General features: G+C 30.3%; 4 protein-coding genes across 5 annotated transcripts; 3 read left to right on the forward strand and 1 right to left on the reverse strand.

Annotated features, from left to right (window-relative positions):
* The first annotated feature begins 11618 nt into the window (after positions 1 to 11618).
* LOC123303107 (tubulin alpha-1 chain-like) lies at positions 11619 to 15124 on the forward strand. Its single transcript, XM_044886207.1, has 3 exons — positions 11619 to 11749; positions 13435 to 13654; positions 13934 to 15124. Exons 1-3 carry the CDS (start codon positions 11747 to 11749, stop codon positions 15058 to 15060), a joined length of 1350 nt encoding a protein of 449 aa, XP_044742142.1. The 5' UTR covers positions 11619 to 11746; the 3' UTR covers positions 15061 to 15124.
* An 11143-nt stretch (positions 15125 to 26267) lies between these two features.
* On the reverse strand, positions 26268 to 37862 carry LOC123302255 (ubiquitin carboxyl-terminal hydrolase 8-like). The gene is made up of 13 exons (XM_044885112.1): positions 37695 to 37862; positions 35718 to 35968; positions 34145 to 34249; positions 33504 to 33669; positions 32264 to 32420; positions 32058 to 32199; positions 31841 to 31974; positions 30764 to 30823; positions 30499 to 30537; positions 30182 to 30214; positions 28993 to 29247; positions 28328 to 28558; positions 26268 to 27057 (listed from the first exon to the last, which is right to left on the reverse strand). The coding sequence occupies exons 1-13, from the start codon at positions 37772 to 37774 to the stop codon at positions 26308 to 26310; spliced, it is 2403 nt and encodes an 800-aa protein (XP_044741047.1). The 5' UTR covers positions 37775 to 37862; the 3' UTR covers positions 26268 to 26307.
* Positions 37863 to 40046: 2184 nt separating this feature from the next.
* Positions 40047 to 56760, forward strand: LOC123303103 (OTU domain-containing protein 5). The gene is made up of 8 exons (XM_044886202.1): positions 40047 to 40360; positions 40438 to 40570; positions 43738 to 44096; positions 48103 to 48259; positions 48318 to 48529; positions 48960 to 49575; positions 50180 to 50296; positions 56567 to 56760. Exons 1-8 carry the CDS (start codon positions 40211 to 40213, stop codon positions 56758 to 56760), a joined length of 1938 nt encoding a protein of 645 aa, XP_044742137.1. The 5' UTR covers positions 40047 to 40210.
* A 23443-nt stretch (positions 56761 to 80203) lies between these two features.
* LOC123302157 (14-3-3 protein zeta) lies at positions 80204 to 100024 on the forward strand. Of its 2 annotated transcripts, none has more exons than XM_044884978.1 (4): positions 80204 to 80293; positions 81116 to 81234; positions 97680 to 98180; positions 99760 to 100024. In XM_044884978.1, the coding sequence occupies exons 2-4, from the start codon at positions 81148 to 81150 to the stop codon at positions 99913 to 99915; spliced, it is 744 nt and encodes a 247-aa protein (XP_044740913.1). In that variant the 5' UTR covers positions 80204 to 80293; positions 81116 to 81147; the 3' UTR covers positions 99916 to 100024. The 2 variants fall into 2 exon arrangements, with proteins under 2 accessions (XP_044740913.1, XP_044740914.1); XM_044884979.1 differs by lacking the exon at positions 80204 to 80293 and adding an exon at positions 80749 to 80866.
* Positions 100025 to 103982: the final 3958 nt, after the last annotated feature.

Raw genomic sequence — 103982 nt, forward strand, 5'->3', positions numbered from 1 at the left:
TACCCAAGTGAGGTATCAAATAAAAGAGCATGACGTGTACATTACAAAACTGTAACCCCTACGCAAGGAGGGTACGAGGAGAGTGGTGAAAGTGGGGATGTTGGTGTCCAATAAACTTGAAATTTATCTACGATCTCATATAGAATCTGCCAATGCTGACGAAGTGACGATAAAATCGAGGTTGAGCCAACATTGTTTAACCAAATCTTGATTTGTGAGGCCTTGCCCATGCATTGACCAAGGTTGATAAGTCTTAGTTTGCCTGTATTTGCCCAAGCCTTGACAAGTAGTAATTCATGCTTGATTTGCCTGTCCTTGACCAAGCCTAGGCCAAGGTCAATAAATCGAGCCCCGGTCTGCTTGTCTGTCAGCCCTTACCCAAGTCTTTGCTTAAGCCTTGACATAATAAATCAAGACTTGGTTTATGAGCCTTATTAAAGGCTGGAGCAAGGGCTGGCAAACCAATGCTTGCCCAAAATTTGGCCAAGACACTTGCAAAACAATACTGGATAAATTCTTTGAAACTTTGATATATTTTACTATTTAACAAAGATATACATTTATTTTTCCAAAAAATCAATTTTGAATACTTTCAATTATGTATTTTCAATTAATATATTTAAAATAATAAATCTAATATTCATAAATCTAAAAACTGATTAGCATACATAGTCATTAGATTATTACGTCACACCATAGGAACATAATAAATGATTTTTATTATTTTCATTTAATTTAGTAATTTAATATAAAATATAAATAAGACTAAGTGAAGCTCACTTACTGACTCATTGACATACTCACTAAATGACATATACAATTCTAAACACGTCTAGTAGCCAAGGGGGCGGATATTAATTACGTGAGGTATTTACGGGGGGGAGGGGATCGGGCCGATTCTTACTAAATCTCACTTCGGGGAGAGAGGGGGTCTTCGAAAAATTTCATTGCACATCGCAACTCCCGGAAATTCGGCAAAATTTTACAGTTTTACTAGGGAGATGCTTTTTTTTGCATTTATTGGGAAATTTTTTCCTGAAATTACAATTCATGAAATATTATTTTTTGTGACGTTAAGCCAAGGCGTTGATTACGCCAGTACTGGCCCAATTGTTATTTCCTACAAGAGGTTTTGTCGATTTGTTAAGAAGAAAATTTTTCAACAGTAATGTTGGCATAGTGGCAATGTGAAGTTATATTCAATATTAGCAAACATAGATCGGAAGCCATTAATTTTGCCCTTAATAATATAAGAATTGTATAAATTAGTTAAAACTTTTTCTGAATACCATTTAAAAAGTATAAAAAAACTTCCATTTTCAAAGGGATTAAATTCAGTAAAAGAAAACCAGTGACTCAAACATAATTTCAGAATGCAATTAACTTTTCTTCTTTAACTTTTGATTGAAGTAAAGCTTATAAAATATATATATATATATTACCGATATGTATATATAATTTTCTCGAATGTCCTATGCACAGTGGTGGATTTACACTAGGGGCAGTCGGGGCTAGTGCCCAGGGCGGCAAATTTTCTAGGGCGGCAAAATTTGGAAAGTGAGAAAATATTTTCAATACAATATATAATTAACTAATTCTTTTAAATAAACATTTTATTTTTCAAGAAATATAATTTATGCATTATGTATCAAATCAATATTTTGTATATTATAATATAGGAAATTTAAGTGAAAACTATTAAAATAGTTTAATTAATTTATTTCCATAAAGGTTTGCAAAAATAAAATTTGATATTTTTATTTTCTGGAATTGATAAATTCCAGAAATATAGTTTTTTTGAAGAATTAAAAATATTTTCAAATTATCTATGTCTTTTTGATAACAGAAACTTTAATTGATCAATGAATTTTCCTAAAATTGGAGAATTATCCAATAGCACTAATTAATTTAAATTTAAAAGAACAGTAATAAATAATATGTAATACATAATAAATTTTCTACAATTAATTAGTTATTCTAATTTTTTTTAAATAAGATTAAACTATTAAAATAAAATTTCAGTCATAGGGCGGCATTTTCTTCAGTGCCCCAGGGCGGCAGAAATTTAAATCCGGCCCTGCCTATGCACTTTGTTTAATGTAGTCTACTCAAGTTGGCCGCTATTTGTTTTAATTTTCCAAACTCCAAAAATTTCCGAAAGTATTTTCTAGAATTTTTCTTTGTTTTTTGAGAATATTTTACAATATCACTAGTGGTAGCTACTTGCAAACTTTTAACTCCCTATCTTTTATAGTTTTAGAGTAAATGGACCCACAGTTTTGTTCTAATTTGCGCACTCACGGGTTCACCCATGATATTTACGAAACAAAATTTCAAATAAAAGTTGTGTATGTTTTTATAAGAAACATTTTTTATACCATGTATATTAAATATACCAAGGTATACTAAGTTTAGTCCCAAGTTTGTAACGCTTAAAAATATTGATGCTATGAACAAAATTTTGGCATAGGTGTTCATAAAATCACCTAATTAGTCCATTTCCGATTATCTGTCTGACTGTCGTCTGTCGTCTGTCTGTCGTCTGTCCGTCTTTCATCACGATTACTCTAAAACGAAAAGAGAAATCAAGCTGAATAAAGCATGCTGAGGACGTAAAAAGTGAGGTCGAGTTCGTAAATGAGCAACATAGGTCAATTGGGTCTTGGGTCCGTAGGACCCATCTTGTAAACCGTTAGAGATAGAAAAAAGTTTAAACATCAAAAATGTTCCTTATAAAAAAATAAACAACTTTTGTTTGAAACATTTTTTCGTAAACTTCACTGATTACCTGTGAGAGCGCAATATGGATATATCAGTTATATATGTGTGACATGTATGTATGTGTAATGCGACAGAGTAATCAACACTGTCTACACATGGTATTTCAACAATTTACTTAGTCAATTGTTTATTTTCACTTGTTATATTTAAACTTTTGTTCTACCTCTAATGGTTTACAAGATGTGTCCAAGATCCAATTGACACCTATTTTGCTCATTTACGAACTCAAACTAACTTTTTACGTCCTGAGAACACTATAAAAATTTCATTTTGATATCTCTTTTCGTGTTTGAGTTGTCGTGGTGACGAACGGACGGACAGACAAACGGAAATTAGCTAATTAAGTGATTTTTTGAACACCTATACCCAAATTTTGTTCGCATAATCAATATTTCTAAGCTTTACAAACTTGGGACTTAAATTAGTATACCTTGATATATATTTCATTTATACGTGGTATAATTAAAGAAAAAATTACGATGGCTAAAGTACAAGATAGAATAACTATTGGGATGGACGATTTATATTCCAAGTCAGTGCCCGTGATAAATATTAAGTGATACGTGATAGGTTTTTTTTTTCAAGCCAAAAAGCGAAAAAGCTAAGTGAAATCACGATTTTTATCAAAAACATTTTGTGATGTGAAAATTTTTTGATTTATGTCCTTATATTCTTTTAATAAATGTTTTTTTTTATAAAAGTCCCTAGCTGACCCAAAAAATTACCTCCTTTAGAAAAAATTACCGGTTAGGTTTTAGGCTATAGAGCCCATTGTGATACCATATATGTGTTTTACCACTTTCCGCTGATAATTTCATTTATCAGCTCCTCAATTTCAGAGGCTGAGTGCAACTCCTTCATGCATATACCATGCAACAACACCAGCCCATCACAACTATTAATTAAATTAATTAAGCTGACGCTAAGCTCACGGGTTCGACGGCGAGAATCGAACCCGCTACCCTAAGCATACCGCCGCGGGCAGAATTGGCTACGCCTTAACCAACTGAGCTAATAGGGCGAACTCAGATATTAGCAGGCCTCTCACTTAACGGAAAGATAGGCGATGCTTAGTCTATGTACTACAATGTCAATGCATTTATTTTATAAACAAATCGAATCTTTCGTATTTCCGGTTATAATCTAAAATTGTACTAGCAAAACTGAAAATATGAAAAATTAGCATTTGTTTATGAAAACTTGTTATAAACAATTGATGCTACCAATTTTGGAAATTCCGCCTTCGATTCCACACCAAATACAGAGCAATACCTAAAACGGTGTGATCCGCCTTTGATATTATAGTCCAGGCAAATTAAACATTAGAATCGTTAAATTCTGAATCGAGCAGTTTGTCAACAAGAATTTTCGGGGCTCGTAGATGCTCTAACTAAATTTTCATTTTCGAAAAAAATACTAGAAAATACTTTCCAAAATTTTCGAAATTTACGAAAACCAAATAAAAAGTTTTTCGGCTGCCATAATAGACGATAATCCTGATGTTGAATTGGTCATATTACCCATAAAAATGTAAAATTAGACTTGATTCCATGACAAAATTTGAAAGTGAAATTAAAATTGATTGAGCTATGACGAAGTTATAAGCAATCAAAAATTACAATCAAAGGTTGCCCATCTTCTTTTATCAAAACAAAGTTTTATATGTAATCTCTATGGCGATACCTACGTATGACGTCACCAGTGGATATCTTCCTCTTTGTTTAATAACTAGTAAAAATTTTTAAAAACCAACTTCACTTTTATATTCGTGAAGGGAGAGTTCTTTGTCTGTGAAGAACTCTCAGAAGTGATAAAAAAAATTTAGTCCGTTCCCCTATTGTGTTGGTTTTTCAAACTCTTATTATTATTTTTTTTTAAATGCAAGCATTGGTTTTCAACACTTTCTATACAGGATATTTTGACAATTGACTCAATCAAGTGTTTGTTTTCACTTGCTGTTGAAGTAAATTGGTATATAAGATTAAAGAAATTGTAGTATTCGTCAAAGTTTGAAAATGGATTGACAGTCCGAAACAAATCACAGCATTATAAGGGTGTGATCCGTAATATTCACCAGTATACTGGCCAGTTCTCATGACGTCAAAAATCGACGCCACATTGTACTGGTTAAACGGGCATGATAGTTTACATGCGTTCACCGAGTGTTTGAGCAAGAAATTTATTTATTTATTGTTCATTAAGAAGGAATAATGGCGTCTGAAAAAGACTTACTCGTAATTGACGAATACAATAAGAATAGATAGAATATATATATATATATATATTTATTTATTTATTTATTTATTTTTATTATTTATGTCCTATGATCCCGAGGGGGACGTAGGACCTCAACAAATGCTCGCCAACGAACTCGATTCTGTGCCATGGACTTGACTTCTCCCCAGGATTTGCCTTCTTCAGTAATTTCTTGCTCCACGGTTCTTCGCCAGGTATGACGAAGTCGGCCCACCCTTCTTTTTCCTTGGGGGTTCCACTCTAGTGCCTCTTTGACAATGCTGTTGTTTCGCCTGAGTGTGTGACCAATCCAACCATATTTGCGTTGCTTGATGGTGTGTGCTACTGGAGTTCGGTGACAGGTGTCCAGCAGGTTTTCATTGGAAATCGTGTTGGGCCAATAAATGTTGAGGATGCGTCTGAGACAACTGTTGATAAAGACTTGCAGTTGTCTGGTGATGCTTTGCGAGACTTTCCAGGTTTGACATCCATACAGAAGAACACTTTTGACATTAGTCTCGAATATTTTCAATTTAGTGTGTCTTCTGAGTTGGTATAATCTCCAGATGGGCGGAAGTTGCGCAAACGCTGCCTTGGTATTTCTAATTCTTTGTTCTACATCTTCATCAGTGCCGCCGTTTTCAGAAACAATACTTTCGAGGTATTGGAACTGTCGTACACGCTCTATGGGTTGGTTTTTAATGATATGATCTTCGTAGTTGGCGTTGTTTATTCTCAACTCTTTGGTTTTTCCTCCGTTGATTTTCAGTCCCATCTTGTTACCTTCTTCGACTAGGTCGTTTATTTTGCGTTTAATGTCATTGATATTATATATATATATATATATATATACATACACGCACTGGCCAGCATATTTCGGAACGATTCAACCAGTATGGCGTCGGTTTATGGCGTCATTAGCACTAGCCAGTATACTGGTGAATATTACATATCCCAAATATAACAAATGGGAAAAAAACCAATAAAACGAATTCTTGAAATTAAAGTGTTAGTTTATTTTCATCAAAACAATAAAAGCAAATTCCCAATTTGCTTGGCTAATTATTTATTTTGAGTCCGTGGGTGGTAGACATTTCAACGGGTAATCATCTATTAAAATTGTATTTATTTTATTGCGTATAATAATTTCTCATGCATATTACTAGTAAACATGTTATATTATTAAAAAGATATATCAACCAATATCCTTGAACTGCACCACCAAGTTAACGTGGGCGTTGTTGTTGTTGTTGGCTTAGGTGGTTAGTACTCAGCACTCAACACTCTCAGTACCTCACAATCTAAACATACCAGATATGCACAATCCTGTAGAATAATATGTCTATAATGGAGATCTGACGTACCCTAACCTAGTACAACTATCACATGTAAATTCCATTAATTGGTGGTTATTTCAATTGTACAGTATGATTTCCATTTATTGATGACATAAGACCAAAGGTTTGTTTATACAAAGTGTCCAAAGTTATTTATTGCTAGCTTGATACCCACCCGCTTCACTGGGATTAAAAGTAAAAAACATCGCTTTATAGCATCCGCCTCTCTTGATCTAACATATCTCCCTTCCATAACATTCGAAGAGATTGTTTTACATAGCTAACATATATGCAATTTTCAATTTTTTAAAGTGTAAAACAATCATAATTCATTGAGTATATCAATAAAGATGGCCATGAATTGTTTGACATTTCAAATGATCATAGATAGAGCAGTAAAATGTCAGTTTAAATTAAATTTGTTTAATTTTTTTAAATGTATTATTCTGATGTATGAGCTACATTATTGTTCAGTTTCATTCAAATCCATTCATTAGTTTTTGCGTGAAAGCGTAACAAACAAACAATCCTTACTTTTACATTTATAATATACTAGAGTGATACCCACCCGCTTCGCTGGGTTTTGAAGTAAAGATTGATAAAGATTGCTCTCGTTTATCCGCTTTCTATAACACACAAATAATGGTAAGGATTGTTTTACACCGGTAAAATATATGTATGGTTTTCTATTTTTTTAAATGTAATATAGTCGTAATTATTCACTGAGTATATCAGAAAAGATGGCCTTGAAATATTTTATATTGACTAAAACAGAAATCTGTAATTTATGGTAATAGGTATAGGGATTTGTTTATGTACAACATTTTTATATCATGTATATATGAAATATATCAAGGTTTACTCAGTTTAGTCCCAAGTTTGTAACGCTTAAAAATATTGATGCTACGAACAAAATTTTGGTATAGGTGTTCATAAAATCACCTTATTAGTCCATTTTCGGTTGTCTGTCCGTCTATCTGTCTGTCGACACGATAACTCAAAAATGAAGAGATATTAAGCTGAAATTTTTATAGCGTGTTCAAGACGTAAAAGTGAGGTCGAGTTCGTAAATGAGCAACATAGCAAATGAGCCAAAAAATTCTCTGTGTATATACAAAAGCTATAGGCATTGCAGCGAATTTTACTGGCGTTTTGTGAATAAAATAATTGTTGAACTATATAATTATCATTTAGATTTAAGATATAAATGTCAAAATCTTAATTAAAAAATAAAACTTAAAATCCTAGAACTTTACGTTGACAAACTACTCATTTCAGAATTTAAGACTTTGAAACTCGTTTCAAATATTTTGCTTGGACTATAATAGAACAGCGGCCAAAGACGGTTCGCCCCGTATTTGGTGTTCCTCTGTATTTGGTGTGGTACCGAAGGCGGAATTGATAGCGTCAATTGTTTACAACAAATTTTCATAAACCAATAAAAATTTTTCATATTTTCAGTTTTGTTAATACAAACTATAGACTAAAATATTGAAAAATCATTTACAAATTAAAAATTTCGAATTTTTTCAAAAATCTAAATTAGAGTTAGAAAAGTTATTGCAAAATAAAAGTAATGGAAAAGCAGAAGCGATAAAATCAATCAATCGATATCAATATATTCAAGAGAATGAAAACTGAACATCAACAACCTTAATTTATAAAAATCTCAAAATGTTTATGAATTTAAAGCTTAATAAACATATGAGAAAAAAATTCGAGACATACTATCCTAATATAGCACAAATATCATGTAAATTCCATTAATTGATGGCTATTTCAAATGTACCGTATGATTTTGAATAATTGATAACCTAAAATCAAAGCCTTGATTATTAAAAAAAAATTAATGATGATTTTTATTTTGAACAAAGACTTGAAGGTTCTTTCGAAATTAACTATAAGTTTGTCAAAGGTAACCCTAGATTATTGCCAATTAAGAGAGACCGTCACGGAGGTTTCGATTTCCCGTTGGATGTCAGTAATAGACATAAATAGTTGCCTCATCGCATGCTATTGTGAGGGATTCACCAATTGATCAAAGTCTTCTTCCCTGAAGGTGAAAACAACGGATATCCTCGCTCGAATTGATCGCTCTATTCGTTATGTAGAGGTATGTGTTTCATCGATTAGTATTGCTAGTTCAAGAGAACTTAAAAAAATTCATTACTTTGAGAAATTTGTTATATTGAAATTTGTTACCTTACACCGAGGTTTTACTGTAAATGATAATTTATTGCATAATACTATATGCTATATACACAAAGTGGTTCATAAGTGAAGACACAGTTATTGTAAAAGAATCTTTGTATCTTTGTTATTTGTAGTTGATTTGCAACAAGTCTTGAGTCCATGGACACTATACAAGAGTACTCAACTAAAACTATAGCATTGTGGGTGTTTCTTTTGCACCGAAGTATATTGCACGAAATAAATATGAACACATACGAACGAAATGCTTTCTCGAAAACATATTTCGAAAAAAAGTTGTTGATTTTATTATGAAGAATAACTTTCATATTAAAATTTTTGTATATCTCTTACCAGTTAAAAGTTAGAGTACACTTTTTAGTTACCTTTAAAGACAAGGTCAACCTCTACAACTTCCTCCATAACTTTGGTATGAATTGTTTTATCTAATGCTAAATAAACTAAAGGCGCAATTCCATTGAGGCAATACTAAACGACATGTCGCTTGATATTTGTTGCCAAGTTTTGCCTCTTGTAGGCGTGCAACAATGTGGCACGAAATTCAATCAAATGTCGCACGCGCACTTATTGTGCCATTTCGTATGCGCTTTGTCGTACATGATTGTTGCATGCTCCAAGTCACACCGATCCGTTCACTGCTGGATAGACACCGATACCGTTCGACACGTGGATTCATGTCGAGAGATGACGCATTCGACAGACAACAACAGCCAACTTGTAGCATGCGGCAAGGAGACATATTTTTTGTCGCTTTGTGTTCCTTCTATTGAAAGACTGTGTGTAACATGCGTTACTGCTACATGTTGCCTAAATGTTGCCTCAGTGGAATTGCGCCTTAATATTTTATAATGAAATTATTCTGTATATTATCTTATGCACTCGCATACATAAATAATATTAATTATCACTCAGTTGGCCAGTACCTACGTAAAGATTTAATGAATTTTCCTAGATGAAGCAGCAAGTAGAACAACATATTAACCACATAATAAATATTTTTATACATCTAGTTACCATAGAAACAATAATAATTACAATACAATGTTATGGTTATGCCACGTTAATAATGGGAGCCCCACTACATAGGCGCCCCATCACAATCAGAGCCCCATCACATGGGCGCCGCCAGGATTACATTCAGGGAGGTGCATTTGCATCTACACCAGGGTGGGTTAAAACGATCGACTTTTTTAAACTTCTGAAACGGTAAAATTGGTTGCTATGCACCTCTAAAAAATTATTTCTTAATATTAGCACTTAAAATTAAAAGGATGGTCGTCCTCCTCAAAATTTTTAATTTTTACCTCAGTCCCATAAGACAAAATTCATATCTTGCCATCAATTGAATCTTAACACATATTTTTGTATGAAATTGAACGCTCTACAAAAGAGGTCTATTACAGTTTTTCCACTAATCTATAACCATTTAAAAGATATGGAAGGAGAAAATTGGATGAACTGAGGAAAATTTACGTGGTACGCAATATTGAGGAAAAACACTGTAATTTATATGGCGTTAAATGAATAAAATGTTGAATAATCATATTAGATTGATCGAGCCAACCCGTTTTACCCAGCAGAATGTGAGACAATTGAAATTGGTTTAACTATTTCACCAATAACCGATAGCATTGAGCACGTTATGACGTGCAAGGCGTAGAATCGATTAACGATGGCAGACGCAGGGCTAAACGGCCTGTACATGCTCAATGTTCACAGGAAAAGAATAGAGTAGGGCACTTAATTTACCAACAAGGCGAAAAGCAAATTAGAACAGCAATCCAGGCGCCTTAAGTTTTTATTCAAACGGTGACTAAAACAAAATTCTTAATATTTTTCTGTGTTTTTGTTCGCGGCAGTGGAGTACAAGTGTACCCACCCCTCCCGGCGCTCATGATCCATTATGTTTTTTTAATGAAATGAGATAGGGGGCCGGGTAGTCACCAATGTCAAAAGGCACTTTCTTAACTTTAACTCTACATTCTCAGATAAATTTTCAACTTGCCATTGAGTTGAAGATTTGTATGAGTTAGTGTAAAAGAAGTAACTTTTGAGAAGTTCAATATCCCAGTCCCATATCGAAATATCAAGTTTGGTCGCGGTTTTTAACCTTTGAATACATCTACAGACTTATATAATTGAATTAGGCTCACCAGTTCTCTCCCCGCTTTTTTATATAATTATTTCATGTGTTCAAACATTTATTAGGCGTTTTTCAAAAAAACAAGTGAAAACAAACAATTGATTGAGTTAATTGTTGAAATACCATGTATAGACAAGGTTGATTACTCTGCCACATTACACACATATAAATGTCACACATATATAACTGATATTCCCATATAATGCATACTATACAATTTGCGCTCTTACAGATAAACAGCGATATTTACGAAAAAATGTTTCAAACAAAAGTTGTTTATTTAGTTTGTTTATAAAGAAAATTTTTTACATTTAATTTTTTGTTCTATCTCTAACGGTTTACAAGATGAGTCCTACGGACTCAAAATCCAATTGACCTATGTTGCTCATTTGCGAACTCAACCTCACTTTTTAAGTCTTAAGCGCGCTATAAAAATTTCATCTTGACTTCTCTTTTCGTTTTTGAGTAATCGTGATGACAGACGGACAGACAGACGACAGACAAACAGACAGACAACCGGAAATGAACTAATTTGGTGATTTTATGAACACCTATAACAAATTTTTGTTCATAGTATCAATATTTTTAAGCGTTACAAACTTAGGACTAAACTTAGTATACATTGGTATATTTCAAATACATGGTATAACTAAACTTAGTATTACATTTCATATACATGGTATAAAAATGACCTTATTAATGGAGTTCTGCTATTATCCTATTTTTTTTTTATAATCCTTTAAAAAAAATGTCAAGTTTACAAAGTCTTTTTTTATTAATTCTAAATTTTTTAATTACATGAAAATAATGTCTTGTTTACTTGCAACCATTAATTTGTTTACTATAAAAATTGTGTTCATTTGTTCAATGAAGTCATGACGTAAGTAAGAATATTAGTATATACATAGAATACAGAGCTCAGAGCCAAGAGTGTCACTTAAACTTAAGTAACTTTTTAGTATTCAATTGAAACGTGCCAATTAAACATCTAATAAATTTTAGTTTTTGTTAATTATTCAATTAAAAAATCAAAAACAAAATGGTAAGCTTTTTATTATTTTACAAAGTTTATTGAAAAACCTAATTAACCATACGTATACTGACCAGTGGCAGATTTAGGTTTAGGTGGGGCTCCATATATGTGTGTAAAATCGCTCTCCATTTTTATGCTAATGGACAAAATAATCTCAAATACTATTTTTAAATTAAAGTAAGTTTTTTAAATTAATGATTTGTTCATATATGGTCATCATCCGAAAATTGACACATTTTTATGGAATATAATTTTTTTTTTTTTCAAATTTATTACATGTAATTGATATTTGAAAAAAATTATTAAATATATTCCATTAAAATGTGTCAATTTTCGTATACCGATGATATTATTGATTTAAATTATTAATTAAAAAAATTAACCTTTAAAAAAAGTATTTGAGTACATTTTATCTTACTGTCTTAGCCTACTGCGATAGATTTTAGGAAAAATTTTAAAATTAAAAAATAAATCAGATCATAAAAGTTTGACATCATTTAAAAATTTTAATTTGCATAGATTATAAATGTATATACATAAATAAATATATTGAAAAAGCATTGGCCGCACCTCTTCGGCTTCTCGAAAAAAAAAAAAAAAGAATAAAATTAACGATAACGATAACAACATACGATATCATTGTATTGAACATAAAACTGCTCTTTTCAAAAAAAATAGAATTCATTTTCGTTTATAGATTATCAAATTCGATTTATACAATTTGAACAAAACGGTATGAAATGTCAATTTGATTTCCTATTAATTTAAGACGTTGAATCAAAAAATTATTTCGTCTAAATAAACGTCTCTAGGAAACAACATGGCAATTTTCTATTATTGTCTAGTCTATTTACACTTTCGTGTCACAAATCACACCAAATTGTTAGTTTTTGTGGATATAAACACGATTAATGAACAGCATTCTTAACTCCAAAGTGAGAATTTTGCTTATTCACGAAGCCGTTTAACCAAAATCCTAGGTTAAACCTCTCTTCCTGATAAATTAACTTGTTCATGAATCAGGTTAACATCCATAAAAATAACAGTCGGGTAAAAAATAAAAGTAATTCAGTCGTACGTTTGAACATAAAAACAGGTGCTTGTATTTATATGCATTTTAAAGAAAAATGTCATAATTCAATATCTAAAATTTAAAAAAATAATATTGATATCTTATACTGTTTTTTTCCCAATTTAAAAACGTGAAACTCTTATCTGACCATCCTTTATATGTATACTAATTTAAGGAAAATTTTTTGTCGTCTTTTAAATAAGATTTTTCTGAAATACTATGCCGTGTATTATAACAACACACCATAATTCAGTGTGGTTAAATATAGAGTTGATTTTTGGCACAAAGGTTCTGAAAATTGAAACTTTTCCTAATAACGGAATGTCAAGGCTAGCCAATCCGAAAATGCTGATTTTTCGAAATGAATGTAAATTGACCGGAATACTTTCAGAAATATAACAATCTTGAAAAATTTTGAAAGGTTCAAAAAACAGGCTAATCGAATTTAATCCAAGTTACTCCAGTTTGAAGTGAACATAAAATTCCACGATTTTCGTCAAAAAATGGTTCTTTTGAAATTTTCTATTAAAAATTTCCAGTAAGGAAGCCGCAGTACTTTCCCAAAATAAAGAAGAATTTTGTTTGTCTTTTGTTTAATTAATCGTTTTAAATTTTTTTTCAGCGTGAGTGCATTTCCATACATGTTGGGCAAGCTGGAGTTCAAATTGGGAATGCTTGTTGGGAACTGTACTGTTTGGAACATGGAATTCAACCTGATGGTAAAATGCCTTCCGATAAAAGTATTGGAAAAGATGACAGTTTCGACACATTCTTCAGTGAAACAGGCTCAGGAGGATATGTACCTCGAGCTGTTTTCGTTGATCTAGAACCAACAGTTGTAGGTAAGAATATTACTAATCAGCTTCCATCTTTCTCTAAAACTTCTGAGCTAACCTAGAAAATATGACAAAGAAATTACTGTTCAACTATACCGACACTCTAGTTTCCATTTTCCCCATAGAACAAATCATCAGAGACATCTTAATTCACATTCTACTGCTCCTGCCTTCGGGGCCGTAAACGTAGGCAGCAGTCCTTTTAGGCCAAAACTTACTGATTGCCTTCCTCCCCCTTAGACAAAGGTTGAAAAAATTAAATTAAATTTGGATTTTTATTTACAGATGAGATCCGTACTGGCACATATCGTCAATTATTCCATCCTGAACAACTTATTACTGGCAAAGAAGATGCTGCAAACAATTACGCTCGTGGTCACTACACAATCGGAAAAGAAATCGTTGACATAGTTCTAGACCGTATTCGTAAACTTTCCGATCAATGTTCTGGACTACAAGGTTTCCTAATATTCCATTCCTTTGGCGGAGGTACTGGATCAGGATTCGCCTCTTTATTAATGGAACGTTTATCAATAGACTACGGTAAAAAATCTAAATTAGAATTCGCTATCTATCCAGCGCCGCAAATATCAACAGCCGTCGTCGAACCATACAATTCAATTTTAACGACCCACACTACTTTGGAGCATTCTGATTGTGCGTTTATGGTTGACAACGAAGCTATCTTCGATATTTGCCGTAGAAATTTAGATATTGAACGTCCATCATACACCAATTTAAATCGACTTATTGGACAAATTGTATCTTCCATAACTGCCTCTTTACGTTTTGATGGGGCTTTAAATGTTGATTTAACAGAGTTCCAAACGAATTTGGTGCCATATCCACGAATTCATTTCCCACTGGTAACATACGCCCCAGTGATTTCAGTTGAAAAAGCTTACCATGAACAAATATCGGTTTCGGAGATAACAAACGCATGTTTTGAGCCAGCCAATCAAATGGTTAAATGTGATCCACGCCGTGGTAAATATATGGCCTGCTGCATGTTATACCGTGGAGATGTTGTTCCAAAAGATGTGAACGCAGCTATTCAATCGATCAAAACAAAACGCAGTATTCAATTTGTGGACTGGTGTCCAACCGGTTTTAAAGTTGGTATCAATTACCAACCCCCCACTGTGGTTCCAGGTGGTGATTTGGCCAAAGTACAACGAGCTGTATGTATGTTATCCAACACTACAGCTATCGCAGAAGCTTGGGCTCGTTTGGATCATAAATTTGATCTGATGTATGCTAAACGAGCTTTCGTTCATTGGTATGTTGGGGAAGGAATGGAAGAAGGAGAATTCTCTGAGGCCCGTGAAGATCTAGCTGCACTTGAAAAAGATTACGAAGAAGTTGGAATGGATTCTGAAGGTGCAGATGGCGAAGGTGAAGAAGAATATTAAATGTTTTTTTGTATATTGTTTTTGTTTCTACCGTATTGTTCATAAAAAATGTACCGTTAAAAATGTGTTGAGAAAAAAAATGTTTTTATAGTCTTGTTTTTTTTTATATATAGCTACGCTATAATTTAATTGTTAAAATTCAATGAATAAATTTTTGTAAAGACTGTTTATTTATGAAATAAATTTTATTATCAGCATTAAACATTTTTTGAAAATTGTATATAGCCGATTTTGTTCAGTTTTAGGTTTCCGTTGCCAGATGTCAAAAACAAGGCACAAATTTCAAAAATTCAACTCCGGCTATAGTGGGTTTATTCGTTAAAGCGAAACATATTCCGTACGTTGTATGTCTAGGGTAGCAGGTTTGATTCCTGCCGTCTCAACAAAATTTAATTAATAGTTGTAGTAGGCTGGTATATCCATGAAGGAGATGCACTCAACCTCTCAAAATATTTGAGGAATGGGTCCTATGATCTAGGTCTGTCCCTCGTGGACAGCCAAATCAACCTACCCTTTTTCGTAAAATTTTGAAACAGCTTAGTTTTACTGAGGTTTTAGGATTTTTTATTTGATAAAATTCGAGAACAACTCGAAAATAAAAGAATCTTGTTCTAAGGTAATTTTGATTCAAAATTTAGAAAATGGCATAATAACCGAGGAAATAAGGAATTTGACCCAAGAATCGACTCCGCACCAGTAAATTTTTGTGGGAGCCGGTGCGGAAAATTTTCGTCTGAGTGTACTCAACAAAATCATATTCATGGGAATAATTTTTTTTTATTTACGCCCATAAAATGTGACAGAAGTATCGTATAAATTAAAAACTATTGGTTTTTATATTTTGGACAATTCTAAGCATTTTTTTTATCCTTGACCTAACCTCACCGTGCAAAAGACATTTTGCGTGCATTTCTTGACATATTTTATAAAAAATCTTGGCCCGAGGAGTATTATATACATCATATTCGTGATATTATATCGTCTCGCCTAATTTCGAGCGAAGGGAGAGCAAGGTAGGTAAAGGTTATATACGGTCTTTGTTTTTAAAGTTGATATTTCCCAACGAAGCGAGTGGATAACTGCTAGTAAACGATAATTGATATTTCAGAAACAAAACAAGACCAAAAAAAGATATTTAATTTAAACTATTGGATAATATTTGATGGGTTTTCCGTGTGTAAATAAAATTTAATTCAGATTTCAGCTGTTTTATATTTGTTATAAAATATAAAGAAGAAATTAAACATTGAGTAGAGAAAATCATTTTAATATTTATTTTATATTATTATAATTCATTTTCAATATTTTCTCATTTTCTAAATAACATTTACATTTTATTGTATAAAAGGGTTAATCATTTATTCATGATTTGTTTACATAAAGTATAATATAACAAAGATATCAAATACAAGAATTTTTTTTAAGTTTTTATTGTAAAATATTCATGCAACCTCCATATGTAAGTTAGTCATTTTATTTGTAAAGAAATAGTTTTAAAGGTGAACTTTTATTTTGCTTAATGGATTTGGAAAGTAAATTTTAATACATAATGGATTAAAAAATAGAAAAAAATTATAGTTCACTGTATCCGATCGATCTAAAAATCGATATACGTAATCTCTGTTACTAAATTGACCCGTTTCCAAAATTTTATTTTTGTTAAAATCGATTTCGCCTCCTAATTTTAAGCGGTAAAAACTTTGAAATGAAATGACATTAGATGGATATTCTCTAAATGGTAAAAGAAAAAATTTTAAGCGAATCTTTGAGGTTTATAACGTTTCGGGATATTTCGAATATGATTCAGCTTCGGTGTAGTTATGTCTACTGTATAGTATACGATGTATGTGTCGCAGCCTACTTTAATTAGCCGTTCTGTTAATAGCCTAGCCTTTTTACTAAACGGCCCCGTTCAACTAGCGGCCTGAATGATATTAAGCACAGTGTATAGATTTTAGCGCCAGGTGGTAGAATTGAATAAATCTTAATGACTAGGCTAGGCAAGTAATTAAACATTATCGATTCGAGTCGTTTGTCACTAGCTATTTGATTGAATGATTGAATGACGTTCAGGCCACTAGTTGAACGGCGCCGTTTAGTAAAATGGCTAGGCTGTTCATTGAACGGCTAATTACGAGTTGGCTGCGATATATATGTATAACAATACCTACTGAAGTTGCATAAACGATATTTCCGAAAAGTATGACAACATGATACCTACCTAGTTTCATCTCATTTCAATATTTGTACCCCAAAAATTCGATTTTTAAACTTTAAGATGCAATATCTCGGAAATGGGTCAATTTAACAATTTTTTTTGCACTTTTTTTACAGGTCAAGTGCTGGTGATAACCTGACTACTTTGCAACATGAGTTTTCTGAAATATCATTGACCCCTTAAGAAAACTTATATTAATTTAAAAACGAAAAAATTTTTTAATAAGTTCTTAAGCTTTATATTTTAGTATTATTATTTACTGAATTGACGTGATACGGTAAAAGAACAACTTAATCGTAAATAAAATTAGAGAAAGAAAACAAATCTATTAAAATATTAAAACAGTCAAGATTTTTATTACTTAAATAATTACCTAACATGGTTTAGATAATCCGACCCTGTCTTCAAAATGAAATTATTAATTGTTGTTAATAATATCATAGTCTATATATAGATTGTGATAATATCATGTTGCAAGGTGCAGGCCCCAGGGGTAAGGGTATTTCAAGAAGCATATAGTTTAGTTTTATATTTTCTTTGTACAAGGTTGTTTAAAAGCGAAAGTATTAGATTCAGTCAGAAAAAAACGGTATGTGTACTTGCTGATAAACATTTGCTACAGGTGTACAAGTTTGGAACTAAATTTATAAAGTCGGTAATGTCGGTATAATAGAAATCAACAGTCGTGATAGTAGATTGCGCACGTACAATAACAGACTTATAAAATATTCAGAACGTAGACATAACAGTAGATATTAGATACAAAAGCCAAACAAAACAGAATGAATAGAAAGCAAGTGAAAATAAATAATTAACTGCGTTAATTGTTGCACACCCTGTACTGACAATGTTGTAATTAATATTGAGTTATTATACCCTGTATATGTGAAATATATATCGAAGTATACTAATTTTAGTCTCAAGTTTGTAAGGCTTAGAAATATCGGTGATACGAGCAAAATTATGGTGTAGGTTTTCATAAAATCACGTAATTAATCCATTTCCGTTTGTTCGTCTGTCCGTTCGTCTATCAGCACAATAATTCAAAAACGAAGAGATACCGAGCTGAATTTCTTATAGCCTACTCAAGACGAAAAAAGTGAGCTTGAGTTCGTAACTGAGCAACATATGTCAATTGGGTCTTGGGTCCCTAGGATCTATTTTGTAAACCGCAAGAGTGAAAGCGCAAGTTAGGTGTTCAAATTTTGGTGTTCATTTTCTCTGAAAATATAAAAGATAGGGAGTTGAAAACTTGTAGCTTCAACTATCGGGCTTGTGAAAGATTTTCGAAAAAAAATTGTAGAAATTACTTTCGAAAATTTTCGAAAACAAAATAATTGTATTGGGTTTCTTTTGACATCCAATACTTTCTATACAAGGTATTTCAACAATTATTTTAAGTCAATTGTTTGTTTTCACTTGTTTTGTTTTTTTTTTTTAGATCTTTTAACTACAAGAATTAAATCGATTTTCGAATAAACGTGTACACAAAGTTAAAAAGAACGTGCAATGGGGTGAGTCCGCCCACACCCTTTGGACTCGCGTTGCTCACTCTTTGTCTCTGTAGTTACCAACATAATAGAAATAAGCTACAACATTAACATTTCGATAGCCTAGCGTTTTGAAATCATTTAAGAAAAAAAATTTTAATCGCCTATTGAAATTGACTGACCATATCGTTTTAATTTTATCTGCTGGAAAAGAAAAAAAAGCACTATTTCTCAACCTAGAATAAAAGTTACATGAAAATAGATCGGATATTGATGGAGAAGATCTATTTAATGGGTTGGAATTGCTGCCTTTCTTTTATAAATAAAAGTCCAATCGGTCTATTAAATTATATTTTCTCCTCTCCAAGCAGAAAGTGCCAACTTTCATTCCGTAGTGCTAAACGAAGATGCCGCGGGCGCTTTTCGCCTCCGTCAAATATAAACATGAAAACTGAGACATTCTTTACCTTTGAAATGAAATCTGAGACATTCTTTACCTATTATTCAAATAATTTAATGTCCGTGTTTCCGAATTTTTCAACACCCTCATGCGCATATATAACTCTTCCTGTGACAGTAGCAGAAAGTAATGTCTTTTTCAAAATTGAAAATAACAAAAACCTATTTACAATCAACTATGATCCATTCAGATATATTGACAAATTTGGTCATATTAAGTATCGAATGGAAAGATTTCAAAGCAGACGATTCTGAAATAAATGACTTCAAAAGTAGGCATATTTAACATTGGTTTTATGGTAAAACGGTAGATGGATCCCGACTAATTAAGTATGTATGAGCACGGTAGTGGGGACAAAAATTTAAAAAAATATTTTTTTTAATTTTGATGGTGAATTGTGTTATAACTTGACAATATAAGATGAAAATTAAAAATACAATTTTTCATATCTGGAGTAATTTTCAAAATATCGAAAATTGAATATTTTGTTTAATTAGTTAGCTTTTGAAATTTCGAAAACCATGGCAGATATCGAAAAATTTTATTCTTATTTTTCGTACATTCATAAAGTTACAACAAAATTCATCATCAAAGTTGAATATAAGGCACAAATAATTTTAACTCTAAATCTAAAATTGCCTTGGTGCTCATACTACCTTAAATATACGTGTTAAATTAAAAAATTGGTGTTTAATTAATCTTTTTTTGTATTGATAAGGGGATGTAGGCTTATTTTTGCACCCCCGCGTTCAATATGGGTAATGCGGCCCTGGAAATTTGATTTAATAATCGGGTAAATAAACAAATAGACTATGTTGACATTAACAATATGATTTTTTATTCATGCATTCTTCAATACAAATAACAGAATTATGTTTTTTTATTTCCAAAACAAATACGTTTTATCTTACGTTTCATTCTTTCTTTCGCAACCTTTTTTTATTTAAATTATGTATATAATGTATTTCATTTTTTTTTTTCATTTTTATACAGGGGATATCATTAATTACATTCATTTCTAAAGAAGATGCATTCGTTAATTTCAAATAGCTTTTGACTTTGATTTTAAAACTTTAATTATTCAATATATAACTTCGTTGCTTCGATGTAGCAAAAACAAAATGATTTTGTTAGATCATAAATAATATTAAATTTTTTGAATTTGTAGTATTTAAGGTAGTTTAATTAGTATATAAGTTTGTTACCCAAGTTACTTAGTCCAACCAGTAATCATTTTCTTACAACTAATGGTATAAAAAAATTCATAATAAATTAAAATAACACAATACAATATTTAATACACATTAACAATAATTAAAAATCGTAAAAACATTTTTAAAAACTGAGTTCACCAAAAATAACTGTCAAATTCAATGATCAGCTGTTGTTGTCAATTGATAAACATAAGCTAAAAATTTTCCTTTTTTTTTGCAATAGGCAACGTAATTTTGATTATGAATAAAGTAAAACTTATAATATACCGTTTGTAAAGCATCTCGTTAGCCATTATGATATATGAAGTAAGAAGAGTTTTTATGAAAATTCTTATGTATAAGACAAAGAAAGACTCTTCAGACAATTTATTGTATGTGATGCACGTGCAATCGTATCATTTATTAGTTGTTTGTGTGTATACGCGACGACAGCCGATTAACTCCACACACAATAAACTTTGAGAAGCTCCTTTCTTTATCTTATATATAAGAACGGGATGCTTTACAAACGGTATATTATTCATATTTATTAATATTTGTTTGTTGAAACATGCGGTAAAAAAATAATATTTTTTATGGATGCATTTAATCTTTGGAATAAATAAAAAAAAAATGTGGGGTCAAGTTTAAGTGATTTGAGTAAGAAACTACTTTAATAGAAATGCTATGCACAATTTTATTAACATTCACTAAACGGTTGTTGAGAAATATTTAAAATAAATCTAAAACCTTGTTTTTATTCGATAAATCAATTATATATACTATTCAAGCAGCTCTAGTTCATTTGGTTTGACTGAAATAATACGTCTTGTACAGTCTACCTAATTGGTTTATCGAATAAAAACCAAGTTTAGTGAATGTTAATAAAATTGAGTTAAAATTATACAGGGTGGGCCATTTTAATTTGTACACCTAATATCTCGTTTTGTAGTTAAACAATAAAAAAATAATTTAAACAAAAATTGCAGAGTTTGATGGGGTACATCATGTTTTGACATCTGATTGAACCTAGTTTTTCGCGTTGCTTTATAGCCAATTTAGATACTAAACGGTAAGAAATAAAATTAGAAAGTTGATTCTCATAAAAAAAACTTACATTTTTATTTAAAACATTTTGTAGAAAACCGTTAGCTTTCGGAGAAAATGATGCGACTTAAAAATGTGTCATTATTATTGCATTTAATCGAAAGAAAACACGCCAACTACGGAAAAATACTGTAGCCAAAAGTTGTTAAGGGCTATAGAAGACATTCTGTGTCCATAACTTTGACCTACAATTATCGATAAACCTAAAGCGCATTTTCTTTCGATTAAATGCAATAATGGAATATTTTTAGGGCGAATTTCCAACGAAAGCTAACGTTTTTCGAAAAAATGTTTTAAACAAAAATTGTAATTTTTTTATGTGGATCAACTTTAAAGTGTTATTCTATCTCTTACCGTTTATGATCTAAATTGGCTGTTAAAGAAATCCGAAGAACTAGATCCAATCTGATATCACAACATGATGTCCCTCATCAAACTCTGCAACTTTCGTTTAAGTTATTTTTTGTTTGGTTAACTACAAAACGAGATATTTAGGTGTATAGATTAAAATGGCCCACTTTGTATAATCTGGAACGATTCGTAGGTTTTTTTATGGAAATTTAAATGAGTGTAATCTGTTGAGTGAACAAATCTCCATAAGAACGCATGAAAAAATTACTGGTTTTTAAAATTATAATAACTTTTAAAGTATTTCTTAAGTTAAGTGGATCGTTTTAAAATTATTATTTTTTTTAATAGGATTTTAACGCCAAGACTGATTTTTTCATTGAATAAAAAGACAAAACGTACCTACTTCATTATACATTTTAATGTGCTGGTATCGTATTTGTAGTTTTTGCTAGCGATATGGTGATCCAAATTAAAATAAAAACAATTATTTTAACGTTTTATATAATTCATGAACAAAATTTTGGCTACCAAAAATTCTTACATTATTTGTATGTATGATATACAATATACAATATTGTAAACAACATTTCCGTTAAATATTATATATCTATGAGAGCTAACACATATAGTTCTTTTTTCTATATCGCTAGATAGTTTTTCTTAACATTAAAATCCCTTCCAAATATACCTTTTAAACATCCCTAATAAAGATGTGTTAGGAATGATAAACTTTTAAGTTCTTTTAGACGCACTTTGATTTCACGAATCCATTCACCAGAAATGCAACGTCATTTACGATATATCCTATATTCTTAATTATTTTTTATAAATGTGATAATTTTCATTTGTTTCCTTTTTTTTTTTTTAATTAAATATATAAAAATATGGATTCATTCTTCTAAAAATTCATTTTTCATAATTCAATAAGTTTGAAATAAAAATAAAATCATAAAAAAATTAAAAATCATTAAACAAAAACAAACAAATAAAAGATAATTAATACAAGAATATAGATTTAAAATGGGAGACTCTGATTCTGATTCATCAGTTTGATTGATTTGAGGGTCACCATTCAGTTTATGATACAGAGGGTCCTCATAGTGATGAGGTAGTTCCTGTATTTCCTCATATTGATGAGGTAGGTCCTCATATTGATAAGCTGGAACCACATATTGATAATAATGACAAGGTAGGTTCTCATAATGATGAGGTTCACCAAAAACATCCTCATATACATCAATAATATTAGAAAAGGATACTTTCTTTTCTAGAGTGGATGCGTAAGAGAAATCGTCAGCATCCTCATTTATATCAATAATACTAGAAAAGGATACTTTCTTTTCAAGAGTGGATGCGTAAGCGTTATTGTCAGCGTAAAATGATGTGGTTACCTAAAAAAGCATTCAAACAAATTAAAAAAGGGGGGCTCACGATGCATTTTCAGATTTCACAAAATTTTAAATGACAAAACTACAAATTTTTTTTGGAATTTGAAATTTTGTCACTTATTTTTAGATAAAATCTGAAAATGTATGATCAGTCCCATTTTATAATACATGCTTAAATTGGCTTTTCCATTTCGGATTCTACACATCATAGTGGCATGAAACTCGAATTTCGATTAGTTTATCACTTATCTGATGAAGTTTTAACGACATGTACCAGCGCAACTTACAATTACTACTTTGCGAGATAAGTCTGAAAAAGAATACTGTCCAAAATGTCTTGAAGAAGCCATTTTGGAAAGCCGTAATCATTCACCGACCACAAGAGAGAAAATTGTTGAAAGGTTTCAGCAATTTTTTAGAAAATCTACTCGACGTGTAAAGATTTAAACGAAGTGAAATTCAAGGCTTGTTCATTCATTTTTTTTTTTTTTTTTGAATGTGTATAATCCAAAAATGAAAGGTCAGTCCATTTTTTCCCGTTACATGCATCCTGCAAAAATAAAAAATAAAATAATTAATGGTTCAAAATAGGTTTGCATTAAATTCCAAATGCAATTCCATTGGCAATTTCCTAAAAAATGATTAGAACGGAGGCTCCAAGGAAGGTCAAAAACACCATATAAATGCCACATTCATTCTTCAATATTTATGATTAGATCTACCATAAATTATTTCCAAGGCGGCAACCGGTCAATAAAAAATCCATCCAAAACGATCAGAAATGTGGAACTTCATACATTTTTCAAGAGGATAATTACACCATGTAGGTCAAAAAACACGACAATTATGAATAGATTAACCATAGTTTGCATTAGATTTGGCCTCGAATGACTTCTTTCTACTTTTGAAATAAAAATTTCCACTCCAGGGTAGCTATTTTGGATCGATCGAGTCCATGTTAGAAGAGTCCAAAAACAATGTCGAAAATGCAAGGTATTTCGAAGACGAAAAAAAAGAAATGATGGTGTGTTTTACGACAAATAGATTCTAACGTGAAGGCGATGAAATAAACATTGATGACAGTAAATTTATATTAAAAATTGAATAAATAACGATTTCAAATCAATCAAATAAGTCAAATTTTCAAAAATTATAATAAATTTATTATTCAAACACTAAATACAAAACCCAATTGCTAATCTTATATGAACATGTTTAAACCATGCCTTAACAAGATGTTATCACAGATTTCGTCATTCGGGTTATTTTGGCAATGTAATTTAGGGAATATTTTTATACATAATTATAATTTACTAAAATTTTTTTTTTTTTTTTAATATGTGAACGGGTTTTTTTAAGCTAAAATTACAGTCCAGATTCATCCTTAAAAATTGCAGCGCCATTGTGGTGTGAAATTAACTAAAAAGAAGCCATCTTGTTTGCAGATGATTGGTTAGTTTTTATTTATCATTTCATCAATTTCTAGGGGGGTTTTTATTATCAGTCTTTAATTTTATAAAATAAACTTAACGCCAAACTCAAGGATATTCTTAAATTAGTTAATCTTGGAAGTAGTCTGCAATGGCAGTCAAACTAACTGGGTTTTACTTAATATAGAAAAACATTCCTTAACCAGATCTATTTGAAAGTCCAGAGTTTCTAGAGTTTCATAAAATATCTTTTCTCTATTCCCGGACATTTTCAGAATCTCAAAATTCCAATTGACACTTGTGTTATCAAGTTATAAGACAGCTTATAATTTTTCTCCCTAGTGAAAAATTTTTTACGTTGCATGGTCTTTAAAGTAAGGAGCTGTCACAACCCACTCAAATTGAACCTTGTCAAGGAATTGAAGAATCTCTGGCATATTCAGGTTTTCAAGATTATCTTTGCCTGATCTTAATATTATTTGAAGGAGTAAAATCCATTCGCGATGTAACTTTGAGTTTGGGTATTTAGTCTAAATATTTCGTTAATTTAATAAATATCTACCTCAAATGAAAATAATCAAAAAACCTCACAACCTTAATTTCCATTACAAGATGGCTTCCTTTAGACTAACCACCAAAAAAAAATTGATATTGACGAATTTACAAGTACATTCTAGGATACAATGATCAAAATTCGTCAACATGTAACCTAAAGTTTGTAAAAAGAGTTTATGGACGGAAAAAGCCTAAAAATTAGATACCATTTACAAATTTACCTTCAAATAAATCAATTACATTCTAAAATAAATTATTTTTACCCAGAAAATAAAAATAATTCCAAAAATAGAGCAATTATCGGGTATAAATCAAAATATGGATAGAGAATGGCGGATTAAAATCACCTTTCATCGAAATGAGGTTAGTTCTCTATGCATCAAATAAAGTTAAATCAAATAAAAAATTACCGGGTCCTCTAAGTTGGCCGGTATATCGCACTGCTTCATCTTGTAAAATGAAACTTAAAAAAAATAGTAGAAGAAATACTACAACTAGATGAGCTCTATCATATCAAAAATTTAGTATGCTTTTCAAAGACACGGGTTATCGAAAAAATACATCAAAAGTAACAGTCCAATTTAGTACTCGAAGTCAAGGCATGTCGAAAAGACACGCCAAAAATATCGAAAAGCAACCCCAAAATATATGATTTAAGAAAAGATGTTCCGAAAACAAAATGGATGAACAAAATTTAGAGAAAAATCCAAAAGTTTTGAATTTACGTAGATTTAACCAAAATCTTTAATTACTAGGCCGTGCGCATGGAGTAAATGATATATACTCCCCATAGAAAATAATAAAAGAATCCCCAAAATATTACAATAAGACCACTTATTTCGATCGAAAATCATTTCAAACTTCCCACATCAAATTTTGGCCAAACAAAAATTACATAACTCGATTTAATAATCATAATATTAAAGGTATCCAAAAGAAATTCGAATTAAATCTGGAATGATTTTAGCTTAAAAAAAATATAAATAACTGAAATAAAAATTTAAAAAATCTGTCAAAATATAGAAAAAATTGATAAATATCAACAAAAAAAAAGTTTATACCGGAACCGGTGATATTTTGTAAAACAGCATATAAACATCTCGTGTAATACTTCGAATATGATTCAACAAAGATCCTAAAGTAGTAATCCGTGAATCATCAAACACGATCCAGTTATTATTCGATTCTACATCAATATACGACTTATAATGGCCACTATCCAGACTACCGCTGTGTATACAAATACCCAATAAGTCGTAATTTGCGACGGATGATACATTATTGACAACCGTTGGTAATACTAGCCGCATTGGGAACCCTAAACGATCCAACTTTTTATGATAACATCGTAATCCAGCTCCTTTAAATCGTTTCAAATGTATTGTCAAGTAATTCGGTGTTCGATAAATATTCGTTTGTTTTGTAACGGTTCCTTTAACGTTACAATTCTCACAACGGAAGTCATCAACTTCCTCTTCCCGATAATGTTCGTTGATGCATTCTTCTAGCGTATTCCCAACAATCTCCAATGTTAGACAACCGAATGGTGTGTATGTCGAACTGACATGATGGCATGCATGACAACGTACTCGAGTTTGAGATTGTCCAAAGAAATATTTGTTGATGAAACTTTGCAAGTGATTCATGTATTCGATAAATTTTATTTCTGGTTCACTAGCTTCTGGAGGTATGCTAATGCGATATGAGAGTTCTTCATGTAAATAATGTAGTAAGAACATGAAGAATTCATGACAATCTTCTTGAGTATTATTTGCAAAACGTGGATTTATTTTTCCTACAACAGCCTGAAATTTAAACAAAAAAATATTATTTTATAAATTCTCACGGAGAAATAAAAAAATTCGAGTTATAGATTTTAAATTCCGATTTTGCCTCAATTTTTGTATTATATAAATACGTATTTTGACTTCCAAGTAGTCATCATCAGTATGATTTAGGTAATTATAATTGCCCTTATTGTGTATGTTACTCGCTGCTAATTTGGTGACGTTCTACCATATATATATATAACATATAGATAGACATGCTTTTCAAGTATGTAACAAATTTCGAAGTCAGCCAATCAGATTCGATTAGTTAATTAATGTTTAGCCAATGAGAGTGATCCTTATAGGTCAATGATATTCGAATATTTTATCACCTAATTTTGACTTTTAAAATAAAAATTAAAAGTCAAAATTACAATTACAACCAACAAGTGAAAATAAACAATAGACTGAGTTAATTGTTGAAATACCTTGTATAGAAAGTGTTAAATATTAGAGCTTACATTTTTTTTATGAATTAGAAGAGAAAGTATTTGGTTTTCTAGAATTTTTTTTCTTTTTTCAAAATTATTTGACAAGATCACTAATTGAAGCTACTTGCAAATTTTTAACTGCCTATCTTTTATAGTTTTGGAAAAAATGGACTCCAAAGTTTTTTCTTAATTTTCTCACTCAATGGTAAACAGTGACATTTTTCGAAAAAATGTTTCAAACAAAAGTGGTTTATTTTTTTACAAGGAACACCTCTTTAGTTGATTATATGAACAACTATACCAAAATTTTGTTCGTAGCATCAATATTTTATCCCTTAGAATGGTTCAACTTTTGAGTTTATTTTGACTTAGAGTGTACATTTTCAGATGAAATACAATCCTTGAGATGGTTCTAGTGTTGGGTAAAATTCCGAAATGGCATAATGAGCGCTATCAGGGGAAAGAAAACCGAACTTTCTGATGGCTCTAGTTTTATAGATAAATAAATCCGAATTTTATGTTCGACTTCTGGAAGTAACAATGAATGCAAACGGATTTATAGATTATATAGTTCGTTGGGATCAGAATGCTGCGTGAATTATATTATATATCTTTCAGATAAGGTCTGCAGTGAAAAGCATTCAAATCTTCGACAGTTCCCTGTAATTGACGGTTACTAAAAATCTCTACGTATTTTCGACATTTCTTTTACAAGTTTGTAATTTTCTTAAAATAAAAATCCTAATCTTTAAATCTTCTCGATGTATTTCTAATTAAATTCTCTGAAATAGTTTAAAAAAAATAATGTCCCTTACCTTTAAACTCTTAGAACTAAGTGTTGAACACTCGCCCGACCAATATAATTTACACATTGCAGCCAATTCTTCAACAATTTTTCCCTGTGTTTTACTGGATCTATTCACATGCACTAAATATCCGCCATTGATCAAATAATCTCTAAACTCATGCAAATGAAACAATATTTGTAAAATTGAGTTGATATAGCAATAATTGCTGTTATTTTGCAAACCGGTACAACCAGGCATCTGCAAAAAAATAAAAATTATTGTATATATACATATGTATATATATATATATATATATAAGGAGATTTTTTGGGCGGAAAATCGATCTAGATAGTTTTTTTTTTTTATAGAAAATGCCGTTTTATCCGTGTTTTCAGGAAAAACCGAAACATTGACTGCAAAATATGACTCCCCCTGACATCTATTGGCGACGAAAGAAAGCGCATTACCGGGACATTCATATGGTATTTGTGTAGACATTTTAAATGGTTCTTATATTAGTCATACAATTTGTGCCTTTTTAACTCAAAAAATACCGAGTGAAGCTCGATCATCCAGGTACTATTTTTTAATGAAAATGGAGGGAAATAATTTTAAAAAGTATAGAAATAGAAAATTCAATACTTTTACTATTCCCAACGCTTTCATATTATCAACAGGAAAAGTTAACTTACCATATCACGAGTACGTTTTGTAGGTTCAAATCGGCTAACATCCAAATCAACTGATACTGGTCTTTCGGAAAATTTCGGCTTCTTTGATCGATCATATGATGGTAATTGTGGGGTTGTATTTGATCGTGTATTAATATTGTTATCATTCGATGATCGATTATCTGATAAAAATGTGTTCACATTCTTCTTACGACTTTCTTTTGTAATTACAGCAGCTGGAGGTTCAGGAGGTTCTATTGGAATATCCTTCGGTTTCTAAAATATAAACAGTTCAATTTTACGATATGTTAAAATAGCTAGAAATGTAAATATATGGACTGTAAGTTGCTTTCTTGTTAGCCCGGCAGTCCACATTTGAGTTTTTGTATTTATGTGGATCTTTACACTAAGAGGAATCAATTTTTTTGATTTGGATTCATACATCCCCGCTATAAATTTCTGTCCAAACTTTGATTCGTCTATTACGGTAGTGCGTGCACCAAGTCAATTTTAGATTTAATGTTGAAATTATTTGTACCTTATTTTCAACTTTGATGATTAATTTTATTATAACTTCATGAATGTAGACAAAAAAAATAATAAAATTTTTCGATATCTGCCTTGGTTTTCGAATTATCGAAAGCTAAACAATTAAACAAAATTTTCGATTCTTTGAAAATTACTCCAGTAATAGAAAAATTGTATTCTTACTTTTCATCTTGTATTGTCAAGTTAAAACATAATTCACCATCAAAATTGGAAAAATATATATTTTTTTAAATGTGTCCCCACAACTTTGCTCATACATCCCTAATTAGTCGGACCCAACGGGTTTTTTTGTTTTCAATAATTTATTAAGATTTTGAGTTTAATTTAAATATTTTATTTATTTATTTATTTTTTTTTTAATTTCCACCGATTGGTTTTGGTGAAATCTATGAAAACATTTCATCCATCTACTGTTTTACCAAAAAACCAACGTTAAATATGCCTAATTTTGAAGTCAATTGTTTGCTTATTTAAATGATAGAGCAACCCCTCTAAAATTTTTAGAATTGATTTAGACGTGGTCCAACTTCATATAAAAAAATCAAGCTCTTTATTTAAAATTGCCTTGGTGCTCGTACATCCTTAAAATGGAACACCAATTTATTTGCTACGAATTAACTGGCAAGAAGTCCATATATAATATATTGAATACAATTCTTACCTTGATGTTGTTTGCAGGTACATTCATAGGAGGCTAAAAAGGGAATAACCAAAGTTTTTAATCAAATTTTTACCAAAAATTCTAAGAATTGTCGGGAACTAAGAAGCCTTGCTGTGACAGACAAAATTTGAACAACCAGTTTTAAGCATCTATCTGTTATTTCGTTTGAAACGTGAAATCTTCTGATTGCTTAAGAGATTAAAATTTATACAAATTCTATCACGTTTTCCATTTGTTTACGATCTCCAAGGAGTCAAATTAATTGCCACAGCTAGGTTGCTTATAATGCGGGGACTCTAAAATATATTAAAACTTACCTTCGGTACAACCGCATTATCCTCAGCGTCGCTGTCTCCCTAAAATAAAACATAATTATATATATAAAAAATCTAAAGCTAAATACACACTAAGATCCTTTGTTGAGGAACACTGTACAGAAAGTATTACAAAAATTTTTCACAAATGTCTTGCAACAGTTCCGAGACTTTTTTTTTAATGTTTTGATGTAAAAATTGTATACTTTCTTTGAATAGTGTTCGTCGACATAGTGCCTTAATGCAACTTAGACACAAAACAACTTACAATAACCATATTTTGATATATTCTTGGCTCATTATTTGGTTCGTTCGAAAGGAATGTTGGCTAAAATAGAAATTGAAATATTTATTAACTTCTTTTTTTAAATAAATAAGGATAACAAACGGTTCCTTAGCAGCTAAGTTCTAACAAAAAACATGCATAATTTTAATTCAAATATTTTGGCAATGTGTTTAAATATTGTCAAAGTTGTGGAATCAAAGAAAACGTTCTAATTCATTCCTTATCTTAACGTACATCCAGCTCTTACCACCCCCTTTCGGGTCGTATCTTTACACGGATGGATCAAGTGCCGGAGATATATCTGGTGCGGGAGTTTAAGGACTTTGAGTAAAGAAATCGATTTCTTCTTGAGCAATGCGCGAAGTTTTTCAAGCAAAATTCTTCGGCCAATAGGTTACAGTGGGATACATAGCAGATTTTTCACAGATAGCTCAGATGGTTAGGCCGTACTTCTTTAGTCTATAAATGTTCGTGTAAAACTGTCATACTGATCTGGGTATCGGTCCACACGGGCATTAAGGGAATGAAGCAGCGGACTGCCATCGGCTGTTATCGGTTATAACTCACTAAAATAAAGTTTAGAAGAGTGGCGAGACTCTTGACAAGACCCTATCGGTTGAACTACCAAAATCATAACTTGAGGATCTCAGATGATCTCACTTATGATGGAGGACGATAAAAGCTCCATGCATATTCTTTATACCTACAGAAACCTGCAGGGAGTTCGGTATAGAATGTTTGGGTCCGAAACCTTGTACCCATAAATCCTAGGAGAAAATCCGACGGAGAAGGTGGGAAAGCACTAGATAAGACGCCTAGGTGCTAGCCTGCTAATTTAATTAAATAATTCCCAGTAATAACTTCAAGAAAATGGTTTATTTAGTCACTGTTTATGTAAGTAGCATCTAAAAATAATCGATTAAGTCGAAAATATTCGTCGCTATTCCAAGAAGACCAACAACAAGGATTATCTACCCGTCTTTTTTTATTAACCAAAGGACAACTGTCTATTTAAAATTGTCTTTTCTCATGTTCCCATAGTTTGTTTTTGATACTTACTTTTTTGCTACGATCAAAATCTGGAATTTGTTTAATTGGTGAACTGTCCATAGTAACTGGTGGTGCTATATTTACATTATTTACTGGTGGAGGTGGCAACGTATCCATATCCAAATTGGGATATTCAATAGCATCTACAAAAAATTTATTTGAAATCTCAATCACATGGGAGTTCTTAACTTTTGGTTTAAAACGATTTTGGATTTTGGAACCTTACCCAAAAGTGCAGTACTATTTTCCACTTGTTTAAATGAACTAGTTATTGCCGCTGTACAATATGTTGGATATTTGAAACCAAAATTCATGTAGCCACCTTCAAGGATAATTGGTTTATGATAATAAGTCGTATTTGGATCCCACTAAAATATATATTCGTTTATTAATTTAATCAAATTATTAGTATTTTATTAAATTTAAACATACCTTGGTAATACTATCATGAAGAGTGGTAACGGCTGGTGTTAAAGCTTCTGGTGTATCTGAAGTTCCCATCAAGATAATGAAATTATATGTTGCCCGATTTATCCATTTTTCTTTACTATCTTCAGTCAAAATTGATTCTAACCTTGCTGGGGATATTCTATAAAAGAAATTATTTATAATTAACTAACTCAGCAAAATACACTGAACTATAAAAATCGACATATTTCAGTAGCGCCGTAGCTACGGAATTGGTAGGGGCATTAATGATTTGGAGCTCCGACCTAAATAATTTAGACAATTGCTACTATTGGATTTTAACGCTAAGATATGCGCACCACGAATAAAAAAAAAAAGTAAACCATACTTGATTTTTTCATTGAATAAAAAGACAAAAGATAGCTAGAAAGCTACATTTCATTTTATCATTTAATGTGCTGTGCCAAATTTACTCCCTTTTATAATTGGGATAATTTTTCTACTTTTTTTATATAAACTTTATATTTTGAGTTATTATCTAAATTTTTTTCGTACAAATCCATGAAATTAAGTAGACAAACGGTTAAAATCGCTAGTACCTTAACCCGCTCGGCTGCTTAGCCCATTAACCTCCTTTGTATGTGTATGGTATGCTTTTATATTTGTACTAGCTGCGCACTACTAAAATTATCAGTGTTTATATCTTGTCAATATTTGAGCTTTAACCCCTTACTCTACTATATTATGCATGTATTATATATATATCAACCTTCCTAGTGAATCACTCTATCGATACAGGACCTCCACTGTATTCCACCTCATACCATAAGAATAATAATTGATAAGGCAGGTGCCGCAATTGAGACTCTAATACTTAGATCAAAGGGTACTCTGTCCCCGCCTTGAAAACAGCCTGTCACCCGAGGCGAAACGTCATCGAGAAAGAAGTGCTATTTTAAGAAGATAAAGCTATAGGATTCTGTCGAGCCCAGGCGCCGCGAAATATCAAGAAGCAATCTCCGCCGGCATTGCTCTAAGGATTGATTGATCCAAGGTTTCGAGCCCAAACGCTCTATACCTGACCTTCTACACGTATTAATATCATGTATGGAGGTTCCATCGTCCTCCATATTTCCCTACAAGTAGGATCATGTGAGATCCTCAAGTTATGTAGGAGAAAGTTCAATCGATAGTGTCCTGTCAAGAATCTCCCCACCCACCCTTATTAACTGTATTTAAATCGTAAAAAATTTTATTATCTTACCCTTTTGGAACTTCGTTCATCGGTATATTCACATTTTTAATACTGTTATCATATAAATGACTTGCCGCATATTCTTCGGCTGATCTTGTGTCAAAAACAATATAATTGAATTTATTCTTTGTCAATTTTATACATTCTATTAATCGATCGATTCCAATCCAGTATACTAGAAAAATATCAGAAAAAATGGATTAAAATTTAATTTGGATAATTTAGCATATTTTCGCTATTAACGTAGTTTGGCCATTATAGTTAAGTTTGTAACAACATGCTCATATGTATACGTGCACTATTTGTAACAACAGTCATGTTAGTGTATATAATACTTAGACATAGTGTGTATACATATACTCAATAGACACATACAACTGTGAATTTATTTTAAAATGTTTTTTGTTTATCTTTTCAACAAATTGATAAAAAAAAAGATTTGTTTTGTTTTATTAAATATTAGTTTTTTAGATCATTCATTAAAACGGTTTTTAAAATATACACGAAACAATGTCTTTTGTCGGTCAATATTACTTATTTGTTAAACAAAAATTAGTTTAAGCAATATCCTACCGGGTTACCAACATACAGTTCATCAAATTCTTAAGAAAAGTGGTTTTACGGCCAAAATACTTTAATATTAAACTTACTATTATTTAAACAGATTGCTGGTGTATTTAAGAAATCATTAGTATCGCCCGACGATAAATCTTTCTCACAACCCATATCTTCGTCTGTTGGTACCGTTAAAACCTCTGAAATACCATAAAAATTAATTACTTGGCCAAATAATTATGGACAATTATGATTCCTTGGGCGACAAATTGAAAAAAAAAAAAAAAAAACAAAAAAAAAAAAAAAACAGGTTAAGTGCATATTGTAAGCACTTATACTTAAGGATTCGTTGCATATATTTAGTGGCAAAAATAAATGATTTCTCGTCAGGGGCATGGGCGCCACGAGGAGTAGGCAGGTCAGGGTAGTAGCCTTCTCCTGGAGCTGAATTTACCATTGATTTAGTTGATTAAGTATGTGTTTATGTCAAATTACTGTTGAATTTATGAAATTTTTAGTCCAAAAATATCTGATTTGATGTCCCTCTGGATTAAAATTTCCTGCTTTACCTTTTCTTATATCAAAAACTGGATATGCCCATTGTAAGGGGAATTTTCTGTTTATATAGGTGAGCACAGGACGACCGACACTCACTTGGCTCGATAATCGGGACTCAATAAAAACCTAAGGTGTTTCGATTACTAGGATTGTATGTAAAAATTTATTACAAATAAAATAATACGTTGCAAAAACCGCCTTATGTATTTAAAAAAGACTGTACACACAGCAAGACCGTACAAGTTTTTACGCATAACTTTGACAACAGCCTCTCAACTTTCAAGCTGTTTTGAAAAAATTGCTAAATACTAAGCCTGAACCTTCTCAAAGATAGCATAGGATTGCCGAATGTCCTTAAATGAGCTAGCGGAACAAATTACTATTCACTAGGCATGGATACCGGGCCACAGGGACAATCTAGAGAATTGTTATGAGCTTACTAGAAATGGTACAATGCTGTCGGACACACGCATCAATGAGCATCCGGAAGTTCCATTTGTGAAGTAAAAAGCTGCTCCTTAAAGAGGACATCTTTAAAAAGGCCGATTTTAGGTGGCAGGAACGTACTTGTGATACTACAAGATAGATATGGTCTGAGGATCATTTCAAAGATCTTATATCGCCTCTAAGAACCTCTATGAACAAAATTGTTGCGGTTATTTATTACAGGACACTGGTTAGGCGGCAGACACGCTGAACGCTTGGATTTGACAATGTATCACTACTATTGCAGGAGCTGTCACAGTGGAGAGGAAGAAGAAACGATGTTTCATCTGTCAGCACTATTCAGTTTTTGATATGAGAGTGACATGTAGATGGAGTCACTTGAGAGAGTCTTTCTTTGAAGACCTCTCCAACCTTAAGTCCATCGACGTCAACGCACTCCTGCTGTTCCTAAACAGTTCCAAATGGTTCATGGAGTAGCGGCCCTTTGTCTAAGTGTGTCCCACCCACCCCAGGACAGCCACTCTAACCTAACGCATGAACCTATAAGTTTTTTGATATTTTTAAAGGGTAATTTCGCTTAATTTAAGCAGATCGTAGGTCTTGTCGCCCAAGGACTAACAATTAATTTTATTTATTAATTGTTTATAAAAACTATGATTATACCTGTAGCTTTACCATGGGCTTTATAAATTTTAATTAACTCATCTCTCAAAATTTCCCATTTTTCCAAAACATAATTCGCTTCGCTTAAATCATTCTTAAAAGCGTTTTTATTTCTTTGATATTCTGGAGTTTTTAACACTATATTCATTAATGACATATACCGATAAAAATGTGAATACGCATCCTCTTTTGAATCACTTAACAAGTGTTTCTTTCCAATTTGTGATAAACTTTGCATAGCTTTTACAATCCTACAAAAGAAAAAATCAAAATTGTTGAATATAAGTGTTTTATTTTTTATAAATTAGATAAATATTTAAAACAAAAAACATTAGTGTAGAATAATTTTTTAAACCCGTATATATGAAATATATACCAGGGTATAACCGGCTAGTAGCCGAGCTTGTTAAGGAGGCTTAACTTGCTTTTACTACTGGCTGGGAAATTGCGGATTCGAATCCAAGCAGCGGCAGTGTGAACAAAAGTGTTAATGGGGCGGTAAATTGATCATACTGCCGTCGCTTGGATAAGAACGAAATAACCGACTCTACTAACATCATAAAATGAATTGTATATTCGGGTGTAGTTAAAGAAATAAATAAAGATTAAATATAATGATGTGAGTGGCCTGTTATGGACGTGATCTGAGAAACGGAGGTTAAATTCCATTATTATTATTATTATTATATCAGGGTATACTAATTTTAAGGTATACATATGTGATATACGCCAAGTTTGTAACGCTTAGAAATATTGATCCGTCTGTCCGTGATCACGATCACTCAAAAATGAAAAGAGATATGAAGCTGAAATTATTATAGCATGCTCAAAGTTTTAAGTGAATTTAATTTCGTAAATGAGCAACATAGGTCACTTGAGTCTTACCGTTAGAGATAGAACAAAAGTTTAAATGTAAAAAATGTTCCTTATAATAAAATTAACAACTTTTGTTTGAAATGTTTTTTTGTAAACAACACTATTTACCCATGAGGGCGAAAATTAGGACAAAACTTTGGTTCATTTTCTCCAAAACTATAAAAGATAGGGAGTTGAAAATTTTCAGGTAGCTTCAATTGGTCGTCTTGTAAAAGATTCTCGAAAAACAAGACAAAATTTTAGAAAATACTTTACAAAAATTTTCGAAAACCAAATAAATTGCGACCGAAAAGATTCCATATTTGTGTTTGTTACAAAACAAAAACAAAACAAACTCTTCGAAATTATTAACAATAATGCAAGCACTGGCATTAAACACTTTCTATACAAGGTATTTCAACAATTAACTTAATCAATTGTTTGTTTTCACTTGTTTTTCTTTCGAAAAACACTTTCTAGAAATTTTGTTTCGTTTTTTTTCGGAATTAAACAAAGGAATTTTTCTCTCAGAATAAGTCTCTTTCATTTTCAACAATATCTTATGTAGCACTGGAGAAAATGAAGCTGAAATTTTACGTCTTTACGGAAGAACAATAATATTTACGAAAAAATATTTCATTTAAAAGTTGTTTGTTTTTTATAAGAAACCTTTTTTGCATTTAAACCATTATTCTATATTACGATTTACAAGTTGAGTCCTTTGGACCCGTTTTCTATTTGGCCTATATTATCATCGACCTTTTACGTCCTGAATAAAATTTTCATCTCGGTATCGGTTTTTATTTTTGAGTTATCGTGCTCACGGACGCAAATACATATATTCGAAAATGGGCACTTAGATAAATTTATAAACAACTATACAAGATATAACGCGCATAACTGAGAATCCCGTTCATGTCATTATAACCGGTTTTGTCTATCAATAAACGGCAAACTCCCGTTGGGGATAAAATTATCATAGATTCGAAATTTTAAGGAACAAAATTAGCTTACAGGACTTTTAAAATGTTTCGACCATGAGTTAAACAAGGAGTGATTCGAAATCAAAGATTCATTCACAGTCTCCGAATTTGTTTTTGATTAAAAAAATTTTCCACTTACATTTTCGCCTTGTATTTACTCAAATCTTCAATCTGTATAGATTTTTCCAACTCTTCAATATTTTTATATTTTAATATCATTTTTGCGGCGATCTGTAATGAAGTATCGTACTTAACAACACTGGTTTTTTTAAATTAATTTATGTAAAAAATGTTAGATAATTTGATTATGTTTGCAAAATAAATATTTTTGTTTAAATTCTCCTTTTTTTTTTTTTTTAATATAAATATAAATGAATTCTTGGTATAAATTTTTTTATTTGATATTTATTTCATGTGTATACTTGTATAGTACATAACTAGATCTGACATTTTGACAGAAATTAATTCTTCAACCTTTTGGTTTTAAATCCCACAATATATACAATTATAATAGTATTTGTACTAGAGTGCTCAATTCTAGAATATGGTGATATGTTTATGCATGCATTGGCGTAGCTAGAGATTTTTTTTAGAGTAGTCATTAAGGCTGTCCACTAAAAAAATCTTTTTCTTTCGTGATCTTTTTATTCAAAGATTTCGTGGTCTTTTTATTCACCAAGACCAAAACAAATCAGAGAGAAACAGACTCTGTTTCTCTCGCGGAGTGCTGCCAATATCAATTTCTAGATTCCAATGAAAAAAAAGGGTTTACTTTGTTACCATTGATTCGATGTTTTATGAAAAACATCGATAGTATTCTTAGTGCCTATGGAAAAATAATCTTTTTTGGGATACAAAACTCCTGACCTATAATATACTTGATATTTTGAAATTAAAATAAATTTCTTAACATTAAAGCAACTCTTTACTCTTAACGGTCTATGAAAAAAAATCAAGAACGGTGTTAACTAAACGAATTTCCTTTTCAAAAAATTGATTCATTAGCAAATCAATAAAAGTACAAACATATGAGAATCTTAAAAATGTTTGAACCATTGTGTTTACTTACGTACGTACATACTTCATGCTTATGTAAGTAGTTACGTACTCCGGACTCATTTCCCTGGGGTTACATTGTTTTTCAAATATTAAAATGCTTAACACTTGCTATCCACTTGACCAAAATTTTAGGATGTTCTATTACTAGAATTTTCTGAACTAGCACTCTATGATTTAATGACGTCTTAGATCTTACACATATGAATATGACAAATAAAAATACACAAATGCCCACCTGATTCTATAAACAAAAAAAATAATCTTTCCAAAATTAAATACATAATAAATAAATCTTCGAATATTTTACATAATTCATAAATTCGAGTATCTGTTATAAAATACGAAAAAAAAAATGATATACTAAATTTAAAAAAAATTTAATTTACCTAATCTTATAAGAACTATAAAAATTATACTTCAAGTAATAATAAAATTTTTTCTAATAACATAAATTAAATAATTTTCTCAAAAAGAAAATCCCGCTTGTTTGTTACATATATATATTAATGAAAATTATATTAATTTTAAACATTTTGAACATAAGAAATATCATTTTCGTATTTAATGCAAATCGGTGTAGTTATATTTTTTTTATGTGTGTATAGCAACTACAGACCCAAGAGTATAAAAATAGACTATGTTATTGTTATAAAAAGGAGTTGCATTATCAAAGAAATTGAACAAAATTCCTTATTCAATTTATTTTTAGAACTTGGATAGCTTCAGATTCGGTAGTATATTCCATGTTTAACAATTTAAATAAATATAAGTAGTATTTTTTATTATTTTATTTAAAGTTATTAATTATACTTTAAACATGTGTACAATGATATCGACTTTTCTTTTTATAAGGTTTTGCAATTATTTTTTACCTAATAAAAATGTATTGAACTGCTGTGAATTAGCAGCTAGTATGATTTTAGCCAAATATGTATATATTAGAATCGGATGTATACACTTTCAAAGTTTGGTAGCATCAAAGAACTTTGCAAATGCCATTGTTAGAGTGAATAGCCTTAACAAAATGTCTCCACTCCACCATATGAATAATCATAATGGTGACCCTTGTTACTACTTCATTAAGGGATATTTATATTATCGAAAAAATTTAAAAAAGTGCTTCGAGCTGTGTAGATATCTAGCTAGGTACTGCTCTACATCTCCATCAGAGTACTTTTGCTCTAACTGAATCTCTTGACAGTTCAAGCTAGGGCAAATTTAGCTTTTAAAGAAGAACAATGTTACGATGTATGAAAATAGAAGACAAATGTTACGATGTATGAAAAATATTACGCAGTATCTTTGTCGAATTGGTGCCAAAGACTAGAGATATGAAGATCTATCGATCTGTATTACAATAGCGGTCTATTAATTTTTCTGAAGTCTGTGATATATAGCACAACAAAAGTACAAAAAAAAAAAAAAAAGATTTTACTAGTGATCTCTGTTAGTGAAATGAATAATTGAACTTGTGTCAACTTTTTAATCTGACAATTACCCACAGATTATGACAAATAAATTGATACATATTTTAATAAAATTCATGTGAAAATTATGTATATTTAATGTATTTATGTTAAAAAGTGTACCACAAACATGACAATACTTCCAAATAATAAACGTAATAACAATTCAAATGGTAAAGAGAATGAAAAAAATGAGACGAATAATACCCAACAAATAAATCATAATACCCAACAACGATTAAATCGTGGCCTATTGTCCTCATCACAACTTTTGATACAGGTATGTTCCAAAGTTTTACTTTATTTTATTGGAAGCGTTTTATGATTATTTATAATTGTAATGTGTGATCCAAATAGGACACAGCACCCGTTGGTAGTCCTCTACAAAATCATACATCGTATTCGGAAGATATATCCAAGTTTCGCCCGTCTCATGTAGGACATTTATTAGGGAATACGTTTAAGGAAGAACAAGGACCAGCTTCACCAGGTAAGATTTTTCTTTTTATTTTTATTCGTGGAAATACTAGCATTTTGATCCAAATTGTGGAAATTTTTTTTCATTATCGTGTTTTTTTCCTGATAGAAGCATACGTATTTTTAATAAACTAAACTCTGATTATTTTCTCTAAAGTGTAATTTTTAAGTAAATCCAATCATTCACCATCGTAGTTAATTGTTTAAATATCCAGTATATATATTGAAACATAAGTGCTTTATGCTACTGCGTACTATGTTTTTAAGCTTATAGGAGCACTTTTCTTATAAGATTAAAACTTATTAAACATTATTTTGTTGTAATTTAATGTAGTTCTAATTAATTGGCCACGATTTGACGATGGAATATTGTTAAATATAGTATCGAAGCCTAAAGTGAAATTTGAAATAATATATTACGAGCAGTGTCGGATTTACCATATAGGCAGACTAGGCGGCGACTATAAGGCCCCAGAAAATGAAAAAATTTGAAAAAAAATTTTAAAAATTCCTCATTTTTTCATGCAAATTTTTATATTTAAATCAATTAAATTTTGTTTTTTTTAGGCAGATTTAAAAAAAAATATGATATATAGTATCTTGTGATAATAAAAGCTTTTATTATTTGGTTAAAAAATTATCCAATTTTCACTTGTTCAATGAGAAAATCAGGCAAAACAAATGAAAATTTTCTTAATTTCCGCTTCATTATACAATATTTAATAATTCCATCGTCAATAAAAATTTCATTTTCATTTTTTACCACACTTTAAACATTTGATTTTGAATGCCGAATTACACTAATTACATTAATTATACTAATTTCATTAAATAAGATAGTCTATGAATGCTTCGAGGAGCTGAATCATCTGGCACTGAACAACACAGTCAGGCTGATCTGGGTACCGGGTACTCTGGAGTTAAAGGGAATGAAGCAACACCTTTCATTTCAGCCTGCTATTCCCATAGCAAGATGCTGCCGTAATTTATCGAACCAAAGAATGGCTACGACAAGCCCATTTAGACTACTGGGACTTTGCGCAGGGCATGCGACAGCATGTGCTCGTTTGAAACTTACTAGAGCACAGTTGAGAAGGGTGGTAGGACTCTTGACAAGACTCTGTCGATTAAACTATCACCTTCATAACATGGGGATATCTAATGATCCCACTTGTAGAGCCTGTATGGAGAATGGCGAAACCTCCATACATGTTATTTGCGCCTGCAGAAATCTGCAGTGCGTCGGACGTAGAATGTTCGAACCCGAAACCTTGAATACATCAATCCTAGGGGAGACCCCGCGGAGAAACTGTGGACTTTCTGTGTGGCGTATGGCCTCAACATAATTATATGGCTTCATTCGAGTTCAATAGCGCCTCTTACCCGAAGACGCCTCGCTTTTGAGTAACAGGCCGTTTTTTTTTACAAATTATAAAAAAACTCCAAATTAAAAAAAAGTTCAAATAAATTTTTGTTTTTTCGACTTTCTAGTTTCAAAATTGATCGACATATGCCAATTTTAAAATGTTGTATTTCTTGCTCATTCAATTAAATTAAAAAGTATCCTGTAAACCGTTAGAAATAGGACAAAACTTTAAATGTAAAATTTATTCCTTATAAAACTTTTATTTGAAATTGAAGGGGGAAATAGAGCTTTTCAATGAATGTAACTGTTTTCATTGCGTGGAGTTCCAAGGGCGAGACGTCAAAACAACTGAAGAGCTTAGTGGATGAAGATGTTATGAGACAATTAAGTGGAATCGAGATAATCAGCTGCAAAGTTTTTAACTTGCATAACAAGTTATGCAAGATCTCGAAAAATCTCGATTTCCTCAAAAATGTCACTTAACATGTTCATCCACTAAGCTCTTCAACTATCATTCAATTTACTCCCTGGGGTCCTGGAGAGAGCCCAAAAGGAATAGTCCAAGTAAATTAGTGATTTATTATTAGTTGATTTTCATTAAATTCTGAAACAATCTGTTTCTTAACGTTAAGTTGTAGGTTTAATTTTTAAAAATGATATTGGGGACATAAACTCTCACAGTTCCTGGCAAATCTTATACAGTCAAACCTAGTTAAGTGTGACATTGGGTCTGCAAATTTGTCTCACTTATAGAGGTATTCCACTTACCGAGTGTCTAAGATATCCAAGTATAAATAAATATCTGTCTCATTTACAGAGTTTTCCATTAATTACGTCACTTTCTCCACAAATTGCTTTGAAAACTATACCGTTTCTTTTTTTAAACCCTTCCAATCAACCATTGCTGCTACAAAAATTATGAATACCGAGCCTTCCCGCGAAATCTTGTGCCCTTTCTTTGATCATCGGTCCACTTACCAAAGCGGTTTTGTTACGAAGTTGTTTTAGTTTCCTTCGTCCTCGGAGGTTTCGGGATTTTTCAAATAAACATCCGTATGGTAGTAAAGCAAAACTAAAACTGAAGGTCATTGAGGCTTAAAATTAATTTAGTGCGGAATTTGTGGGTAGAATAAGAATAAATAAACAAAACAATGTTATCTTAGTTCTCAGTTACAGAGGTTAATGCATATAAAATTCACTGGCTGTCTCAGTTATAGAGGTTTGCTTCGTCTCACTAACAGATGTAATTCAGTGCCAAAGTGTTTGGACCTCAGCCAAGTTCCAGTTATGGAGGTTTCTCACTTATCCAGATCCCACTTAACCAGGTTCCACTGTATATTATTTCTCTAGCTCGTAACAACTAACAAAATCAAGAGCAAAGTTTATTAGGATAATATATTTCAAATTGAACTATTTTTCAAACATGTTCTTTTAATTGTAATTCAACCTAGGTTTTTAAGCCCCAAAAAATTTTCTTTGTATACAAAATGTATAGACCTTGTTAAGGGTTTTACTGGCATTTTGTGGTAAAAATAATAATTGAACTACGTATTTGTATCATTTCCTTTCCATAATTTCTAGGTGCTGTGAGAGTACGGGTCCCGAAAATCCTTTTTAAAAATTAAAACCCACAACTTTACGTTAAAAAACCTCTCGTTTAAAAATTTAACGAATCAATTTTCTATTTTTCCCGGTTTATAAGTACAGTAAAGTTTGTATGCATGGAATTATTGCCTTTTTTGATGCATTAACACATACGCAAATGAATCAAACAATTAATTCGGTTAGTTTATTTTTTTTTTGTCAAATTTCAGGTGGAGGTCGTCGAACTTATTCACGAGAACGTGCTTCAAAACGGAAATCACGTGAGCATTTAGATCACGATGCAAAACCAAAAACAAATCAGCCACCAAGCAGTGCACAGTATCATACCCAATCGAATGAAGCGGACAGTGAACGGAATAATTCAGAGGATGAGTATGAACCTGCGAAAATATCGAATGAAGAATGGGAGGATCGCGATCGAACGTTTAATGAAACTATGCGGAAAAAGGGATTTGTCGTTAAGAATATTGTAGAAGATGGTGCATGTTTGTTTCGGGCAATCGCTGATCAAGTTTACGGGAATGAGGATATGCATAGTATTGTTCGCAATAATTGTATGGATTACATTGTAAGTAATTTACGTAGTGTTCTTGGGAAAAGGGAAAACGAAACTTGGCAAGTATCTATTTCATTCCTTCAATTGCATCCATCCTCTTGTCCAACGAAACAATTTCAGTCGAATCGAAGCACATAGTATTTTTTTTTAAAGCTGACCAATGGTTAAATAAAACAACTGGAAACAAACAATTGACTGAGTTTATTGTTGAAGTACCATGTATAGACAGTGTTGATTACACAATCGTTTGTTTTTTTACGTCATGTAACTAAAGAAAGACAGAAGATATATCTCAGATAGTCACACATACATACAAGTCACACACACATAACTGATATTCCCATAAAATATATATATATATATACTAGCTTGTATCCGCGGCTCTACTCGCGTTTTTGTCCGTAAATAACTGGCAGGGTCTGTAAAAAGTGAATAAAATTTTTTTTACTGCCTTAAAAGTAACATAAAAATGAAAAAGGCCATAAATTATATCTTTCATGTTTTATGAAATGTCAAATAATTAATCAGTTTTCAATTTTTTTTAAATGTAAAAAGTATGTCTGATAAACAGATAGATAGATGTCCATAAGTTGTTTCCTTCACCCTGGTTTATAAAATTGTCAAAAAAATAAATATGAAAATTTTTTTTTTTAAATATATATTAATAAATTATAGCTCATGTGTTATTCTGATGTATGAGCTATATTATTGTACAGTTTCATTCAAATCCATTTGCTAGTTTTGGCGTGAAAGCGTAACAAAAAAACATTCTTACTTTCAAATTTATAATATATAAGGATACTATATAATTTGCACCCTCACGGGTAAAGAGTGATATTTACGAAAAAATGTTTCAAACAAAATTTGTTATTTTTTTTATAAGGAACAATTTTTACACTTCAGCTTTTGTTCTATCTCTAACGGTTTGCAAGACCTTATTGATTTATGTTGCTCATTTACGAACTCGACCTCACTTTTTACGACCTGAGCACGCTATAAAATTTCCACTGGATGTCTTATTTTCTTTTTTAGTTATCTTGTCCAAAGGCGGACAGACAACCGGAAATGGACTAACTAAGTGATTTTATGAACACCTATAGCAAAATTTTGTTTATAGCATGAATATTTTTAATCTTTACAAACTTGGGACTTAACTTAGTATACCTTGATATATTTCATATATAAGGGGTATAAAAATGAATTTACTAGAAAGGAAACTTCAGAATTCTTACGGGGAATGACAATAGACGTAAAGTTGTGTAATGAATAGTTTTTGAGATATTTAAGGTCAAAGATTTCAATCTTTTTATGAACTAGATTCGAGTATTTTCAAGTGTAAAGATAAATAAAGCTCAGAAATGAGAAATAATTATTAGCATATGCTTTTAAACTCTTTGCTCATTTACCAACAGAGCAACACCTAATGCTCCAAAACAAAAGCTTGATGCGAACAATGATTCTGATTGTTAAATGTTGGCTTCTAGACAAATCGAAGTAAATCAGATATCGAATAAATTCGAAAATAGATTAAATTCATTGATAATATAGTTTTCAAATTCAGTTGCGATGTGGAAAAAGAAATTTTTCGAACTTTTCTGTTAATTTGACTTTATTTCGAGCCGATTGTTGAAAATCCCATTTTTCTAGCATGTATAGAACATAAAATCGTTATTGTTAGGTGTTTTTTTCGCGCGCTTTCTTAACAATTAACAATTAAGCACTTAAAATACAACTAGACCAAAAATTTTGCGGGATGTTGTTGAGTAAGGCTTACACTACAAATAAAAATTTTTATACATATTAAAAGTCTGATTTTTTCATAGACTTTTTGAAAGATGAAAATCGTAAAAATCGTGTTTTCAGATTTTATGAATTATTTCCTCGGAAATCGGAGGGCTTAGAGAAAAATGTCTAAGAACATTTTTTGTTAATTTTGACCCCAAGTACATGATGCAATTTTTTCCGAACCGATTCCGTCAGTATTACTTACTTTCAAATTAGTTTAAACATAATCCTACCGGGCTACCTACCGGCAACCTGCACTTTTAGGTTCAAGAGCAGGTTTTAAACGGGATTCCAGCCAGTTAATTCTGATAGTATTATTTTTTTTATATAATCGATTCCAGTTAGTTTGCAATATTTATCTATTTCGGTTAGTTTGGAGTAGATATAAAATTAGTTTGGAATATTTAATTAAATTCAGTTAGTTGAGTTTAGTGAAAATTTAATGAATGATTTTCGTAATTCGGAACAATTTTGTAAGTTTAACACAAACAATTATATAGAATAAGCGAACTTGGACCACACCCAATTTTAGCGACAAAATAATATCAACAGCCGACAATTAGAGATTCACCGATAATTCATCCTTTTTTCCGCTTTATCCTAAATTACCAGATACCACCGGCAGAAATCGTATAGGGTAAGTGCGATTTAAAATTAAAATATATTTATTTTAATATTCATTAGGTTTTCGAATCAACAAATTTACTTAGTATAAATATTATCCAGGATTGTTTTCGATAACGTTATCGAAAACGACCACAAAATTGACAAATCAAAACTTAAGCTCCTGAAATCAGTACCCAATCCTTGCGAACTAGACGCTTATGAAAGCATCTTCATTCAAAAGCTGGGTAATGAAGCAATGAACTTGGACAAAGGACCTATTCCAAATTCGGATTTAATAAAATTTGCAAAATCAAGGTTGAATTTCTAAAGTTGTTAATACGTTGTAAAAATAAAGGATTATTTATTCTCATGATTTATTTATAGTTTTTTAATTTAGGTTTGATTTGTAATTTATTACTTTAAACGTCAAAAAATACTCGAATAGGCTTGTGCACAAGTATCACGTTCATTGACCAAGCACTAGTCAACTGATGGAAGTTGATTGGCTAGCGCCACTGATACTAGAATTTAACAGATACTATCATGAAGGTTATAAAGAAGGAGAACGATCGCTACGTGTTAAAGCATTAGCGCGTCTGTCCCTGAAAATTTGTAGAATTTATAGTTCATTTTTCAGCCACCAGCCGCGCTGTCATCATTAAGTAGTATCTGCGAAGTTAGCTGTTTATGAGTACAAGTAGATGAAGTTAGTTGCATAATGTACAAATTGATATATCATTTCAAATTAGCGCACAACAGCCCGCTTTTATTGATACAACTTAGCAATCGCAGTTCCTCACTTATTTTATCCATATTTCGGGGACAATATTTTCTATAGCGATCGTTCTCCTTCTTTATAACCTTCATGGATACTATGAACAGTATAAATTGTAGACACACGAAAGTATCATTGTGCAGTCCGCCACCAAATTAGCAAAGAGTAACATTCATAATAAGAGTAATCACTAGCTAATTCTTACTGTTGATGACTACTTGGTAGTCGAAAATACGTATTTTAATAATACAAAAAACTAATCTAGGAAATTGGGGCAAAAATCGAAATTTATTTAAATTTATTTAGCAATATACAGCCCATACTTTTATCTTATTTTCAACTTTTATGATGAATTTTGTTATAACTCCATGAATGTAGACGAAAAATAAGTAAAAAATTTTTCGGTACGTGCCTTTGTTTTCGAAATATTGAAAGCTGAATAATTAAACATAATTTCAAATTTTCAATATTTTAAAAATTAAGCCAGATATCCAAAATTTTATTCTTACTTTTCGTCTTATATCGTCAAGTGATAATATAATTTATCATCAAAATTGAAAATATATATTTATTAAATTTGTACCCCCACTACCGTGCTCATACATCCATCCTTAAGGCATAGTTTTTCTGTAATTTGTAAAAAACTGATTAAAATCCCCAACTAACTCCCAAAAATAGGGGTTAAGTAAGCCTCTGAGAGGTAGACTTTTTCACAACCTAATAACTAACTGTAGAAAATTTCAAAGATGCATTAATTTTTTCTTTTTTTCCATGATAATTTATTTAATTTTGTTGTAATGACATCAAATAGTAGTTATAATGTAAATAGTAAATAAATTAATTTTATTTCAGATGCAAAATCGTGATTTCTTCTCCGAATACATTACAGAAGATATTAATCGTTACGTCAGTCGAAAACGTAACGATTTTGTTCATGGCAATCATTTAGAAATACAAGCACTTAGTGAGCTATATAATCGTACCATTGAGGTGTATTGTTATACAGAAGGTCAGTATTCCAGTTATCGATACGAGAAAAAAGGAAATTGTGACTTTTTTTGTTACAGCACCCATAAATATCTTCCATGGAAATTACAAACATGATTATGAACCGATAAGACTGTCATATCAGCGTGGATCTCATTACAATTCGATCGTTGATCCGTATTGTGCAAGTGTTGGTGTGGGATTGGGTTTACCAAATTATCAACCAGGTGAAGCAGAACGTAATTTATTAAAGGATGCTTCGAATGCAAGCGAATTGACGTTAATTGAACAGGTAAGTTAACCTCTCATCAACTTTGAATCTACTGTAGCTTTTAAATCTTTCATTAAGCGCAGATTCAGGTTTAGGAAATCTGAATCCGCGCTTAGTATATTTGCCCCCTCCACCCTCTAGCCATCGTACATAATAAATTCTACAAAATCTAGCAAAGGTTCTGTGAAGTGGTTGACAAGAGATTTAGATAATTTCTAGAGATGAAAAAGTATTCGGATTATCCTGCCTGTTTTCACTATCCGGTCGGATATCGGATGGTAATCTAATATCCGGCCGAATTCCAGATAGGAAAATTCAAGAAATTATTATTATTTTACACAAATTTATTTTAATAATCGTATGTCCAAAATGTTTCATTCTAACTTGCTGACGCCACTATAATCCAGTATTTAATTAATTTGTATATAATTTTTTTTTTTTTGTTAATCAGACAATGATTCAAGATAAACTAGCAGCGACAGATTGGGAGGCAACAAACGATGCAATCTTGGAGCAAGCGACACGTGAATCGTGGGCACTTTATGTGAATGATGGTCATTTACGTGACCCCTTAGCCGGCTGTAGTAGCACTTCTGGTAATTCTTCCACTCATAGCAACTCATCCACATGCCGTTCATTACGCTCCAACTCCTTCACAACCAGAATGCAAATGCATGCTTCCTCGTCGCACACATCCCAACGTGTGTCAACCACTGTAAATAAACGAATACCAACTCCTCCACAACGGATTCCATCACCGTCCACAAATTCGCGTCTGACCCCAACACCCCCCCTACGTGGACATAGAATGTCAACACCACCGCATCAAAGTGGTTCTTCGCGTAGCTGTCATTCTTTGCCAACATCTCCGCACTCATCGCCACGCGTACATCAACAATCAAATGCACAAAGTTCGTTATGTCCATCGTGGCCATCATCACCACGGCTACATGTGTCACAATCCACACCAAATTCTCCACATGGATCACCTAGACAATCAACAGTACATTCCAAAGATATGTCAACAACAACCAGTCCTGGTTCGTCTGGGGATTTGAATATTGAAGGTTTGTTGGCTATTTATAACCCTGTATGTATAAAAAATGGATAGTTCTATAAACTATGGAATTTTTGGCGTCTTAGCTAAAAATTCATGAAGATTGTGTTGTTTATCACTGAAAATAATTTAGAACTAAAATTATTTTCTTGTCGTAATTATCAAAAAATTCTCAGAATCCTGCAGGTCCCTCAAATAAAATTTAGTCAAAAATGAAATGTGATTTATTTACTACGACATTAAGACCATAAATTAAACAAAAATAATGAAGCTTGTTATTTTTTCTTGTCTAAAAGACATATTAATATGTTATTTTCCCAAAAATATATTTAAAAATCCCTTCCCACAATTTCTTCCTTGGATTTTATATCAGGATCCTATTCAATGTAAAACAAGCGAATAGTTAGTATCCTTTACCTCTTTTAGGTTCGATTTCCCTTATTGAATGTTTTCGTATCAGAATACGAGGTAAACAGAAATTTTTGTATTTTTTGAATACGAAAATTTCAGGGAATTTTCCTTTCATCATGGTAAAGCCAAGGAATTTCAAATAACCCATTCGATCTCCACCCTGTGATAAGAAATTTTGATTTCAAGATTATCCTTTTTTCTAGGTTTGAAAACTGATGGAGGACCAATTGATACTTGGGAATATCCTCAATTGTTTTCACCTGCGTCTCCTGACACAAAAGACGAGAACATAGTGATGCAAATGAATCCAGAAATATTTGGTAATTAATTTAAGTTGATTATTTTTTAAGAATTTCAGTTGATTTCTAGGTGTACAAAACCAAAATTCAAATTCGGGAATTAAAAATTAAATTTTTTATGGCAACTCTAAATCGTGAATTCGTTTAGTAAAGCAAATATATGATCCTTAGATTTTGTAAAGCCTCTATATCCTCCAAGAAAATTTTACTATTTTTGTCCAATTATCCGAACGATTTTCTCACTTACGTGCGATTTACTTCAGGCAACCTAGAGTCTGGAACCAAACATTTTGTATATATTTCCATGTAAACTTCATCCCTGTCAAATATATTAGTCTAGATATAGTTTTTAGGCCCCGGCATGGCCCAATACAATATATTTTGATTATTTATTTGACTGGTGAATAATAATAATACATAAGAGGGATACCGCAAATGCATCCTAGCAGCTCGACCAAGGGGTTCTTTTTACCTTCCTCGATAATAACCTGTCACACGAAGACGTCTCCGCGTAAAAGATGCTATTTTAAGCAGATAAAATCATAGAATTGTGTCCAAGCCAGACGCCTTGCAGATGGCCACAGATTCATCGCCGGAATATCTCTTAGGATTGATGGATCCAAAGTTTTGGACACAAACGTTCTAAACCTGGCGCCCTGCAAGTTTCGATAGGTGCAAATAATATGTATGGACGTTTCATCGTTCTCCATACAAGTGGGATCATCAGAGATCCCCTGTATTTGAAAATCGTACTGCGACCAGTTTAATATATTGTACCTCCCCCTTGCTTCAAAGTTACTACTGAAGCCCTACAGTTTCAAAAAAACTTTAAGATACTCCCGGGCGAAATTTCATTTATTTGTTTTGAGTAGATATCAGTTTAACCCAAGTGATTGTGCCATTTCAGGGAGAGGGTTTTCTTTGTTTTTAGTAATTTTTTTAAGTTAAGGTATTTCGGATGCTAATTTTTCAAACTTAACATCCCCTTTTCAGTTAAATTTCCAAGGATAATAATTTCTTTAGAGTGTTTCGATAAACACCTTAATTTTTTCATATTTTTAAATTAATAGTTAATATCTTAAAAAAATTATTTAGTGTGAGATACTCGTTTTTGACAATATTACAACAATCTAAAAATGACGCAAAACGACCTATTTTCCACATTAAATTAAAATTATAAATAAAGGAGGTAGAGTTCCACAAGTGAGGTTTTTATACCATGCATAACAGGTTGGCTGATAAGTCCCCGGTCTGACACATAGATGGCGTCGCTAGTATTAAATGCATATTATTTTTATATAGTACCAACCTTCAAATGATTCGTGTCAAAATTTGACGTCTGTAAGTCAATTAGTTTGTGAGATAGAGCGTCTTTTGTGAAGCAACTTTTGTTATTGTGAAAAAAATGGAATTTCGTGTTTTGATAAAATACTGTTTTCTGAAGGGAAAAAATACAGAGTCCGGAAACTCATTATCAAGCCAAGTTTTTGCTTCCACTGTATTTTTTCCCTTCAGAAAACAGTATTTTATCAAAACACGAAATTCCTTTTTTTCCATTTTTTTCACAATAACAAAAGTTGCTTCACAAAAGACGCTCTATCTCACAAACTAATTGACTTACAGACGTCAAATTTTGACACGAATCATTTGAAGGTTGGTACTATATAAAAATAATATGCATTTAATACTAGCGACGCCATCTATGTGTCAGACCGGGGACTTAACAGCCAACCCATTATATGTAATATGCAAGGTATACTAAATAAATTTCGATTTTTGCCCCAATTTCCTAGGGGCCTAATTTTTCCCTTTCCTAATTGGGGCAAAAATCGAAATTTATTTCGAAATATCCTAGAGTTCTCATTTATTATCTTCGATAATATCTATAAAGGTATACTAAGTTTAGTCCTAAGTTTGTAACGCTTAAAATATTGATGATATGAACAAAATTTTGTAATAGGTGTTTATAAAATCACCTAATTAGTCCATTTTCGATTGTCTGTCCGTCTGTCTGTCAACACGATAACTCAAAAACGATATCAATCTGAAATTTTTACAGCGTATTCAGGTCGTAAAAAGTGAGGTCGAGTTCGTAAATGAGCAACATAGGTCAAGTGGGTCTTTGGTCCGTAGGACCCATCTTGTAAACCGTTAGAGATCGAAAAAGTTTAAATGTAAAAAATATTCCTAATAAAAAAATGACCAACTTTTGTTTGAAACAATTTTTCGTAAACATCACTGTTTACTCGTGAGGGCGCAAATTAGGCGTAAATTGTGTAGTATGTATTATATGTATATGACATGTATAGGTATGTGTAATGTGATAGAGTAATCAAAACTGTCTATGCGTGGTATTTCAACAATTAACTCAGTCAATTGTTTGTTTTCACTTGTTTATTGGAAATTTCCTCTTCTTTAAGAATCTTTTTTTTAATTTCTTAAATATTAATATTTTATGAAATATTGTCGGAAAACGAAATACTTTTTTTCTCATCTTTCATTTTTTATAAGCTTTGAAATTTGTGCTGAAAAGCGCTTCTGGCACATTTTCTAGACATAATTCCGAATCCAACGAGCTCCCACTCGTATTTTTAAGATCATTATTTCTATATTTCACCAATTTGAACTTGTTGACTACACTAAAATTAAACAGAACAAGTGAAAACAAACAATTGGCTGAGTTAATTGTTAAAATACCATGTATAGAAAGTGTTGATTACTCTATCACATTACACATATACCTCTATATGTCACACATACATAACTGATAATCCCACATTAATACATACTATAAACTTTGCATCTAATGTGTGCCCTCTTGAGTAAACAGTTATGTTTACAAAAAAAATGTTTCAAACAAAAGTTGTTTATTTTTTTATAAGGAACATTTTTTACATTTAAACTTTTGTTCTATCTCTAACGATTTACAAGATGGGTCCTACGGACCCAAGATCCAATTGAATATGTTGCTCATTTACCAACTCGACCTCACTTTTTACGTCTTAAGCACGCTATAAAAATTTCAACAATATTTTTCCGTTTTTGAGTAATCGTGATGACAGGCGACAGACAGGCAGAGAGACCGACAACCGGAAAAGGACTAATTAGGTGATTTTATGAACACCTATACCAAAATTTTGTTCATAGTATCAATCATTTTAAGCGTTATAAACTTGGGGCTAAACTTAGTATACCTTGGTATATTTCATATTCATGGTATAATAGTATATGTCATATATATGGTATAAAAAATGAAATTTGTTTTAATGAATATTAAAATATTTAAAATATGTATAAAATTCATTGTGAGCTTCTGACGTTCACAGCACCGTGCACCATGATTTTTTCGATTTTCCGGAGGGTTGGGTTGTGGAAAATGAAATTTTTCGAACTTTTCTGTTAATTTGTCTTTATTTTGAGTTGATTGGTGTCAATTCCATCTTTCTAGAATCTATAAAACCGAAAATCGTGATTTTTCTGGCACTCTCTTAACAATAGAGACTAACAATCAAGCACTGTAGATGCATTTTGACCAAAAATTTTAGCAGGATGTTATTGAGTAAGCTTATGTATTAAAAATCTTATTTTTTTCATAGAATTCTTGAGGGATGAAAATCGTAAAAACCGCGTTTCTTACTCGAAAACTGGAGGTTTTAGAAAAAAATTTCTAAGAAATTTTTTTGTTACTTTTGACTCCAACTACATGATAAAATTTTTTCCGAAGCGATTCGGTCAATATTACTTATTTGTTTAAAAAAATTAGTTTAAACATAATCCTACCGGGTTATCCACTGGAAACCTGCACTTTTACGTTAAGAAGCATGTTTTCAATGGAATTCTGCTTCTTTGCGAAAATTAATCATGTTCAATGACGAATTTTCTGGGTCTATATGCACAATCCTGACATGGCACGACATCGATATCATGATGAGAGTCAAATTTTCTTTTTTACAAAAAACGTTGTAACTTCAACATTTTTCAACCGATTTTGATAATCCGTAGCATTTTTTACTCGAGATAGAATGTATTCTGATAATAACTGTAAGAAAGTAATTGTTCTTGAGGATTGGTTACATAAAAAAGACGTCAAACTGTAAAAAAACATGAAAAAAAAAGAGTGTGTGTACTTATGTACACGCGTTAGAAGTTATACTTCTTTGGCGTATGAAAAAAATTTAAAATAACTCAAATGCAGTAGTAATCGACAATAAATATTAAAATCAATCAAAAAGATTTTGTTTAAATAAAAAATATTTTATTAACGTAAAAATATTGAAATTTTCATCAACTTGATTCACTGTAATATTAACAGATTCTGATCGAGGCTCAGGAGTTGCAGCTTGGTTTGAATCCATGTTACATGTTTGTTGCCGTTGTTCATAAGGTCGCTTGGGTTCTGCTGTAGATATATTTCCTTCCGATTTAGATTTTTTGCGCTTTCGGTAACGCCGACAAATTTCTGCATTAGTCATCGGCATCGCAACTAAAATGAAAAAAATCACAAATAAGTAACATTTAAATTATAGAACATGCTGTAAAATGTCTTCAAAAGAATTTGATTTTTTGATAGTATTCATGATTTTCGTGAATGAACTAATTTTGGACTTGCCAAGTATTAATATAGTTTACAATTAATCATTGTAAAATACATTAATTATTAATCTAAAATAAATAATGTTTCTTATTGAATATTTCATTATTTATTATTTATTAATTAACTTAGATAATTAATTTCTTTGTAATCAATATTTTCACAGTTAATAATTATCACTTGAATTAAAATACTTGCCAGTATATTGAAGTACAATGCTAGATGTTTTCTATTAAATGCCGGAAAATTATTCAAGTAATCTGTAATATAAATTAAAAAGAGATGATTAAAATTATTCGATTCGATTCACAAAATGATAAAATATTATTATCTAAAGTAATAAATAATAAATAATAAATAATTAAATTTTATTATTATTTGATTATTTGTTAGAAAAATAATAAGTTCTTTAGAAATATATCTATATATTATACTTACAAAATTAACCTCTAATATTTGAAAACACTTAAAGTTTTTACAGTTTTTTCACAACACAATGTCAAAAGTTTACAAATAATATTTATATATGTAATAAATTGAAGAAAAATGAATAATTATATAAAATTAATATTCAAAATTAATTATTCATATGAATACTATATTTCACAACCATTGACTTGAACTGGCTCAGGGATATAAGTACTGTGTACTGTATAGTATGAAGACTCAGTACTGTAACTATATTCAGTGTTGATATATTTTTTTATTATTTCAATTCTGTAGCTAACTTCACCATGTCGTTCGTGCGCGCGCAGCTCACAAATTCACTCTCATCAAAACGCGCCAAAAGAAGTATAACTTCAAAAATGGATAAATCTTTTATAAAAAGTCGTTTTTTTTTTTGTTTTTTTTTTTTGCAGAAAGTATAGATAAATATACATTGCGAAAGCTCAATGTTTCTAGTTTTCAAAACAGTTAACCAGTCGAAAATCGGTTAAAAATTGACGGAGTTACAATTGTTTAAATGCGCGGAGCACACGAAAAACGATTTTTCAATAATAACTAGAAAATTTGGAGGTGTTAGACAATTTTGAAACACATTTGCATATGTACTCACAAAGACCTACAGTGTATGCCAGGTCGCTCAAAAAGTTCTTTTTTTTTGTAGTACAGTGTAATTTTTATTGTATAGTTTAAAACAAGTGAAAACAAACAATTGACTGAGTTAATTGTTGAAATACCATATATAGAAAGTGTTGATTACTCTGTCACATTACACATGCACACATGTCACACATATATAAATGATATTCCCATATAATGCATACTATACGATTTGCGCACAATTTCCGCTCTCACGGGTAAACAGTGATGTTTACGAAAAAATGTCATCAAACAAAAGTTGTTTATTTTTTTATAAGGAATATTTTTTACATTTAAACTTTTGTTCTCTCTCTAACGATTTTCAAGATGGGTCCTACCCAATATCCAATTGATCTATGTTGCTCATTTACAAACTCGACCTCACTTTTTACGTCTTAAGCACGTTATAAAAATTTCAGCTTGATATTTCTTTTCGTTTTTGAGTTATCGTGATGACAGACGACAGACAGACTAATTAGGTGATTCTATGAACACCTATACCAAAATTTTTTTTCGTAGCATCAATATTTTTAAGCGTTACAAACTTAGGATTAAACTTAGTATACCTTGATATATTTAATATATACATGGTATAATAATGCTTTCTCTGAATTCAGGTATGTCTGGTTGGGGCGATGATGCTGGTATCATCGCAAAAGTATTAGCCGAATCCCAAAAAGAGTACTTGGACAGTTTAAAAGCTGCACGACAAACTCAACATCAATCAAGTACCAGTACCAGTGGCACTTCCACCTCCTCCAGCTTCGATCCGTATGACGATGCTCGGCCAGGTCCTTCATCTAAAACATGATAAATATCGTAGTTTTTAACAAATTTATCATTATATATTTACATTTAATATATATAGATTTAATAATAATATATATATATTTAAATATATATATACAGGGTGGACACTCGAAAAATCATGGTATCATTTTCAAAATTTAAAAAAAAAAAACGTTATTTCACGGAAGGACTTTTTTAAAAAAAAAATTAACATTTTAATTCGCTTTGAAAATCTACTTGGTACGGAATCCTGAATGTCTCACTGTCAATTTATGAGAAAGTGGCGCTACACTAGCATATTTTTTAAATGTGTACTATCTACAAGTATAAAACCAACTTAAAAAAAAAAAAACTAGTTCACTTTCAACAAGTGCACTTGTGACTTGTAGCATAATGGAAAGGAACATTTTTGAAGATGTCAATCGGTGATGACTATCCTTTAATTAGACAGTACCGAAACTGCCTGGAATTATTAATAATTGTTATATGATAATGCCAACAATTTTCTTTATTTAAAAAATATAATGCTTTAAGGATGTATGAGCATGACAACAATGTTTGATTTAAAGGCTCAAAATTTTTTTACAGGTAGACTTTTGCTCAAAGAATATGTGGTTAAAATTTCAGCTTAGGTATCCATGCAAATTTTTAAGAAATAAATCATTGAAAATCGATATAAAATACATTGGCTCTTATGGAGGAATCTCAAAAAACGACATATTTTGAGAGTTTTTGATAATTTTCACTCGAAATGAATGAAAACAAATTTAAAAAAAAACTTTTTAATAGAAAGTAAACATATAAGCAATGACATAGAAAAGTAAAAAACCAAGTGTCACCGTCCATATAAGGGATGTAAGAGCAGGGTAGATTTAGGGTTGAAATTATTTTTAACTTATTTTCAACTTTGATGATGAATTTTAGTATATCTTTATGAATGTAGAAGAAAAATCAAAATAAAATTTTTCGATATGTGCCTTGATTTTCGAAATATTAAAAGCTGAATAATTCAACAAAATTTTCAATTTTCGATATTTTGAAAATTACGTCAGATATCGAAAAATTTTATTCTTACTTTTCGTCTTATATCGTCAAGTTATAACATAATTTATCATAAAAATTGAAAATATCAATTTTTTTAAATTTGTGCCCCACTACCGTGCTCATACATCCTTAATCGTTGATGTTTTTCTTTTGCATCTGCACATTCCTAATTTCTAACCTTTAAAAGTATTATTAAGTATTTATTATGACGTTTAATTAGAAATCTGCACATGACAAAATACCGACATCTTCAAAGAGGTTCGTTTCCATAATGTCACAAGTCACAAGTGCACTTGTTGAAAGTGAATCAGTGACTTTTTTTAAAGTTGTTTATATACTTGTGGATAGTACACATTTAAAAAAATAAGCTATTGTAGCCACTTTCTCATAAATTGACAGTGAGCTATTCAGGCTTCCGTACTTTGGGATAAAGATATTTCGATAAGAATCGAAAATCAATGATTTTCATAAAATAAAAAAAATATATAAATAAATATATGCTCATCAGAGTTCTGGTACATGTGTTGTGATATTGATGTTCTTCAGGTGTTTCCCTGAAATAAATGTGTAGATACTTACTTGTCGAATAAACACCCTGTTCTTTCTAAATCTTATGTCGTATATATATTTAAAACTAAACCAGAAAAAAATTCTCAAAAAAAAAAAAACATTTTTTTCTTTGTAATTTAATAAAAAATTATGTTCGGTAATGTATTCATATTATAATAAAAAATTTAAAGTATATACCACTCCCAATTTCCGGTCTACCGCCCTGTCCATGACCCCTCTCCCCCACTCTATCTATTAGCAAACAAAAAAATATTTGCACGATAATATTTATAATATTATTTGTATCGATTTTCTTTTGTTTCTTTTTCGATTTTTGTCCATTGTTAATTACTAATACGAAAAAAAAAATTGAGCTTAAACAAATTTCTAAGTGTTACCAATTGTTGGAAGAATGTTATTTTGGTGAATTTTACTTGAAAAAAAGGCTAAAACTGTACACAGTATAAATAAACGCATGTATTCTCACTATAAGTGGAAATTCAGAAATTAGTTAGGAAAAGTTTCCATACTTTGGAAAGAGCATACTTCCTGAATACGCGTTTGCTATATTCAATCAATGGCGCCAATAAAAAAAATTGTTTAACATTTTGGAGAAGTATTTTTTGGTGCATAATTTTGTTTGTTTTAAACCCTTTTATTGACCGATCATGCCCAATCGTTAATGGAAAATTTCTGTATCAACAGTACTAATCTTACATAACTGAATTGTTCCAAGGCAATGATACGATCTTAGTAATTATAAATTTCGTTCAGGTTTTGTATGGTGCGTTCCACTAAGCACTCACAACAATCAAGGTCACGACTACTGTTTTTCCCGTTCCACTCGTTTCCTAGCGTTATAATCATAGAGACTACACAAAGAGACCGAACTCCATGTGACCAAATGGTTGTCACAAATAAGATGCCAGTAGTGTTCCTTTTGCATCGGGATAGAGGAAAAAGAACACTAGCAACGCTAGTGGCACAAATAACTTCCACCATTTCGTTGGGAAATTGTCAATTCTTCTGCTTGAATTCGGTCTCCTTGTGTAGTCTCTATAATAACAATCACATTCTCAAGTGGAATGGATGATGGAGTTAAGATTTATATTTAAAAAAATATTTCATTTTAATGGAAAACTTAAACAATTTACGTCTAAGAATAATCAAAATGTTTGCTGGAGAAACGTAAATTCCCACTAAAATATTTTTTCCAAATCATACAACTCGTTTAAATTTTAAAAACTGCCTGAGTTTGTCACTCAACGTTCATTTCGACCAACCTCTGCAGATGGGTCGTTGCGTGCATAAATAATGACGTCATTAGTGACATTTTCTTAAAGGAACGCACCCGTAATCAAATCATTATGTAGTTCTTATTATGTATTTAAAAATATACTTTATTTTCTCAAATGAAATAAGCCATTCTAAATTATCGAATTGTTTGCCGATGCCTAGAACACAAAGTATTTAGCCTGAGTGGAAATACTTTATAGTAGGAGAGGTGAGCGATAAAAAAATGCAAGCATTTTCTAAAGCCGTTAAAAAATGCTTGCAATTTTTTATCACTCACCTCTTATTAGACAATTATGGTGTATTTTTAAAAAAAGATATTTTATCGTATGACTTTTTATTTTTACTATTTTTTACAATTTATATAAAACTAAAAATCAAAAGAGATTCCATGTTGAATTCCCTTCGTTAAATTAAATTCAAATATATACCAAAACAAGTGAAAACAAACAATTGACTGAGTTAATTTTTGAAATACCATGCATAGACAGTGTTGAATACTCTGTCACATTACACATACATACATGTCACACATATATAACTGATATTCCCATATAAAACATACTATACAATGCGTTCTCACGGGTAAACAGTGATGTTTACGAAAAAATGTTTCACTCAAAAGTTGTATTTTTTTATAAGGAACATTTTTTACTTTTAAACTTTTGTTCTATCTCTAACGGTATGAAAGATGGGTCCTACGGACCCAAGACCCAATTGACCTATGTTGCTCATTCACGAACTCCACTTCACTTTTTACGTCCTAAGCACGCTATAAAAATTTCAGTTTGATATCTCTTTTCGTTTTTGAGTTATTTTGATGACAGATGGACAGACAACCGGAAATGGACTAATTAGGAGATTTTATGAACACCTACACCAAAATTTTATTCATAACATCAATATTTTTAAGCGTTACAAACTTGGGACTAAATTTAGTATACCCTGGTATATTTCATATACATGGTATAATTACCAGACATGCGCAGTTATATTAAAATTTGGTAACACAAGAGTAAAATTTGTTTACGCTCAGAAATTTCGAGGGTGTATTCGTATTTAACAAAAAAAATTGCAAGAGTATAAAATAACGAAATGAATACACCGATTTATGTTTATACAGTCAATACAGGCTATAACGACATTAGCGATGTGTCCTTATATGTATTTATATTTGAATCAGTGTCGGATTTGATGGTGATGTCCCTAAGGTCCTAAGCATCTTAATCCGGCTTTTTAACGGGTTTCAATAATGATTTTTAAAGTCAAAATCAATCATCTGCATTTATAAATGATTAATTCACTTCACTTCACTTACGATAAAAATTTATTATTCTTAGGTCTTGATCTCACGAGCTAAAGCTAAATCCGCTACTGATTTGAATTTAATTTTTACCTTACCAATTTGTCGTAAAAACCGATATCGTTATATCAAATTTTGACTGTATTATATAAAAATATAAAAATAAGACCGCATGTATCTGATACGCATGCGTTATATATGTATAAATATACATTTAGTATTGTTAATTATGAATATATTTCTTTTGTGCTATTTGTTTAAATAATTGAATTATGTTATTATTTTTTTCTCGTTTTCTTAAAAATTACCATATTATATGTGTGTAAAAAATTTGCATAGTTTTTCCAAGAGGATTTATTCTGGTCTACTTTGATCGAAATCGATAGCGCAAAATTGGCTTTTGCTTTTTCGATTTCGCATCAGAGAAATAAAATTAATAATAGCACTTAATGGTTTTCGTTGAATATTTATTACAATTGTAAATGCAGTGTTCCATGAAGGGTGATATTTTTGAATGGGTTGTAATTTTTTTTGAACTAGTACAGGGGTGGCGAACCTTTATGTATCAACGTGCCATTTTCTCTAAAGAAATGCTTAATGAGGCCGAAGTCAAATACACTGATCTACAAATTTTGTCTTTAAAAAAGTATGCCGCTCAAAATCATAATTTTTAACAATGAAGCCCATGGATTACAAATTTTTTTTGTTTCCATCATATTTAGCGCATTTTTTTATATAAAAATAGATAATAAACTAGCCTCTTTAAATTTCTGACGGAAATGGCTAATTTTAACTTCAAAACAACCAGCCTAAAATGTGATAAAAAGGAACGGAAATTTTGATACTGTAAAAAAAATTTTTCTACCAGAATAAATCCCTTGCGAATTTATTTTCTCTAATCACGAATGTTTTGTCATTCGCTAATAATTCTATACATAAAATATACATAAGAATATTTTTGAGTTTATGATGTTTGAAGTTATGATGAAAAAAAAAGGATTAGTATTTTAACCAAACAAAATCGGGTCTTTTGTTTCGTGACATAGTAGTTGCATCTTATCAAAATGTATCAATATTAGATCTTTTATCGAACTATTCATTTTTTAATATGTGATTTTCCAGAATTGATAAAAACCATGTAATTTAACAATATTTTTCAATTGATTTAGAAAGGAATGGATTCGTTATGGAAAAAGTTTTGGGTACAAAATGCGTTGTCGAATAAACCAGTTGCTTTTAAATTAATCTCCCTAAATTAAGCATCCTTCTATATTATCTATTTTAACTACTACAGAAAAAATATATGCAGTACGTTTGATTGTACATTTGGGTTCCTTCGCCCATGAGTGCGAGAGAGTTCATATCTATATACAATGTGCATAAGAAAGATATGTTATTACTTGTCTGATACCCGCCCGCTTCACTGGGCATAGAAGCAAAAACCACCGCTTTACAGCCTCTACCACTCTTGATTTCACTTATTCCCCTTCCATAACACCCGAAGGGTTTTATTTTACACAGCTATAGTATGTGCACAGTTTTCAATTTTTTATTTTAAGTGTAAAATAATCATAATTCATTGAGTATATCAGAAAAGATGGCCATGAATTGTTTTACATTTACTATTTAAAATTTTTTACATAAATCTTTAATTTATGGTTCAAAATGATGATCATAGATGGAACAATAAAATGTCAGATTAAATTTAATTCTTTTAAAAATATATGTTTATAAATTATAGCTCGTATGTTATTATGATATATGAGCTATATTGTTGTACAGTTTCATAAAATTCATTCGATAGTTTTTGCGTGAAAGTGTAACAAACAAATAAACAAACAAACAAACATTCTTACTTTCATATTTATAATATATAGGGATGTTTGTGTATTTGAAGTCTTGAAGAGTGGGAGCACCTTGCTCTGAAACATTAGTATGCCTGACTAAGGCAAACAAATAATCATATACTTTTCTTACACACAAACATATAATAGTATATCTTTCTTATACACATTGTATGTACATATGAACTCTCTCATACTAATGGATGTAGGAATATAAAGACAAATGTATAATCAAACAGCCTGTATATATTTGAAGAAAAAACTCAATTTTCTTTACTAAGTCTACTTTTATTTTATTTTAATAATTTAAAATATGACATGTTTCGTCGTTTATTTTAATAATTTAAAACATGCCATATTTTAAATTATTAAAATAAAATATAAGATTAAGCAAACAAAATTGGAAGTTATTTCTTCAAATTCTAAATTACGGAGTTCCTCAAAGTAAAGCTCTCTACAATTAAAAATTGGAAAACTTCTATGGAAAAAAAGTTATAAAGAATTCAAACCACGAAGTTCATTCTACGTCCCTCTTTTATACAAGGATATCTTCAAGTGATAACTTTATATAATTTTGACTCTACATAATTTTTAATTGTTTATAGGCAATTTTTTTATAGATATGATATACCCTCATTTATACAAGGGTATTTTCAAGTCATAACTTTATATAATTTTTAATTGTTTATAGGCAATTTTATTACAGATTTGATATACAAATTGCAAAATTAAATGATAATATTATTTCTCTACTCTGTTTTTTCATAAGCTGTACATTTTTAGACCGTGAGTCTATTTTTCCTCATTAGCCAACACGGTAAGCTTTAGTCATGGAATTTGATAAAGGAATAAGGAAGGTCTCGTGTGGGCAGGAAAAACAGACAAGAGAAATAATGTATAAGATACTGAACGTGTTAAAAACAAAAGGCGTAACTTTTCAATGTCTTCTAAGTTCTAAGATTTGTACCCATAATCAGATTAATGTGATGATTTTTATTTATGAAACCTTTTTAAACAATTCATTTGAGGGATCCGCGTGTTGTAGGAAAATGTGGAAACAAAAAGGGAAATTTTGTTTGGTTGAGTTCAAAATCTTAAGTATTTGATTATTAAAAAAAAAAAACGCTGCTTGTCATATTTTGATAATCTTAAAGATAAATAGAATTTTTTTTAAATCGAATTTCAACAAATCGATTCAAAAATTATTTTACGTTTAAAAAAATTAAACATCTCATTCAAATGAGATTACCATAAATGTGATAAATATTCTCCGAATTTTTTACTTGGGTCCTACAGATTTCATTATCCTGATATAGACTCCTAAAACATGCAATATATCCCCCTCTTTTTATTCAAACATACGATCTTCATGTTGTGTTGATATAGAAGAGAGGACTCAAGAAAAAATTTTTTAAATAAATAAAAAAATGTGTAATGACTTTTGAATCATTCTGTATTTTATAAATTATGTAAATAATTAATTCTGTCCGAGAACTGTTTGTGAATTCGATTAAGTTCATGATCGATTTTTCTAGAACAAGATATTTTTTTATTCGCAGGTTGTTTCACAAAACCACTAGTTGAAGTTTATCTGAAAAAAATTAACACATTTTTTTTTTTGATAGTTTTGGAGAAAATAGACACCAAAGTTGCTCCCTCACGGTTAAACTGTGATGTTTACGAAAGAATGCTAAATAAAATTTACTAATTTTTTTATAAGGAATAACTTTTACATTTAATATTTTGTTGTCTCTAACGGTTTACAAGATAGATACTTTTTCATTTGATTGAAAAAAAATTGAAAAATAAAAAATTGGCTCTGTAAAAACGGCTTTACAAAATCTTACCTTAAAAAAAAGTATCTTGTTCGTTAAATTAGAATCTGTTTACAGGAATTCACAAAAATTGAATCTGCAAGAATTTATAATATTTTTATTTTTTTTTTATTATATAAGTTTTTACATGTTATGTAATTGTCATGTTTTTGTAGATCAATATGTCAGTGCTACTACGTAGAAATTAAATAATACATTTAATAGTTCACGAATTTGGAGAGAATTTATTCTAAAAAGCTAAACAAATGCCAAGACCCGCAATTTCAGATACTTGTGCAGCGAAAAATCAGGCCACTTCCAAAATTGTGTAATTTTTCGTGATATTCTATTCTTATTAAGGGTATTATTTTAAATTCTGCGTTTTAGCTGTAATTCAAGGAAATGATAACTTAGCGATTCACATCCGGGAAAGCGAAATCTATACAAATCAAAAGAAATTTTAGTTTCAAGAATAAATATCCAATTAATAATGATTGTGATGTGTGATGAAGACGCACACAAATTAGCTTCCAAAATGTTGCCCTAGAGTAGAGGCAACCTGGATTATTTCTGAATATTATTATTTCCTTTCGAGATTTTCTCGGAGTTTAATAAAAGCTTTAATTGCAAAAAAACACACTTCTATAAATAAATTATTAGGCTTATTCACCTTTCGGTTTATTCCACTTTATGTCGTAAGTCTGATGGATCTCAGAAGGCCCTAAGTTTTGTCTTTATACTTAATGTATATAATTTGGAAAACTGAAATCAAGGTGTTAAAGTCGCCATTCTGTTTTATAGATAGACGGTCAGCTCGTAACAGAAAAACTTAATATTTTTTTTACAGTCTGGCAATGATAGAGGACATATATACAGCCAAAAAATATAGAAAAATGTATAAAATAACATTAATTACGAATTAATGAATAGTTAATAATAAACATTTGTTTGTAGAACACAGAGAAATACTTTTTACAGTCTGCCAATGATTTAAATAAAAGGCAAGACTGTTCAATACACTTATAATGGATTGGCAGACGGTTTTCTCGTGTACAAACTTTAACATAACCAATATAAGTTAGAAAAAATATTGTTAATAAAAAATATTAAATAAAAAAAAATATTGTTTTATTAAAGTTTGTATACGAGAAAACCGTCTGCCAATCAAGTTTTAGTGTATTGAACAGTCTTGCCTTTTATTTAAATAAATGGCAGAATGTAAAATTTTTTTCTCTGTGTTTAAAAAACTAATGTTAATTTTTAATTACGCATTAATTCGTTATGAATGTTATTTTATATATATTTTTGTTGCTTGTGACTGTATACATACTTATTTTATATCATTGGCAGACTGTAAAAAATTGATTACGTTTTTCTGTTACGAGCTGACAGTCCAAGAGTTTTGTTAAAATGTATTTTTGAAGTTTTTATTCTAGTGTCTTCTTACTAGAACACAATTCTCGAATATTCATAAATTAAGCATACCGCATAAAGCTTTTTTAAATTTTAAGCATTTTTCCACGTCCTAAAAGAGAAATATTCAACTATAAAGTTTTTCCATCTATTCTGAAATGACTGAGAAATATTATGTAAGATCTTGAACTTATTTTGATTATTAATTAAAATTTGTGTTCGTTATCGCCTAAAGCCTGATTGGATTGTGAAACGCTAATTATCATAATTATTATGTTATCTATTCAACAGATTTTGTAGGGTACGTAAAATTGAACTTTTTACAAAAGTATACAAGGTATCTCCCCAAAAACAAACTTCCTCTGCTCATTTTACCGTTTTCTCAAACAGCCAAATTCTAGCTTGACTAAAAAAAAATCTCTGGTTGTTTAGAAACTGTGGTTTTTGAAACCGTTTTTGAGATATAAATTCGATGCGGTTGTTTAAAGGCGAATATACTTGTAGAAAAAAAATTGGATTTTAAATGAGGTAAAAATTTCAATTTTTTTATAGTATGTGTAAGAATTTTCGAATTCTTTTGTTTTATTTTTTGTGTTTTTTTTTTTTTGAACTCAATTGTGATATTTCAAACATTATAACAAATTTTTTATTTGTTTTTAAAAACGAAATCGAAAATGGCTATTATGATTTATTTTGTACGCAATTTCATTACTTAAGTTTTCTCTATTCTGTTTTAAAGTTTTGTTTAGAATTTTATTTTTTTATTTTGTGTCTTGGAAAATTGTTTTTTATTTTATGTAATCGAGTAGATTTGAAATTGAAAATACTTCCCTCCTTGAGTTGCGGGTTTTTATTTTAATATTTTGAATTTATTTGAAATCAAATTTTTATCGTAAAACGGTTAATTCAACCGATAACATTTTTTTCAAGCCACACGGTGGGCGCTAAGTATTTAAATTATCGCGGAAAATACCATCAGCACTTACGTCTATATTTCTATGAAAACTGAGAAAATTATGATATTTTCCAATCCCTATAGCACTCCAAATAGTAACAGTGAAAAAAATTTTAAAAAATCAATATGTTACCTTCTAAATTGTCACTCGAGGGTTTCCAAGATCGCTGATAATGAATTCTAGGTTAAAAAGCAACTGAATACGGTTGCAACTCCCATTAAAACTACCCCTAGAAGTCACAGAGGTAAACAATTTATTAAATTCAAAATTTGACCTCAGGAATCGTCTTATGGGTTTTTGGGAACGCTGTTCACGAAGCCGAGGTCAAAAAGCAACTGAAGATGGTTGCAACCCAATTAAAACTATCCTTAGAAATTTATGATAAGCGGCGCGCAAACCACCAAGGCACGATTTCCGAGGTGAAAATTAGGAATATCTTATTCCTTCATTGTTACTTTTAGGGTTGGTTTTAATGTGGATGGGACCACATTCAGTTGCTTTTTGACCTTAAATTCATGATCAGCGACTACAAAAATCACCGAGAGATAATTTCTGAGGTGATATTCAAAATTTTCTAAATTTTTTAATCATTGACATTTCTAGGAGTAGTTTTAAGAGAGATGGATCCATCCTCAAATGCTTTTTGACCCCGGATTCGTGAACAGCGATCCCAAAAAAACCTCAAGACGTTTTCTGAGGTAAAATTTTTGAACATAAGAAAATTTTTATCTCTGTCACTTCTAGGGGTAGTTTTAATGGGGTTTCAACCGTAATTAGTTATTTATTATCAGTGACTTCAAAAACCCTCTGGAGATAATTTCGGAGGTGAAATTTCGGTTTTTTAAAATTTTTTCACTTTTTCTATTTAAAGTTCTTTGTTGATGGGGAAACTATCCTAATTTTCTCAGTTTTCATGGAATGCACAGGTTAGTGCGGCTGAATGTTCCTGGAGATCTAAGGAATACGTAAAAAGTTTTACGTCAAAAAATCACTTCAAAATTTGCAGATTCACAAATGAGAAAATTTATAAATTCGAAATATTAGAAAAAATCCAACCTCAAAACAACGATTTATATTTATTCGTTTGGATTTTTAAATGTTTTTATTGGTTAAACTGTTAAATGTAAAATAATCTCCCTTTTTAAATGTTGAATGTTCAAAAAATTTGGCGCAACCATTAAAAAAAATATACCTCAATGTTGCTCATATAATGAAAATGCCTTGTTTATTGTAAAAAAAAATGGGGAAAGAATAATCACGTAATATAATAGTCTGAAAGACAAAACAGTTGGTTTTGATAATTTGCTGATTTATTCGCTCCGAGAAGAATTTTTCCATTTTAGTAACCAAAATGACTATCAATTTATTTGATAAAAATTCTCACAAAACGTAATCAAGAAATTTTTCAAAAATGGTAGTGAGCAGAGTAGTGATCGACTTGGAAAATCTGAAAATGTTAGGGAATCAGAGAAAATGATCAAAAATACTAAGAACCTGAGTCTCTTTATCGATATCTTAAAATATAGTATACAGCACGTTTGATATATCATTTCGCATGCCAAATTCATGAATATGAAAGAGTGCATATACTTTAGGCAATGTGTATAAGAAAAGTGCTATTATATGTTTGATTGTATACTTGCTTGTATGTGTGTATCTATGACTGACTAATGCATGTGGACTCTGAACAGTAGTAGTAGAGACTAAAGGCATTAGTCAGGCATAGCTAACAAACAAGCAAACATATAATAATATCTTTCTTATTCATATTGCTTAATATATATGTACTCTCTTATACTCATGGATGTAGCTTGCGAAATAATTTATCAAACAAATTATATTTTATAAATAAATTTTAACTGCAAAATCTCCGGTTTTGGTCAGAGTTGCATTTCAGAAAGGCTAAAAACTTCATGGGTCAGCACCGCATACTCAATCGTAAGCCTATTCCACGTTATTAATGCAGGGAGCTTTGACCCAATAGAGTTCCAAAGATGTAGCGTCTGTCTCAAGTTTGAACTGATTCCAGAAAGGATAGAATCGCCGGTTTTAATCGATAGGTATTCCAAAAAAATGTATTATAGTCGATGTGAGATCGTGCGCAATAATCGTAGGAGGGTTAGCTAGTCCGCAACGCTATATATGCCGGTTCTGTCTCTTCAGGAAACTGATTTCAGAATGGCTTAAAATCTGCTCTCATAAAGAATTATTCTAAAAATCCCAAAAAAATTATATCGTCCGCAATGTTGGTGGAGGAATTGAATTATAGTTTAAAGTTTTTTCTAATTACAGACTGACTAAAGTCCCCTTGCTACATTGTGGACGTTATCATTTTTGTGATTTTTAGACTTAATTCTTCATGTGAGCAGATTTTTAGCCATTCTGAAATCATTTTTCTGATGTGGTAGAACCGACATATTTAGCGTTGCAGACATAATAATCCAGCTCCCACTACCATTGCGAATGATCTCACATTTAGTATATATTTTTTTGGAATATCTGTCAATTAAAACCGGTTCTACCCTTTCCTAAATCAGTTCAAACTTGAGACAGACGCTACATCTTTGGTACTCTTTTGAGGTTTAAGGACTCGGTGCTGATTAACATTTTTCAGCCGTTTGAAATGACTCACTAAAATAGTCAGGGAATTTCAAATGACCAATTCGATCGCCACCCTGATAGGGTAATGACGACCATATTTGAAAATCACGTTATTGGGAAAATTCATTTTTTGAAAAGGTCAAATTTTCTTGGAATGTCTTATTTTGATGCATGGTAACTACAATGTCAGATAAAATGGCTACCAAATGACGTCATACAGACAGTAAGAGTCTTCTTTATCAGCGAAAAATCTAACCGATAAATCAGCAAAGTAAAAAATGTCGTGTAATTGTCTTTAAAAGTGAATATTCTAAACTAATCAGGGAAAAAACAATCTTTGTAACTGCCAAACTAGTCTTCATCGATGTAAATAATAACCTCCGTATTAAAACAAATAAATTGGTGTTCTCAAAACTAGTGATAATTTTTCTAACCATAATTTTAGATGACAGGAATGCCTTAAACTTGTAATACATGTTAAATCTCCCAATTTTTAACCTTTTTTGTTGAATGTGAAATCTTTTATGAGAGGGAAGAATATGGTAAGCAAGTCAAATCTACTCGTATTGTGAATTTGTTTTTTTTTAATTTTTCTTTTTAAACAATTTTTATTTATTTATTAATAATTCAATAAAAATTTTGGGATAAAAACTTATTGTAATTGTAATAAAATCTGAATATTCATAATACAGTTTTATTCAAGTATATTTAAATTTTGTTTTTATTTTTTACGAACTTCCTTAAAACTCTTAAGGTTATTCGATTGTTTACTCAACGTCACCAATTCTGATAAATGTGGATAGATAATCACAGTATTAGTAGCAGAAAAGATTTTGTTAGCATCTTAGGTAAGTAGAGCTAATGCGGAAGAGAGTCAGACTGAATTTCGGGCCCTTAAAACTTCAAGATTCCAAGCGAGGATTATCTATAAATTCTCGGGCCTCGCCTGGCAGTGACAGGGTTAGTAGACGGATAAAATTAGCATTATGATTCCTGAATCGCTACCACGATCGATTTGACCTCAGCAACTAGAGCAGTGAGAATTGATTTTAGCATTTATAGGATTTTTCAGCTTATTTTGTTAATATCACGATAAGAACTCAGTTATAAAACTTTTATATTCGTTCTATTTAAGTCACGTTCTTGCAGAATTTTAATGTTTGTTCGTATCATGCTTGTGTAAAATTTTTATGTCTGTAATTTGTGATTAAGTGTTGATAGATACTTAAGGATTAATGCCAAAACAAACTGACTGATAGTTTTCGTGCAAAATGATGGACAATATGTGCAAATTTCTAATATATTTATATTACTTCATACTTATAATTTTGAAGTAGTTGTAGTAATTTTGAAGTAGTAAATAGACGAAATTGGACTTTTTTGACACTTTTTTGACACTGAATAACATAGTCAGGCTGATCTCCAAACTTGGCTACTCTGGCGTAAAAGACTCCTTGGCAAGAATGGGTCTTCCGTATTGTCATTTTTATATCAAGATGCTCTATAGGTTAATTTACGGAGGACGATGAAACTGCAATGCTATTTGCATATGTAGAAGCCTGTATTGAGCCAGGTATAGAATTCTGGATCCGAAACTTTAGAGGCATCAATCCTGAGAGCAATCACGACAGAGAAGCTGTGACTTTTTTGTGCTGCCTCTAGGAGGAATCATTTTGCTTCATTTGTTTAAAATAGCACCTTCTACGTGGAGGCGGTACGTCTCCAGGTGGCGAGTATTTCTCACGAAGGGCACATAGATCATACAGGTCTAAGTTCTAGGGACCTATTTCAGTTCTGCTGACAACTGAGTGGACAGTTTTCGAAACCTTCGTATAGGATTTCTGCCAATATCTCTTATAGTTTCGGAGAAAAGCTTTGGAAACAACCGGACAATAAATTGTGTAATTTAGTAAACTTAATTTTACGTAATTTTAAACTTGCTTCGAAATATTGTTATTTAGTGCCTAATATTCCAACCCTATTTTATATATGCAAGGATTTTTTTATCAATATTAGTTTTCAAAGGTTTTTTTACGAACTATAAAAGATTTAAGATAGATTAAGGCTGCAAATTTGTAGGTAGCTTTAAAATATATATACCGGATGTATCAGAACAAATGGCCAATATTCGAAGAGCTAATAAAGAATATGCCAAAACAAGCATTTTGGTAAAATAAACATATGTCCGAAAATGACCCTCTTCGCAGATACAGACATCAGAGCTTCTTTTTGATTTGTAAAGAATTTGTCTAGTTCTCGAAAAAAAGTTTCGAATTAAATTTTATGTTTGTTTAAAAACTTTCACGAGCACGCCCCTTTGTAATCTCGCGTCTGTGGGCACGTGCTACAATATATGTAACGTACAAATTTAAAATATTTACTTACAATATCTGTATACATACTATATAACGTTTCTAACCTTATTTGCGCCCTCACGAGCAAACAGTGATGTTTACGAAAAAATGTTTCAAACAAAAGTTGTTCATTTTTTTTTATAAGGAGTATTTTTTACAATAAAACTTTTGTTCTATCTTTAACGGTTTACAACACTTTACTTATGTTGTTCATTTACGAACTCGACCTCACTTTTTACGTCCTTTGTACGCTATAAAAATTTCAACTTAATATCTTTTTTCGTTTTTGAGCTATCGTTTAGTAAGTCGGGCAGATGTACAAACGGGCAGACATCCGGCAATGGACTAATTAGGTGATTTTGTTAAGATCTATATCAAAATTTTGTTTGTAGTATCAATATTTTTAAGTGCTACAAACTTGGGACTAAAGTTAGTATACCTTGATAAAGTTTGCAAGGCGAGCTTAGGATTCCGTACTTTTTGTTCATTTAAGAAAGTATTTAATAAAAAGTACATATTGTTATATCATGTACGATGGTACGGAACCCTTTAAATGTGAGTCCAACTCTCACTTGAGTAAATTTTTCTTAAAATTACTTTCGCTCACAGTTACTGAAGGCTTGGCTACCTCAAATAATCGAAAATATCGAAAACTTTAATTTTTGTATTTCTCTGAGAAATTCAAAAGTTAATTCGAAATTCATTCAGTTATCGTAGAGTCGTATCTGAAATTTTTTCGAAAATCGTAAATGAATCTATTCCAATTTTAATACTGAAACTAACTACAGTAGAACGCTGATTATCCGAATCGACCCCATTCCCAATTAATTCGGATAATCGGCTTTCTACTCTACTAACTATGAAATAACTTTAAAAGTATTCTTATTTTTATTAATCATATCCAAAAAATTATCCTCCTCAAATGAATTCATAATCATCATGAATTAAAGTTATTAATAAATTTTTGAAATCGTTTTAATTAATGTGTCTCACACATAGGACCATGCGTCAGACCAATAAACCATTAAATTTTAATTTTAATTTTCCAATTTTATTTTAATTTTCTGCTAAATGGTACAGAATAACAAAAAACCGCAGATTAATTTGTAGACTCGTGTTAATTTGACCCCATTAAATTGGAAAACTTGATTGTTTTCTAGGTCAAAATATATTTTGTCGTCAATCTGTAGGTACCGTGTAGCAAAATATTAAAATAAAGTAAAAAATTTTTTTTAAATTATAATAATCGGAAAATTTATTATTTTTCCAGGTCAAAATTGGTTTTTTGTCTTCCAGTAATCATTAATTTTAAAAGAATACAAAATTTATAATGGAAAACCAAAAAAAATTTCAATAAAAGTTATGCTTAAAAAGTGAAAAAAAGTTAAATGTTGAAATACTCTGTATAGAAAGTGTTGGATGTTAGTGCTTGAATTATTTTTTTATAAATTAGAAGAGTTTAAAAGACCAACACAATTATACCGAAATTTTTTTTTTCGTTTTTCGAGAATGCTTCACAAGATCACTAGTTGAAGCTACATGCAAATTCTCAACCCCCTATCTTTTACAGTTTTGGAGAAAATGGACGCTTAAATTTTGTCCTAATTTGCGCCTTCACGGGTTAAAAGAGATGTTTACAAAAAAATGTTTCAAACAAAAGTTGTTTATAAGAAACATTTTTTACATTTAAACTTTTATTCTACCTCTAATGGTTTACAAGATGGGTCCGTAAGACCCAAGACCCAATTGACCTGTGTTGCTCATTTACGAACTCTAACTCACTTTGTACGTCATGAGTAGGTACGCTATAAAAATGTTAGGTTGATATCTCTTTTCATTTTTGAGTTTTTGAGTGTCCACAGACAGACGGACGGGCGGACAACTGGAAATGGACTAATAAGGTGATTTTATAAACATCGGTACCAAAATTTTGTTCGTAACATCAATATTTTTAAGCATTACAAACTTGGGACTAAAGTTATACCTTGATATATATTACCTGTATACAGGGTATAAAAATCATTAAAATGGAAAAACTTGGAAAATTAATCATTTTCCAGGTCGAAATGTGATCTTTCGTCAATCCGCCGAGAAGTAGAACTATTATTAACAAAACTGAAAAAGACGAATTTTGGAATATTGTATAGCCAAAAAAAGTGGAACCCCACTTCTGAATCATTACCGGATTTTTTCGCATTTTTGAAATCTACTTTAGAACGTCAAAAACCTTAAAATTTGACTGAGGGATTAAAGTTGTTCTTTCTGATTGAATTACACTAACTTCAATTTATCATTTTTTTGCAAAAATGGGAATAGAAGTTTTAAAAATGATATATTTAATTTCTTGGACGCAATTCAAATTATTGGCCAGGGCTGGTTATGCATCATGTAATGTTATCAATGGTAGGATATTACATATCATTGAAAGTATTTATTTATTATTAGTATGCAGATTTAATAAAATTATTGGTAACCATTGGAAACCGTATTCATTTTAAACCCATAATATCCATATATCTACCCACACGATGTGAATATATTCTATTCGCATTCGTTAAGTGCGTATACTACGTGTGGGAAAAAAATGAATTGATCGCAGCAATGTCATTTTATAAAATTTGCAACAAATCATTCGTTTTATTCAAAATATGACCAATTTTCAATTGTTTACATGTAAATAGTATAGTAAATGTAAAATTAAAATTATTGAAAAATAACAATTAATTAAACTTGTTGCATTAGAAACTGTGAAAATAAGAGACGAAATTGCATAAATAATATTTTTTAAATGTAAATTAACAATATTAATTACTTAAATTTGTAAAAATTTAAATTAAAAAATTTATCTACAAACCATAGACTTATATGCCCATTCATAAAATTATATTAATTAAGTATGTAATTGATATATGAAAACTCTTGAAATTAAACTCATGTACGGTACGAATAATACGCGAAAAATAATTTTAGATAGGATCCGCTTTTAAACTTTTAGATCAAACAAATTATACAGTTTGACCCAGTTTTTCAATCAGAAATATTAGCCTTCCTGAGAGGTGCACGGATCTATAACACGAAATGTTACAGTGGGGTACATATTGCCATCTCCGTTGTCCGTAAGGCATCAAAATTTAATCGAGAATAGTCTATAAATGATTCGAGGATCTGAACCGCCTGGCACTGAATAGAATAGTACCAGGCCACTCTGGCGTTAAAGGAAACAAAGCAGCGATCCTGAGAGGAATTGTCTTAAACGACTCTTTCACCTAAGCCTGTCATGCTCATAGAAAGATGCTCCGTAAATTACCGAATCAAGGCCTCGTTACGGCAAGCCCATCTTGATTACTGGGACTTGATTACTGTGCAGGGAATACGACAGGCCAAGCTTTGTATAATCACAGCTAGGCCATTCGACTGCGCTCACTAGAATACAGTTGAGAGGAATGGTGGGATTGTTGATATTACATTTTTGATTGAACTACCCCGTTCATAACATGGAGATCGCTGATGATCCCACATTTTTGATTCTAGACTACCCTGGTGGAAAAAATATTTGAAGAAAGAATAAGAAATTCTGAAAAAGTCTTAGGAACTTTGAATTTCTCAACGTTTTCGGACTAGTTTAATTCAGAGTTATTCAGAGTTCTTAATACTTTTTTAAAGTTTCTAAGACTTTTTCAGAGTTTCCTAAGACTTATTAAGACTTATTATTTTTCAAATATTTTTTCCACCAGAGTAGATAACTTCTTAATTATCTGGCCGGGAATATTCAGAGGAGCAATATCTAATAATTATAGACAGATTTGTGGTTGAACTTCAAAAGAGGCGAGAATTGTACCGCAATTTTTACAGGAAATTTTCATTTTTAAGTAATTTGATCAATTTCAGCACTGAAGAAGTTCAAAATAGAGCAAGTATGTTAGTAACGATGTATTTTGGTGTTTTAGAAAAGTGCTTTGTTGATCGAATTTATCCATCTACGTTCTTATTTAACAACGATAGCTCGAGAAGGAGAACTGCCCTGAATAAACTTCGCGATTTTACAGATTCTAAGAAATAAAGAAGTTATATAATCTACCCCTATTAAAAAAAGTCCCATTTCACCGAAAAATTCGTACATTCTATTTCTTGTTTATGGCGTATACGATCTGGTTTTTGCAAACCCTTTACCGTTCATTTTCTACTGATTTTACAATTACGGCACTGGGGAAATGTGACCGTAGCAATGGAGCTTAGCTACTCACAATATGTTTCTCAAAATGTATATAGGCCTTGATGCGCCCACTGGAAATGCACATATAAACCAAAAAGCCTAGTAAACAATTATTGAATTACATACAAGTAAATTAATTTTAGTCGAGTAAATGAAGGTATTTAAAAGTAACTTTTAAATTTATAATGAACCGATTTCGATCTAACACAGCTCATTTTGTTGGTAAGCGCATTAAGAAAAATTCCCTTAATAGGGAATGACTCTTCTACACTCCCTTTTTATTCCCTTAACGTATTTAAAAAATAAATGGAGATGAAAATACCATTCTGAGAGCATTTGGGGTCGTTGAATTCGAATCTGATGATAGAAAATGTGAAAATTGAAAAAAGCGGTCGAAAAATTCAGTTTTTAGCCAAAATACCTAATTCGAACCTGAATAATAAAATACACAGTTAAAATATATATATTAAGAAAACGATATTGTTCGAGGTCGCTGAATCCGAATTTGGCACTAACGATTGTGAGAATTTAAAATGGCGGCCGGAAAATTCAATTTTTAGTTCCCTTTCGACTCTCGATAATATAAAATTCGATAAAAACAAATACATCAAGAAAATAATATTATTTTGGTGGTTTTCGAAGTCGCTGAATTCTAATCTGAACTTACGGCCACTATTAAGGATTTTCATATTCACTAGAAATTCTTCAGGAAAATATCATTTTCTTAAAATATTTATTTTAATCGTGTTATCGAAAATTTGCACATTTTTTATTGCCAGATTCAAATTTAGTGATCTCGAAAACTAAGAACTGTAGCGTTCTCTTAATATATACCTACATTTTACCTGTGTTTTAAATTATTGAGGGTAGAATTAGGGATTAAAATATTTTTTAGGGCCAGATTCAAATGCAGCTACCCCAAAAGCCCACAGAACTATATTTTCATCAGAATTTATTTTTTTAAATGCGTTTTGGAAACTCTTGGGCATAAAAGTCGAATTACCGAAAAAAAAGGGAAGATTCACAAACTAATTTAAGGAGCTTTTTCTAAATACAATTACGAACATAATGAGGCATGTTAGATCAAAATCGGTTCCTTATCACAAAAATTAGTAAGTTGACTCTGATTTGACATTCATTAACTGCATTATTATATTTACCACAGTACCAAAATTAGCATAAAAGCTTTTTAATTGAGTTTCAAGTTAATTGTAAATACTAAATAGAATTAACTAGGCATTGTTTATAAATCTATAATTTAAACAATGATAAAATGTATATTATTTAATACTATTTATTAATAACGATAACAACAGGATGGCCTACCCTCTCCAGTAAAAATCATTTGTATATAACTAAGGCAAATAATTCCAAATATTTTCTGAATCTTTATTAACATCTGAAACAACAAAAAGAGGAGTTTAACGTGTGTATCTGTCTGAGGCAACGTAGCACCTAAACGAATGAACCGATTTGATCGAATGATCGGAAGTGTTTTTAACTAGGTTTTAAAAAATCTATTCAATTTGGAGAGATTTCAAGAGCAAAAAAATGTATTTATCGACGTTTTAACGGCCTTTCTCATCTATACAATGAAAATTTGTAGTTAAGTTCATATAGTGACAAAGAAGTGTAGCACTATCTGAACTTTGTCGGAGACTTTTAAAATTTTTGTAAATTTAAAATTTTTTAAATTTGTTTTACACAAATTTTAATTTACTGTTGCATTTACTTTTAAGTTTTTTTTATATGATTCGTATATCCGAGAAAAATGAGGCCAGTACCCTATTATTAATAATAATAATAGCAATAAAAGATGTACCGCAAACGGATCCCCAGCACCTAGACCTAACGGTCATCGATATTCTCCGTAAGAAGACTTCGTCAATTGGAGACGAAGAATCTCCAGGTATAAGGTGCTATTTTAAGCAAATGAAGCAACATAATTATGTCTAGGCCAGAGGCAATACATAAAGTCAATCACTTTTCGGTCGAGATTGTTTCCAGGATCTATGCGGGTCAAAATTTTCGGGCCCAAACATTTTATATTGAGTCTCTGTTGTCTTCTAACGGTGCTAATGGCATTTATGGAGGTTTCATAGTCCTTACAAACTTTAGATTAAGGATCGTCTAAGATCTGTAGAAAATTTCCTGTTAAAAGATCCACAAGCCTTCTCAACTGTATCTTAGTCAGTTACAACCACATAGCATACCGCATTCCTTGCGCAAAATCCTAGCTATCAGAATGGAATTATCGTAACCACTCTTTAATTCAGTAAATTACGGAGAAACTGTCTATAGAAATGACAGACCTGAGCAAGAGAGGTGCTTAGGATAGCCCATTTCGTGCCAGAGAGTTTACCTCACGCATTCTTTTACGCCAGAGTGGCTAGGTACCCAGAATTGGTTAACTATGTTATTTTGTGGTTTACTTACGAATTAATGTGAACCTTATATACATCTTGTTTAAAAGTCCCAGATTGGCAGTCCCAAAAAGTAGAGAAAATATTACAAAATTTCCACCCGGCACCCATGCCTTGGTGTAGTACCTACCTACGCTTAATCATTTTCTTCTAGCGTCGCCTATAGTCCTAGATACGATAAAGAGCTATGTAGTTTAATGCAATAACTGGTAATCGACTATGGAAAAGGATAAAGTAAGTACGGTAAGGCAGGAAAAATTTTGAGCATGATTTTTTTTAGCATGTTTCTTTTAATTTATCCGTGAAACTAATTTGTGAATTTATATTATTCTGTGATTGATTTTACAAAGGGGACAAATTGATACAAAAGGGGTTAAATTACTTCTTTTGCAATTTTTAATGGTCGGATATTTTTTTAAAAGTACCCCTTGTGGAAATATTTCAGGCAAAAGACTTAAAAAGTTTTACTAACTCTGAAAATCTCTTGATTTGTATTAGTAGGACTTTTTAAGCCTTTATCTGAAATATTTCCACAAGGAACTAGATAACGGATGTGGTCTGAGAACAGGTCAATGTTGAGTGTAAAATTCCTGAAAGGAAAACTTTGAAGAAGAAAAGTTTTAACCCGAAAAAATTATCTTAACAATCGTGAGAAACAGTTTACATCGAATTTTTTTTCTAATTTACGATATTTTTACCAACCATTTTTTTCATAAAATCTAAAATGAGATGTATAGAGAAAAATTATTTTGACTGGTTTTTTTCTGAAAATTCTGGTATTGAAAATCTAATTTTTCTTTAAATTACCAAAAATCTAGTAGTTGTATTTAACTTGTCAAGTAAGAATACTTGATTACTGTATCAATATTTAGATATTTTGTACTAAAGGAATAATTTTCATAGTTGAATCAATATAAAACGTATTAAATCTCATTCCAGACTAATTTTAATAAATTCCTTTCAATTCTGAAAAAAATATGACTCATCCAACCACCCTACTTATAAAATGACAATTTTACAAAACCCTGTATCCCACAAAAAATCATGAATCATACATCACGTTTTATTTTATTCAAAAAAGTAACAAAAAATTCAACGGGAATTCTTCTATAAAAAAAGTACTATTTGAGAAAAAAGTTCACAAAAAGGAAATCGGAAGTTAATTTGAATGTACAGAAATTAATTCTCATAAAATTCATTCATGACTTTTACCTAAAATAGTCATGAGATTAATGCCTAGACTAAACAAAGATGTCACTATATACCATACCATGATATTAAAAAAGGAGCGAAGATGAAAAACTAATTTTTTAATAAAAATTTTCAAAAGAAATTGTCCGATTTTATATTAGAATTAATAAAATTATTATATAAATTAATTTTAATTATAAAGGTTTAAGATATTTGATAATTTTCATTCAAATATTTCAAATATAAAGTAGGCTATGTAGAAATACCGCCATTTTTTAAATATTTAACCGCAATATTAATCTCGATTTTTATAAATTATTATTTATATTCAATATATTTATGAAATTTAAGGTTTCAGTTAAATTAAGAATAATTTTTTAAGTTGATTTAATCAATTTAACACAAATTTTGCTTATTTTTTAAGATTTTTATAAATTACCAGCATTACTGGAAATGAGAGTCAGATTGCACTTGGAACAAAATCATTACGATAGATATCAGAGTTGGTAGAGATAGAAGTCGAAGTGCGACAAATAATTAGTTTTTCGAATTTTAAGGTGGGATTTCATATAAAATTTACTAAATTGTGTATAAATATTATAAAATTAATAAAATATAAATTATAATTTAAATTAAAATTGTTTTAAGTTAAATTTTTTAAATTTTTATTGCAACGTGGATTTTTATTATATTTTAAGTTGCATTTTTTTTGTATAATCAAACTTGGATATAAGTTTCAATAATTGGATAACAGCTTCAAAAGAAATTTTTTTTGCATTGTGTGCTTAAGTGTTTTAAGTGGATTGATTTAGTGCATATTTAAAAATTGTCTCCACATTTTAATTTATCCTATTTGCCAAGGTTAAAGTATTTTTGGGTTGGGTCAAGCCGCCATTTTGAAGTTTGCCGGTTTTCTGAGACGTAGAAAGTTTTAATACCATTTTGATGTATTCAGTTTGTTTGAAACTTCGTTTCAATTGTTATTAGTTTTTTATTAAACAAGCGGATTTTTCTAATTAAATTGCCATAATTATTGATTTTCTTTCTCGTTGATATTTGAGAGTTTTCAAAGCAGGTGTACGACGGTGTGTTACTGCAACCTTGCTTGCATCGATTAATATCTCTCCAGGGTATATTATACCTTTAATTTTCATCAGTCAATTGATTTTCCATACAATTTTCATCTTAAAGTTGCATTATATAATGAAATTAATCGTTCAGTGACATTTTTTATTTCATGAAGACGCTTTTTTTTTTTTTATAAGTATGAGTAATCACTATGACGAAATTTTTTTAATAAGTTGGCGTTCTTATATAGTTTTTTTCATATAGTTTGAACTTTTCAATTTATTTTTGGTATTTTTCGATTTTTTTTACAGTAAGAAGATTTGCCCTGTAAAAACAATCGAAAATGTCTGTGGACAAGGAAGAATTAGTTCAACGTGCAAAACTCGCCGAACAAGCTGAGCGGTACGATGATATGGCTGCCGCGATGAAGGTATGTACACTTTTTTCCATAATTTTCCATAAAATTTCCTTATCATATTTATTTTTCACTAGAAATTGAAAACGTGGTTTTTTTTGTAAGCATTTTTCTTGAAATTTTTCTTGCGTTTATTAATTTGCTTTAAAAAAGAACACTAAAAAATTTATTAGCAGTGTTTTTAATAACGTAATTTTCTTTTAACTTTTTTCCAAATTTCATAAATTATGTTAGGATATTAAGGTTATGTTTTAATTTCCAAGAAAATGATTGCAAAATAAACAAATTTAGAATGGGTGGGGTCAGGGGAGATTAGGATTCACGAGCTACGTTCTGTTCAAAATTTCATGTTTTTAAAGATCAAAAACAGCTTAAATTCGTCTAACCTAAGTGTGAGTCACGTGGTTCACTTGAAACTTAAGTTCGTAGTTTTTAAATGTATTGCAGTATCTTTTCAGGATTTTTGTTGAGTAATTTTGAAATTTCATTAAGTTACGCCATTTTGTGTATCTTATGTCAAAGATTCAAATTATTAACGGTCGTTAAAGTGAAAAGTACACAAGATATGTTTTTTTGCACAAGACTTGAAGTATCTCAAAGAATTTTGCTTAAGAATGTTCAGGAGATCAATTTTTGGCCAAAATTTGAGGAGTAGAAATTTTGGTCAGAATTTTCGGCCTATTTTAGTATAAAAATAAAGTTTAAGCATCAAATTGGCGCTCTTAACCGAATTTTTGGGTTCCTCAGAAAAATTGTCGAAAAAATCTCAAGTGAGACATGTGACAATTAAATAATCTAAGTTAGACGAAATAATACATTTAACGGTTAGAAAAAAAATTTTCTAGCTTAAAATACTAAAGAAAAGGTTGACCAAACTTTCCCAAACATTTTGTATAGAAAATTTTGAAAGCTCGTGTCCTAAGTCTAAAAACTATCAAAAATACTTGAGAAAAACGTGTTACTATCCAAACTTTCAATTATATTGAAATTTCGATTAAAAATTAATCAATTTTGAGACATAAAAATGAAATATTTTGTAAGATAGCTAAAAATATGCTTTTGTTCTAAATGCGAATATTTGAAGATTCTTTTGAGTTCAAAAAAACATTTGTTAAAATGGAGAAATTCCAAAACTCGTAATTCTGTACTAAACGATTTGAATGCCTACTTTTTTTACAAAAAAAATGTATTCATCTAGTGTCCAAAGCTTGTTCTGAAAATTTTAGCCCTAAAAACATGTTTTAAATAAAATTTCCCATAAAATTTGATCTAAAATTTTTGGAATGTATTCTAAAAATTTATTAATTTCGAGATGATTTAATCCAAAACATGTAAAATGTCTTTAATCATATACAGCTCCAGAAGTAAATTCAGTGTTGACAACTTAGTGGCTTTGTCACTAAGAACTATTGGTCTTACTCTTCCTTGAGTGGGCCAAAAATCTTTTTAATGATCAAATAATTTAATATTTTATTCCAATTATTGAAAATTTTGTGATAAAAATTGAAAAAATATTCCGATAACACTCTTTTTTAGTTGTTTTTATCGCCTGTTAGGCTTGAGAACTGATATTTGGCAACACTGAAACTCAAAAGCGTGTAAATTTCCATGAAATTAGCTTCAAAAAAAGTTAATTCACGCAAATTTGTATTCAAAATGTATAAAAACACTTTAATTTCGTAGAAAAATCCTCCAAAAATATAATGACTAGAAAAAATTCGCTACGAAATAAACTATTCGTACCTCAAAAACAATAAATTTGGGTTCAGAACATGTGAAAAAGTCTATTTCTATAACAAAAAGCTCCTAAAGCTCTGATGAATAACTAAATTTCCATGATCAGGAGCTCTATTTAAAATTTAAAAGAAATAGTTTTGGGAGAATATGTGATAAAAATCGTAAAATTTACAAGAAAAGTTCAAGTAGTAGGATATCTTGAAACAATGACCTCAAAAAATAGGATAATAAAAAAATTATAATTTCGTTATTCAGCAAAAAAAAAAAAAAAGTATGATAAAAGTGAGATAATTTTTGGAAAAACGTTTCATGATCTATAAAACCTTGACGCAATGCTGGAGAGATATTGCGCAGTACATTAAAAACGTGTTCAATTGTTTTCTGTTAGGTAATCTTGAGATAGGAAAATTGTTACTTGAAAATTATTTTTTTTTTTTGTTTAAGTTGTTTTTCAATGAATGAAAATTTTTATCAATCAAATTTTAAGGTTGAAAATTAAATTTTGTCATAAATTATTTTATGTTAAAATGTTTTTCGATGCTATTTTCAAGTTTTTGCTATATAAGGATCAAAATTTCAACTCCCGAAAAACACATTTTTGAATTTTTTTTTTTTAAATTATATTGCAAATCCGGAAATTATCAGAAAATATCTATGTCCTCAAATCAGGAATTATCAAGGATTCATGCAATGATTTCTACCCAACATTTTAATGATTTCCTTCTATTTTATCGATGTCTGATTTTTTTGAGGTATTTCGAAAAATTAATGGAACTGTACAGTAATTTTATCCCATATAGAAATTGAAAATCTTCATCATTTATCCTTCTCGCTTATATAAATTCACTTAGAATTTTCCAATATTTTTTTCCCTTTTCAATAAATCATATGATATTTATTATAATTACAATATATTACAGTGAGACCTCGATAACTAGAACCTCAAGGTAAATGCAAAAATATTTCGAGTTAATTAAATTTTTTTACTTAGAAAGTAGTTCTGAGATATAGAGGAATAAATTGATAAAATTTCGACTTAGAAAGATGCGATTATATTTTACTAAATACGACTTACGGAGGAGTATAAAAAAGTGTAGGTAAAAATAGTTCGGAAAAAATTTCTGTAATAGTGTCCCACTTTTGAACGCAAGGGCTAAAAAATTCAGAATCCAACCAACTCCTCTATAGTGGACAAACTCAACCCAACCAACTCGTACTTACAACATTACTCCGAATCTTTAAAAATTTTTTCCGGGTCTATTATTTCCGATTACCAGTATAAATATGTTCCATCAATATCTCGTTGGGAAAAAACAGGATTTTGCTTAAGGGAATGGCATTTTTTCCGACTTACTAAGGATAACAACTTAACGAGGCTCGAATTATCAAGGTTTCACTGTATATTTATACCTATAATAAATGCATAGGATTGTATTATTATCATTCGATTTTTTGAAGAAAATTAAAGGTATTGGAAAAATTAAAAATGGTTTTTCACTTAAGAAGGGAAATGAATGGTGGCATAAATACTACTTTCCAGTGTTACATGACTTCGTACATATGAGAAAAGCTACTTGTTTCCATATTTAAGGTTGAATTTCTCAAAAAACGTGACGTGCTATAGCAATTTTAAGATCAAATTCGAATTCATTCCGCCCGAAATCTTTCGAAAAGTAGACTTACATTTCTGTGACAAAATTTTTGCTGGCTAATGTTATTTTAAAAAAATATTTAATATTACGATTTTCTCTTTTCGTTATTTGTAAAACTTTTGTTCCAATATCTTTCAAAGCAATTTTAAAGTAATAATTTGGTCAGTTTGGTCAATTTTAAGATCAGATTCGAATTCATTCAGTCCAAAATTAAAGGTATCTGATATATAAGGAATTGTCGCATTTTTTTGCCTGCTAGTATACCTTCTTCACTTCAAAGATGTTACAGAAATCTTACAGTTTTAATAAACTTTAGAATATTCCTGGCCGACACTTCTATTTATTACACTTGAGTGGAAATCAATCCACCCGAAATGTCGTTTGAGACTTTCGCATTAACACAGACGTATTCTAGTTTCGCCGCCTTCATGACAAAATCTATCGAGGTCGTTCTCTGAGTGTTTGATTTTGGACATATGCTTATTGAGCTAACAATGGCCAAGTTAGTATTTCCAATGATTTTTCCTCATTTGCAAACCCTCTGAAAAGTTCTTTTCCACGGAAAGCTTTTGATTTTGAGTTTTTGCATTTAGGAAAAAAAGACCGGAAAAAAATTTCTGTAATGGTGTCTCATTTTTGAATGCGAGGGCTGAAAACTTCAAAACCCAATACTCCGGGTCTTTTTCCGTCGATTTTCTCGATTACCTGTTAAGATTTGTGTACCATCTATTGCTTTTATTGTGTTTTTTGATAAGAAATTGTTCTGAACCGTTTAGTAGATAAAACGCAGTTATTATGCCTAATTTGTCAGCGTCATTCTCGAGTGTTCGAGTGTCCCGGAGCCAAGCCAATAATATAACGACGTAAAATAAATAGATTACCTGTCGAGAACAGTAGTTAATTTTCTGATTTTTTTATGATATTTATATAATTACTTTTGCTTGAACGTAGATTTTAAACCACATCTTTCGTCCACGTGAACTTTCGAAAATCGATTAAAAATATTTTCCTATATTTAAGTTATTTATTTATTGAATTTTCTGATTTTTTATTTTATATATAATTACTTTTGCTTGAACGCAGATTGAAAAACCACAACTTTCGTCCACGTGAACTTACAAATATCGATTATAGACTATTTTCATATATTATTTTAGTTATTTATTTATCGAAATTTTCGTACCCCACCCCTTGAATGTTAGTCATACTAAGATTTTCCATTCAATTATTTCGTGTATCGATATTATTTCTAAGTTAGAATTTGTGGTTTATAAACCTGCATTCAAGCAAACGTAATTGAAATATTATAACATGAAAGTAATTAAATATTTTACTAAGATCAGAATAAGAAATTTTCTAACGAATTACCTGGTTTCGACAGGTAATCGATTTATTTAACATGTTGCTTTTTTATTGGAAAAAGTGCGTCACAAAGGGTACATATATAGATATATTTCTTGCATCTTATATCTTCAAAGAAATTATCTCATGTATTTTTCTACGCTAAATACGATATGAAACAATTGACTGAGTTAATTGTTAAAATACCCCTGTATAGAAAGTGTTGAAAATCAGTGCTTGCATTAGTTTTTATAAATTAGGAGAGGTTTAATAATTAATACAATTATGACGTCTTTCGGTCGCCACTAATTTGGTTTTCGAAAATTTCGACAACTTTCGGAAATGCTTTCTAGAATTATTTTTCTTGCTTTGAAAATGTTTCACAAAACCATTAGTTGAAGCTACTTGCAAATTTTCTAACAACTCCCTATCTTTTATAGTTTTGGACAAAATGGACACCAAAATTTTGATCTAATTTGTGCCCTTACGTTTAAACAGTGATGTTTACAAAAAAATATTTTAAACAACAGTTGTTTATTTTTTTATAAGGAACATTTTTTTACATTTAAACTTTTGTTCTACCTCGAACGATTTACAAGTCCAACGAACCTTTCAAGATTCGCTTGATCTATGTTGCTCATAAGTACGCTATAAAACTTTCAGTTTGATATCTCTTTTCGTTTTTGAGTTATCGTGTTGGCAGACAGACGGACAGACAATCGGAAATGGAATAATTAGGTGATTTAACATCTATACCAAAAATTTGTTCATATAATATTTTTAAGCATTACAAACTTGGGACTAAACTTAATATACCTTGATATATATTTCATATATACAGAGTATAAGAATTTATCGTAGAGATAAATAAATATTGATGAAAATTCTTAGAAAATTAGATATTTTGCTACTGTCAATGATAGTAAATATCAGTAATTATTTAATTGAAAATGACAATTAAAAGTATATAAATATCTTAAATACCATATTTTTATTACCTTTATACTTCTACTAGACAGGATGTACGAAATAATCATGTAAAATTCTTATTTAGTTACTTTTTGCAAAAAGTAAAGCAAATTTTTTTGGTTATAAATTATCGAAAAAATTTTTTTTAATTCTTTTGACAAGAGATTAAAATTTTCGAATTGAGAAAAAGTATTCATTTAAATTAAAGGCGAAATATTTGGTATTTCAGCTTCTGTAAAACTCCTCCCTTCATGTAAGCTACCGTAGCTTTTACTATGATACCCCTCCAAAGTTTTGCTGTTCTATACCCGACTGCGTGACGCAAAGGAGTGATAATAGTACTTATGTATTTATGTATGTATTAGCTTGATACCCGCCCACTTCACTGGACTTAAAAGTAAAAACCACCGCTTTATAGCCTCCACCTCTTTCGATCTCACTTATTAACGTTTCATAACACTTGAAGGGATTGTTTTACACAGCTAAAAGATATGCACAGTTTTTAATTTTTTAAATTGTAAAGTAGTCATAATTCATTGAGTATATTAAAAAAGGTAGCCATGAATTGTGAAATTGACTATTTAAAATTTTGTACAGTAATCTTTAATTTATTGTTAAAAATGATGGTCATAGCTCTGATCCATCTGTGATCAGCACTTCGAACCACAAATTAAAGATTTCTGTAAAAATTTAAAATACTAAATAACAGATTAAATTATTTTTATTTTTTTAATATCTAAATCTTTATAATTTATAGCTCATGTGTTATTCTGATGTATGAGCTATATTGCTGTGTAGTTTCATTAAAAACCATTCGCTAGTTTTTGCCTGAAAGTGTAACAAACAAACAAACAAACATCCTTTCTTTCACATTTGTAATATATAGGGATTTATGTTTGTTCCTTTGCGACACTCTAGAAACCAAACGCGTGGCCTGATTTTGATGGTTGTTACGTCAATCGATTTGTATATCTTTTAATTTTAATATAATTTAAGAGAGAGAGGATTCTTGAGATATTAAGAAAAGAAACACATTAGGCCAGAAAAAAATTGACAAAAAAAAAAAAATTGGGAAAATTGAATTTTTCGTATTAATTTGATTTTGTGGAATTAAAAACAATTTTATATACATTTGAATCAAAATTTTGTTGTTTCTACGATCAGTATTTCCGTTACCAACTAACTAAACGTGTAACACAAAACACTATGTAGATTGACACCCACTGTTGTCTATTAAAGTTCGTTTCCGGATAAGTTGACGCACCTATTTATTACATAATCGTTATCAATTTTTTTGAAAATTTTATAAATGATACTTAACATTCTCTTAAATTTAATTTGCATTTTTATCAGTTGAGATAAATTCATGAACAAAGTACATAGATGAGACGAGTTTACTTTTTTTTCAAAAGGCTAGTTTATTGATTCTTTTTTATATCAAACAATGCGCTGAATACACTGGTAACCAATGAAATTATTTTTTTTTTACTGTATCAAAATGTCCGTTTCTTTGAAGTCAAAATGTCCTTGAAATCTTGAAGTCAAAATTAGCCATTTCCGTTAGAAATTTAAAGAGGCTAGGTTATTGACTATTTTTATATAAAACAAGTGCAAACAAACAATTGACTGAATTACTTGTTGAAATACCATGCATAGACAGTGTTGATTACACTGTCACATTACACATACATACATGTCACACATACATAACTAATATTTTCATATAATACATACTATATAATTTGCGCTCTAACGGGTAAACAGTGATGTTTACGAAAAAATGTTTCAAACGAAAGTTGTTTATTTTTTGATAAGGAACATTTTTTGCATTTAATGGACCTATGTTGTCCATTTACGAACTTGACCTCACTTTTTATGTCCTGAGCACGCTCTAATTTCAGCTTGTTATCATTTTTTGTTTTTGAATTATCGTGTTGATAGACAGAATTAGGTGATTTTATGAACACTTATACCAAAATTTTGATCGTTGCATCAATATTTTTAAGGGTTATAAACTTGGGACTAAACTTAATATACTATGATATATTTCATATATATCATAATTTTTAACAATGAAGCCCATTGATTACAAATTTTTTTTTGTCATCATCATTTTTAGCGCATTTTTATACCATGTTATGAACTATATATCATAGTAGAATAAGTTTGGTCCCAAGTTTGTAAAGTTTAAAAATATTGATACTATGAACAAAATTTTGGTATAGGTGTCCATAAAATCACCTAATTAGTCCATTTCTGGTTGGCTATCTCTTTGTCTGTCCGTTAGCACGATAACTCAAAAACGAAAAGAGATATCAAGCTTTTTATAGCGTGCTTTGACATAAGAAGTGAGGTCGAGTTCGTAAGTGAGCAACATAGGTCAATTGGGTTTGGGACCCATCTTGTAAACCCTTAGACATAAAACAAAAGTGTAAAAGTAAATGTTTCTTATAAAAAAAAAAAACTTTTTTTTCAAACATTTTTTTTTGTATACATCGCTGTTTACCCACGAATTTGGTGGCTATATAAAAGTGGATATCTTTTTTACTTACGTGACGTTAAAAAACAAACGATTGCGTCATCAAACTGTCTATACATGGTTTTTCAACAATTTACTCAGTCAATTGTTTGTTTTCACTTGTTTTATATAAAAATAGTCAATAAAATAGCCTCTTTAAACTAAACTGATAAAAATGCAAATTAAATTTAAGAAGTTGTTAAGTAAATATCATTTGTAAAATTTTCAAAAAAACAAAAATTTGATAACGATTATGTAATAAATAGGTGCGTCAACTTATCCGGAAACGAACTTTAATAGACAATGACTTAAATAAAATTCAATATTGAACCCCTATATTTACAAATTTGAATGATTTTTTATGGGCTGTACCTGTAAGTTCGATAATAATGGTCCTATTGATATGAAAAAAGAAGCTTTTTTAAGCTTAATTTGAAATCATGAAAAAGAAAATTTTTGTTGGCATCTCCTTACAAAATTATTCTTATCTTATTACAGAAAGCGTTGTAATTTGAACATTTTTCAATCGATTTTTATAACCCGTAGCATTTTTTACTCGAGATAGAATATATTTTGATAATAACTGTAAGAAAATTGAAAAACTGTCAAAAAGATGAAAAAAATGGATAAATCTTAAATAACTTTTATAAAATGTCCTAATTTTTTTGTAGAAAGTATAAATAAATATATGCTCCGAAAGCTCAATGTTTCTAGTTTTCAAAACCGTTAAGCAATCGAAAATCGATTAAAAATTAACGGAGTTACAATTGTTTAAATGCGCGGAGCCCACGAAAAACGATTTTTCAACCATAATTAGAAAATTTGGAGGTGTTAGACAGTTTTGAAACACATTTTCATGATGTACTCACCAAGACCTACAGTGTATGCCAGATCGCTTTAAAAGTCCTTTCATTTTTTTTTTTTTTTTTTTGTAGTACAGTGTAGTTATTCTATAGAAAAAAAATTTTATTGAGGCGCCGTGCTTATCACGCGATGAACGAGGGTTAATACTACATATGCGAAAATGTATCCGTGATTCGAATTTGAGTAAAAAATAATAACTTGAAAATTTGAGGGTGTTTAGACAATTTTGAAACACATTTTCGTGATGTACACATCTCAAGGCCTACATTGAACAATAGGTCCTTTGAAAAATCCAAAAGCCACGGGTATCGTACAGGGAAATTCCGTACGGTTCGAGCTAGTACTAATTTAGTGTAATATAAACATTTGATGAATGAATAATAAATGAATGCAATTATTTTATGAAATAAATGAATTACCTCTGATTAGTAATAAAACTCCTTATAATCGATGAATCATTTCAGTTAATTTTTTTTTCTTTATATTTTTTAATTTACAAACATTACTAGAAAGTTACGTCACCCCGCACATATTATTACTAATATGTTTGGGTTTTGTTTTTTTTTATTAAGAGAAATTGTTTCCTGTTATCTCGGCATTTTTCTTATTTACTGTATATAAATAATAATTATAACAAGTGAAAAAAAAAACAATTGACTGAGTTAATTGTTTCTTTTCACTTGTTTCAATAAAAAATGTGGAATTTTTCAGAAATAAAATACGACCCTTATCGAAATAATTGTTTTTCTATCTACAAATTCTAGGAAAATTTATGTGTTGAAAATGGTTTGTAGGTTTTCAATTTTAATTTTCGAATAATTGAATATGAAAATTAATAAATTTTCAGATAATTACATTTAAAACAGAAATAGAACGAGCTATTTCGAAATAACTGCATTTCTATAATATTCTCGGAAAAACTATAACATTGAAAATCTATTGGACTAAAATGTTTTCAATATAAATTTTCATGTAATTACTTTTAAATCTGTGAAAACAAAACATTTTCAAAATATGTATAATTTTCAGCTAAGTATACTCAATGTCACAAAAAATGCTCGTTTTAAAACATTCTAAGTGTTACTATTATAACATAACATATGATGAGTACGCTTAGAATGTTTTAACTGTGGCACTTTTTTTGACAGTGAGTTTACATTGTTGCTTTAATAAAACGAGCTTTTTCTGAATAACTACATTTCTATAATTTTCTCGGAAAAAATATTTTCAGAATCTATTGAATCTATAAAATGTTTTCAATATGAATTTTCGCGTAAATGCTTTTAAAAGTTTAAATCCATTGGGAAAAATAGTTCTTTTCATATCACCCACATAAAATTTTTACAGAGTTAGTTTTAAATTCAAAATTTCCTATAACTTATGAAAATCTACAATTAAGAGACTAAAATTTCAGTTTTTTAGTAAAAGAGTGTGAATTTTTTAAGATTTTGAAAATACTGTCGAATTTGAGTAAGCGAAAATTCAAGGGTCCTCAATTTTCTTACGTCTATGCAAGTGTTTCACTAAATCAAGTTTCTCGCTTATAAAGGTACAAAAGTGAATCTTATTATAGCCCAGTCACCAGTTTTTTAAGCGCGAAATTTGAAGCGAACAGTTTGAGTATAGCTTTGAACAGAGCTGACCCCTCTAAACGCTATAAAAAGTTTTTATAGCACGCTATAAAAAAGACAAAATTTGTAACTAGAGTACATAAGCACAATTTTCCGCCCGTCAAGATCATTTAAATGTAATGGGCCCCAGATATGGCTCCTTATTGACCATTATTACCTTTTTTTCGAGTTCGACTCTAAAAATAATATGTATGCCCGGAAAGATAGTGATTTTTATGCTGTTACACCTATTTTTTGATTATTAAGAATATCGTCACTTCCGGCGCCATGTGGCGCACTAGAGACCGAGCGGTTTTTCATTTTTTTCTTTTTCACAATATGGCGTCTGGTGGTCGCCATATTGATTTTCATTACTGCCATTGTTTCAGTGACCGTCGCAAGATAAATACAAATCGATTGAGTCATCAAAATTGGTCCACGCGTTTTGTCTTTCTAGTGCGTCACATAGAAACATACATGTATTAATTGATAAACACATTACCATTCATTCGCGTCGCGCAGTTGTGTAAAAATGGATCATAATTTGAATATGTTTCGAACCTGCAACCTCCCAGTCAGTAGCCAAACGGTCAAAGATTAACGCCTTAGACCGCTCGACCACTGGCCGGTTATATGTTAAATAACCCTCGAATGTCTGGCAAGTAGTAGTTTCAGTTATAAAGGTTCAAGGTGGAAAAAAGGAAAAACTACTTTCTATTACAGACGTTCCTGTTTCAAACTTATTTAAGGCATTAGAAAGTTAAAATGACTGTCACTTATAGAATTTTTCCGATTATCCAGATTTGACAATTATTAAATTTTTAATATAAATTATATGAATTCACATAAACTGTACATCATTCATACACCCTTTTGATTATTCCTTCGGGATGAATTAGAGAGTTATAAATTTATTCCCCATACATATATAATAGGATAAGTCTGGATTTTTTTAATTAAAAATAATTATTTTTCAGTATTTTAAAATTCTAATCAGACGCGCATTTTATTTAATTACTAAACACTCGGGAATTGTTACACCGAAGAGGAAAAATTTAATTCATAGAAATTCTATTTTTTTTTTGTGTTTATTGTTCAAAGCATCGCATTAAAAAGAATTATTCAATAAAAAAAGTAAAAGCTTTGGAGAGTACATAAATTATACAGACATGTACCGTAAAACCGTATAGTCAAAAAGAAATTGAATTAACTATTTCCATTTACAAATAATAATTCGTTTTGAGATAGAATGTCCGTAAACTCTCAATTTTTTGCACAATGGAATAAAATTTTGAGTAGATGTTAAGAAAAATCAAAATTAGTTGCCCGCAAATTAAAAAGATATTTGCCATCAAACTTATGGGGACGTTTTCACGCTAAAACTAGCGAATGGTTTTTAATGAAACTGTAGCAATATAGCTCATACATCAGAATAACACATGAGGTATAATTTATAAAGATATATTTTTAAAAAAATAAAATTTAATCTGACATTTACTATTTTAAAGATTTCTGTAAAAATTAAAAATAGTAAATGTCAAACCATTTATGGCCAACTTTTCTGATATACTCATTGTATTATGACTATTTTACCTTGAACAAAATTGAAAACTGTGCATATCAAGTGAGCTGGAGACTATAAAGCGGTAGTTTTTTACTTTGCAGCGGGCGGGTATCGAGCTAGTAATAATATATAAGAAGTGTACCCAGCATGTTTTTATGACCTTAACTATTTGTGTCTATTTTAAAGATATCAAGAAACGGATAATTTGAACTAAAAATATCATTCTTAGTGAAAAAAACTTCCTGAATATTTTTTGTTGTTGGAAAATGTTGAATTTTCCTTTTTATTATACAACCAGATTTCCGAACGGAAACATGATCTGAATATCATTGTAAACTTTATGTATTTACAAAAGTTTTCAACAGCGCTCTGTTATCTACTAGGCTATAATGTACACTTAAATACAATATAAATGACCTAGTTTGCCATTATATCATTATTCGTTAAAAATCGATAAGATTTTCTTTCTCGAAATAAACCTTGTTAAAGTTTTTATTTCTTTTTCAGTTGACCAACTGTTGTCGATTATAGAAAAAGTTATTTAAAAAAAGTATTCTGACTTAATAAATAGGTTAGGTTATATTGGCTCTATACGAAAGGACACACGTAGGCTATAGAGCACATTGTGATACCATATATGTGCTTTACCACCTTTCCGCTGATAATTTCATTTATCAGCTTCTCAAGTTCAGAGGCTGAGTGCACCTCCTTCATGCATATACCATGTACTACACCAGCCCATCACAACAATAATAAAATTAATTTTGTTGCGACGGCGAGAATAAAACCTGCTACCTTAAGCATACCGCGTACGGAATTGGTTACGCCTTAACCAACAAAGTTATAATAGGGCGACCAACCAACTGATCTAATAGTTAGTGAAAAACAATAAAATGAAAAATTTTATTTTTGAAATGATAAAATTTGGATTTTATTTCAAGTACTTTAAAAAAATCGAGACACGCTAGGCAAATCAAAAATTTCTATGTCACAAAATAGCTAGGAAATAAATATAATGGTAGTGGTCGCAAAACCTTAAATAACACTCAATTTCACCCTGATTTTAAATGATGTCACACTCATTAATATCTTAGTTCATTTTTCAAGTGATAAAAATTTTTATTATGCAAAAAAAAAGTTTTTAAAAAAATGTATCGTAGAAAATATATATCAGAGTTTATGTATGAATTATTGAGTTTGACCTTCGCTGAAAGTCGTTAAAAATTTATAATTTTTTCAAATCAATTTTTTATTGAATTAAAACCAAAAAAAAAAAGTTATATTTCTAATTAGAATACTAAAGTATTAAATTTTAAAACAATTATTAATTTTTGGAATATTAAAAAATATTTCCATCTTTTTTCGCTTGTGAAAATATTTGAGACTTACGTTTCAAATTTTGAGGATGGATACTGTTAGAATTTGGGAAAATTAAAAGAGTAAAATTTTTCGATGTATACCATAATTTTTGAAATATTGATACCTAAAGATTTACAACTTTTAAACTTTTCTGTATCGGAAAATATTTGTCATACTAACTAATGAATATTAGTTTTCTAAATTAATCTTAATTATCCTTGTGAATGGCTGAAAATCCGATGTAAGGAAAAAAAGATATAAGCATTTTTAAACTCGAAATTCGAATTGAACATGAAAATTTCGATTTCCTTGAGCTTCGAACAGAAGAGTCCGATCAATAAAGTTTTCAGACAAAAGTTGTAGCTAGAGTATGAGATGGGGTCATGGAACTCAGATATGCCCATTTTTACCTTTTTGGGTGGCAAAAATGTGAAAAAATTTTCAGAACAAATTTTTGAAATGATCTAGATAGTTCCAAAATGCGGTCAAAATCGATACGAAATTTTCTAGAAAATTCTTGCTAGTTCTAGAACTGATCCAGAAAGTTTGTTTAAACCGACCAACATAATCATGATAAACTTTAAACTGACCGCCTAGACCTGTTAATACCATATCTCGACGATCAGTATCAAGCCAGAATCAGACACGAACTTTCTAGGCCTTCTTCCGAAATTTAAATATTTTATTGCTAAAAGTAAGTTATTTATATTAAAATATTTTGTCTGGATATAAATTTTATTATATTATTATTTTCTAACAAGAAAAAGAACAATAGAAGCTAATAAGAATAGAATAAAACCCTTCTATCGATATTCTTTTAACCAGAAGCCTCTAGAACAACCTCAGGGTATAAAAGGAGGCTCTCTCGGCGACTTGAGTCAGCCACCGTCTTCAGTCGTAAATTTTCCATTTACTAAGGGGTTTTCTATTTTAACTTATGATTATTCTTTAATTAATTAATTAATTTGATATACTCTAAATACACCGTATGTTTAATGGTCGAATAAGTGTCTCAATATCTAAAATAGAAATCTATAATATTTACGTTAAAAAATAGATCCTTAAATAATTAATATTATTTATACCATTAAACATGCAATGTATTTTATAACCCGAGCAACGCCGGGTTGGGCTGCTAGTTATATCTAAAATTAATTTTTTTTTTTTGAAGTTTATCAAGGTGAATTTACGCGAAACAATTTTTTAGCACTGTGTTGATTCACAAATGTGATATGACAAAGATATATGCTAATTTTATAAGACGATCTGCTAATTATAGATCACTTATAGACTAAAAAATATGTGGTTATGTATACCTTCAAAAAAGAGATAGTAAATTATGCGTTATATATTCGTCACTACAACCAATTAGATCATGTTTGGTAATTTTACAAAAATAAATAAAAATTTATTATTTAATCAGTTAATGAAATTTTGAATATCAATCATATTTTTTTAATTATTATTAAATTATATATCTAAAAATAATATTGATACATCATTTTTCATACGTACCTACAGAGTCATTCTGGGAAAATTTATTAATAAATTTATCCACACAGATCTTTTAAAATTTCAGTCCAGAATTTCGTTTTGTTTTTAAGCAATCGTAAACAGACGAATTTATAAAAAAAAATGTCCGCAAATTAACTCTTTTTTGAACATATTTTTACACGAAAAAAAGAAGTTTCGTTTTTAAAATCCAAACTTTTACTTATCAGTTGATTTACCGCTCTTTCAAATCTTCAATGAGATAATTCAGTATGTACAAGGTATATTAACAATTATTTTTTTTAGTAGTAGTTTTCATTAAGAATTTCAAAAAAACGCTTTTTGAATATTTCAAGTTTATAATAATAATAAACTAAAAAATAAATGGGGTTTAACCCCTGTTTGTCGGACATATACGTCTATCACAGAGGCCACCCATATAATTATTTTAAATTTCTATTTATTTCAACTACATTCGAATATTATATATACAATTAAATTTTATGACGTGGGTGGACTCGGTTACTTCGTTCTTATCCAAGCGACGACAATATGATCAATTGCTCACACTGCCGCTGCCTGGATTCGAACCCGCCACCTCCGTCTAAGTAGCTGAACAGGTAAAGGTAATGCCGCCTTCATCCGCTCGGCCACTTAGCCGTTTAAAGTTTATATAAAAAAATTTTAATGGTATTTTTGGTTCATTTTGCCCACTGCAGAGAGCGTCTTCCAAAAAATGAATTTGAGCTGGTGCGACACAAAATGTTTAGTTGTGAGACTCAAAACTAGACAGTAAATCTTTAAAAAGTTAATTTTATTATTTCTATGGTTTTTTTTTTTATGCACGATTTTTTAAAAATTTCAAAAATATAATCTTTTTTGGGTGAATCTACCCCTCTAAAAAAAGTTTGGACAGTCTAAAAAAAACTTTTTTTCTTAATCTAATTTCTTCGTAAATTTAGAGGAGAGTTATTTCTATGATAATTGAAATGCTGAAATTATATTCGCTCGTTTTAAGTGATTCACTCTGTACATAACAATATTAATTTTTCGATATCGAAATATATTTCTAGGACAGACGATGCTGTGATTAATCAATCATTTTTAAAATTGACAAATTATTTTGATAATTTTTTTAATTATGAAAATTTATTTATCATGTTTTCCACGATTTTAATTCAATTTCTAGTGAACAAAATTTTTTTTTCATGATGCTTAATATAAACTTTCGTTCTTCTGAGATAAGACAATGTTAGACAAATTTGATCTACTGATCCAAAAAAAATATTTTGACAATCATCCAAAATTTGTTTCTTTGTTTTTGGTATCAAAAATTTTGCATTTGTTGTTTACAGGCTGTGACTGAAACTGGTGTTGAATTGTCAAATGAAGAGCGAAATCTATTAAGTGTCGCTTACAAAAATGTCGTTGGTGCCCGTAGATCGTCATGGCGTGTAATCTCATCAATTGAACAAAAAACCGAAGGCTCTGAACGTAAACAATTGATGGCAAAAGAATACCGTGAAAAAGTTGAAAAAGAATTACGTGAAATATGTTACGATGTATTGGGTCTTTTGGACAAATATTTAATTCCAAAAGCCAGTAACGCTGAATCAAAAGTTTTTTATTTGAAAATGAAAGGTGATTACTACAGATATTTAGCAGAAGTAGCTACAGGCGATACACGAAACACCGTTGTCGAAGATTCACAAAAGGCATACCAAGATGCATTCGAAATATCAAAGTCAAAAATGACACCAACTCACCCAATCAGATTAGGATTGGCACTCAATTTCTCCGTTTTCTATTATGAAATTCTTAATTCACCAGATCGGGCTTGCCAACTTGCAAAACAGGTAATTATTTCAAAATTATTTATCATTTTATCCAAAAACTATTACACATTTTATGCTTACACAAATTTTATTGAGTGTTAAAAAAGAAACGCTAAATTTTATTTTTATTTCAGTTTTAACCTGAAATAGTTGTTGTCCAATCCAGCTTAAACTTTTGTAGTTCAAAATATAATTCGAAGAAAATTTCATATTGCCTTAAAAAGCTTCCGTGCAGAGATGGATCTTATCCGTTTCAGGATACAAAATACGTCTGACTTTCTACTAATATTTAAAAATTGAATGCAGCCATATTTATTTAGTTTTACCTTGTTTTGGAAAAGTATAAATTCCATTGAGTGCTAAATTCAGGGATTTTAGATTCTTTAATAAGTGGGGGTCTCTGAGGCCGCGTTCTTTCAAAATATAAAATATAACTGGCTTTCTACGAATATCTACAAATTGAATGCAGCCAATTTATTGAATTTTATCTTGTTTTGGAAAAGTATAAATTCCATTAAGTGCTAAATTCAGGAATTTTAGATTCTTTAATAAGTGCGGGTCTCTGAGGCCGCGTCCTTTCAAAGTATAAAATATAACTGGCGTCTTCGGCAAATATCTGGAAATTGTGGGTAGACATATTTATTAACATTTGTTTTGCTTTGAAACAGTGTACATTCTATTGGCTACTGATTTCAAGTATTTTCGGCTTATTTTGTCTAATGAGCTTGCTCTACTGACTATTGCCCCGGTACTCTTATAGATGCATAATTCAGATTTCCAGGTATATTTTTTCTATCAAAATTTAGATTTGGCTACTATTATTAGCTGGTAAATAAACATTCAATATTTTACCAGTATTTTCCTACTATTCTTCTAATTTTCTTGATCAGATGACTATTGCACGGATCAGCGGGACAAAATACGTCGAAATACATTTCTTGTTCGGTAGGACCTATAAATGCATATGGAACCCACTCAGTGCCTACACTAAATGTATTACTGACAATTGCCCAGATTATATATTTTTATAAATCACTTCGAAATGTTTTTGTTGTGAGTCAGTATCATCTCTTCCTAATCCCTTGAATTTTTTTTTTAATGATTTTTGTAAGGAAATCTGACGCGGTAAAACAAGATGGTCACATTACTGGAAAATCTAAAAACGTCTGAGAATTCAAATTCTACTAGAAAAGTCAGGGAATTTTATCATTTTGCTATTTGTAAAATATTTGTTCCACTTTTTCTCAAAGCAATTTAAAAGTACTAATTTGGTCAGGGAATTTTTAATTATTCACCTGTAAGACATGGAAAAGCAGAGAATTTAATTTTGGAAAAACAGTCACCATGCAAAAGAAAATGGATATTTTTTATCGGTTCAGTACTATAATGAACATTTAATTTACCAAAAATAACCCATGCACCTGCAAAAAAATTCTCCAGGCCTGTGTTATCAAAAACTTGTTGTAGCACTCATCTTGACAGTATTATTATGGCAATATTAGCAGACAAAAACTTAAAAATTGCTATTGGAAGCATAAAATGTGAATTGACAAATATTTTACCAGAAAACTAAATCAAAATTTCTTTTTTATTTTCTCAGGCTTTCGATGATGCGATAGCCGAATTGGACACTTTAAATGAAGACTCCTACAAAGACAGCACACTTATTATGCAGCTGCTTCGAGACAACTTGACGTTGTGGACAAGTGATACACAGGGTGAAGCCGATGAACCCCAAGAGACCGGTGACAACTAATAAAAAGCTTTCTAAAATATTCTTTGGAAATCTTCATATTAGCTTTTTTATTGCAACAAATGTCGAAAAATATTCAAAAAAAATGAAACCAATAAAAAACATAATTATATGTGTTTAAATAATTTGTTTTTCGACATAACTTATTCAATTTTTTTGTGGTAACTTGAGGATATTTTCAAAGAAAACGTACTCGGTAAAAAAAATCAATACGTGTAAAACTGTAATACACCTTTTTGAAATTCACACAAATTTTCAGTTTTTTTCAAAAAAATTTATATTAAAAAAAAAAAATATTAATCGTAAATATTTTTTCGGTTCTCGTTACAATTCGTTAATTCTATCTCGTTTTTAATTTTTACACAATGATGACTCACTCCGTCACCCCCCCTCAACAATATTATACTCGTAAGTGTTTTCGTTTGTTTGAATACTCAAAAAAAAGAAGCGCAAACCAGATTTTTTAATTTATTCAAAAAGTTTTTTTTAACTTTTTAAAGAGAGAAAAGTTGGTACTGTTTTCCCCCCGGACAAACTAAAACACTTACGACTCGAAAGAAACAGGGGATTTGGGTCTAATTAAAAATTTCACCAAAATAATTTTCCACAAATTTTTTGTTTCGCATAATAATAAAAGATAAGAAATTTTTTTTTTAAATAAAGTTTTTTTCGATGCCCAGAATAAACAAGATCTCGGGGCTTGACTTATTATATTAAATTTTTATTTACAATTATAAATAGTGTTTTTTTTTTATTTATTTTGCATTGTAGATGTTTTATCTCCGATTTTTTTCTTTTTTTTTTTTTTAATTTTTTTAACCGCTAAAACTGTTTACAAATAAAAAATTTGGTTGGTTTAGAAAATTAAGTGAAAAAAAATTTTGGAAAAAAATTTTTTCAAAAAAAAAAAAACAGTACCAGTTTTTTTTTTTTTATTTTTAAAAAATTCAAAATCAAAAAAAATATACATATTTAAAAATGTATCTGTTGTATTTATGTCATAAAAAAAATCAAAAATATACCAATAAACTTCAAATAACCGTTAAAATACTCAGAAATTTTATTCCAGAATAAATCCTTTTTTATCTTTCTCTAATCATCCCAATTTTAATAAAAGGACGCACAAAAATTCATTTTATGTTACAATATAAGATAAGAACAGTATTTTGACTTAAATCATGAAAGTACGAATGTAGAGAGGAGATAAAATAAAGTATTCATCGAATAAGTAAGAGGAAGGTAGAAAAAAGACTTAATTCATTCTTTCGGCGATACCATTTCATATAGGAATAACAGGGAACGTATAAGGTTGAAGAAATGATCGCCGCTATTCAAACATACGCTATTAAAGTCATTCGGGATCGGGTGACATTTACTCAACATAAGCATAACGCCTTTGCTTCCTCTATTATTTTTATTTTCAGGATTTAATCAAAATATTGAATTTAAGTGACAATACCAACAATATGGCGTCTCTTAAGTTGCATATATTAAAATTCACCGTTTTATCAGAGCTTTTTATGATTAATTTAACAGTGGCATAATTCAAACCGTTGAAAACCGCCGCCTTCCAACAGTTAAGTAATTTTTAAATTAGTAATTGTTCGGCTTTCAATTTTTTGAAAATTTAACGTTTTTAAATCATTACTTGCTTCAAATTGGACGGACCAATTAACAAATTTTTACGTGTGGTGAAAATTGGATGAGTTCCAAACGTCTAAATTTGAAAAATATCCCTTTTTCAAAGTTCAATTTTCAATTATTACGAAAAGTAGCCATAAAAATAAAAATTTTAATTATCCCATTGCAAAAAATTTCTCGGCTCCCTAAGATTTTTTGGACACCAAAATATACTTTATGCAGGAAAATCCATATCTTCGAATTGTCTGTTCTAAGGTCACGCCACCATCAATTTAGAATGTAATTTTTTGTGCGTCGTCTTTTATTAATTGGAACGAAACACAGCAGGGGTGTGTGGAATTTTCAGTTTTTTTTACAGCAAGCAAATTGTTCAAGCATTTAATTTATTGAAACTGATAACACTTTTTTAGAATTTTTCCCCAATTTTTAGGAGAAGTGTAAGGATCTTGTTTATTTTGTGACACATTTTTTGTTGTTTTTATGTTAATATTTTTCTTTGCTAGAAACTTCTAATCAAAATAATTTAAATGTTGAATGTTTTCCTGATGATGTTTATCTCATAAAAAATTCCCCCGCCCTCAAAATGTACCCCTAAAAATACAAAAAATTGAAAAAAAAATATTATACTCGATTTTTCGATGTTAATTCCGTGTAATGACATCAAGTATATGTTTAGATCTCAAATTACTTATAATTGTCCTTTTTAAATTGTGCTATTTGAAAAAGAAAATCGTCATCTCTCTATTCACACGTTAGCGTTAAAGAAATAATTTTTCATGCTTCACACACACATCAGTCGCGATTTAAGTAGAATTTCTTACGATTTTCGTAAAGATTTTTATGCTATAAAATTATTTCGGTATAAATCCGGAAATTCTAAGTTAGATTACAAAGATGTCATTACTTAAAATCACGTTACCGTGTGATCCAGACATGGCGAAACAAAATATAACAGAAAAACTTATGTATTTATAATTAATTGTGTATATTCGGTGTCTAAAAAAAAAAACTACCAAAAAAAAGATTCGAAAATGTGTGGCGTGTGGGGGATCACTTTTTTCATAATAATACAACTTCGCGCGTATTTCAAAATGAGCGAGAAATATATCCGGGGTATTTTAATTAAATTTAATAAAACAAAAAAAACTCATCGAAATTAGGGTCGAAAATTAAAACTTTTAGTGCATTAGGCTTGCGCATTTAGAATTAAAATTCGACATTTAAGTATTTTAAACACAAAATAGTCAAGTCAATTCTTAAAAAAAAATACCCGTTCTTAAAAAAAGCTAGATAGGTATTTTATTAAAACCTGTTAAAAACCACTGTGTTTGAAGGATTTCTGTTGTTAAAGGACTTAAAAATTACCGAGAAGCTACAAAATAGTAAAATTTTTCTGTTAATTGTTTTTAATTCGCTTCAAGTTTTCGCAAAGTGATCCCTACCCCAATTTAAGAATATATATAGATGCTTTAGGCAGGAAACGACCAAAGCACATCTTGAGACTATGATCCAGAATCCAATTCGAAAGCGAATGTTTGTGGAAATCCTACAGAAGGCCAAAGAACAACTTGAGCACTCAGATCAGAATTTAATTTGACCGCGATTGTTTGTTGAAGTCCTACGCAGGGCATTTAAAGCAATTACACTTATCTCAGTGGTCAAGGTTAGCCGCCACCTGGCTTATGAATATTTATTCTTCCGCAGAAAGCTACGTACTTTTGGGTTTTTTGGTTTACTTACTAAAGAAAAACTCGTGAGCGGCAGAGCTCCGTCACTATGGTCACATTTTCCCCTCATTAAATGCTTTATTATTAAACGAGACTTGTCAAACATTAATATTAGGGCGAGGAGTTCACACCACCACAAATAAATTTTCAACCCTCATTTCCAACAGCTCCAACCCAATTTTTGGGAGTTATAGTGGCGCGTAATGCATAAAAACTCGTAATAATAAAAAAAGGGAGTGGGTAAATTGACGGGGAAACCCCCCTAAAGGCACTTCTTTGTTATCCATCTTACATACAAATTTTCAACCCTTTGACTCAATTTTTTGGAGCTCTTCAAAAGTACGCAAAGCCATTAAAACATCGAAAAAATCATTAACTTTTTTAAATCAACTTCCGCTTTGTAAGATTGTTCCTCAAAGAACTCTAATTTCGAGGTCCATCTAAAAAAATATAGGAGACAATTTTGTGTGCTTGAAGCGATTTACTAACCTCGAATAAATTTTACTAGTTTTGTAACTTCTCTAAAAAAACAATTTTCACTTAAAGACTCATTTTGAATATTTCTAGAAACGGAAAATTTTGTAATTTTTTAAAGAGAGCATGATATAAATAAATAATGTTACCAATTTGTATTAAATAAAGAAAACTGAGAGTCTCAATGCTTTAAAAAAAAAATTGAGGTACTGTAACAATTAAGTGGCC

The sequence above is a fragment of the Chrysoperla carnea genome, chromosome X (assembly GCF_905475395.1).
Source record: "Chrysoperla carnea chromosome X, inChrCarn1.1, whole genome shotgun sequence".
Lineage (NCBI taxonomy): Eukaryota > Metazoa > Arthropoda > Insecta > Neuroptera > Chrysopidae > Chrysoperla > Chrysoperla carnea.

Bases quoted from the DNA above. Each gene is read 5' to 3' on its own strand.
- LOC123302157 (XM_044884978.1), top strand. From the start codon at position 81,148: ATGTCTGTGGACAAGGAAGAATTAGTTCAACGTGCAAAACTCGCCGAA. The intron at 81,235-97,679 runs GTATGTACACTT...TGTTGTTTACAG, and splicing joins ATATGGCTGCCGCGATGAAG to GCTGTGACTGAAACTGGTGT. The intron at 98,181-99,759 runs GTAATTATTTCA...TTATTTTCTCAG, and splicing joins CTTGCCAACTTGCAAAACAG to GCTTTCGATGATGCGATAGC.
- LOC123302255 (XM_044885112.1), bottom strand. From the start codon at position 37,774: ATGATATTAAAATATAAAAATATTGAAGAGTTGGAAAAATCTATACAG. The intron at 35,969-37,694 runs GTAAGTGGAAAA...TTTCTTTTGTAG, and splicing joins AGTAAATACAAGGCGAAAAT to GATTGTAAAAGCTATGCAAA. The intron at 28,559-28,992 runs GTAAGTTAACTT...ATTTTTTTGCAG, and splicing joins CAAAACGTACTCGTGATATG to ATGCCTGGTTGTACCGGTTT.
- LOC123303107 (XM_044886207.1), top strand. The intron at 13,655-13,933 runs GTAAGAATATTA...TTTTATTTACAG, and splicing joins TCTAGAACCAACAGTTGTAG to ATGAGATCCGTACTGGCACA.
- LOC123303103 (XM_044886202.1), top strand. From the start codon at position 40,211: ATGACAATACTTCCAAATAATAAACGTAATAACAATTCAAATGGTAAA. The intron at 48,530-48,959 runs GTAAGTTAACCT...TTTGTTAATCAG, and splicing joins AATTGACGTTAATTGAACAG to ACAATGATTCAAGATAAACT. The intron at 49,576-50,179 runs GTTTGTTGGCTA...CCTTTTTTCTAG, and splicing joins TGGGGATTTGAATATTGAAG to GTTTGAAAACTGATGGAGGA.